At 35.7% G+C, this 144,179-nt stretch overlaps 1 protein-coding gene across 1 annotated transcript; it reads left to right on the top strand.

Annotated features, from left to right (window-relative positions):
• Window positions 1–28,940: 28,940 nt before the first annotated feature.
• On the top strand, window positions 28,941–113,963 carry FGF10 (fibroblast growth factor 10). The gene is made up of 4 exons (XM_009208388.4): window positions 28,941–29,565; window positions 29,657–30,354; window positions 106,253–106,356; window positions 111,159–113,963. The coding sequence occupies exons 2-4, from the start codon at window positions 30,030–30,032 to the stop codon at window positions 111,354–111,356; spliced, it is 627 nt and encodes a 208-aa protein (XP_009206652.1). The 5' UTR covers window positions 28,941–29,565; window positions 29,657–30,029; the 3' UTR covers window positions 111,357–113,963.
• Window positions 113,964–144,179: the final 30,216 nt, after the last annotated feature.

Below are 144,179 nucleotides of genomic sequence, written 5' to 3'. Positions count from 1 at the left end.
AGTTCCCTAGCTGATACTAATACCAAAGTTGAGAGCCATTGTTCTAAAAGAAAAACAAACAGATTTTATTGAATTACATGAATTTATATTTTTCTGCTTAGATATTAATCCCTATAGGACAGAAAGAGGCTACTGACTTTCATATTTACAATAAAGCCAATTCACTGATTGTTTTCAAATGCCAGTGGGAAGTTTCCCTACATTGTCTTTGATCATACATTTACTCATTAGATAGTTAGTTGAGGTTAATACAGTCAGACATACAGAACAACTGTAACTATGTGTATTAGAGTTATGCAGAAAAACAGAACCAAGAGGATGTATACATGTGTCTGCGTGTGTGTGTGAGTGTGTGTGTGTGTGTGTATAGAAAGAGAGGTATGGTGTATGTGTGTGTGCACGTGTGTTTGTAGATGAAGGGAGGGAGTTATTTTAATGATTTGGCTTACATGATTGTAAAGGCTGGCAAGTGCAAAATCTGCAAGGTAGGCCGGCAGGCTAGAAACCCAAGGAAAAGTTGACGTTTCAGCTTTAGCCTAAAGATAGTATGGAGGCAGAACTCCTTCTTCCCCAAGAGACCTCCTCCTTTTTACTCTTAAGGTCTTCGGCTCATTGTGGTTGAGGTTCACCACATTATGGAGAGTAATCTGCTTTACTCAAAGTCTACTGATTTAAATGTTAATCTCATCTAGAAAAAATCTTCACAGCAACATTTAGACTAATGATTGACCAAATATTTGGATGCCAAGTTAATACATAAAATTAACCAGTATGCTATGCAAACCACCCCACAAATGAAAAATGGAACAACTTGCTTTTTATTAAACAGAATTACATTGTTTTACTTACAAATTAAACCTTTTGGATACTGATGTGTTCTAACCGGCCAAACTAAAGGCCTGAATAAAAACCACAGGTTTTCTTATTTTCAGGCCTATGTTTCTTCGTTTATAATTTTCTTCGTTTAGAAGACGTGACGTTATCAAGAGAATCCTCCCTAGTTAAGATCCTTAGCACTAGAAAACTTACTTGATTTTATTCTTTGCTTCATCATCTTTCTACTTATTGAGTTAATGTACACTTCAAAGTGGTGAACTTGCCTTTTTCTAAGAAGCTCAGAAACTAAAAATAACTTAAATAAGTTACTATTCTGCTAGAACATACAAGATTTGGAAGTACTATAATTTGAAGGTGTCCCAGAAAGCATGTGTTGGAAACTTAATCCCCAATGCAACAGTTTTGGGAGATGGGTCCCAATGGGAGGTGTCTAGATAAATAGATTAATGTTTATTATAAAAGAGATTGAGACTGCATATTTGATCTCTTGCACTCTCTCTTGCCCATGATCACTTGCTCTTCTACCTTCTGCCATTGAATGATGTAGCATAAAGGCCCTAGCCAGATGTAGTCCCTCAACCTTGGACTTCTCAGCCTCCAGAACTGTAAGAAGCAACTCTGTGTTCTTTAGGAATTAGCCAGTTTCACATATTCTGTTACAGCACCACAGAATCATCTAAGAAATATGTTTATAATAGTGTGGCAGTTCTTAAAAATGGTTATGATTTCTTTGTATCTCCTTGCATCTAGAGGTAGAGTATATGTCCCTTTTTCTGACTCTGAGAATCCTTGTGCTGTTTCAACCAGTAAGGCAGAAGAAGTGATGTTATATGACTTCCAAGACTAGGCTACAAAAGGTCTTGCAGTCTCTGCCAAGTTTTCTTGAGATGATCACTTTGGGGGAGGCTAACCTCCATATAAGAAGTGTGACTATTCTGAAATTGCCATGCTAGATTGGCTACCTGAAGGCATTGAAGTAGGCAGTCCCAGCTGAGCCCAGCCATCCCAGTCATTCTTGCCAAGATAACGAACAAGTGAATAAAGTTATCTTAGACTCTACAAACCAGCCTATTAATTGAATATTATGAGTGCCCTCATTTGATACCATAAGGAACAGATTCGAGTTCTACCTAAATTCCTCAGCCACAGAATTAGGGCAATATAAAAAGATGATTGTTGTTTTAAACCACTCAATATGGTGATAGTTGTCACACAGAAATAAAATTGGAGAACTAGCAGTCACGACAGAGGACTAGAAACTAAGAGCTGAGACATCCATCTATCTTTTCTCTTGAGTTAATGCAAACATGAATGAAGCTGATACACAATGCAGACTGTCAAAAAGCTAAATCTTCTCTGGAAAGGCTAGCACAAGGCTGATGATACTATCATTGTGTTCTGGTGCCTACTTAATAGCTGTGATATAATGAAGGTACTTCAAAAATATGTATACTGAAGACCTCTTGACTTTAAATCTTAAACCTGAATAATCTCCAGTAATCCTGCATTCATCCATTTGCAATGCAAGAAATACAAAGCCCTCAAGATGCTGAGGAGGAATATCACTTGAGCCTAGAAATTCTAGGCTAGAGTGCACAATGACTGTGCCTGTGATTAGCCACTGCACCCCAACCTGGACAACACTGAAATCCTGTGTCTTTAAAAAAAGAAAGAAAGAAAGAAATTCAGAGTAATCAGCACAGTAAATCCTGTTGAGTCTATCTCCAGAATATTCCTCAAATTCATGTACTACTCTGCATCTCTACCATTGCCTTCCCAGGTCACTATTATTCCTTGCTTGTTTTATGATAATAGCCTCCTAACTGGTTACTTCTCTTTCAATTCATTTAGCCGCTCTGCTTAAAACCTTCCTTTTGCCAGGTGTGGTGCTCACATCTGTAAGCCCAGCACATTGGGAGGCTGAGGCAAGAGGATCACTTGAGCTCAGGAATTTGAGACCAGCCTGGGTAACATAATGAAACCTTGTTGCTACTAAAAATAAATAAATAAAACCCCAAAACAAAAAACAAAAACTCTTCCTTTTTTCCCATTACCTTTAGGTTAAAAACTCAATGTCCTCACCATGACCTATTAGGTCGTGATTGATTTAGCCTCTATCAACATCTGCAATCTTATATCTAGCAGCTTCACTGTTTACATACCATGTTCCAGCCACACTGGTCTTTTCCAAGTGCCTTGAACTTTCTCTTTCCTGCCAGTGTTTTTGTCTTTACTGTGCTCATTGTCTAGAACACTCCTCACATGTCTGGCTCCTTCTCATTTTCATGTTTCTTAATATTCTCTATTAAAAAACACTTTTTATTTTCCTCACAATACCAATTTCAAGGTTTATCAACTTATTTATTCATTTTATGCTGTATATTCTCTACCAGCAAATAAGCCCCAGGAAGAAACAGAGATCTTGTCCATTCTAATCCACCATTTCATCACCATTGCCTAGTACCATACCACAGACATAACAGATGCCCGATGAATATTTCTGAATGCCCAAGTGATTGAACCAGTACTTCGATTTTGACATTTTAATACATATGTAAATAATTGAGTGATCTGGATGCCTAAATTTGGCTAAGAGGATAGGTTATATGGCAAAGTGCTGATCTGTTTGAGCAGTCTTTCAATAAATGCTTTCAGTTGTCATCAGCACAGTTCTTATTCATCTTTGATTTAAGCATTTGTCATTGTGCCCCATTGTAGAATAGCATAATACAATGCATACATGCCTCACCAATCTGATACATTTAAGGTCACATTATTAGTAATACTTGAATATTGCTATTTCCAACTTCTCATTTTCTCATTCAGGAACTCAAATGCCTTGACACTTCCGACCTCTTCAACAACAGAAAGGATCTTATATGCACTTCAATATCAGTTTGAGCTTTAATTTCCCACCATCCTCTGCTACCCCAAGCTCTATCTTCACCATCAATCCTTGCCTCAGACAGGCCTCTTATTTCATTAAGGTCCATATTCCTACCTTTTTATTTGCAACAGTAATGTTGTCAGTGCTCAAACAGTGTGTCAAGACTCTTTGCAATGTTTCATACCACTATATTAAGCTCAATGGGTAAGGTTCCATAGCAGGAGAGCTTGAGCATCTGAACTAGAGTAGACTCACAGTACAAGTAGACTCAAAAGCATATATGGCTCACAACAATAGAAGTGTATTTCTTGATTACGTGACAGTAAGAGGTGAGAGAACAGGGAGATGGATCTGCCATCTCTTACACTTTCAGTCACACAGAGACCCAGATTGGTGAAGTTCCTGCTGTTTCAGCATGAGGCTTCCAAAGTTCCCTGGAAGAAGATTTTATTATAGGCAGCAGAGAAAAAGAGAAAATATCACAGAGGAGCACTTTCATGAGCCAGATCTTGAATAGTAACATCACTTCTTACAATATTCCACTGGATAGAGCTGAGTCACCCTGGTAATGCCTAATGACAAGGAGAGCTGAGAAAGGTAATACTTATCTGAGAAGTCACTTTTCAGTAACAATTCATGAATTTTTGTTGGATAATTGGCTCTGCCTGCCACAGCCCATACATATTTCAGAATATAGTGGAACACCTTTTCCAGATCACACCCAGAGCCCTTCATGTCCTCAGGATCTCCACATGCTTCTAGGGTAGGTATATTGGAATAGGTTTCAGGACTTGGTACCACACCATACTCAGAATTACCATTTCATTCCTACATCAGTCTCAGATTCAGAAGTTGCTGAATCTGCAAACTTCTGCAAGAGTTCAAGGTTCTTTCTGTATCCTGGCTTGCAAAGGCTTCTGTTGAACCATAAGTTACATCTGTAACATTTTGGATAAGTACAGGGTTTTTTTGTTTTTTGTTTTTTACCTTCAAGGAAACTCTTCAACCCTCAACAAAAAGTCACTGGGAGAAAAATAGAGATTTTCTGGTGACAATGTTGCTCAAAACTATCTACCAGTCATACCCATACCACAGCTCCAACCCTTCTCAGATCCTTGTAAGGAATCTGAATTAAGCCAGAATATTGGTTGGAATCTATGAAGCCATAGGGGCTAAATAAAGAATTCCAGATAAGAGATAAGACTTCAGTAAAGACTGACAGGAATTCATTCATCAAACATTCATTCATTCATTAAATAAAGATAGCTCTCTGAGGTTTACAGAAAGAAAATGGCTTTTTGATGTATAAACAAGTGTAATATTCTTTACATTAACTATAAACTGCCTTATGGTAGGAGCTATTTGTTATTCTGTTAGTAATCTTCACAAAGTTTATTCTAAATCCTATTTCACTAGAAATTTAAGAATACATCTTAAAGTTCAAAAATGGTTATTGGAGGTTTTTATATATGATTTCATTGATAAAGATCTTTTAAAATTAAGATCAGAAGTAAGATTAGAATAAATGCAGAAAGAGTATAGGTATTTTCAAGATGAAGTCATAAAGCAACTAAAAATACAACTGAAAATAAGGTTAATATACTACAGAATTGTAATTACAGGCAAGAGTCCAATGTTCATGAATCTCAGTCTCCAGAAGACTGGCTAAGTAATGACATTTGAGAAAGTAAGCAGCAACTCTCCAATCCTTCTTTCTGACGGAAAGCTGGACAGGCCTAGCCTAGCTGGCTTGAGTTTGAGGGGCCGCCTCAGAAGGTAGAAGTGCTTCTTGCTTGCATCTGTGGTGCGTGGTGCCAGAGTCCAAATACAAAATTTTGTTCCAAGAAGAGATGCCAAGGGCCAATTTGCAGAAATGTGTCCAAATGTGCTGTCAAACCAAAGAAACCTGAAAGTCAAAGCCAAGACAACCAATAATCCAGGGAAGTCAACAGCAAGAAACAATGGGTCAGAACTGGGCAATAACCAGGATCAAATGACTTGGGCAATCATTGTTCTAGGTAGGACATAAGGTAAAAAAAAGCCAGTATATATCTAATAAGCTGTAGAACAGGGCAGACAGTGAGAAAACTGGTTTCTAAAAAATAGCTAGGATAGAAATTAATTCTACCACATATTTTTAGGAATGTGAAATAAGTGGTAACAAATGTAACTTGAGTTGAAAAAAGCTGATAGATCTTGGCTCTTCCTAAACATATTCTTTATTGACTTGATTTTCAAATACAGTTTTCAATTGTGACCAATAAAGTAATTTGTGTAGAATGAGACATTATTGACAGAAGATTTGTATAAAATATTAGAACCCTAAAAGGATGCACTCATTCAGTAATCTCCTCTTGAAACAATTTAATTGCTTATAGTCCAGAAGAAAAAAAAAAAAAAAAAAAGCAGAGGCCTAAAGGTGAAGGTTTGATTAGACAGAAATTTAATAGCCATATAGTTTGAGTGTAACTTAGACTGGGTGCCCCTGAAACAAATTCAGACCCAAGAATCCATGTGCAAGTGATTTCTGAAGAAAGAGCTCCCAGGGTAAGGGAGTGAGACAAGCAGGAAAGGCAGGGGAACAACCCAAACAAGAATGCAATTTCAGGCAAAGCCTCCTGCCCTAGAGGATAGCTGCAACTCGATTCCACCAGGGTTCTCTGCAGTCTAGAATGTATGTCAGAGTTATTCTGCCCCAGTGCAAGAGAGTTGGCCTTCATATTTTTGCATTGCACTAGACTTTCATTAGTTAAGTTACCCTGTGTGGAGGTCCTCTTTTGAGCAGTCATAGGTACAGGTTGCTGGAAGCAAAAATGCAGTAAACTTAGGGTCAGAGCTCCATGAAATAGTAAAAGGCATCAGAGGGAAGCTGGACAGAAGATTGGTAACTGTGGTGGTGTTAGAAGTGATTTTAATTTGCATATGTGTCTCACTCCTTTTGGGCTGCTATAATGAAATACTTTAGGCTGAACAACTTATAAACAGCAGAAATGTATTACTCACATTTCTGGAGGCTGCGAAGTCCAAAATCAAGATGCCAATAAATCTGGTGTTTAGTAAGGGCTCACTCATTACTTAATAGATGGTGCCTTGTTGCTGAGTCCTTACATAGCAGAGGCACAGGGAGTTCCTTTGAAACCTCTTTTTAGTTGGAGTACTAACCCATTCATGAGAATGAAGCTATCAGGCCTTAATCACTTCCTAAAGGCTCACCTTCTTACTACTATCACACTGGGTATTAAGCTCCAATATATGAATTTTGGGAGACACCAATATTCAGACCATAGCAGTATATAAACTGTTCTATTAAAAATACATTCTACATAATCATATGATCAAATATTCTTTTATAGGAAAATAGTATTTTACTAAAACGGTTATAAGAGAATATTTAAGTCAACTACAACAAAAATTGGAAATCAGTTTACTTCTCAATCATAAGCAAAATAAACCCATAAACCAAGAGATATAATAAAAATACAAATAGGAAATGTAATAAAAGTGATCTGGGATGATGGTAAGTTGACCTAGTAACATAATTTTATAATGGCTGAACAGAGTGTAAATTCATGCATCACCATAAGACATAATAATTAGATTGAAAGGTAAATTATGAGAAAATATATAAGGTATACTGGAATGGTAATTGCATTATGATAAAATGTATTCTTAATGAAAATATGGCATAAATATGATTTGACATTTGAAATAAAAAAGCTTTTAAAATGTGATGTAAAATCTTTGAGACATTCAGAAAGCATTTGACAGATGAGTTATAGAGTGGGAGTTAAACTCAGCTGTATCTGTTAATGGTTAAACAAAATCTAAATATGAACATAATGATATCGAATGATACTCCCAACACAAAATTATCAGGTATATAGGTAAATTTTTTACAAAAAAATTGAATATGCCTTTATTAAAAAATGGATTTTCTCCGATAAGTATTTATTCAAAAGCAATGTGTTTCCTAATATAACTGAAGCAATGCAAGTATAGATAAAGAAAAATAATGTAAATCTAAAGCACGAATCCTCCATTTCTATTTCCTCAACTAACCAATTTTAAATTGTTAGTTGTTTGTTCTTAACATCTTTACCCATATTTATACATACATGTGAAATGTATATAAGATTTATTTTTGTTCATTTAAAACAGTAACATTACACACAATATTTTTTACCTTCCCTTGCCCACTTAACAATATTACATGACCATCCTTCCAGGTAAATACACATACATTTACTGGATTTTCAAATAGGAGAAAAAATTTTAATAATAGGGATGACCCAAAATGTGTAAAATTATTTCTCTGTGAATGATGAATATTAAATATGAGGCTTTTTCTATGTCACTATAAACATTGATACACTAATAAATTTTGTACCTATGTCCTTGTATGCCAGTGTTTTGTTTCCAAAGGATAGATTCCCAGAAGTGGAACATCTGGGTCAAAGAGTATGTACATTTTTTTAATGTAAAAGGTAAAAATAAAATTCAGTTGATGACCAAGTTTTTTTATTTCACTAAGAACATAAGAAGTAATCAAAAGGGAAGACTCTCACAAGCTACCTGAGACAAATTTGCCACTTGACAAATTTGTATATGTGTATGTATATGTATATCATCTATATCATATACCATGTTCTCTCACCCATGGTAAAATTAACTGTTTATTCCCCTAAATCTAATCCCTTCATCTATACACCATATTTCATTCTCTCTTGCCGACTCAAAGGCAGTTTCACTCCAGCACTTCTCCCCTTTTCTTCTGTGTCTTACACAAACTCAATATTTCCACTTTCTCAAGGCAAAAAATCTTGCTTCTGTCCTCGACTATTCTTTCTCTCATGCAGAACATACAACATATCAGCAAATCAGGTTGATTATACTCTAAGATGTAACCAGGATACAATCACATTTCACCACTTTTAATGTTATAACCTTTAGTCCAGCTATCTCATTTTCCTGGATTACAGCTCTAGTTGTCAAAATGGTCTCTTTGCTTCTACCTTTGTTCTTTTACAATATACTCTCAGCTATCAGAGTAATTCTTTTCACCCTAAGACCAATGATGCCACTATTTTCATAAAAAGTCTCAATAGTTCTGTGCTTCTGTCAGAGTAAAAACCAAAGTCTTTACACACATGAACCCACAGGTCCACCTGCAGCTCTTTACTAGATCTTTGACCTGATCTCCTGTTACTCTACACCTTGCTCATTCTGTTCCAGCTAACCGACCTCTGTGTTCTCTCTTAACTGTGCTAGATATGGTCCACTTCAGGGTCTTTGCACTTGTCACCCTTAACCATAACAACCTTCCTCCAAATTGCTACTTAATTAATTGCTTCACCTCCTTTAATTCTGAACTTGGGCGTAATTTTCAGAGTGAAGACTCTGTAACAACCCTATTTAAAATTGCAGGCACCTCCCATATCCCGATCCAGCTAGTCTTCTCTGTGTTATTATTGTGCAGCACTTATTGCTTTTAAATAAAATGCATAATTTCCACATTCTAGATCAGTTTAGATATTTCATAATTGTAAATCATTTTTATTATTGTTTAATGATTATTGTATTCACTTGTCTTTATATTGTCCAAGATCTCCTTATGGAAAAACTTTAACATACAACTTAGTGGAACAAATTTTGTAATAAACATCCTAATACTCATCACCTATATTTGACCATATACATTTTACTGTGCTTGTTTTATTGCATATATCTCTATGTCATCATCATCCCATTTAGCAATCCAGCCACTTCACTTTATATGCATTTCTAAATAAATTGCACATATCAGGTTTAATTCACATTTTCCTGATGCCAGATAATGCTGAACACTTTTTTACATGCTTACTGTCCTTTTATATATCTTGAATTGTAAAATGTCTGTACAATATTTTGCGCATTTTAATTGGGTTATTTGTCTTTTGCTTATTGAATTATAGGGTATCATTGTATATCTCATGTACCTCCTCTTTGCCAGCGGTACGTATACAATTTTCTTCCCACCTGTGGCTTGCCTATTCATTTTTTTTTTCATTTTCTTAACTGCGCATTTTGATAAGCATATTTTAATTTTTGATAAAGTATAACTTCTCAATTGTTATAGGTATTATTTCTGAAACTTAAGAAACCTTTGCTTACATGAACATCATGAAAATTACATTTTTTTGAAAAGTTTGATGATTTGAGCTTTTATATTTATGTCATAGTCCATTTTGAGTTAATTTTTGTGTATGTGTCAGGGAATTTTTAATTAATAAAATTTATCTATTGGAAGAGTTTTAGGTTCATGGCAAAATTATGCAGAAAGTACAGAGAGTTCCCACACACACTGTCCACCACCCCTCAACACAACTACCACCGCCACTATACCAGAGTAGTACGTTTGTTACAATGCAAGAATGTATATTGACACATCCTTATCACTGAAGTCCATAGTTTACATAGCGGCTCACTCTTGGAATTGTACATTCTATAGGTTTGGATGAATGTATATTGACATGTACAATGGTGGTTACACCATTGTACTTTTTTTTTTTCTCTTTTTTTTTTGGAGACAGAGTCTTGCTCTGTTGCCCAGGCTGGAGTGTAGTGGTACAATCTCAGCTCACTGCAAGTTCCACCTCCCAGGTTTCAAGCGATTCTCCTGACTCAGCCTCCCGAATGACTGTACTATAGGCATGCGCCACCCAGCCCGGCTAACTTTTTGTAGTTTTGGTAGAGACAGGGTTTCACCATGTTAGCCAGGATGGTCTCGATCTCCTGACCTCATGATCCGCCCGCCTTGACCTTTCAAAGTGCTAGGATTACAGGTGCATTGTACTATTGTATAGGATAGTTTCATTGTCCTAAAAATCCTCTATCCTCTGCCTATTCATCATTTCCTTCTCTTGAACTCTCAGCAACCACTAATTTTTTACTGTTTCCAGTTTTGCCTTCTCTGAAATGTCATATAGTTGGAATAATATAGTAACTGTAGCTCTTTCAGATTGTTTTCACTTAATTAGTAATGTCCATTTAAATTTCCTCCATGTTTTTTCATGGCTTGATAGCTCATCTCTTTTTAGCCCTGAATAATATTTCTTCATCTGACTGTAGCATAGTTTATTTATCCATTCATCGACTGAAGTATATCTTGGTTGCTTCCAAGTTTTGGCAATGATGAATAAAGCTGCTATAAACTTTCATGCAGAGGCACAACTTTGCAATTCATTTGGGTAAATACCAATGAGCATGATTGCTGGATTGAATGCTAATGGTATGTTTAGTTTTATAAACAACTGCCAAACTGTCTTCCAAAGTGACTGTATCATTTCCCATTCTCACCAGCAAGTGAAAGACTATCTTTTCTCCACTGTACTGCCTTTACTCCTCTGTCAAAGTACAGTTGACTATATTTTTATGGGTTTGTTTCTGTACTTGCTATTCTGTTTCATTTACATGTTTGTCTATTGTTTCACCAACACCAAACTGTCTTAATTACTGTAACTTTATAGTAAGTATTGAATTTTGGTAATATCAGTCATCTGATATTCTTCTCCTTTAATAATTTGTTGGCTGTTCTTGGTCTTTTGCTTCTCCATATAAACGTGGTAATCAGTTTGTGAACATCCACAAATTAACTGCCTAAGATTTTTATTGGGATTGCCTTGAGTATATAGATCAAGTTAGAAATAACTGCCATCTTGACAATATTGAGTATTCCTATCTATGAACATGAACTCTCTCTCAATTTATTTCTTATCTGCTATTTTTCATTAGCGTTGTATAGTTTTTCTCATACAGATCTTATACATATTTTGTTAAATTTACATCTAGGTATTTCATTTTTGTGGTGCTAATGTAAATAAAATTGTGTTTTAATTTCAAATTCTACTTGTTCATTGCTGGTATATTAAAAAGTGATTGACTTTTGTATATTAACTTTGTGTCCTTCAACCTTGCTATAATCGCTCACTAGTTTTAGGAGTATTTTTGTTTATTTCATTCATATTGTCTACATAAATGATCATGTTATCTACAAAGACAGTTTTTATATATTTTATTTCCTTTTCTTGTCTTTATGCATTAGTTAGGACTTCCAATATGATGTTTAAAAGCAGTAGTATCTAATCTTAGTGGGAAAACTTCAAGTTTCTCATAATTATTATGTTACTGTGGACTTTTGTATGTGTGTGTGTGTTCTTTAACAAGTTGAAAAAAGTTTCTATTTCTAATTTCCTGATAGTTTTTTTTTAATAAATAGGTGTTGAATTTGATATGATCTTGTGATTTTTATTCTTGAGCCTGTTGATGTGATGGATTGCATTGGTTTAGCATGTCAATCAGCCTTGAATACCTGAGATGAATCCCACTTGGTTATTGTGTATAATTCTTTTATACATTGTTGGATTTAATTTTTTTAATTGAAAATTGTTTGAGGATTTTTGTTTCTATGTTCCTGAGTGATATGGGTCTGTACTTTCCTTATTGAGTTGTCTTTTTTTTTTTTTTGAGATGGAGTCTTGCTCTGTTGCCCAGGCTTGCAGTGGCATGATCTCAGCTTACTGCAACTTCCGCCTCCCAGGTTAGCGGAGATGGGGTTTCACTATGTTGACCAGGCTGGTCTCGAACTCTTGACTTCATGTTATCCACCCGCCTTGGCCTCCCAAAGTGTTGGGATTACCAGCGTGAGTCACCATGTCCAGCCATTGTAATGGCTTTATCTGGTTTGGGTTGGGTAATGCTGACCTCATATAATGAATTAAAAAGAATTTCCTGTGCTTCTATATTATGTAAGAGATTGTAGAGAATTGGTATAATTTATTGCTTAAGTGTTGTGGTAGACTTCATCATAGAACCCATCTATTTTGGAAGGTTGTTAATTATCTGTTCAATTTCCTTAATAGACATAGGCTTAATTTCAATCATCTGTTTCTTCTTGCATGAGTATTGTCAGGTGGTGTCTTGCAAGAAATTGGTCCATTTTACCTAGGTTGTCAAATTTGTGAGGAGAAACTTTTCATAATATTTTTATTACCCTTTTGATATGCATGGGATCTATAGTGATGTTCTCTCTTTCATTCTTATACTAATCACTTATATTTTCTCTCTCTTTTCTTAGCCTGCCAGAGTTTTATCAATTTTATTGATCTTTTAATAGAACTAGCTATTGGTTTCATTGACTTTTCTCTATTAATTTCCAGCTTTCAATTTCATTGAGTTATGCTCTAATTCTTTTTTTTTTTTTTTAATACTTTAAGTTCTAGGGTACATGTGGATAACGTGCAGGTTTGTTACATATGTATACTTGTGCCATGTTGGCGTGCTGCACCCATCAACTCGTCAGCACCCATCAACTCGTCATTTACATCTAGTATAACTCCCAATGCAATCCCTCCCCCTCTAATTCTTATTATTTCTTTTTTTCTGCTTACTTTGGATTTCATTTGCACTTTTTAAAACTCTGGTTTCCTAAGGTTGACACTTAGAAACTTTCTTTTAGCTCTTTCTTTTTTAAATATATGCAATTCAGTGTCATAAGTGTTTCTCTGTGCACTAGTTTTACAGCATTCTACAAATTTTGATAAGTTTTGTTTTCATTTTTTTTTAGTTCAAAATATTTTTTGAATTCTCTTGAGATTTCTTTTTTGACCTATGTGTTATTTAGAAGTCTGTTGTTTAATCTCTAAGTATTTTGGAATTTTCCAGCTATCTTTCTGTTATTAACTTCTCATTTAATTCCACTGTATTCTGAAAGCAGGCATTGTACAATTTTTACTTTAGATTTGTGGACATGTAATTTATGGCCCAGAATACAGTCAATATTGGTGAATGCTCCCTGAGAGATTGAGAAGCTTTTGTATTTTGTTGTATTTGGATGAGGTAGTCTACAGATGTGCATTACATCCAATTGACTGATGATGTTGTTGAGTTCAACTATGTACTTAATGATTTTCTGTCTCCTAAATCTGTCCATTTCTGACAGAGGGGTGTGAAAGTCCCCAACAATAATTATGAATTAATCTATTTTTCCTTAAAAGTCTATGAGTTTTTGCCTCAAGTATTTTGATGTTCTGGTGTTAGGTGCATATACATTAAGGATTGTTATGTCACCTTGGAGAACTGATATCTTTATCATTACGTAACGTCTGTCTTTATCGCTGATAAGTTTCCTTGTTCTGAAGTCTTCTCTGTCTGAAGTTAAAATAGCTGCTCCAGTTTTTTTCTTTCTTCTCTCTCTCTCTGTCTCTCTCTCTCCCAGACTGGGGTGTAATGGAGCGATCTCAGCTCACTGCAACCTCCACCTCCCGGGTTCAAGCAATTCTCCTGCCTCAGCTTCCCGAGTAGCTGGGATTACAGGTGTGTGCCACCAGTCCGGCTAATTTTTGTATTTTTTTAAGTAGAGACGGGGTTTCACCATGTTGGCCAGGCTGGTCTCTAACTCCTGGCCTCAGGTGATTCAGCCACCTCGGCCTCCCAAAGTATTGGGATTACCGGCGTGAGCCACCGCACCTGGCCTACTCCTGCTTTTTAAAAAATAATTTTAGTATGACATATCTTTCTCCATCCCTTTGCTATTAATATTTATGTGTCTTTATATATAAAGTGAGTTTCTTCAGACAACATATAGTTGGGTCTTATTTTTTTATCTACTCTGAAAATCTATTTCTTTAAATTTGTTTATTTAGACCTTGATGTTTAAGATGATTATTGATGTAGCTGAATACAATACTATTATTATTTTGAACAAACTATGATCTATCAGATCAATTAAGAAAAATGAAAATTAAAGCTTATTATTTCAATATTTAGGATCTTCAATACAATGTTGAATACAAATGGTGGTGACTGTGTGCATCTTTGCATTATTCCCAATATCTGGGGGAAATATTAAATATTTTACCACTATAAAATGTTACCTGTAAATTTTTATATATGTCCATTATAGGGTTCAGAAAATCCCTTTATATTTTTACTGACTGATACATTTTATTATAAATGGGGGCCGAATTTTCCCAAATATTTTCTCCACATTTCTTGAAATTGGCTTTTCCTATTTACTCTAATAATATGGTGATTTATATAGATTTATTCTAAATGTTAAAAACAAATGGACATGCTTGGAATAAACTCTACTTTTTCAAGATTTAAAATGCTTTTACATTGCTTGATTCCATATGGTAATATTTTATTTGTTATTTTGTGTCTATATTTATGAGGGCTAATTGTGTTTAATTTTTTTTTACAATGTCTTTGTTAAACCTACTCTTAGACTCATAACAAGGCTTTTGTTGCTGTTGTTGGTTTTGTTTCGTTTTTTTTTTTTTTTTTTTTTTCCCGACATGGAGTCGCGGTCTATAGCCCAGTGTGGAGTGCAGTGGCGCAATCTTGGCTCACTGCGAGCTCCTCCTCCTGGGTTCACGCCATTCTCCTGCCTCAGCCCAAGTTGTCTTCTTTTAATGAAATATTTTGTGTAATATTAGGTTATTTCTTCATCAGTGTTTCTTAGGATTCATCAGGGACACCATCTAGGCCTGTTTTCTTTTGTGATAAAATATTCTTTAACAAATTCAATTTATTTAAGACATATGGGGCAGTTATCATGTAAGTTGGGAGGCAATGAACTTCTCTAAATCTATAAATTTGTATCTTTCACCTACTTGGAGAAATTTAGGCCACTATTTACTCTCTTTTTTGTGTGTGCTACATGCTCTCCCTTCTCTCTTTTGGGACACCATTGTGCTATAGGTCCCAGAGTTTCTTTTTATGTTTTAAAAATCTTTTTCACCCTGTTCTTCAGATACCTAATTGCATTGACCTATGCCCAGTTCCACTTCTCCCTTCATAGTCACAAACGCTGTCATACTTCCAGGAACTGTATCTATGTATGGCAATGCCTGGCAGAATAAAAGAGACATCTCTCTTTATTTATCAGTAAGGTTGCCAGAAGCCTTCCCCTATGACAGAACTATGTCACATGTCCATCCTAAGTCCAATTACCAGCAAAAACAATGGTATACTATTTTTGGTTTAGTGAGTTATATGGCCTTTAGGAGGAGAGTTTGTTCAACAAATAAATTAGAGACTCTGTCACAAAGGAAAAAGCTGGTTGTACTTCTTGGATAGGCAGCCAGCAGTATCTTCTACATAAAGCTCTGCATTGCAAAATTCCAAAAGACAATTTTCATATAGACTAACACAGGAATCATGGGCCCCAAAATTGTACAATTTGATATTGTTAAAATTAATTACTAGGCGATTTTTTAAAAATAGAATTGGGAAATTCAAAAAATGAAAACCAGCTTTATTTCTGTCTAACTGCAAAGCCACCTAAATATGAATGAGATCAGTATTGGTTAAAATTCAGGATATAGACACTCTAAGCATAGTTTAAAAGGAACAAGGAGAATATTCTAAGGTGTGTAGATTAGCATATAATCATTATTGACAAAAATATGGAAAAAGAATAGGCTAAGATTTTGTAAAAAGTCTACAGTAAGTTTTCTCGGGGTGGGGGGAAAGCAAATAAAGTTGTGTTAGAGTTCTCCAGAGAAATAGCATGAATTGGATATATATATATATATATATATACACACACACACTATTCATATATCTATATATATGGCTATACATTTATTTATTATCTTATAATACATCTATATATTGGCTCACAGGATTATGGAGGCTGAGAAGTTCCAAGATCTATAGTCAGAAAGCTGAAGACCCAGGAGAAACAATGGTGTCATTTCAATCAGAGTTTGAAGTCCTGAGAGATCATAGGGCTGATGGTATAAGTTTCATTCTGAATGGCCATGGCTTGAGACCTAAGAAGAATTGCTTTTCCAGCTTGAGTGTGAAGGCAAGAATTTCTTTTTTTTCAGAGTCTCACTTTGTCACCCAGGCTGGGGTGCAGTGACCATGATCTCTGCTCACTGCAGCCTCTGCCTCCTGGGTTCAAGCGATTCTCATGCCTCAGCCTCCTGAGAAGCTGGAATTACAGGTGGGCACCACCATACCTGGCTAGTTTTTGTATTTTTAGTACAGATGGGGTAGAGAGGCTGATCTCGAACTCCTGACCTCAAGTGATCCACCAGCCTCGGCCTCCCAAAGCACTAGGATTACAGGCATGAGCCACCTTGCCTGGCCAGAAAAAGGTTGATGTCCCAGTTTATCCAGTTAGGAAGGAGTACTTCCCTCTTATTTATAGGAGGGTGAGCTTTTTTATTCTATTCAGGCCTTCAACTGATTGAATGAGGCCCACCCACATTAGAGGGCAATCTGCTTTACTCAGTCTACTGATTTAAATATTAATCTGATCCGCAAACACCCTCGAAGGCACACTCAGAATAATGTTTGACTAAATTATCTGGGCACTTCATGGCCTAGTCAATTTGACACATGAAATTAACCATCACAAAAGTATGTCATTAGTTGATGATAAAAGCAATTATTTAATGATAAACTTCTCTGTTTACAGAAGTATTCCTAGAAGAGGAAAGGACCAAAATAGGCAGTAATTAGATCCAGTTAGTTCAAGAGTGTGATCCATATTAAAAATTCAGTCATTTTTTCGGATGAAGAGAAGGCCAAGGACTTTTTTCTTGGGATAAATTCCTAGAAATTATATCATTTTTCTGTTCATTAATGCAGTTTTTGATAGTTTCTTGGCAATTAATTCCTTTTAGCTAAAAACATCCAACTGCCTAAAACATCAGTGCAATTAAGGACTGTCAAATATTAAACATGTAAACAAACAGAGTAGTATCATCTCATCATGGTTTGACTTCCAATCCCTTCCCATCATAAAATACCTATATTTATGCAACACCTTTTTATAGAAACTTGCGTAAGACTTAAAAAATCCATTTAGTCAGAGCTCCCTTTTATCAACATTTGCATTTTCTCACTATATTACTCATTATCTTTTTTCCAAAAATAACAACAAAATTTTGCCGTTTGCTGTAAAATATTGGTATTGTAAAAAGAATATTAGAAAGTTGGGGCTTCTAAAGATTCTGTCATTAATTAACTAGACAATATTGGAAAAGTAATTCTTCCTCTATGGACCATAGTTGTTTCATATGCAATTGTATAAAAAAATGAAAACAGAGCTTAATTTTAGACAGGACTTTCAGTTCCATAATTCTATGATTCCATGAAATCACCTAGTAACTAGATTGGGGTTTCCATGTTAATGACCACCTGTTTTTACTATTGCCATTAAGTGGTGCTAGTACAATACAAACATCATTATTCTGAGACTCATAGGTTAGAAAATTTTAGAGTCAAAAGGTCTCTATCCCCTTGCCTAAATATTATCCCTAAGACACAAAATTATGAGTGTCAGAACCAGAAATACAATGTAGATTTCCTAACTTTTTGGTTCAGTACCTTTTACCTCTTTTCCCATTCATCTGAAAATATAAGTAAACTATGTAAGCCTGACAAGTATTTTGAATTATTCTTTCCTCCCTATGGGACAGAAGATACTATTAATATAATTTGTTAAAGCACTGGTTATCAGGCATTATTCCGTATCTCATTCCACATCATGTCATCATTCCATATCTCCCTTTCATCCTCAATAGACCTGGCATTCTTCAGCAATGTGAAAGTCTACTAAGTGAAAGCTAAGAAACTGTGTATTTTCCTATAGGAAACAGTTCCAGGAAATACACTTTGTTGGAGAACAAATCTAGAATAATATTCAACAGCACACAGCACACACATCTACTTAGGAAAACACTGCCTTTTTCAAGATATTGTTCAATTCAAAACACATTACTTCCATACTTTATGTATTTTAGGTCATTTTATCATGAAAAATCATTTAAAAATCTACTAGTTGAAGACTCATTCCCAAATAAAATCATGTTACTTGTACTAACTTTAATATCTATACAATAGTGCTAGAAATAAAACATTATAAAAAAGAGGTTAATTTAGGTAAGGGGTCTGTATTAATCTGTTCTCACACTGCTTATAAAGACATACCTGAGACTGAGTAATTTATAAAGGAAGGAGGTTTATTGGACTTACAGTTCCACATGGCTGCAGAGGCCTCACAATCATGGCAGAAGGCAAAGGAGGAGCAAAGTCACACCTTGCATGGTGGCAGGCAAGAGAGAGCATGTGCAGGGAAACTCCCCTTTATAAAACCATCAGATCTCATAAGACTAATTCACTATTACAAGAACAGCATAGGAAAAACCTGCCCTCATGATTCAATCACCTCCCACCAGTTCCATCCCATGACAGTGGGAATTATGGTAAAATTCAAGATTTGGGTGGGGACACAGCCAAAGCATATCAGGATCTTAAATAGCACCACTTTTGGAAAATGTGCTCAAGGTACCCCCTCCCTTCTGTCAGGCTCGTAAGCATACAATTTCTTTACAGGAACCTCACATACTCTTGAAATTGAGGACAGTGCCTCATCCTCTTGTCTCCACCACAGAGGGAAGTGATTGGGTCCTGGCTGTTAGTCTTGAGATGCTTTGACCAAAAGCAGGGATCTGGATCAGAGCCCCTTCCATTTGCATGCCTCAGGAGGGCTCTCTGCACTCCTCCCTTCACTAGTGCCTTGTAGGGAGCAGCGCTGTGACAAAACATTCCACCTTCCCCTCCTCCTCTCTGAACATAACGTTCTGTTTCCAGTCTGCTCTTTTGTAATGGAAATTGGGGTACACAGCTTTCTCGTTCCTTTCCACCAACATCACATTAGCTATAAATGTTTAATTTTTCCTAATGGTCATTCACCCTTCCTCAGTTGGGTAGCTTTGAAAAATTCATTTTGTAAGAAAGACAATTCAACCAGGAGACAAGCTTTCCTCCAAATGACAGAAGCAAATAGTTTTGAGACAGAAAAATGATGAAAATGAAATTGGCTCCCCAAACTTTATATAGCAATTAATTTCTTCATAAAACCTTTATATGCTGTCATGTGGGTACAACTGTGTATTTTCAGTAGGCCTAAAAGGATAGCGTTTATCAATACAACGTTCCTAAGTACCAAAATGAATTATACTTTGTATTGCTAAATCTAAAAGTTGGTTTATTTTAAAAAAAGAAAACTCTGAAGCTGAGGTTTCTAACTTTACCAAAAATGTGGTTTCCTTGCTGTCTGTGTTTCATTTCCCTTGCTTATTTACCAAAGGATAAACTAGTCACATTTTTCCCTGGCTTTGCTTGGTTATAATTTGTTTAACCTAAGAAACAATTTCATTTTGGACTTTGATAATAGGAGATCCTGACTTTAGGTTAAGACTCATTTTACTACTTTAAAGTTTTACTTATTTTAAAAATGCAGTAGCTAAAATTCAACTGACACACTGAAAATACCAAAATAGAGGTGAGAATGGCAGCAGAGTTTGTTAGCTAAATTCTAACTCTTAAGTAATGAGTAAATAGGGATTTTTTTTTTTCTTCATAGCCCCCTTGATGTCATTTTAAGAATCTTCACTAAAGTAAGGTTCAGATGCTCTCAGGGAACATCCTCAACTAGCTTGAAAAGTTTTTTACTCCACTAATTATGTAGAGTGTATGTGAACTATCCAGCCTGAGTTTCTAGGTAAAATAATCATTATTTTTTTTATCTTGGTGGAAAAGTAGCCCAGAAGTTAGGTCTCTGCTCCCAAAGGAAAGAAGAAGGGTTAACCTGACACAGAGCAGAGTCCCAAGTCAAGGACAAGGGCTCTTTTTACTGCTACTGTTGTAGTATCAATAACCAAACAGAGCAGGTGGTTTTGCAGAACAAACCTCTACATTTGGGAATGAAACAGAGAAGCAGAGAAATTTCTTTCATTCAAGTATACCTTCACAACCAAGAATTTTCTAGAATAAAAAATAAAATCAGGCACCTGAAAGAGAAAAATATAAAAAGACATAATGTGAAGTACCACTGTCCCTATTCCTTAGGCTCTCTCAACATGGAGTCCCCCAGACTTTGCCAACTGGCATTTCTGAGATTCAAAGTACTGAATCTGGGTGCCCAGGGCTTTTCTAGGCAGAGGATTGCGTCAGAAAATGGAAATAAATATTGGCTTTGCCACTTGGGCAAGTTACTTCACTTGCCTGGACGTGGACTTATGTATCTCAAGTCCATGTTCCTTTCTACATTTTCCCCATCTTGTCAGACTGGAGGGCAAATAACTTACACATCTAATCATACAAGACTTAAATTTCTTTGATAAATCAAATGCTCATAATTGCCTTCCAGTTACAATGGATTACTTTTATTGTTCTACCATGCAATTCTTTTACTAGCGTTATTTCTGTCAGTCTAGAAGCTGACCTATAAAACAGAATCCAGCAATAATTAATATAAATAACATGTATCTGTTATAGATATTGAACTGTGCCAAAATTGTATACATAAGTTTTTAAGCATTTTATTATTTTTTCAATCTATTCCTAATGATCTGACAAGCTTTATTTTTCAAATTCAAAACAAGACTATACATCTAATAAGAGGTCCTTGAAGGGGTGTGTGTGTGTGTTTATAAAATGACAGGAATGAGTTGGGTGATTTCCCACAACTAAGTTTCAAATTGTAGAAAATAAATGATTAAAATATTTCTCATATATATTTTAGGAAATTATATATTTATATATATGTTCCTATTTTTAGGAAACAAAAATATAAAACAGCAAGTATAGGCAAAACCCTGAAAATACACCAGCTAAATAAATAAACGTTACTATCTAGTGCTATAAGGTAGGAAGACTCTACCTTAATTCACCCACATATGAACATGGTTTCAGTGGTGTAAAGCAAAAGAATGTTTCTTTCTCACAAGTTGGCCAAAGAAATATTTCTGAGTTCTTTCTCCCTCTGCCAATAGAATTAAAGTATCAAATTAAAATAGCCAAACTTCTGCTGATAACTGAAGGTATCAGTCTGTCTTCATGCTGCTGATAAAGACATAACCTAGACTGGGCAATTTACAGAAGAAAGAGGTTCAATAGGACTTACAGTTTCACATGGCTGGGGATGGCCTCACACTCATGGCAGAGGGCAAGGAGGAGCAAGTCACATCTCACATGGATGGCGGCAGGCAAAGAAAGAGAGTCTGTGCAGGGAAATTCCTCTTTTTAAGACTATCAGATCTTGTGAGACTTATTCACCATCACGAGAACAGCACAGGAAAGACTTGCCCCCATGATTCAATTACCTCCCACTGGGTCCCTCCCACATGTGAGAATTCAAGATGAGATTTCAGTGGGGACACAGCCGAACCATATCACTGCAATAAGAACATGAAAGCCAGAATTTAGACTTAACATATAGGAAAGAAGGAGACATTATAGATTTTTAAAGAGAAATGAATTTGAAAAGGGCCTACTGTTGAACCATTAACCTGAAAGCAGTCTCCTTCACCCCTGGCTAAGATTCAAGAGATATATCAAAATGCTGTCCTAACTTAGGGATAGCCCAGAATGTTTTCAACCACAAGGACAGAATCTTCCAAAGGCAAACATTGCAGTACACCATGAGAATTTTCCAAACATCATGTGCCAAATGCCCCAGAGATTCTGAAATGTTCCCTCTCTCCCTTCTTGCCCCACAGCCTCAGAAGGGACCACTGTTATTCTTGGAAGGACATTATATCGTTAAGTATGTAAGGTTGAAGTCTTGCCATTCACTAGTTTAGTGCACAGGAAGCAGCTTGTCACTATCGGCCCTGTCATTCTAGGCAGCTCACTTCGTGTTCCCAGATCTCTTTTTTTTTTCACCTGTAAAGTAAGGGCAGTAGAACTAAAAGGGTTAAAGTATTTTCCAGTTATAAAGGTACAAAATTCTATAATTTGTCAGGGTTATAAGATTAGAGGATGAAAGACTAAGCCCTGATTTGGGCTTCGTAGACTCTAGCCTATATTGATTTCTATAAGAAGTCATTTGTTGATGAAATTTGTGAAACTGTCTAGATAGTGAGTAATACACAAAATTATCTGCATATGTATTTCATTTGGGGGCTTTTGGTGCTCTACCTAGATTTAGCACCTAGCTGTACAATTGAGGGCTGCATATTTCTTCGTTTCTAAAGATTTGTCTTTAGTTGAAAAGAAAATGTTCAAACAATACCTCTCAGTGGGCTAGAAAATAATATTAATTTCCCTCATTCTTTTATACACCAGACTATTAACAAACATCAGTATAACATGTTTCCTTATAAAAACATTGTTTTTAAAGATTAGTAAAGATTAATATTAGGAAATATTTAAACTAAAAAGAAAAAAGCTGATTTTAATTTAGAACTTTACAGTTTTCCATAAATGTATGTCATTTATGAACATAATTTCTACTTTGTTGGATTCCTTTTCTGAAGTCATTTATATAAATGTATTTTATTGAACAATCAGCAATCAAAATAAATTACTCATTGACTTTAGACCTCAAAATCTCTGCAATTATATAAAAAACTCTGCAATTATCAATCAAAATTCAATATTAGATTATAAATTTCTAGAGGGCAAATGTCATGCAGCATTACCTTTTGTATGGTTCAAGGAATCCTGTACATCATCACGCAAGCATCAGATGCTTCACAACCTGCTTTGTAGTAAGTTGCACTTCCCTGTTATCTTAGACATCCAAAAAAAAACACATTTTATGGACTGGTTACTTACTGTGATGGTATGTACTACTGTTTGAAGTAAGTGTCCTGACTAGGACAGAATTCTTTCCAGCTGATTTAAGTGAAGAGGCTTTAATAAAGTAACCAGTTACAAAGGTGTAGGCACTGTGAAAGAAACAAGGGATAATGATGATAGGCAAGCAATAGACAGGAACTGCTGCCAGTCCTTGAGCTTAAAGAAGATGGAGAGGAAATATTATTTTAGGGATGTCAGTGATAGCCAGAGTCCTGGAGGAGGGGTCACCCAGTAAGAAGGGATACAGCCACGGCCAGAAATGTGTCACTGAAACATAAAAGAGGAGAGGAGGAAATATCCAGAGTTCTCTCACCTTCTGTGTGCTGATCTAAGGACTCCATTGTCCCACTGACAAAACAAACTCCAAGTCTTCTATTTAAAAAGGACTGGTGATTCACAAATGTCAGCACAGGGCTGAACAGAGAAGGGGAAAGAATGGATCTGGGGGCCAATCGAAGGAAATCCAGTATAGCAAATATTGCACTGACCCCAACACATTACATTTTCTGCTAATACTAATTCATAGAAAATACTTTCTTTTTGTCAAAATTTGCTTAACAGAGGCAAAATTTTTCAAATAGAAAAGACATCAGGTCAAATTATATTTCATAATAAGAGGCACAGAGGACAGCAAAAGGATTAGGGAAATTTTGTTGGGAAGTAATTAAAATAATAAGCTAGAAAGCAAGAAATATGCCTCTAGGAGTCTGGGAGCAGGAGTAAAGGAAAGGAAGTCAGGTTGGGTCAACACAAAGGATGCAACCAAAATCTCCACACAGTAAGGAAAACCTAGAAAAAAGGATTGTGCCAGGGACATAAAACAGGAAAAAATCAAGTCTTAATCGTTCATGAAGCCATAAATAGAAGTCACATTTTCCCTTAGCTCTTGTTGTAGAGAAAAGGAAAATCAAAAACAATTTTCAGGGGTTCTTCTTTCTTTTTCAATATCTCTCTTTCCAATACCTGGTTTCTGAGTCCTAAGATAACTATATTTTGCCCATCATTAATGATAAACTACCTAAATTCATGTATTCAATCATGTATGCACGTTCTTTATGGGGTAAGTTTCTCTGCCGTATTTATTGGAAAAAACCTTGCACCATTCACAATGCTTACCTACCATATAGTAAGCACTCAATAAACATTAATTGAATAAAAACCAGTTAAACGTCTGTTGGCATGACATCACAACTTTAAAGAAAATATTATAATCTGCCAGTTAATTCACAAACATAAATGACTAATATCAGAATGTTTACAATTTTGCCATAGGTAATAGGACTAAGATGCCTAGAGGGCCTGAAGTAGAAAGAGGCACAGATCCACAAAAGGACAGCTGGGAACACAGAAAACAAACACAACTCTTCAGAGACTTCACAACTTTGTCAAGGGAAGGTTCTGTTTACCATCAGCTGGGAGGGGACAAACAGCAGCTTTGTGAAAATATGTTTGTTGTGTTTACTGCCAAGATGCAAAGTTCAGTTCCAGGAATTTGTGGTGATTTATTGTATGTTTTAAACAATCTATACAGAATTCTTTTTTTGTTTCAAAAGATCATTTTTATCATCTTGGCCATATTTCCTTCCTAATAACAGATCATTAAGTCTGTTTGAAAGTGACGGAACAGAAAATTAACCTTGGTTTCAAACTTTGAAAAAAAATTGTTTAAGCAACCTATGCTTTGAAATATCACAATACTTTATGGGAAATTAATATTAGAACACAGAAACCCAGATCAAATTATAAATCTACTTTTCTAGAAAGTCTCATCAATTTTCTAGAGGCAAACTTATAAATTCAGATTCTATTAAACAATTGGCTCTCCTGAAAATATGGGGTATTCATTGCTTTTTGATTGTGTTCATCTCAGAAGCATTGATAAAATATCCCCCTTTTGCCAAGCATATATCAATATTTATTTTGGCTAACCAGCTGGTATTTAATAATTCAACACTACTTTATTACTTTTCCCTGGTTTATCTATTGCAGCGAAGATGTAATTGATTTTCCATAACTAAGCCCCTAACCCTTTTTATCATTTCTACTCTGCCATCTTAGACATATTAGAATAATGAGTGGTCAATGGTAGGAAGGGGAGTAGGAAGGAAGAAAAAGAACATAAACAGGACAGATGTTGCAAAAATTAGGGTAGTAGCCTAAGGTCTATCACAGGAGTTCCAAATTCTGGTCTACCATGGAGTGACCTGGGAATCAATTTATTCATCTATAAAATGCATGTGCTGGATTCAGTTATAGCTAAGATTCCCACTGGTTCTGAAGCACTGCATGCTACTATCTGTGGGATAACACCGCTTTTCTGTTCACTTGAAGCTCCTCATTTAAAAACAATAAGGTATCACTCCTTCATTCATCCAAATGTGAGTGATTATGAGCATCATTTCTAGCTGCAGCCTGGGAAGTGCACAAGTCCTAACAATGCCTTAAAACTGGCATGATCTGTGTCCAGGAGGGAAAAATGGGCTGTGACACATACTCACAACGCCTGCACCACAGGCTGAAAAAATTAGGCCTCCATATGTCTAAATTTTTGAACAGCCTGGCTGACTTTTGACCTGACTTAGCATTATTTGAAGCAGCGTACTGACACTGCCAATAACATCATTCATAATAGGGCACACATCTTATAACTGAACCACAGATAGTGCTGAGCAACATAAAGAATCCAGGCAATACATATGTACAATGTAAACTGCTAAAACAGAATAGCTACTGAAGGATCTGCTAGTACGTACACTGATTGCTTCTCTGAGGTTGAAGAGCCAGGTTTTAGGATTCTTCAGTGGCTGCAGCCATGGTCTCGTTTTAAAAAGCCTCAATCATTTCTCAAGACATCACATGTAACAAAAGGCTGCATCTATTTCTGTCAATACAGAGCTAGCCTAATAGTAGTAGATATGTTTAGGGCATAGAAATAAAGTATGCCTTCCTGAGGTTGGATAAAAGAGAAAAACAGCCTTTGAGAATTAGTAGGTACCACTCTAATCTGAAGCTTGTACTGTCCTTTTCAATCCTAGCAAAGAAACAATTAATAAAGGAACCCATTAAGACCTGATTATTGCAGCTAAAAAAGGAAGGTAGAATTTCAGTCCTTTGAAGTAACTGAGAATGATTCAGGCCTCATTACAGAGATATAATCTACATTCATACATTTATGTTAGCGATTCAAATCTATTGGGAGAGATTGAATTCCGTTAAATAGTGCATCTTTCCTGTGGAACTTTTCTCAGGCTTTCTCGGGCTAACCTAAGAGGTGACCTAACAATGCAAAGTAGTGGGGTATTTAGGGATTCAGCTGTGCTGTAAAAGAAAGGCTGTACAGAAAAGAAAAAGAAGAATGAGATATAATCTAAAAAGCTATGTCAGCTTTTCCTTTGGGCTGTTTTGTAAATGCCCTCTTGTCATCACGCTGTACAGAAGAGTGGCGAAGGGGCTCTAGAACTTTCAAACACTGCACCTGCTGCAACCAGATTTTAATATGAAAGTTTAAAGACATGTTTTCCCTCATTTTAGACAGAAAAAAAGAGAAACTCCTAGCTAAAAGATCTGAATAGCTTCTTCTACTGGAACATAAAGTTGGTAGATTGCGTGTGTGAGAGAGGGAGAAAGAGACTCGCTTTGGATTGGAGGGGCACATGTCTAGGGTGAGTTTAACAAAAATTTTTAAACCCCAAGGTGGCATCAATAGTGTTGGTTCCTATTGTAGAGAAACCCCAAAATAATAACTTCCTGTGTTTTGTAACTTTTCACAGCAGAATCTTTATTGTTTGGTTTCACCAAACATAATTTTTTAAAAATGTAGTTTTAATTAGTTGTAAATTCAAACATTTGGATTCTTCTGGACCATTGGCCTGAAATGCAAATCCACGGGAAACACTACACTGTCTTTCAGGCGTTTGTCCTCTCAGGTATAAAACTGTGAACTAAAACATTGAAATTAGCACTGTTGGTTACTTTTTCAGTATCCTAAAGAAAAAGACTTGTTTGATGGATGCTCTTTATTTGCTTAACTTTCCAATTAATATCTACAGAAATTACAGCTAATTATATTAAACTTAAGAACCCTATTGTAATGTTCACCACATTGTTGAACTCTTCTAAATAAGCACGGCACGAATTATAACTAATGCAAGTAAAATCCTGATTCTAGTATTAAATGATTCTATTTCAAAGGATTTGAATGCACAGAAAAATATAAGAACATTCATGTAAACTCATTTTTCAAGTCACTAAATACTTAATTGAGCAATCATTCCTAATGCTCATCTCTAGAGCTATTTTTTTATTTCTTTGCATTTCTCTGGTTCACCACCAACATGGAGGTCAAACACACATTATAGGGATCCTGGCTTGTGTGAACACAGACTCTTCTAATTAGTTCCCTCCAAATTACAGTTGCTGTTGTTAAACTCCCAGTTCACCTTAAAGTGTTTCTCTATCTTACACTGGCAGCCTAACTTTAGTTTGAAACATATGAAATTACCATTTTTGTAGGTACAAAACCTTAAAATGTTGGCAATTTCATGGGCTTCAACAAAATACAAATGTCTAACTGTACTATGTGACATAGATACTTCATTCCAGTACATGTTTAGGCATTCCTTCTAGTTAAACGTTCCCTAGTTTAGAGTCATTCTTAAAGAAGTGGTCCTCTAGGAGTTGTTTCTTATTCAGATTGGGATGGATTATCACAGTATTTCCTTTTTTGTGCCTCTTAACTCTTGGCAAAGGCTCCCTAGCCTTGGACTTAGTTCTGTCAATACCTGGGCTGTGAGCTAGTTTCTGCGAGCAAGGAGGGAGTTGGAGTGGCGTTAAAGAGTGTGAAAAGGAGAGGAAGACTCCTAGAGCAGTGATATTGTAAAACAGAGCCCTTTAAACACAAAATGTGAAGATAGATAAAATTAAAAAAATAAAAATAAAAAACCGCCACTTTCTGACTAAGTGCAAAGGAAAGTGCATAGAAAAGAAAACAGACAGCAGAATATTCAGCCAAATTGTATGGTAAAATCTTTGCGGTCGCCATAAAGTGCGTTTGCTTTGAAGTGCACGCGTGATTCAGTGAAGGGCTCATGTTAGCAATTAGAAATCGGTTATTTGGGTCCCTGATTTCATTTGCGCCAAGAGAGAGGCAACTTTTAAGGGTGACGATAAATCTCCCTGAGCTTAAAAGGCAGAAAGGGCCAAAGTGTGAACTTTTTACTTCAGCAACGGAAGCGAGAAATCAGTGATTCATTAAAGAGGAGACCTCCTTGGAAGCTGGCAGCAGAGGAGGAAAGGACGCTAATTATGTCTTCCTTTTCTGTACTCGCTCCGATCAGTTTATAATCTGCTGCTCTGGAGGGTTTAAAATCCTCAGCATCTTCTGCTTTCTCCCAGCCCTCTCCTCTTCTGGGAGTGAGAAGGGGGAAAAAGTCAGCCAAGCATCAGGCTCCAGGTGGCTCTCAAGTACTTCACTGCCAAAAGAAATGGGGGTGGGGGGAGGAGATCCTACGCTGGAAAACAAGTGAGAAAGGGGCTCCCCAGAAGGGATTAGTTCAGGCTGGAAGACAGCAAAATTCGGAAAGCTGGAGGATACCGTCAGCGCCGTGGCCCGCGCTGCGAGCAGGACGCTTCAGCAACGAATTTGCCAGAGCTAGAGGCGCCGGCGGCGGCTGCGGCCGCAACAGCAGCTGCGAGGAAGGGACCTGGCAGCCCCCAAGCTGGATGCAAAGGCATCGCGCTCTCTCCTCGCTCCCCTGCTCCCCCACCCCCTTCTCTGCCCCTTTCACCCTCCCTCTCCCTGGCGTTCCCAGCAGCGTAGGGTTTCAGATGTCCCACCGCCGGTTGACCCCCTCCCCCCTCTTCTCCACCCCTGCAAATGAGGTTTGACCAGCAGAGGCAGAGCCCACCTCTGGCTTAGAATCACTGACATTTAGACTCCAGGTTTCAACCTGTTTACAAGCGGACTTTCCAAAGGAAGGGGGTGGGGGATAGGGCCATACAAAACATCAGCCGCCGTCCCCCAAAACAAAAAGTGGCTTTCGGCAGCCTTCAAATCGGCAGGCACCACTAAAAACAGAAGGGAAGAGAGGGAAGAAAACAACGGCGACTGGGTAGCTGCCTGCAGTTCTGACAACTCCAAAGGGATACACTTGTAGAAGCGGCTCGCAGGCTGGGGCTCCGCAGAGAGAGGCCAGAAGGTGCCAACCGCAGAGGGGCGCAAATATCTCCCCCTATTCCCCACCCCACCTCCCTTGGGTTTTGTTCACCGTGCTGTCATCTGTTTTTCAGACCTTTTTGGCATCTAACATGGTGAAGAAAGGAGCAAAGAAGAGAACAAAGTAACTCCTGGGGGAGCGAAGAGCGCTGTGACCAACACCACCACCGCCACCACCAGCTCCTGCTTCTGCGGCCACCCACGTCCACCATTCACCGGGAGGCTCCAGAGGCGCAGGCAGCGGATCCCAGAAAGGAGCGAGGGGAGGCAGCCGGCTTTTCCAAGGAGTTATGGATGTTGGTGCATTCACTTCTGGCCAGATCCGCGCCCAGAGGGAGCTAACCAGCAGCCACCACCTCGAACTCTCTCCTTGCCTTGCACCAGGTCTTACCCTTCCAGTATGTTCCTTCTGATGAGACAATTTCCAGTGCCGAGAGTTTCAGTACAATGTGGAAATGGATACTGACACATTGTGCCTCAGCCTTTCCCCACCTGCCAGGCTGCTGCTGCTGCTGCTTTTTGTTGCTGTTCTTGGTATCTTCCGTCCCTGTCACCTGCCAAGCCCTTGGTCAGGACATGGTGTCACCAGAGACCACCAATTCTTCTTCCTCCTCCTTCTCCTCTCCTTCCAGCGCGGGAAGGCATGTGCGGAGCTACAATCACCTTCAAGGAGATGTCCGCTGGAGAAAGCTATTCTCTTTCACCAAGTACTTTCTCAAGATTGAAAAGAACGGGAAGGTCAGCGGGACCAAGAAGGAGAACTGCCCGTACAGTAAGTAACAAATGCGTGCTCCCCTCCTTCCAATTATCCACCCCCAGCCCACACGGGGGGGAAAAATCTCTTCCAGATGTGGCCAGCTAAATATTTACGTCCCCAACCCCTGTAAAATGATTAAGTGGAATACTTTCACACTAATTCACCACCCGCCCCCCCGCCGCGTGTATACATTGTGCTGCCGCATCCCCTCCCCTAAGCGCGCTCCCTCCACATCCCCCACCCCTTGCCGCCCTATACACCCCTTCCCTCCAGCCTGTCACTCGCCGGACCACGCAGGGCGCTCAAGAGAGTTGTTGCAGTGCAAAGATGCCCCTTTTCTCTCTCCACCGCCCTTCCCACCTCCTCCAAAGAGCTCTCTTTCCTTCCTTCTGGAAATGGCTCAAGTAAACACATTTTGTTTCTTTTCCCTGGAAATCTTGTTAAGAGTTTGGGACAGGCTCCTCAAGCTGAAAATAATCATCCGCTGTCAATTATAGGGGCTTTGTGGGAACTTTATTTAAGAAAGAAAAATCAATTCCACTCTCTCCCCACCCCCATCCCCTCACCCCAGCACCTCTAGATATGAGGGAAAAGCATTTTTCTGGTTTTGATTTTTGTTTTGTTTTGTTTTGCGTCCCTTATGTTAGTTTGAGTGATTGCAGTCCATGAAGTTAGCTTTTCAGGCACCACCGCTGCTATTTGTCTTCTGCCTGCCTTCTCTCTTGGTAACATGATGCTCATGTCTGCATTGTCAATAGCGTATGCACTGCTTCGTGGTGTCCTGTTGTACTGTTTCTTCTGAAAGCTCTCATATTGCAGAGCCATACTACTACAGCATTGTAAACATCTGGGGCTGGATTCACACAGACCTCACACAAATTTCATTGTCATTCTTTTATTTTCAAAGTAAAAGTCATAAGTCTGTTTCCATGGCTATAGTTTATCCTACAGTGTGACGTTTTCTCCTCAGTGTAAATTATGCCTGGGATCCCTAGATTTTGTTCTTGCCTTTTCCTTCTCTCTTTCCTTCTTTCTCTCTTTCCCTTATTTCTTTCTTGCAGGGGTGTGGGCTGGTTGAGGGAGAGAGAACTAGAAGAGGAGGGGTGGATATTGTGTCTCTTCTTGAATCAACCCAGCAAAGCCAGATTACTCTGTTGACTTCCTTTCTCAGTTATTTTCAAGTGGTGAGACTTATTCATCCCCTGTTGATTATTATGTGAAAGGAACCCAAGACTTTGTAATGGCACACTGAAAACAGTAGACAATGATGTTTAAACATCTTTAGTGACCATTTGGCATTATCTCAGTGGTAAATTCCAAGTCACCTTTAAAGGAGACATTTTTGTGTTCGTTTTTCAGGAGTTCTAAGCATAGATTGTCAGCTAACTTAAATACATGAGTCAACCATTTAAAGATTCCTTGGTTTAGAAAGTACCAAGTACTAATGGGAATGACAGTTGACCAGAATTTAGCATTTTATTTTTGAATACAAATTTACAATAATTAAGAATTTAGTTTTCTTCTGTGGGGATACACACACACTCAACATTAACTTCTGTTCCTCCTCAGCCACTGGTTCTATTTACTAAAATTCACAATATGTTTATAAGTAATAAAAATACGTGTAGAAGTGCTTTTAAAATGTTTCATTTTATGTTTCATACTAGAGATAATTAAGTACTACATTACCTGATTCATAGAAAGTAGCTGAAATAATGTCATAATGATGACAATTATTTTTGCTTAAAAGTCATTTGTTACCTGAATTCATTAGATCCTATGTATATAACCTTTAAGGTTTTTGATTAAAATTTTAAAAACTTTATTTTCTTCTAAAATAAAATAGTTGTGATGTCATTCAGTTAGGAGGATGGGGAAGAAGCTATCCAAACATTGGGCTAGACAGAGTGAGCTGGAAATTTAAAAAAAAGAAATTCCGATGGACTGATTTCTTATTTTTCATGGAGGAAACTCAAAAGAATATGATAAAGTTTCAGAGTGTTATCTTTGAGCAAACTTTTTTCTTTTTAACAAATGTTTGTGCTATACTTTAAAGGTCTTTATAATATGACTTAAGAACAAATCTGCTGTTTTAGTTAACACAACTTAAATTACTATTTTCTAGAATCATAATCACGTGTGATTAGTTGCATAGTAAAATGATTTCCACAGTAGAAACTGAATTTCATCTTTACAATAAGAACTACCTGCAAAGAAGAAAAGTATACAATATATATTGTATAAAAGGGGTGTAGAAAAGTTCCATCCTAACTGTCCAAAATATACTAATATTTTATTTTCTGTGTGATAACATATATTATTTGTTATAATGACAAGCTAAATATCTTATATGGTAATGCAATCTTAATCAATGGTTAAAAGTGAAAGGGGAGGGGTTCACTCCACTAAATATTGTCAAATCATAAATAATTTAGGCTTTCCAAGAACATCTGTGTCAAAACATAGCAAGTGAAAATTAGAGATTGAAAAAGCCTTAATTTCACATGTGGCCAGGTAATCTAAATGCTGCTACAATTTCCAACTGGACTGATTCAGCTGAACTACATGGTAGTAAGATATTGTCTAAATGTTGCATAATAACATGTGAACAAATTTTTGCCATGCCTACAGGGTAGCCAGCCAGCCGTCCACTAAATGGTAGCTTGTTAAATACTAGGATCTCTAACCTCTGAAGAGTGTCAGTTCCTTTTCCATAAACCACATTTCAGTAATATTTGCCTAAACAAGTTATTAATTATTCTCAATACACAAACCTGTTCTTTTGAGGTTTGCTTATTTGAAGATTAATTTTCTTTGTTACTTTTGACCCTAGTATTATTGCTGCTAAATTGCAGTAACAGCTTATCTAAAAGGTTATATGTTTTTGATGTCCTGGATAATTAAAAAACTGTTTTACTGGCTTTTTGCCAGCAGAATGCTAGCAAAAGGAAAGTAAGACAATCATCCATAAGTATTGCAAAATCATTTTTAACTTCTACTTTCAAAGCTAGTTCCCAGAAATGAGATGGTTCTAAAAAGACCGCATATACTAACAAAGTTCTTCTCTATATGGGTGATTATTATAATTTTTGAGGGGGGGTGCTATACTTTTTGTTTGCTTCTTTGCCATGATATGAGAGTAGAATAAAGAGAGCAGACATGAATTATTTTTCTCCTGCTAGAAGTCTGAGAAAGCTTGAATAATTTAGAATAGCTGTGGTGTATCTGTCACTAGATATGTGTAGGCTCATTGAGGTTTTTGTTTTATCATTCTTTACATCTTGAGCTTTGCCCTTGAAACCTTACCACTCGGCTTTAGTTCTGACCTCTTAGAAAGGCTGGATACAGCTGTTAGGTATCCTTGCAAGTTGGACCAGTTGACTTATTTCTGGATGTGAGTAAAACAGCTGTGAGCTTCTCCCATGGTTGTCATTTGTAGAAAAGAGGGATCTAGTGAAAGGAAAATGTATACCTAAACTTGAGACAATTAAGAATAGATATTCCAAAAAGGGAAAGTCACAAAAAAGGCTCCTGGGCCTTTCTAGGAAAGAAGTATGGAAGGCAATAGAGAAATCAATATGTAAAGAGTATGCTGTATATGCTTTCTCTTTAAATACACACTTCATTCAATAATCATAATAGTCCTATAACTATCAATATTTTTCAAATTTGAAAACTAATACTGAAAAAAGTAAATTGTCCAAGGTCATTCAACTAGAAATGGGCAGAACCAGGATTCAAGCCCCAGCCTATTGGTTATATCTCTCCTTTCTTATTGTACCTTTCTGCTACTTCCAACATTAATATCAATTTATTAGAATTGGACACCTGAGATCTCTAAAAAACAAATTATCCAGATCCTTACCTGCTTCTTGCTGTGAACACCGTTCTCTAGAAATAAATTGGAACAGAAATAAAATGACAATTGCAGAAAAACAAATACATTAAACGTGTCATTGTAGGTGGCCACATGATATCAAACAAGGCTAGTATATTCTCTAGGTAAACTCTCTCTTTTGATATTTGGGAATATAATTGCTTACGGATACATACAAAATACACATACATCAATCTCACTTATGTTAACAGAGGTCATTAGGAATACATGACTATTTAAGAAAAATCCATGAATGTCATTTTATATAGCAATTGTTTATAGCTGAGGACCAAATGTTTAATTGTTGCCTTGTGTAATAAAATAATTTGATTGTAAATACCTGTGAGAAGTTGGACTGTTGTAGAAACTTCTGATATATGACTCTAAAAAGGGCGACATCTTAGAGACTTAAGCTATACATATTAAGAAAATTTTAAAATAAACCTGCATATCAAAAGGTACTTTACCATATAAAATGACAGATTATTGTCTGGGATTATTACTTTTTAACCAGGACTAGAGCTTATTGTAGGAAGCTAAATGAAGTGAGAAAAAATAATTGTTGAGGAAAATAGGAACTCAAAAATTATCCCCTAATAATGACACAAGAGTTTTCTGTGAAGAAAAACTATAGACAGTTTATGGCTTCCACTGGTATCTTATTTCAGTTGTGGTTGTTTCTAGAATTTGGTTGCATAATTTATAACCGGCAGCATTTAATCATGAGCACTGAGGATTTATGAAGGTGGAAGACACTGTATTTAATGTTTACATGACATTGTCCTGTTACCTTTACTGCATTTCTACCATATGGAACCTCCAATTTGAAGGATTTATCATAAATCTATTAAAAAAGCACAATTCAAGAGAGTTTCCTCTTCATAAACCTGATTTATAACCACCTACAAGGAGAAATCTAAGGAAACAGTTGTCAGGAATTACATGCCCATATTGGAGCATGAGAATTCAGAGACACCAAATTCTAGGTCTTGGATATTTCAGTAACCTATTACCTAAAGGTGTGAATGACTCTTTAAAAGCAAGTGTTTTCAAAATGATATTTAGGCACAGAATTTTAACAAAAGAAAAAGAAGTGGAAGAAGCGTGTCTTATAGGATCAAATAAACTCCACTGTCTTCATAGTTTCTTCTACATTTATACTATCCAGTTTAGAGTGAAAAGCTGCATTTCTTTAGAATTTAAAGGACTTATAGTAGAACATGAATGAACACTTTAAATTTCTATACAATTACTTTAATGTTCAGAAGCAAACTCCATTTATTATCCAAATGTCTAGCTTTCCACAAGCCAAAAAAAATGTGGAAAAAAATTTGACAGCTCATTTGAAATGGAACTAATGTTCCTCCCATTTATGAGCTGCCTGTGAATAACTACATCTTTCCTAAGCCTTAATGTCTATATGCTTATCCGACATTGTAGTGCAAATGATATTTCTTTATTATGCTTCAGAAAGAAGAGTAATATATGTGTATTAGTTCAAAGTGATTTTAATCTATCTTAACATTAATTTTGCAAACTTTGCAATCAAGAGTAATTCAGATGACATTTTTAGTATTACTGTTCCCTCATCTGTCAACCTTAATAGTTGATGTTTGCTTAATATAAGTAAGGAAAATATTAGAATTTTCCTTCCAGAAATAACAAATCTATTTTATTTTATAGAAAAGATGGAATATACAATTCATGTTTATATAATTTTAATATAGTTTTATCACAATATAGACATGTAATCAAATTCATTTTGTCTCAAGTCGTTTATGCAGAAGTGTTTAAATCTTTCATGGTATATTGCAATGATCTAAGATAATTTACATTTGACATTTGACCAAGGGTGTTTATTACTTTGTTTTCCAGATTTAAAACATTATTTTGTAATCAGCGCTCTTTCTTCTCAGTGCATGTTACCTTTATCTGTGCCATTCAGTCAGTATAACAAAGAATAGCTTAGAAATGCACCTTTAAAATTAGCGAAAGGAAATATACCCGCATCTTGGAAAGCCACCAGTGACACCCTGATGCTGAATTAATGAATACAAAATGTTGACATTGTACAGAATCAGTTTAAAACTCAGTACTTAATTTGTATAGATTTTACACAAATAGAAAGTTTCAAGATATCTAAAAGGGAGCCAGGTCACCCACAAAATAATGGCTTTAAAGGCTCCCTTGCTTTTAAATCAGATCAGTTGTGTTCTTTCTTTGAACGCTGTGTTCTAATTGGCACAATAAATCAAAGAAGACACTCAGAGTAGATTCCCATGTAAGGTGGACAACTGGACAGTGACTTTTTACTGCTGCTAACACGTGCATCCAATTACTATCTGATAGATTCATAGTGCTGGCAGTAAAGCATTGCCTTATTTTATAGTTCACCTAATAATTCTTCAACCTAAACCAGTCCACCTTTACCTATACCCATTCTGTCAGTATGTGCATTATTAGTGAATGATTTTCAAAATTTTGGCACGCTTTCTGCAAGGAATGATGTCATTGAGCTATTAATGAATCATCTAACCCTAATAGAAGGCAAAGTATTGATTAACTTGATATACCCCAAATTTCAAAGAATTGTCAACTAAACAAACCTAATAATTTCACCACAACTAGAACCTAATTCTGAATAGGGTGGGTTAAATTCCATCTAACTCTGAATAGTGTTGGATTGCCACAAGATTTAGAACTTTTTTAAAAAGGTATTTTTAATGTTTTTCTATAATAATTATTATTATTACTTTTCTTCAAGGACCTTGTGTTAACATACTTTACTGATAAACAGACATGTTATTTCATCCTTAACCTTTTTTGTTCCTATGTTGAGGACAACTTGACATATTCATAGAGTCTTTACAATTCAAGGCTCATTGACTTCTTTCTAATAGCTTTGTTTTGAGTCAGTCTGTGACAACCTGCTTCTGAGGCATTTTAAATCCCTAATAGTTTACCATCCCTTCCTCACTCCATTATTTTCACCTCCTTGGTTTTGTGGGTTTTTTTTTTTTTTTAAATAACTTTTCTCTGGTTTCAGAACTGGCTACATACCTTTAAGGCCAGGGAAAGTCATTCATGAGTGTTACTTGGCACCCAAGGTGACATTCAGGGCGTAGCATCTAAAACTGATAGTGTTGTTTTTATTTTGCATAAAAATCTTCAATGCTGTAAATTCAATGTACTCCATCAGGACCATCTTCTCATTTCAATTCTGTAGTGAATTCCTTCTTATCCCAGCATTCCAGGTCAATTTCTTTTAAGCTTTGCTGTAAGTGAAGTGGACAAACCACAGATGAGCCCCCTTCAGAGTGCTGATTATCCCATTACTAGATCATCATTCTGCATTTTTCCTCCAAGTTAAATTTTTGCTCCCAATACCTCTCCCTGCTTTTCCTATTTTCTTTTAAATTATTTGCATATGTAACACTTACTAGCTACTTTGCCATTTTTCTTACATTTTTTGTCTTTGTCTGGACTACCATAAAAGAAAGAAAGTGAAGATTATTTTAAAGACAGGGTCTCACTCATAATCACAGCTTACTGCAGCCTGAACCTCCTGGGCTCAGGTGATCCTCCCAAGCAGTGGGAACTGCAGGCATGCACCACCCTGCCTAGATAATTTGATGATTTTTGTTAGTTTGTTCGTTTTGTAGAGACAGGGTCTCACTATGTTGCCCAGGCTTGTCTCAAATTCCTGGGCTCAAGTGATCCTCCAGCCTCGGCCACCCAAAGCACTGGGATTACAGGTGCAGAAAATAGAAGCCTGAACACTTCTATTTTTCTACTTTAGTTATCATTTATTTTTAAAAAAATGAATGCTGATTTGGAGGTCTTTGATATTCCCAACTTCCAGAATGGCACTTAGATTATCAAGCTTCTCTGTGTACCCCTGTCAAATATATGTGGCTTTTAAAAATAAAACCTAGGTTCTCAATAAAACTGTTTTTAAATCAGGAAACAATGTAAAATATGTATACATATGTCAGATGAAACAAATGTAGAAATGCATATGCCTTTACTAGGAATTTTTGAAATACCAACAGGAGTTAGAATCTGAAGTAATTTCGTAAGTGTTTTCATATACTTCTCCTAAGAAAGAATTTTTTGGCACTGATTGATGAATTAGATTTAAGTTTATCATATGCAGAATCTGACTCAATAGTCAGATTGAGATAAATAGATAAATACGTTAAATTTATCTGTTATAATAATAATAAAAGTCAAGCTTGTTTTTACAATTGTTTTCAAATTTTAAGTAACTTTAATTTACTGACAGAATTATTAAAAGAAGAATTAATATTCTGTAACATGGGGTAAATGGTAACATATGACACTGATTTACATACTATTGATCTAAAGTAAGATACATTTATAATGGTATTCATGGCAGTAATTACCAGATTTGGGGGATCATTTTTTGGGAATATCTCTGCAGAAGGATATGATTCCACAAGTATAAAAGAAAAGTGTTAGTGATGTTAATCACATTATAGTATAAAAACCTGATGAACAAAAATAGTGTTTTAGAGCTCAAATATGCTGACATCCAGGAAACAAGAAAGACGGTAAAGATCACATAATGAAACTTTTGAGAAGCCAGAAGGAAAAGTAGAAAAAGAGAAGAGGCCCTAGAGTGTTTAGATACATACTGTGAAAGGAGGAGGAGATGCTTTGCTGGAGTGATGAAGACAAGGGTTTTGAACTCTCAGGAAAGAGATCAAGCTAATGAGTAGCACTGCAAACGGGCTGACATGACAAGAAAGGTGTGAGGGAAATATAACCCAAGCCCTGGCATTCAACTGGATGTTAAATTAACTGAAATGAGAACCTATGATCTAAGAGAAGTCCCACAGAAGTCATCGCAGTCAGGCTATCAAAGTAAGGAAAGTGAAGTCCCAATTCCTGCTAAAGAGGAGGTATGATAGAGTGATTAAAAGTATGCGCTTTGATTCAAAGTGATAAAATGTATAGTCCCAGAGTGAAAGCGGGCTTTGAAGTCGCACACCTGTAGGCAAACTGCGAGATAAGAATTGGTAACTTTGGGCAAGTTGTCATCAGTAAAACAAGGATATTAACAATACCTACCTTTTTACTACATGGTAAAGATGAAATGAGATCTTACATTCATTCATTGATTCATTCAACTGAAATTTGAGTGCTTGCTTTGTGTCAGATAGTGCGTGAGGCACTGAAAAATGCATTGTTGAAAAAAGTTGGTCTTTCTGCTTTCATAGAGCTTACATTCTCCACAGAAAATGTCAAAGAACAAGTTAACCGAGAGGTGATATGATAAAAAATTGAGGTGAGTGCTATCAACGACACAAGTACAGTGGTTTAATAGAAAACTAGGAAACAACTGGGAGCTACTCCAAAGAGCACAGCTAGAGAAGCCTTTTGAAGAGGTGAGAAGGGAACTGCAAAGGGAGAGTTTGGTGTCTCATTCAAGAAGTACAGAGAAGGCACACTGAGGCTGGATGTGGCAGAAGTTTGAAATCTGAATTGACACACACAGCTTAATGGTGCCTGGCACATCATAAGCCTTAATCAAAAGGGTACTATATAAAGAAAAAGTAAATATGAAGCTTCCTCTTATTTCAGGGTGAAAACATCAGGAAAGCAACAATTATATTATTCGATGAAGTGGCGTTCAACAATGCTGGAATTGAGGAAAGAGGCGGGAAGGAGAAATATACCTGGCTTTTGTTTAAAAAGGGAAATATTGGCCAGGTGCAGTGGCTCATGCCTGTAATCCCAGCACTTTGGGAGGCCGAGGCGGGCGGATCACGAGGTCAGGAAATCAAGACCATCCTGGCTAACACGGTGAAACCCCTTCTCTACTAAAAATACAAAAAACTAGCCTGGCGAGGTGGCGGGCGCCTGTAGTCCCAGCTACTTGGGAGGCTGAGGCAGGAGAATGTGGTGAACCCGGGAGGCGGAGCTTGCAGTGAGCCGAGATCGCGCCACTGCACTCCAGCCTGGGCGACAGAACGAGACTCCGTCTCAAAATAGAACTACCTGAAATTTGATTTGGAATTGTAATATTCATAATGTTCTGAAGTTTTGGGGAAAAGTAGAGGCCTGGTTCTTCAAGAAACTGGTAGAAGAAACAGATTTAGCATTTCTAATCCAAAAATCTCAAATCCAAAATGCTCCAAAATCCAAAACTTTTTGAGTGCTGACATGATGCCACAAGTAGAAAATTCCAAACCTGTCCTCATATAACAGATCACAGTCCAAACACAGAAGCACAGTTTATTCAGCATCCCTAAGGGGAAAAAAGATCCTCCCATCCCCCTTTAGCTGCTGTTGCTTAACAGCTGATATAGGTATTCTGGTGATGCTACTGTGCTGCCTAATTACCCCGAACACATTATTTTTTCACTGTAATAGTGGTATGTCATGTTGTTTACTCTTAAGTACTTATGTATGAATAAGTGTAAGAAAATGATTGCTTATCAGTAGCATTTAAATTCAGAGTCAGGAATGAGGGTGATGCCAAATAACCACAGATTACCTACATCAGTGGCTAAGATAGTAGTAACACCTTTGCTTTCTGATGGTTCAATGTATATGGACTTTGTTTAATGCACACAATTATTTAAAATATTTTTAAAAATTACTTCCAGGCTGTGTGTATATAAATCACAAATTAGTTTTGTGTTTAGAATTGGGTCCCATCCCCAAGATATCGCATTATGTATGTGCAAATATTTCAAAAACTGAAAAAATCCAAAATCTGAAATGCTTCTGGTCCCAAGCATTTCAGATAAAGGATACTCAACCTGTATTTGAAAACTGAAGGTAACTTGAGGAGAGAGCAGGCTGCTTAAAATAAAGAATAGAAGATGGATATTCTCAAGGACACAAGCTGTAAATGGTTAAAAGAAAGAAAGAAAAAAAAAGAATAGCAAAATAGGTAACCATGGAGATTTGATAATTACAGAATAAAAGGCAACAAAGAAAAGTAATTCTTAATTTTTAAATATTTCAGAATAAATCTTATATTTCAACTTACAGTTTCGAGCCAGCATTATCACAGATACTTAGTTCTTCATAAAGTTGGTAGTTGTTTCTTGTTTCTTATCCTATTACTGTGACCTTTTTGGCTTATACCCTTAAAGCATTTGCAGTCTAGAAGTAGAAAGAAGAGATTGTCACAGGGAGTTGAAAGAACATACAAGGCAGTTTGTACGCAATGCCAAGAAGCAGGGCAGAATTTAAGTAAACAGCAGTCTCTAACTGAGGGAGGGATGCATGACATCAGGGGGTCACACTGAGGATAAGGAACTCTAGCTAGACAGAGATAAAACAAGAGAAGGAAGAATATTCTAAAAGAAGGCACAGAAGTGTGTGGGTGTGAAGTCAAACATGAAGTTTTCAGGAAATCACAGGCAGGAAACAGAAAGTTTGCATGCAGGTGGGCATCTTCTGACAGACAAAGCAAAGTACAGTAGAAGGTGGTATCATGTGAAAGGGAAGTTTGTAAATTTATCCTCATATTTGTGGATCTCAACTTTCCAGCAAGATATTACATTGACATGATTTTTATTTAAACTTGCCCTTTACTTTTTTTTTTTTTCATTTTTACTTCTTGAAGTAAAAAAAGAAAGTGGAAGAATATTTCAAAGGAGTATTATCTACATTATAATTGACAATCTAGATATAGTAAGTAGCAAGAAATTGTAGCTTAATTAGAAGAAAAAAGAGCTAATTTTATGCTAGGGACATGGAAAAGAAGTAGTTCTTCTGCTCTTCACTAAAATGACATTATTCTTCGTATTTCTGATTTGCCAAAAGATCATTATTTTAAAATTTAAACTAATTGGAGCTTCAAAAGTTCTTAATATGTGTATTTCAATGTGAATAGGTTTTCTAATTTCCATCTAATTCCCAAAAGGAACACCTGAAGCATCAGTATTTCTTGCTCTAGTTGTGGGCCTTTTTTTTTGGCGGGGGGAGCATTTGTATTGTAAATTGTCTTAGATTTACTTGGTTTACATGATCAGAAAAAGAAACAAAATATGCTAAACTTCTTTTTCTGGAAAAAGAGTACATGTAAGTATTTTTTTAAAACAAACTAGGAGAAACATACAGACAGCATATATACAACTATACCCCCCTACTGACACTATGAGCTCTCGAGTCAGACTTCTTGGTGTAGATAACACCCACAATCTGGGTTATTTATAAAATTTCGTAGCTGTGTGACCATGGCCAAGTTACTCCCTGGGTCTTGGTCTCTGTATCTTTTAAGTTTAGGTAATAATATCACCCACCTCACCACTGTTGGAAGAATGAGTCATAAATTTACAAATGAGACTATAAATGTAAAGTTGTATTAAATACAGGACCTAACACCATGTAAGAGTTCAACAGTGTTAGTTCTCATTACTCTTTTATGCCATGACTACTTATGTTGTCACTAATTATTCCATTATGTGAAAAGTTCCCTAAATCATTGAATAATAAAAAATTCACCAGATTAATGCTTTCATCAGTTGATTTTCAGAAAAATTTTGTAATATCATTGAATAATAAAAAATTCACCAGATTAATGCTTTCGTCAGTTGATTTTCAGAAAAATTTTGTAATCATCATTGTTATGCCCATACTATGTTTAGATGAGAAAATTAGGCCTAAACGTTATTGTGCCAGACTGACATTATAGAGTTAGCATAATTGAGGATAAAACCAGGCCAGTCTTAGTGATGTTGATCTTCTATCTTTGCTTGCCTGGGACAGTTCCAGTATATGTCTCTTGTTCTGGCATTTCATTATTCATACCTGTTCAGTCTCAGTGTACTATCACAAGACCATCCTAGTCTTAATCAGTGTGATCTATGTAAGGCACAAATCCACACAAGCTAGTTCCCTCTTAGATACTACTACATACCATCACATCACATGTCATATGTCATATAATATCATGTAATCTCTACATTCCTTCACATGTCATATAAGACCCTAATGATTTACTCCCTACCAACTCCCTGACCTCATTTCTTACTACAGTGCCAATTATAGCTATTTTACATTGATTTCAGTTCTAGAACGTGCCCTGTCCCTTCATGTTTGGCCTTGCCAGACACTCCTAGTTCAGCCTGGAATGATGCCCCGGCCCTCTTTCCCAGCTCCTCTTCTTTTCAAATTTCACTTAGATGTCATCTCTGGGAAACCTTCCTGCTGTCCTCTTAAAACTTGTGCTTCCAAAAACCCTATACCTAGTATTATAATACAACACCACACTTGATTAGTTGACTGTTTACCCATCTAGTTTCCTCATAAACAGAAAACTTACTGAGAGTAAGAACCATACCTCATTGACTCTTACAGGCAAGCACTTAAGATAGTATTTGGCATATAATAAGTCCTCTTTCTACACATTATTAAGTAAATTACTGCTTTTAACCACATGATCTTGGTCAACTTACTTAGACTCTCAAAGTTCAGTCACCTGGTCTGGAGAGGTGATTAATATGCTACCTACCTAAAATGATGGTTGAAATAAATTAGCTCTTAAAATTTCACTTAGTTCTAAGTTCTACAATTCTGAGAACTTGAAAAATAAGTTAGTAGGGTCATCATTATTTAAGAGACTGAATTAAAAAATTCATTGAATTCATTAAAATTTCTGAATAAAAAATGTGTAATCATGAAGTGAATCATTTTTCATGTTTCTCTAGTTTTCCTAAGGTTACTACTGATAACATTCAGTGGATATTAAAAGTTACTTTATCTCCTTTAAAATTCCTACTGACTATGAGACAGTTATTTCTAGTTTCAGAGTTGTATTTTTGGATTCTTGGATAATTTGGTGGCAATTAAAAAATGAGCAATTCTTAGTAATTATTTTGGAGAGGAAGAATAAAGTGCTGCAAGGAGTGGGAGTAAAGAGAATGGTCTTGTCTGTGTCAAAATATGTACTGTGGATCTTAAGCAGGTCATTTACTTTATCTTGGCCTCAGAGGCTTAATAATAATATGACTGTATTGAACTAAATTATTATTAAAATATTTTAGTTTAGTATATTTATTTCACAGACTAAGGACTAGATTCCTGGAGTGTACCTATATTAGGAAATGTAGCTATATTATGCTGAATAATGACCACCCAAAGACATCAGGTTCTAATCCCTGGAAACTGTGAATGTTACTGTATTTGTAAAGTTTTTGCAAATGTGATCAAGTTAAGGATCTTGAGATGAGGAGATTATTGTCATTGTGCAGGTAGGCCCTTAATGCTATCGCAAGTGCCCTTATAAGAGAGACACAAGGAGATTAGACATATGTAGAAGCACAAAAGACAGAAGGCATTTTGACAATGGAAACAGAAAGATTTAAAGATACAGTGTTGTTGTCTTTGAAGATGGACAAAGGAGTCATGAGCCAAGGAGACTGGAAGAGGAAAGGAACAGATTGTCTCCCTAGAACATATAGAGGAGTTTGACCCTGCTGACACCTTGCTCTAGGCCCAGAAAATTTGATATTGGACTTCTAGTCCCTAGAACATTGAGAGAATAGATTTATATTAGTCGAAGACACCAACTTTGTGGTAATTTGTTGCAGAAGCCATAAGAAACCAATATAGATATGGTACTTAGATCAGGGTCATGCTGTAACCAAATCTAAAAGTGTGAAAGTGGCTTGGGAAGTGGATAGTGGACATAAGTTGTATGGATTTTGAAGCACATGATAAAAAAGCCTGGATTTCCTTAGACAGACTTCTGTTAGACTTCTGTTAGAAATATAAAGATAAAAGGTGCTAAGGTGAGGATTTAGGAGGAGGTGTTTGGCACAGTAGAGAACGCCTACCTCATTTAGAGAATACATGTAACATCATAAACAGAATGTTGGTAGACATATTAATATTAACAGTGCTTTTGGTGAGGGCTCAGAAGGAAATTAAGAGTATGTTATTGAAAACTAGAAGAAAGGCAATCCTTTCAGCTACAGAAATGTAGCTGAACTGTGTTCTACATTGTGTGAAAAACAGAACGTGTAAGTGATGAATTTGGATATTTAACTAGGGAAATTTCCAAGCAAAGTGTTGAAGGATCAGCCTGATTTTTCTTCCTGTTTATGGTAAAATTCAAAAGGAAGGAGATAAAGTGAAAAAAGAACTGTTAAGCAAAATCAAAATAGCACTTGATGATTTGGGAAATTCTCAGCCTACCTAGATTGCAAAAGATGCTAAGTTAGGAGATTCACTGTTAGGAAAGCATGCTCTGAAGAGAAGGGTAAGGGTATGACTAGATAACCTTATGATAGTGCTGAAGAAATGAAACATGTGATGGATAGATTCCCTCAGCCACCTCAACAGAAGTCAGGAATAGAGATGAGGTTATCTAGGAAAGATCTGTAGAGAACCCTCTCATGGCATGAATCCCTGTGACATACACAGGAGGACCACAGAGTTTTTGAGAATGTTCTATCAGCAGAAACACTGCCAGCTTGAACTAAAATAGACAAAGACAGAGCAAATTGAAGGAAGGCTGTCAGACTCCCAAAATTCTACAGGCAAGTTGATAAAACTATTCAGCTGCAAACACATGATACCTTTAAAGAAAAAGGATCACCATGAGTGCAGAGCCTTGGGTACAAAGGAAGTGCAGAGGCATAGAAGCAGAGACTCTAGCCATGTGCCCTGAGGCAGGACCCTCAAGTCACAGAGGGTGACTCCCAGGCTGGGAAACCTAGTGGAGTTTACCCTGCTGGATTTTGAAATTGCTTGGGACCAATGACTTCTTTCTTCTTTACATTTTTCTCCTTTTGGAATAGGAATGTTTATAACTGTTATACTATGCTTGTTCCACCACTGCATTTTAGGAACCAATAACTTTTTTTCTAGTTTTATGGATTCAGTAATGGAGAATAATTTTGCCCAGGATAGATCATACCCAGAGTCTTATCCATATCTGAATTCCATTATTTACATTATACAATTTGAGATTTTAGAACTGTTGTTATTTAAATGAGATTTTGGACTTTAATTTAGGTAGGATATAGAAGGCTGAATAATGGTCACCCAAAAATATCAGACTGTAATCCCTGGAACCTGTAACTATTACCTTATATGGTAAAGTTTTGCAGATATGATTAAAAATTTTGCGATGAGGAGATTATCCTGTATTATTCAAGTGGGCCCCAAATACCATGACAAATGTCCTTATAAGAGAGAAGCAGAGGGAGAGTAGACATACACACAGAAGGCAGAAGGTGATTTGAGGATGGAAGCAGAGATTTGAAGATGCTACACTGTTGGCTTTGAACATAGTAGTAAGTCCATGAGCCAAGGAATGTGGCCAAGGAATGTGGCACCAGAAGCTGAAAGAGGCAGGCAATGGATGCTCCCCCGGAGAGCTTCTAGATGGAATACAGCCCTGCCAGCACCTTAATTTCAGCCAAGGGAAACAGATATTAGAGTTCTGGCCTCCAGAACTGTGAGAGAATAAATTTCCGTTGCTTTAAGCCATCAACTTTGTAGTAGTTTGTTATATCTGCCCCAGAAAAGTAATATAGGAATCTATGAAAACTTTGTGCTGCCCAAATTAAGGATAATTTGACAAAAACAAAGCAGTTTCTTGTGGTAGATAGTACTAAGCATGGACTCAAATAGATATAAGTTCCAACCTCTTAAGAATTGTGTGAGTGAGAAAAGTCTCTAAACTTTTGCTTTCTCATTCCATCTATGAGGATTAAATGAAATAATCTATGAAAAGTATCCAGAATAAAGTATCAGGCTTATAATGGAACCTCAAATTTTAGTTGAATCTAAAGGGATAACAAGTTTAATTGACTATATGTTTGTAAAACATTATTTTAAAATATAGTTTATTTTCTTACAATACCTTGACTGCGAGGCACTACAAAAGCAAAGGACTTTGGTTGTTGGATACAGAACCTGTCCACAAAAGTGGCCTGTTTTTCCTTTGGGCTATGCGTTCAATCTGACTTGATCAAAGGGTTTCCATTAACCTGGCCCAAGAGCCCCTTTTCTGAAGATGGGCGCTAAAATAATGGGAACCTTTCCTATTTAAAGAAGCCCCTTTATAGTTAAAGGTGAGAGAAGACCAATTTTTAAAAATGGGTAATTAGTGTTGCCTTAGTTCATTTTCTGTTGCTTGTAACAGACTACCTGAAACTAGGCAATTTATAAGAAACAAAGTTTGTTTCTTACACTTATGAAGTCTGAGAAGTCCAGAGTCATGGGGCCACATCTGTTGAGGGTATTCTTGCTACTAGGGACTTTCTGCAGGGCACCGTGGCAGCAGAGAACATCACACATCAAAGGGGCTGAGTGTGATAGATCAGGTTCCTCTTTCTCTCCCTATAAAGCCACCAGTTCTACTCCCATGATAATACATTAATCAATTAATCCATTATGAATTAATCCAATCATGAGGGCAGAGCATTCATGAACCAATCATCTTTTGGTTAATGCTGCCGTACTGGGGATTAAATTTCAAATGAATTTTGGAGGGGACAAATATTCAAACCATAGCAAATGTAATTAAATTTCAGTAACTAGTACTTTCTGAAGGATTTTTCAACATTTATGTTGACGTTACTGTGTATTTACTCTTTGAAACTAACATCTTTTATCATCCATCTTCTCTCACTATGTATAGAATTCTTTTAACACCCTACCTTTAAGCCTCTCACATCTCAAAATGTTTCCATAATACATAGTACAACTCTCCTAAAATTTATTAACATCTTTGTTTATATCGCTTGAATTTTTATGGCCTGGAAAAAAAAAAAAAAAACAAGATTATAAAACTGGCATTTCCTCTTACAGAAAATTTGTTTCTCTCACAGTAATAGAGGTATTGAAGTTGCAGACAGCAGATAAATGTTTTGTCAAGTCTTAGGGTAATGGGGCTTTTATGGAGCTGAGGCTGACTGAAACAGCTGCTAATTTAGAGTGCTATGGAGCTTACTTCTTTTTCTTCTCAACAATTATTGTCTACTGAGTGTTGTGACTATAGTAATTTGAGAAGATAGGTGATGGTTGTGATATTGGGAAAGGTGGTGCAATTAGGAATGGGCCTCCGGCGCAAGGGAAATAGATAAGAAATGTGACCCAGAATTACCTTGAGCACAGAGAGCACATGAGGATCAATTCTACCAACCCCAGTGTCATTCAAGGATTTTACTTATATTATCTGATACTAGGCAAATAAATGAATATGTTCATTCATTCCAATCCCCAGGAAGTTTCTGCAACTTTCTTGGAGATAGAATGCCCAAAGGCAGAGTTGTGCATTCTGATTTGAGATCCATACCCTACCTATTTCTCTTTATAAGAAGATTCCTTCTAATGAGCATTTAGAAAGAGGCTTGGAGCAGGAGAGGAAAGCCAGATTGGAAATAGATAGTAATAACAGTCAATAACAGATATTTCTCAAACTTAGGTCTATGGACCACATGCTCAGAATGAACTAATGTGCTTGTTCAAAATGCAAACTATAAAAGTCTCATTCTAGATGTACTGCACAAAGTTGGCAATGGAGGGGAGGGGCAAATATGTTCTCACAAAGAAATCTGAACTTTAATAATCTCTAAAAAACAATAAAATTAAGAGTAACACTAAATTAAGTGTAGAGGTGATGGGAGGAAAGGCCAAAGGTTTTTTGAGATTGAGATAATCTGAAAAATTTGGCAGAATGAATTTCATACACATATTCCAGGTTTGCACATTTTCTGCTTTTGGACATATTCTGGAAAGGGAGAAAGTGCCAGTATATTCTATAAAAAGGAGGTAATTTTTAAAGTAAGTTAAAACATACGCTTAAGTTTAAATGCTCCCTGTTTGGTGAAAGAGATTTTCTGATAAATCTGAGATTAGGTCAGTTTTCAGCTCACTCTTGTAAGTGTCTGAGTGCATGTGTGCTAAAGCTGGAGGGAGGGAAGAGAAGATATGATACTCATCAAAAGCTGGCTGTTTTCTCACCATGTCAGAGTGCTCCGCCACTGCTATTTATGAGGAAGAGCTGGGGATGCTACACCAAATGACAGTCATGTAAACAAACTTTTAGAGATCGAGAGCTCTTCCCTTCTTTTTTAAGCCACAGAAATTTATGCATATGTGTGTCTAACCTCAAGAGTGTTGGCAGGAACCTAGCCCTCAAAACGATCACTTGAATTTGCAGCCCAGCCTCCAAAACTGGAAACATGGGGAAGGAATATGGATGAGATTCTATAGTTTCCTCAGGAACCATCTTTTGAACTCAAACAGTTCTTTAATGTCTTATGGTTTATTAAGAAAAAAGTCCTCTATTGTGAGAAATTCTTTCCTTCAGCTGTGGAGATTATTTGAGTTTCAGTTCCTATGGATGACCTTTTCTCAGATGACTGGAACTGGGACTATAGTCAAAGCTGTGACTCTGTCCACTTTGGGTGTTTCATGAGTATGCAAATTATAGGCTCATGTCTGTGTAAGTGACATTTCTTTATAACTACAAAATATATATAATACCAGATTCATATTCCATATAATTCATGGAATATCTCCTGTAAAGTCATAGGAAATATGAATATGAACATATTAATAAATAATTGACAACATGGGCTGGAAGCAGTGGCTCATACCTGTAATCTCTATACTTTGGAAGACCGAAGCAGGAGGATTACTTCAGCCCAGGAATTTGATACCAGCCTGGACAACATAAGGAGACCTCATCTCTACAAAAACCAAAAATATTAGCCACTCATGATAGTGCTTGCTGGTAGTCCTAGCTACTGGAGAGGCTGAGGTGGGAGGATCACTTGCTCTTAGAATGAGGCTGCAGTGAGCCCTGCTTGTGCCACTGAACCCTAGCCTGGACAACAGTGAGACCCTGTCTCAAAAAAACAAAGCAACAAAAAAATTGACAACACATAACACACTGAAGCATCTTTCTTCCATCCAGATCTTTTAAAAATATTTTTTCTTCTTATCAAGGCTTCAAAGTCATTTAATAAGCTTAACCTGTAGTTTCAGCTGAATTTAGCAGTATGTAACCACTGACAATGGCCATAACTTACTAGTCTGAGATGATTATTTTACTGAACAACCTAAAGTAGTGTGGTTGTATTTTTCACAATCCCAAAATACTTCATGGAGGTGTGGAGGTTTGAAATTATTTGTTATATTCTGTGCTATGTTGTATGAGGCACTTAGCCAAAGACATCTTTGCCCTAATGTTTTGTGCTCCAAAGAAGGATCAAATTATTTCTACTATTAAAGAATCTGAATTGCAAGCTCCCAATTTACTCATTGAAAAATGCCATCCATCAATTGTCTTATTATATATTTTCCTCTATTAGTGACTACGATTATAGGTAGAATAGAAATATATTTCCTCCACCCTAGACCATCCTACCCTCTCATGTCCTTATTCAGGGCCTGGCACTCTGATTGAATTAATAAAATTTTGAATTAGTAATATTGACATTTTGTGAAGAAGCAGGCTGGGGACTAGAAGAGAAAAACTAGAAATTGGAATAAGTTGTTATTAAAATCATATTTTTATAATCTGTTAGACTGACTATATAAAAATCCTTGTTTCCCTATGTTAATCTTGGGCAAGGTTTTGAGGCAATTCAGTTTTAATCAACATATGTGTTATTTATGTGCCACTGTGTTTTTTTATTATTACTTTGTGTATCAGCACGTTACATTTAAACAACAGATAGACTTTTTTTATTTTTTAATCAGCATACAAAACTTTCTTTGAATGATTAATGCAAACTGGGTGAAGGTCTTAATTACTGATCTAGCTCCTGGTTTTAGATATTGTTTCTGTTCTGTTTTTAGAATAGGAGAAAATAATTTAATAACTAATGATATTGAATGCTTAGGTCTGTGTACTTTATATGTACACTCATTTAATGCTCAAAACAATCCTAGGGTGTGGATACTAGGTTATCCTACTGTACTGATGGGAAAATTTGAAGCTACTGAGAAGCCGAGTAACTTCACTGAGTAGTTAATAAGTGATGAGACTAGGATTTGAACCAGGTAGTATGGCTCCAGTTCCTGTGCACTTAATCACTAAGTATTGTGCCCTTCGATAAGATGCAACTAGTCTAATCTGAAATCCTTCAATTAGACAGAGGCAAATTAGTTACTATGCTACATCAGCAAATTAAACTGTATAGCTAGAGGAAACTTCCATAGAGTATTCTGTGCTTTCTTGACAAACTTTGCCTACATAAAGAACAAAAAAAGATCTCTTCTTGCCATCTACAAATGTTTACCTGCTGTTAAAAAGTCTGGCTCCTGACCACTTTTATTTTGAAATTCATGATGGCTAAAAAAGAAACAGATGAAAAAGAAATGGATTTTTTCAGTAGTTACTTTTCAAAGGATGATAAATGGAAACATTTAAAAAATACTTTTATAGTATGAATTCATTTTCTATCAGTTCTTTCAGTTTGAAATTTCTTATGTCATTTGTTTAATATCAAAGATTTTTAACCATCTTACATATGAGGAATACTATTTATTTTATTTTCTTGCAGTTTGAGAAATATTTGTCTTGATGCCCAACTGCCTGAAGACATACTCTTTTACAAAGAAAGCAAAATTTTAAGAGAAGTTAACCGAGGGTTGCTGATATTTATTTTCTTCTTTATTTAATCTTCCCATAGTTCCCAAGTTCAGAACTTGAAATATTATTTTTATTAGAGAAAGTATTCATATTAAACTTCCACATCTATATGTAGCTATTTTTAAGTCTAAAGTATTAATTAAAAATTATCCAGACACTATCAAATAAAATCCCCATCTTAGCAAATGCTTTTCCCAACGAATTTCAACCACACTAACCTAGAATCAGCTTTTGCCGTATGTTGTACTAATGGAAGATTTGCTTTTTGCTTTTGAAGGCAAATTGATATTCACAAATCATATGTCACAAGCCACTAAAAGTGTCAGAATCCCACAGCAGGCCCTTGGTAGCTTGTTAATCTCTCCTGTTTAAAGGAAACAGACTAATTCACTTAAATATAATGAAAGCCATGCCTGCTCCAGCTTAGTCCCTCAAAGCTTGAGCCCATACAAGTCCTGCCTTCTTTCTTCACCTCCTTCTTTCCTGGCTCTGACAATTAAACATGAAACTAAGAAGCAATGCTTTCCTTAATGTTGCCATGTCTGAGCTCTTTCAGATGTCACATATGGGAAAATTGTGAAAATGCGGGATGCCTTTAAAAAAAAAATTCATCGACAATATATACAAAGGGGTATCCTTGCCCACCTTTCACCATTGTTCTCAACAAAGCATAAAAGATAAAGCAGGATGTTAAATGCAGGGACCAGATGTATATATAACCTTTTGCCCTCATTATTCTAATTGGTTTCCATTAGAGAGGAGGGAGGGAAAAGTAAAATAGCAAAAAAAAAAAAAAAAAAAGGAAATAATTGATATAGATTGATATAGAGGTGAGAGAGTGAACTTTTAACATTGGATTGACTAAAATCTGGGAATATTATAATCAGAATAACAGAAGAGCAATTTCAAAAGTTCAAATCAAAAGGTGATTCATGTAACAGGAAGAAACGGGAAGGAAATAATTTATCTTAATTTTATGCACCCAGAAATTGTTCAACTGTGGTCAATAGTGCCCCAACTATATTATTTTTTAACACTTCTCATATTTACATTAATTTTTGCACTTTGAAGGAAGAGCCAAATGTTCTCTGACTCTTATTGCCCAGATATACACAATCACATTTGTGGTTAACTATATTTGTAGTTAGTTCTCTCCCTTCTAACCATGTGCATTTTCCCCTTTTAGTAGCATTAGCTATTTGTGGTTCTCCATGCTGAAATGAAGTATAATATGCAGTAAGTTTAGATCTTCCAATCAAGGACTTCAATGGCAAAGGACCTGAGACTGGGATGACAATGGAGTCTTACTTTCAACCTAAGTCTTAATCAAAGCTTAGAGTCATAAGATTGAAAATCTGGAGTTAGGGCATGTAGGGGAAAAAACCACTTTCATTGCAAGCATACTGTACATGTTAGTCATGGCTCAGAGTGGAATAGGAATTTTATGGAGCAAGAAAGGGGAGGTGCAAGAAGAAAGTTTTGAGTTTCTTTCTAAGTGTATTTTTAAATAGCATTACAGCATCAGGATTTATAAAGAAAGAAACAATACAAAAAGAAAGCTTTTTGTCTCTCTCTCTTTTTTTTTCTTTGCAAATTATTTGAGAATGAAATTGACCACGAGGAAGGAGACATGAGGAGACCAAAATGAGCTGACTGATTAAAGAGTGAGCTCCTGAATGTGGCAAAGTCTGGAATCCTACAAGACAACATGCCAAAGCCTGTTGACAGCTAATCTTGGGGTATAAAGTCTGAGTGGAGGTCTTAGGTATGGACGGAACTTTCAGAGGTCATTTAGGTCACTTCAGTCTCTCTCCACAAATCACACTCTTTGTTATTTTAGACAACTCCCGCCCATGCCGACATTTTACAGTAATAACTTTAATTGGAAAGTTGACAATATCCATTAATTTCCAATTCTAGTGTTTGGCTATACCTATTTTTATCTATATATTTTTTAACTCAAATCTCTTATTCTCTCATTTTAGCTCATTTTGCCTTGGTTTCTCCTCTGTAAGCATGAGAAATAATTGGGTTTAAATACTTACTTAAAATCTTTACATATTCTATGTAAAAACCACCTACACAGATAATATTGTCAGATTTCTACCTTGGTTTCCTTAAACTCAAAGGATTCACACTGTGTTTCAATTCATTTTGATACTTTATTTGGTTTGCAAGATGATTTTACATGTATAATGTTATTTAGTTTTCACAATAGCACTATCAATTAGGCAGCATATATAGTAGTATCTTCATTATGTTTGTGAGAAACCTCATCATATTTCACTTAAACTAGAATTGTCTTTCTTTGAGTTCTAATTAGTAATCTTTCCACTGCACTATCATTTTAATCTTAAATAAAGATTTGTTAGCCACAGCACTATTTTGAACCAGGTAATTCTTTGATAGGAGTCTGCCCTGGGTTTCGTACGATATTTACCAGCATCCCTGGTCTCCACCTACTGAATGCCAGTAACACCTCCTTCCCAGTTGTGACAACTAAAAACTGTTGTAAGCTGAGGAATAGAAAATCTGACTATATTGGGAGAATAATTTCATTCAATTACTACTAAGTATCATGAGATTCTCTAAATATAAGATGTGCATCTTCCTATTAATATACATAAGATTGCTGAGTTATCATTTTTTTTATTATGACAATGCCTGTCACCTCACAGAGGATATAATCCAATACATTTTCTTAATATGTCTAAGGGCTTTAGTTCTCCATCAAAAAGTAATTTTCCACTTTTGCTTTAAAAAGAGTCACAGTAAGAAATGCTATTTCTTTTTTTCTTAGAAATTTAATTTTCAAAAGAAGAAAATGTAACTCAGATGAGTTTTGAAAGTCTCAGCTACCTCAGTCTTGGTGGATAGTTAGGGTCTCAGCCCTAAGGTTTTCTTTCTTTTTTTATGGGGCTCCCTCAGGTTGTGAGGGTTTCTGAAATATATAGTGAATTCTACAATGCAATTCAAATATAAGGAAGTCTTGTTTATTACCAAGTGCAAACTTGTTGCTTCATTACCATGTGATCCAAGGATATCTTACTTGTGTAAATAAGGTTATAAGAGAGATATAAACTGTGAAGGAAAATGTACCTGGAGACTGAAAGTGTATATGAAATAATGAATGATTTCACATGAATATGTAGTCAGTGATTGCCCACCCTCTAAGTTAAAAATAGATTTCCTAATGACATAGAACAAATACCAGGTTGCTAAAATTTACTTTTTCCATATTGTAGAGAGGCTGTTTCAATGAAGAAAGATATTATCAATGACCTTATTGGAAAGTCACATTTAAAGTGGATGAATCTTTCATGCTGTATTTTTGCTCTTCAACAAACATATCTTTTCTGGTGCTTCTTGAGTGTATAAGACATTTCATGGGAAGTTTCAAACTCGGTGAAATTTGCTTGTACAAATAACAGAAAATTTAGAGCATAAAGCTTTGAAATGCCTTTAAATTTTCCAATCTATATTTTTAAAATTACTGTTGGTTTCACAAATGCCTAATGGCTGAGTCCTGTTGCTTCACTGTAAGTGTAATTGTATTTCCTTATGAAGGTTAAAATTCCCATTTCATTCCTTCCATTTATCTAAGTTTCCGGGTGACATTCACAATTAGTCATTAAAAATGATTGTGTTTAATTGAGATTTACCAGTGACTTTAATACAAGTTTTCACTTAAAGAGCAATTATGTTTTATATTGCAAGTTGAAAACTGTATTAACAGTGAATTCAATGAAGGGAATTTAGAGATCTGAAGCTAATGAAAACTTTTTAATGATAGGTAATACTTAGGTAATCATATTCATCTGCTGTTTTTCACAAAAATTAACTCCAGGAAAATTGATATCGTTGTAGAATATTGGAAAACTTACAGTGGACACTATTTAGAAGTACATTCATTATTCAACAACTACTTTCAATACTTAATACATGCCAGCCCCCATGAAATATTTTGGGGACAACATAATTAATAATTGCTGTCTCCTACTAAAACCAGAGACAGACACATACACACATAATCATACAGTACAGTAAGTGCTGGAATAACAGGGCAGTGGAGGCACAGAAAGAGAGGGGAAGAGATAACCCTGCCTAGGGTGTTGGGGGCAGGAACACTTAGAGCTGAATAGTGTCAATTCAAGTTTCTCCAAGAGGGAATTTCTTTAGCAGAGGATAAAGGATATATAGGATATTTCCAAGACATTAGGGACATTGCGACTAGAGGAGAGAAAGCAGCATCTATAAGGGCAGATAAGATTACAACAATTTGTCATGCTGGGGGAGTATTTGTTCTCTAACATATAGTATCCATTGATACTCTATGATATCTCTATATGGGATAAGAGGACAAAAGGAATACAGGATCAGCGCCTGTGAATAACACTAGCATTGTCAAATATCAGGAAATATAATAAGGTGCTTTGTGCCATTTGCTGGGTTATAGAGTTCTCCCTATGTCCTAGGTAATTTTATCAAAAATAATAACATTACAGTGAATGATAGAATAACAGGGCAACAGAGGTATAAAAAAAGAGAGAAGAGTTAACCCTGCCTAGGTCTGAGTGTTTGGAGCAAGAACACTAGGAGAGGAATGGTGTCAACTCAAGTTTCAAGAAGGAATGTCTTTAGCAAAGGATAAAAGACTGTCTCCAAGACATTGGGGGCATTGTGAATAGAGGACGGAAAGGAGCACACATCATGGAGCAGATGATGTCATTTTCATTTTTCAGAAGAATTAAAGAGTAACTAGTCCAAGTTCAAAAAGATGGTAAGTAGCAGAACCATGATGCCAAGCTAGGTCTGCTTGACTCCAATTATTATGAAATATCATCTCTCTTTTATGTGTTTTATCTGGTTTGGCATGGCTTTTTAGAGAGTATAGTCTCCTCAAGGGATCTTCAGGAATGGAAGCAGGAGGCATAAAGACATGAGATTAGTTTGGGCAAAACAAATACAGATCACCTTTCTGGTAAAGGGAGCAGTTGAGAGAGTGGTAGGAAGTGACTTTGTGTCCACATAGATTTGAGAAAGAGACCTTTTGCAAATGCAGATGAAAGGAAATGAGAATGGTATGTAGGTGCTTAGGAAATAGAGGCTATAAAACTGCTGAATAGACAAACCAAAATCGGAAAATTTTTAAGCAAACGTACAGAAAATAGCAAATGCAGATTTATTAAGTGAAATATAATAATGAGTTTGTAAGGCATAAAGAATCTGTAGAAGCCCAATGTTTCCAAATCTTGCCAGACTATGCAAGACAGACTTCTCTCTCCTCCCTGGCTCAGCTCCTAAACAGAGCTATTATCTACAGAGATAATTCCAGATGCTCTGACCCCTTCCAAATTCTTATTTGATGATCAATCATCTGGAGTGGAACTCTTACTCCCCATTCAGGTTTCAGGGTGATGCACCAAACTTTCCTCTCCTAATTAACACTGCGGGTCATCCCCAGGCACCCAGTAGTTCTTAGAGACTGGACTGTCAGACTCTCAAATCTACGACATTGCCTCTGGGGAGAAGAAGGAAGGGTGGACCCCTTGAGTGGCCTTCAAATGCCGCAGCATTAAAATAGAAAGCTCTCATGAGTGCCTGAAAAATCTCAGCTGTTATTTCTCCAGCTTAAAAATGTTTGAACTCAGAAAGCAATAAACTATAAGCTAAGAAGACCCAAGGAGCTTCTGTGGGGCAGCAGAAGCTGCTTTTAGCTGAACTAGGAAACCCTCTGATTGTCATCATTCCAGTCAAGATTTCAGCACTGAAGAATAATCTTGACACAGAGTTGCTGCTGCAAGGCAACTTACTATTTTGCCTTGGCAACTTTACTATTCCTTTTAAGTATAAAGAGTACCTTTTAACAAAGACATTTCTGGGAACTTTCGTTTGAATTCTGTATTGGGTCAATGAGATAGCAAGGAGGACATTCATTCAGAAAAGTTAGAAGTTGAAGTTAGGAAAATTAGAGAATTTCCTAAGCTTTTTGCAGCAGCAGGCCTCCTTAAAAGATCCAAATTTTGAAATATCATTAGGACAGAATATTTGCTCAATAAAGTAGTCATGCCATTAATATTCTTTCACAATTATTCAGTTGGTAATTGTGTTGCCAGAGGTGACTTGCTTCTTTTTAATGGTAGTGTTAATGATTGTCATCATGCCTTGCAAATATTCATTACATCCTTGCAGCCATCATATAAAGAGACATTAAGATTTCAGCTCCCATGCTTAAAAGTCTTGCAAGTAGATTTAGAAAACAAGACAGCTAGTATTCTGATAAGTACCTACCAAAGTTCCTAATTGTTGATGCAAATGAAATGACATATAAAGTGAATACAGAGGTAGGCATGAGAGGCCATGACGTAGACAAGAGGTATTCTTTGAAGGAAGCCTGTAGTCTAGAGAAGTGGCTGCAGGGAATTCTAAGTGTTGGCCTTGACTTAAATTACAAATGTGGCTGTTATGTTCAGGGATCAAGGACCAGATGCTTATGGTTGAATGAATGATTGCCCTAGGGAAGGGAGTGTTAAAGATTAGTAGGGAAAGCTAAATGGGCATATCAAAAGTCATCAGAAGATATCAAATGTCAGGATAAGCCGGAAAACTCATTAACACATTAAATGTCTTGCCTTTTAAAACTACTTTTCTTGATGGAGTATATTTTAAACAATTAAGCGAAACCTATTTTAATTTAAGATGCTACTGATGTGATTAAGTTGTCATTTTACAGTGGCATGATGAATTGTAACACTTGGACTTCAAAATTCTCCAAGTGCATTTTGGCAAAAGCTATTCCATGAAGTCATAATCTGTCATCAAGAACCGAAGCATTTAATGGTCAATGCAAATTTGTTTCTGTTTTCAGTGCTGTGAGGATTGGGATGATTTGAAGGGCAACTCTTAGGGTTCTTAAAAGGATATAGGTATTCCAAGGTGATTCAGTTCAGGAAGGTGGCATTTTCTAAACAATCACAGGACTAACCCTGGATCACATAGTTTCAAGATGGAATTAGATTTTCTAGTTCAGTAGAAAGTAGAATGATAGACAGTGGAGACTTGGAAGGGTTAGAGAGTGAAAGCTGGGGTGGATGATGAGAAATTACATAATGGGTATGATGTATATTATTGAAGTGACAGATACCATGAAAGCCCTCACTTGACCACTACACATGTAACAAAATTCCACTTGTACCCCATAAATTTATATGAATTTTTCAAAAAGAGATTTTCCAGTCCAGTAAGGTGCCTATAGTAAGCCACTGAAGAAAATGGCATTATCACCATTTTATAATGAGGAAACATAAGATTTTGAGACATTAAGCCAATTAACTGAAGTTACCCCACTAATAATTTAAAACTTTAGCCCAGTCTGTTAGACTGAAAAGTCCACTGTGCAACACCCTCCCTCAGATTCAATCTGCAGGATTGGTCTAGAAAAGATTTATCTAATTCACATTTTCCTTCTACCAGGTAATGTGGAAGTTTTTGTGATTTGGTGCTATGCAATGACAAATGTCAGGAAGAGTAATTAATAATTACTTTCCCTATAGGATTCAGAATATCATATGTCATTATCTTTGAATATGCATGTGATTTTTGCAATGCTATCCCATTCCATGTGTGCCAATACAACTTTTTCTTTCAAAGTCTTTTATGCAAAAATATGCAAGTTAATAGCATACCTAGTAGCAATCCTCAAAACTTCACTGGCACATAAACTAAATATAAGCACTTTCCAAAGATGGTGCAAAAGAAATACAAGATGATAACTTGACTTTGCTGACTTCAGGTCTTATTTGGAGGCTCTCACTGGGGTATGACACTGTGCATAATCAACTGCTAAAAGGCTTGAGCCTTTGTGTATGCCAAGGATAAGCGTGTATGTATTGCATCACATAGAAAACAAATGTACCATAAAAGCAGAGTCTTTACTGGAGAATGTTATTCTGAGATTTTTATTTTAGGAGGGTAATCCTATTAATTATCTAATTTCCATTTTTCTCTTGGCTTTTAAAGTAGATATATCAATTTTAGATACAATGTACTGACTTTTTATGTTGTCATGAGTAGAGCATGTACCATTAAAACTGATGTGTGGAGATAATATGCACCACATGGTTTCTTACTGTCTATATGTCTGGCTTTAATCACAGATTCTTCATGAAATGTTGCAATCCTGGGGTGAGCTAGCTGTTAGATTCTTCTGGGGTACAGTCCGGGCTGTGGATTTTTGGTGAAACTGCATTACGAGGCTACTGAGGTTAATTATGTCTGAAAGTTTCCAGTACAATCCACATCAGTTGACACTCTGTGCATACTACATAAACAGTCTGGAGGGAGACCTTTATTAGCAGATCAAGAAAGCAGCTAGCTGTCTGTGTTCTATAATGTCCTTTGTTTTTTAGAGCTTCTAACTCACGTAGCCCTTCTGTTTTATTTAATATATTCTTAATCAAATGTGTGCTTATTAAGCCAAATAATGAAGAGTCAAGAGGTTCAAATCTTGAATACAAATTCCCTAAATCTAAGAACAATTCTTAATTTAAGATTATGTGCCCCAGGACAGCAGCACATTGAATCTGGGGGAAAGCATGCCAATGTTTACCCAGAATTTCAAAGTACATGGTGGCACTGGGAGCCATCCTAACCTGCAGAAGTGCTATGAAGAAATTAGCCAATGAACATACATTAAAGATCTTCTCCCTTATGTATGTCGTATCTTATCTGTTGGAACTTCTGCCATGTAGAATCTTCCTGATTGTCAATTAACCATAATGTTCTTATGTATAATATTCTTTCTGTTTCTAAACAAAAGAAAGGTGGAAGAACATTAGTCTAAGCTAATCCAGAAATGCCTTTGCCCCCTCAAGACTCCTGACTTTGAAGTCACTCAGCCTCTTGGGTACACCAGTTCTACTTTACCTGGCATGAACTCTGCATCATCTTATAATGTGGTGGGTTTGGTAAGTTCTGGAGGAGACAGAGGGGAATGCATTATTCCAACAAGTCTTCCTAAGAACCTTCATAGCAGAAAAGACTAGGAAGTTTGAGGGTCCTGATGGCCTTTTAAGTGAAAATACACTTACTTGGCTATACTTAGCTATAAGGAGAAATCTATATTCACCAAGATATTGAAAAGCAGGAGAATTTTGCTCCCAATTGGCATCTTTGTCTCTAAACTACCTAAGCGCCTCACAAAGAGAGGCAAAATAGTATAATGGTTAAGAGCAAGGACACTGGATCAGATGCTGAGTTTGAATCCTGGCTTCACCACTTAAGAGGTATGTGACCATGGACAAGTTATTGAACCTCATGTACCTATTACCTCTCAGTAAAATGTAAAACAGGGATACTAATAGTGCCTCACTCAAGGCTATCATGATGGCTAAATTACTTGATATTTGTCACTTGGTAAGTGTTAAACAGTTTCAACTATGAATTCTCAATTCCATCCATTTCTCTGATAGAAAGTTCATTACTAGTCATTTATGTATAGATCAACTTTTATATCTATAAACTAATATGAAAAAAAACCTGGCAAAACTACAAGATAACTTCTTGCTTTTAGCCCAACACTGGGAATCTGTGACTTTGTGTAATAACATGATCTTTCGGATTTAAGATTCCTCTGCTGTTTTACAGAAAGAGGTTGAAGTAGATCACTGGTATGGTCCCTTTCAGGTCTAACATTCCATTTCTCCAACTTGAGGGTTTTGTTGCTGCTAAGCAAAAATAACTCATCATATTTCCAAATTGCATTAGAATTTTTTTTTTTCATAAAAATCTTAGAAAATCGCAGGTAGTGTCAGTGATCTAAATGGCATCTCTTACCTACACATACTTTTTTTTTGTAATAATCTTTTTTTCCAACAGTTTTGGCAATTGAAGCAGGAAGAAGTGAAACATTAGATTTTTGAAAGCCAAGTGTACTGGGGGAAAGGGATGTAAGGTCACCTAGTTAGTTTGAAGTGCATAATTCTTTTCTCTCTCACCTCATTCTGGCTTCTTCAGAATGGCAGTTGGGTAACACTGCATCAGTTTGATAAGGCTCCCTTGCCCTTCCTAACAACTAAAACCATCCTAGACACCTTTTCAGGGACACTCCTTCCATTAAAGCACTAGAACTTTAGAACTGCTTTTTAAAATAGCAGATACATTAATGATGTTCTTAAGTAACACTTTTCACTAGAAGAGTCTGACTGAGAAACACAGTTGATAATGCCGTACAATATTCTTATATTGAATAAAGGCATGGAGTCTTTCTGCTTTGAGAAACAGTCAGAAAATAGCCCTGGGACACAGATATTAGAAAAGGAACAGACACAAACTCCATTGCATTTGGCTGCCAGTAAAGAGCTCATTTTGTTTACATTATTACTCTCTAAAGAAGACAAGATGAAATTGTCATTATCCAAATGTTGTCTAGTGTTTTCCAACTAAGTTCCTGAGCTAAAGTAAGAGATTGCCAAAAACCATGTTTACAACATTGAATGCATTGTGTAATAAAGTGTTAGGTAGATCAGCTAATAAAATTACTTATTTTAGACTTAGATAAGTTGAATTTGGGCTTAATTCACTACCCAATGGGGATAAAGTGAGTTGATTTTCTGATAAACTGAAACGTAACCAACTTTTTGTTGATAACAGAGTGTAAGAGCCTTTAGATATTACCCAGGGTAACCACTCCCTTTCAGTGGGAAAAGCTGGCAAATCTCAACTGAATTGCTATTGGTCATCTATTTAATTGATTTTGATTCTCGAATTTGTTAAAATGCAGTTGGCAAGGAATGTTTTTTATTGTCCCTGTTGGCTGACCTATGGACTATGAGCTGGAATAGAGTTGGTGAAAGTTTAGGAATGGACCTCAAATTAAATGTTTAGATTCCCATCATCTATTTCCTAAGGGAAATTATAACAATTTCATCTCCTTCTTTTTCCTGACACTGAGAATTGTATGACCAGCACTCTCTTGTTAAAGTATTAGTGGATCAAGTCTTTTGGGAAAAGCTGCAATGTACTTTGAATATTTGGCCCACAGTACCACTTAGGATAATTTACCTGAATTTATTTTATTTGTAAGATGCAGAATAGGAAACTGAATCATGATGCTTTAAATATAAATACAGCCTGCTCTCAGCATAGTTCTGTGGAATCATATGAAAGAGGTCCTCTCTTCCACACTGCATTTTACTTTACTTTTATCATTTTAATTTTGTTTAAATATTGCAGAAAAATGTGGACCATTATATTCTCCCTGTTTTTATTATACCTTCTGTACACTAATAATTAATTAGTCTTCCTTTGTTTTGCACTATGAGTCTGAGATGTTTGTTAGTTCTCTACTTTCTTAGTAAATGGTACCATTTAAAATAGATTGTAAATATATATATATAGCATAGATATTTAAATATATATATTATATATGCATACTCAGAGTCCTCTATAAGCTCTCTGTTCTACTTGTGACTTTTCATACTAGATCCTTATAATCTGTTTTCTCTTTGTGTTTGATCTGTTCTTTTATCATGTCTACAACAAAGATGTTTAACCTATGTACAAAGGGAATACAATTTGACTTTACATACCCCCTGTAGAAGATCATTTTTAATAGTAGTTTGAAGCCACATACATCAGAGTCATTTGGTAAGATGAGATTTTACATTTCTTGAAAAGTCCAGGAGACAATGGTTATACTTGGTGAATCAAATTGTCTTCCTTCCTACCCCATTTTACCAACTCTTAATACAAGTGAAATGAATGTTCTTGTAAATTTTACTTTCTTTTTATGCCTTTTAGACCATAGTTCTATACACCATGTGCACACATAATTTAGAGACTAGGTACGTGCAAAGAGGATAAAGTCACTGCCTTTTAAAGCTCTGTGTTCATGTCAACACTGCCTAGCTAGATAGAAAGCCTAATGAATGAAAAAGGGAACTGGTATTATAATGGTAGTGAATTAGGAAAGCTAATACAACCAAGATCCAACCAAAGCTGCATCTGGGAGTGAGGTTTTAAGAAGCAGGCAGGACTGCGCACTAATTGTTGGATTGTTATTATATTACATGTGTCTTGGAGAGGAGATAGTGTGACTCAGGATAGGCAGTAGCTGAATCGGTAGCTCTGGGTTTTATCCATCACAAATTTAGTATTAAAACTTCAGCTGCATTGTAACTTTCCTAATGGAGCAAATTTCAACACATGACTTGCTGCTACAGCCAAACACACCTACCACTGCTTTTAGAGATTTTAACACTCATATGAGGACTGGTTCTATTTGGATATTTTCTGAGCAGGATAGAAAGTTTACTTATATCTGCTGGGTAATGTTTACGGCTCTGCTGTAACAATGAACAAAATTAGTGGCTCTGAAGATTTTCAGATGCAATTAGATGTAAGAGTAAATTGATTATTTGACCTAAAAAGCCCACATAACCATCCTTTAGTATGACATAGTTGTAGAGACAGGGAAGATATAACAGAGTATTAACTATAATATACTACCAATGGTATTATTTTAATGATTTAATAAGCACTTTTAATTAAAAATATACCTTCCTCTTAGTCCATGTGAGAAATGCCGTTAATTATAATGTTAAGGCAACATATATGCTAGACAAAAGCATTTTAGTAAGAACACATGAGTGTTCAACATGCCATCCACTCTCTACTTTCTATTTAAGAGTTTAACATACAAAGGTGTTACTAGAGATGCAACTTAAGGATCTAGTATATTCTTTGTTAAGGAGTCTGTTTGTATTCTCTTAAGAAAAGGGAATATTTTAATATTCAAAGGGTAAGGTAGATCTAACATATTTTAATTCACCTAAACTAAGAAATCCAGAGAGTTATAGCTTATTATTCACTCTCTTACTCTATATTATTACTTGGTTGTCTTGCTACCAATATGAAAGACAAAAATAGAGGAAAAAAAATCCTCAAATTACTTATGACATAATAAGTGCACTTTTTGCAAATTTATTTTATTTCAGAAATGGAAGCATGTTAGCTGGCTGGATAAACCAGAATTACTCTTTCAAGTCTGGCTGTATTCTAGCAGAGAAAAGAAGAGTCCCCCAACTTTTTTTCATGTTAAATTATTGCGTTTTCTCTTCCCATCGATGGCTTAGTAGATAGTTCACTTAATCTTAAAGCAAATAGGGAGAGATGGTAGAACTTCTACCGCTTTCCTTACTCACCAGCTATTTTTTCTGAGGAAAAATTTTCTAGAGACTTTCTATTTTTGTTAAGAGAATCTTTTAAATTAGAAGGTACCTGAGCTCTCATAATATTTGAAATGTACCTTCAAGGTTTACTTTTTAAAATTTATTATTTCTACATAATTACCAAGGGGTTTGATGCAATTTAAAAATACAAACTCAAAACAAAACTAATGAAGTGGGAAAATGAGAATAAAAGCTAAATAATGAGGGTTTAGTTGCAATAGTTTTATTGGAAACTGTACTGGAGATTGCTATAAATCATAATGTTTAGCTCTAAGCTTATTGAAATGTAAAGAAAAAAGAAAAAGCAGAACAAACCATATAGTTCTCAACAAAAAACAAAGCACAGCAAGCAAGGCAGGAAAACTAACAAAAATAACAACAAACAGATCATTTAGACAATAAGCAAATATATCTTGGCATTGGATTCTTATGTGGATATTGAGGAGGGACTATGGGCTATGCATTGGGAACCTAACATTAACCAAGAAGAAAGTGCTCACAAGACACCGTTCTAGAAAATTTACCTGCATAATCTTATTCATAATTATCATAAAATCACTATGAAATAAATTGTGTCTCTGTAAGAAAGATGAGAACAAAGAGACTATTTGTTTTCATTGCACCTACAGATGGCATTGTGTCATATAATCTTTTTCATTTTGGGAGGCCGAGACGGGTGGATCACTAAGTCAGGAGATCGAGACCATCCTGGCTAACACAGTGAAACCCCGTCTCTACTAAAAAATACAAAAAAACTAGCCGGGCGAGGTGGTGGGCACCTGTAGTCCCAGCTACTCGGGAGGCTGAGGCAGGAGAATGGCGGGAACCCGGGAGGCGGAGCTTGCAATGAGCTGAGATCCGGCCACTGCACTCCAGCCTGGGCGACAGAGCGAGACTCTGTCTCAAACAAAAAAAAAAAAAAAAAGAAATCTTGTTTAAATTACAAAACATTTTGTCTAAGGAAGTATCTCAACAGTTCTTGTGACAAGCCTAGGATATAATATGAGGAAGGCTGAAAGTTTTTATTTTTAATAGTGTCAAAAACAACTTCTGTTAGCATTTATTGAGGACATATTATAATTAACTCATTCAAATCTCAGAAAAATCCTTGTGTTAGGTACAAATAATATTTTACTGATGAGGAAAAAGAGTCACAGAGGGAATCCTGGGGACACTTTCAAATACCATAATGAGAGCCTCTCAGATATCTTCTAAATTGGAAGGTTCTCTTGGTAGAATCAAATGTATCTGGAAAATTTTTTCTCAGCATAAGAAGCCTGGGTAACCGTAACTGTAGAACTTAGACATTTCCCCAGGAGAATGTCCAAATCATGTACTCCTGTCAATCTAAACTTGCACAGGGGTGGGTTTTAAGATACTTTCATGGATGTTTTTGAGCTTTAGACTGTTGCTCTCAAAAATCAGCTGTCTCAATCAGAGTTATATCAGCAGCTGAGTTGGAGTCAAGTGGAGTTCCTGAAATGCACAGTTGATACTTTGTTCGTAAAATGTAAGAGCGAGGCTTGTACCCTGGCCCTGGTAAGGGTCATGCTACCTCTGTATTGGTGTCCCCTTTTAGAGGTATGAAGGGCCAGGCATGAGTTCCCTCTGTGGTAGCTTTTACATTGTGTACAAGCCACTCTTTGACTAAACCATTGAAATCTATTGTCAGAGCACAAGAGTTCAGCCAAAGAATTGCATCGGAAGTCCCTCAAATCCTCACCCTGCTAACCGGGTAAGTGGCAGGGCATTATCTTTATCAGTTCTGATATTGTGCCCAGTGCTGAATGATGGTCACCTATGCAGTGCATCCCCAAATGTGCTCCTTTTTCATGGATTATGCTTCTAATTAATTTTTGGCCCCACTTAGTCTGAGATGGAATAACTGATAATGGCATAACTGATTGATTCTATAAATATTTGTTAGTTTATTTTACTACTGAAATTAGTAGTATTACAATTATTAGTAGTATTATTAGTAGTATTAGTAGTATTAGAATTTCACACTTGGAAAACCCAGACCTTAAACTTAAAAATCAAGATATAAATCAGTAAATATTTAACTCTACATGTGTGTGCATGTGTGTGTTTAATTAAAAAAAGGAATGTTACTGTTGTTTATCTCTTGGCACAAATTATTACACTGAATCTTAAACTATTGACTCCATCTCTCCAAATTTATCCTGCAAGAATGGAAATTCATAGAGTTCAAACTAATAATGGCAGTAAAATATTAATAGAAATGTTAGTATAGAAAGTAGTCACAGATAATCTGGAAGTTGTCTTTCTTACAGATAAGAATACAATGATGGGGCTGACTTGGAAAGCATTGACTTCTGGTTTTCAGAGGAAACGTGTACAGAGTAGCATGTTTCTCTGTTTAATTAAACAGTATTTTTGATCAAACATTTAACTTTAGTTTTACTTATAGTTCTCAAATAGTCAGAGATATTTCTATTTTTAAATCTTTGGAAAACCACTTAACTGTTAAAAAAAAGATCCTATCAAATGGGATAAATCAGAGAATGTGATATGTGTTATGGATATAGGACATCTCAATATAATCTCTAATTATCAAAAAGAATTACCATTGTTAAAAATATTAAGACCACAAAGACCTTAATTTGTAAAGTGATGGTAAAAAAAGAAAAGATAGCTAAATTGCTTTCCATATGAACTTAATAATGATCTGGCTTCCGGGGTAAGCAGCAAGACAGATGAGATGGCTAAAGAAATAGGAGGTGAAACAAAACAGAATGAGGCTAAAGATTATAGAGACAAGTGCCTAAGAGAAATTTGCTCGAAGTAGAAAGTGGGAGAGGGGCAGGGAGTGTAACCAAAGTGTCCTAGAAAATAAGCACATCTTTAATTTAATCTTAAATTATTTAAATGGGACAGATCTATAGGCCCTCTTTAGCTGCAAATGTTAAGCAAAGTCTGTTGTGTTCATAAATTTCTTCAACGAGTTTTAGAGGGAAACATTACAGAAGAGAAACCCTGGTTCACGATGCAACTAGTGCAGAGCATAAGGAAGAAGAGTCACAGAAAATGAAATCAGAATTTTAGTGGACACACAAGATTAAGCATTTAGGGTAAGCCAGAATTTAGAATCAGAGGTGATGAGGGGAAGCATAAGTCACCACTTCCCAGAATTCTCCCCATGTAAAGTTGCCAGATAAAAATTAAATATGGATTTCTATTAAATGGCTTCCAATTAAATATGGATTTCAGATAAATAACAGATTTTCTTTTTATAAATATGTCCAAAATATTGCATGTAATACACATACATCTAAAATAAAAAACCATTTATTATATATCTTAAATTCAAATGTAATTGGGAATTCTGTATTTTTGTTTGCTAAGTCTGGGAACCTGCTCCTGAGAACCTCTAGAGATAATGCGAAGGCTGGGAAGTTCCACCTTATCTGGGATGGGAGTGATAGAAACTTGCACTGAACTTTCTTTACAACTCGGAAGGTCTGGTGAACACAAATATGCACAATTAGTGTCAGAATGATTATAAAATCCAGGTCCCATGTTAAGTGCCCTTTCTTCTGTCCCTAGTTCTGTTTTCAGAACTAGGTAAGGCTACTCCATTAGTAAATTGTGTTACTCTGGCAAGGAAGTATGGCAAGACTACTCCATTAGTAAGTTTTATTAGTGTTAACTTTGTTTAATACTTATGGAATATTTCATCCTACTATTGCCAGTGATTTCAAAAAAGCAAATTATATTTTTAATAACTCACTGTTAACCCACCTTTATAGGCACAATTCTTCAGAATATATGAGACATTTCTTTTAAAAAAAAAGTTGCAAGTCTACTTGTGCCTTATTAACTACTTTATCCATGGTATAGAGAGATGGCAGATAGAATCCTCCAGAGCTTCTGTTAACCATCCACATATTTGTCAAACATTTTTCCCCAGACACATTCTATTTACATTTTGTACCAAACTGGCAGTCTTAGGAAAAGGCGTATTCCAGAAGGATTGTGTGGAAGACTCCTATATTGACCTTCTAAATTAAATAAAATTATAGCATGTTTCCAACATAAATAAAATCATATTATCCAGACACTAAAAACAGTTGTTCTATATAAGAAAAATGGTAGAAAAGAAAATAAATAGTTTTTCTATAGGAAAAACAAAAACCTTGAGACAGAGTCATTGGGTTCCCTCCACCAGCACAGTGGAACCCTACTATAAGGGCATGAGATGAGTTTAATTAGCAATTATTGATTGAGCACTTATTTTGTGCTATAGCTAGACCTTTTGCTCTGTGCTAAAATTACAAAGTACGTCACAGTCCATGTTGTCATGTATGATTTATTCATGTGGCAATCAATATTTGGGCAAAGTATAAAAGCTGTCCAAAAAAAGAAAAAAAAGAGTGATTCTCAGCAGAAGAAGAAAGATTTGCCAGGGACGAAGCATCACAAAGAGCAGCCCTCAGAGTTTTTGAAGGATGGATATGGGTTTGCTAAACAAAAAGAAGAAGTTCTATTGTTACTACCCTAAGGTGTGAAAAATGGCAAGTACATCAGTATTGCTCGAGTAAAATATGAGGTGGACAGAGCCAGACTAGGCAAAAGTCACCATATTATAAAGAGTTGTTCACATTTCTTCACAATGGTAACGTAAAAACCAAAGTGTTTTAGGCAGGAGAGCATGACTTGATCCCATATGTAACTCAGACTGATCACTTTGACAGTGACGTGAAGGAGAGAGTCGAGTGAGGCAGGAGTTGTCCCAGGGAGCATAGGGAGGATGCAGTTATACTAGTCTGAACTGGAGACATTATGACTCATGCTTAACTTCATGAGGGATAGATTCATCCATTCATGCAATTATCTATTTTTTTCTACAAATGTTTATTGAGTATTTACTATGTGGTGGGCCGCCTTCTAGGTACTGATTATACGAAAGCAAACCGACAAAGACGTCCCCACCCTCATGGTGATTATGCTGTAGAGAAGAGAAATAAATTTTTCAAAAGTATATCAATTCATTTTTTTAATTTATAATTTTAAATTTTATTTTTTAAGAAATAAAATAAATGCTGTGCTAGAACTGCATTATTCAATTCAGTAGTCACTAGCCAAGTATCACTATTTTAATTTAAATTAGTTGACACAGTAAATGAAAACTAAATAGAATTATTCTGTTTCTCAATATTATTAGTCACATTTTAAATGCTCAACACTCACATACTGGATAGCATAAATTATCAAACATTTCTATTACTGCAAAAAGTTCAAGATGGAGCTACTTTGAGACTGATGATTTATATCAGATTATTTACTTAGGAGATGATATTTGCACTGAGACCTGAATGACAAAATAGAGTAAGCTATACAAAAATCAAGTAAATAAAGCTCAGGCAGAGTGCATGAGTTCTGAAGAAGGAAATCAATGTGTGAAAAAGAAAGAAGGCCAAGTGGGCTGGAGAATGTTGTGTGAAGGAGAGAGTAGTGGGAGAAATTTGGAAAGCAGATTCTGGCCATGTAGGCCATGCTAGGAAATCTGACATTTACTCTAACTAAATATTGATCTTATCTCCAAAATTAATTGATGTGTTAATTTGGGAAGCTAGTGAATGGATTAATGTAAGTGAAAGACATGATATAATTTTTATGTTTGTTTTTTAAATTCATTTTAACTATTTTGGGGACTGGGTAAAATGAAGGAAATACAGAAACGAGAAAAAATGATGGCTTTGGATAGCACTGACAGTGGAGCTGTAGAGAAGTGAAAGAGTCAAGACATTTTGGAGGCAGAGCAAGTAGGTGTTCATGTTTGACTGTAAATGGGGGTGGAAGTACATAGGTAAGAAAAAAGGAGTAAGTGGTATTGCTTCCTGCTGAAATGAAGGCTGTGGGACAAGGAACAGCTTCAGCAAGACAAATCAGTTAATTTTGGAGATAAGATCACTATTAGAATTTCAAGGGCAGCCGTTAAGTGATTAGAGGTTTATGAGGTTAGAGAAGAGGTCAGGGCTGGAGATGTATGTTTGGGCATCATCAACATATGTATTGAATTTAAAGTCATGAAACGTAAGTGCCTGTGGAGGCAGCATACAACACTTAGGCCTGAGTCCAATGTCAACCAAATATTTTCATACTGAGTAGAGGAACAGAAGAAAACAGAAAAATGACTTAGAAGTACTAAGGAATGGGAGAAAATCAAGAGAATGATATCTCAGAAGATAGGTAAGAAAACTTTCCAAGTATAGAAGGTCAGCTATATTGAATGCCATGCAAGGAGGGGTAAGATGAGAAAAGACGGTTGAAATTGAGCAGCATTGTTGGTGCCTGATGAAAGGCAAGTAGAAGTTCGATTTTTGTTTGTTTGTTTTTGAGCCGAGAAAGGGAATGAACAGTGAAACAATGAGGAAACACTTTCTATTTCAGAGAAGGGAGGCAAAGGAAAAAAAGGAGAGAAATTTTGAGGAAAGCTTGAGGTCAAAATAAGGTTGTTTTTGTGAAGAGATCCCCAAGCATGTTGCAGAGAATGATCCTGTATATTGTCAGATATTGATGATGGTAATGGTCATTCACTTTGGTTAATATGAATGGAAGTTCAATAATAATGGAAAATTGTAATGCATTAATAGTCTTGTAAACAGAAAATATAAAACCTAGCTGAAATATGATATTCTTGGTTAAATTCTACTTGTTCGATTTTATTTTACTGATTTTTTTCCTCAAGGTATCTTCAAATCAAGTCTTTCCATTTTCTTATTCTACTATTCATTATTTTCCAGCAGTATATTGTTTGTTTTGGAATTCGAAGACTATTTTTAAGGTCAAGATATTTTGCAGACTCCCACATCGAGTCATTATACTTACATTATGATGAAAAGCTAGTGTGGATGCTTTAAAACAAATTTTATTATCTTGTCACTAAAAATACCCATATATATTTAAAAATAGTGTATATACATAATATATGCTGATTTAAGTTATAGACGATCTCTAATGTGACTCTCAATTGTAATAACTGAAGTTTTTTAGGCACCCAAGGCCCCAGATTGGTAGTCCATATGCAATATGAAAAGAAGGGAGCAAACAAGTAATTGTATATACTGTTTGTTGACTCAGGGAAATTACAAGGAATATACAAGTGTTATTATCCAAATTCAAAAAGTTATTTTTTCAGATGAAATCCTTTGAAAGTTCCAAAACTTCCTTTCTTTTACTGACCCCTAGAAGCTACTGACCCGGTACATACCATAAAATTGGAACAATGTTGAAACTTACGTTCCACAGAAAACCATCATGAAGGAAAACTTGTACTTTCTCAATCCTAAGTATTGGAAATGCAAAAAAAAAGGTTAATGTTTTTCCCAACTATAACTCATCTCAAATCTGATATTTTTACTGTTTGTTTGAAATTTTGTAATAAAAAAATTCATTTAATCTTTTTAACAACTTTCAAATGACACATCTTATGGTTTTTATAGTACCCTAGTAACAAATACAATTGCTTAAAATGCTGTTTTCCTAACTGTTTGTCTTCAATCAGACATAGTATTATCATCTGCCTGAATTTATCCCCATTTAAGCATGAAGTCATAAAATTGGACTGTGGCAATGGGATGCATTAAAGTACCTGGGCTGGACTAGCAGTTTGCTTCAGCCTTAGAGCTGACAGCTTTTCTGTGTTTTCAATCTCACCTGTCTCTCTGTTCTCTATGGACGTCTCTTTGCTTGCACTCTGACCAGATCCCTGACCATCCAACCTGGCTTTTTCTGTTGTTCCCTATGTCTGGATGCACATTTGTTCACCTCTAGTTGTTTAGTCAGAGTTGTGCTTTGATCTGTCTGCATTCAGCAAGAGCTTTTACTTTCCTGGGTTGTTAAACCATCATTAGAAGTATTTTCTCAACACCAGTCATTCACATACCACTACTACAAATGTTGCCATATCTGTCAGGCCCTATCCTATTATTTCCTTAATTCTTTTCCTTTAAGTTGACTCACTTTGTATACTAAAATTAATTTATTTTTAAAGACAAATTATTATGTCACTCTAATAAAGGGAAAGCCAATATCTGTTGCCATAAATAGAAGGTGATCACAGAATGAAATATAATAAAAACAAGATACCATGGTTAAATTCTGGCTATATGCTATGTTTTGGCAAAAGAATCTAAGTCTGAAGGCTCAGATTTCATTTGTTGGAAAGGGAGATAAGCAAGCTTTCCAGAGGTGTTAATGACATATTAGTAATAAACTGAGATTTTACTTGACATAATCAGAAAGATTGAAAAACAGGGAAGTGTTTCATTTTATGATTTAATGTTATTTCATACTACTTGTATGTGTCACCTCAGAATCATCTCATATATCTCATAGCATGAAACATCTAGAATGTTATGTGTCCCACATTTTAGAAGGTAGAATTTTAATGTAAAATTAGATATCAGAGAGTTTGTGCTAAACCATGAATAAAACTTGATAATACAATCAGGTAATGCATGATCTTCAGTCATATTTCCTATGGTTGAGCTATAATATTAGCAATAGACTTAAGGATCTTTAGACTTAAGGGATCCAAGATAAGTCATGATTGCAATGATTCTTCTTTTTCTTGTCATTTAATAAGACTTTAGGATTCATAGCATAGATTTCAGTGGGGAATGAGTACTTGTACCTAACTTGTATATAAAGTGGAAATTTAAATTCAAAAACATTATTTAAATAGAGTTTTTAAATGAAAAATTATTTTTGTAAACAAAATGCCTGTCATGAACTATAAACTCTAGACTAGTTATTTTTATTTGCTCATGTAAGGGTACCACACACCCACCCACTTCTATTTGAATTTGCACCCCATCTCTGGAGATGCTTCTTTCCTGAAGTTCGGAACTTTGATGGAATGATGAGGAAATTATTAAAAAACTAATTAGATCCTACCAAACTATGTGATGCATTTGGGGAAGAGGATTGATGCTTTGGAACTAGTATACAATGCAATAAAAGCTAGAGACTCACTTTACTCCACTAGAATTGGCTTACTGTTCTAGATTCTGTTTACTAATGTAAAACAGAAAGACTGACATCCCCAAATTTGGAGATATCATGGATTTCCTTTAGAGAGTAACATTCTACAACTTAAATTACTGAAATATCCCAAAGCAAGCAACTTATTTTTTTTTTTTTAATGCAGATGAACTTTAGTGTGGTCAAGGTAATGAACTTCCTAAATATTTTCATTCCCTTTATGTAAGGGTACTCTGGCTTCCTCCTGCCTGTGGTTTACTAGTGTGCTTAACCTATAGGTGGCAGTCAGTAAATACAGCACTTTGAAAAATGAATTCTGGTTAGCTAGTTTTTTTTTTTTTTTTCCTAAAACTTTCTATAAATTTCTTAATCCAAAATCCTTGTTCCCTGGAACTCCAATTGAAGTTTTTTTGATACAATTTATGCAGAAACTTATATATTATAAAAGGATTTGTGACATCTATATCTAATATTTATTAACTTTCACAAATTGTTTTGTCCTTTGACAGAATGTGCCTAACGCAATGTGCACTGAATTTCAATGACTGAAGTAAAAGTAAGGTCTAGATGCTGGAGTGTGACTTCTACTTCTTTGTATCCTATAGTTAATAATCCATATGGGCTACTTCATAAGTGGTCATTGATTTGTCTGTGATACTCATGAAGATCAAATTTAAGACTAAAATAATATAATTTTATAAAGGAGACAGCTAATTAAGGAATATGTGGTAGCATGGACTGAGAATATAAATTTACTTGCTTCCAGATAGTTTTAAATTCACAAATGTTATTGCTAGAGTGAGGTTATTAAGATATGCATACATTCTTTTTAAAGAATATTATAAAAAAGACAATATTGTTTTCCCATCTCTAACTTCGATCATCACTAAATGGTATTTCTGCAAAGCATACAGGATTCATTGGAATTTAGAAATAAAATAACCACTATTTGTTGAATACTTTCCATACCTTAAATAATGTATTACTTACATCAATTCTACACAGTAAGGTTGTTCAATATCAACAAAAGAGTATAAGGCAGATCTGGTTCAACTGTCTGATTTTAAATTATATGATGAACCCACTGTCCCATGATTTCTCCCCAGTCACTTTGGATCTTATTCAGAAATGTTTCTGTTCTTACATTTAGGTCTTACAGCAGTGCTGAGCAACCATAACAGTTCCCTAGAAGTTTTAGGTCTTCAGATAATGGGTGTTAAATCTCCTCCAAGATTATTACATTACAGTAAGTTGGTCTATTATGTGGACATTGTAGAGCTTTCATTGCTCTGCTTCAAAGAATAGACTAAAATAACTTACCTACTTGAAAACACTCATCAGTTTTATGTTTTTTTAAATAATAAGGCAGTGAATTATGGAAATAGCTCAGACTATTATCTATCTGAATATATAAAATAATAAACCATATTATATTCTTTCTTCTTCATTGTATTCTGTAAACCAGATACAGGACCTAATGAAGTAGAACTGAGTGGTGTAGTTTTATTTTTTTACATTCTTGCTCCTAAGAATTCCCTACAAGTGAAATTTTACCAATTTTTATCCAATGCAGCATTCCTTATGTATACCACGTTTTCAAGAAGACGTATTCAATGAGTCTGTATAATATCTGTAGGAAAGAAGCAAGTATAATGTTTTCCATTGTAAAAAAAACTATAATAGTTATTAGGTTAACAAGCATTTATTGCCATTTATTTCACCTAGAACTCGTATGCAAACTTTTACTCTAGAAATTGAACAGACTCTAGAAATGCTAAAAAATAAGAACAAAGGAAGACTTGATTAGAATATATTTTTCTCATATTAAATGGAAAGTATATTTCAAGTCATCATGTAAACCAATCGTTAACTTGGGGGTGGTTCTCATGTTAATTTCTAAGGTTTATACATGGATGTGGTTTTTCTTTCTTTATTTTGTTTTGTCTCTCCCCTTTCACCTTGGATTGACTCTTTCTTTGACTGTCATTTCTTTTTTCTTTTGGGCAAAGGACAACAAATACATTCCTAATTCTCTTTTCTTCTCGACAGTTCTGAGTTTACCAAAGGTGGTAGATTTTAAATTCCTAGAAAAAAAGGTTAGCTATATACCAGAGAGTTATTCCACTAGAGTCTAAATTCTCAAAGGCATTTTCTTTCAGAATTTCATATTTAGTAACACTCTGCTGTCCTAAAGTGAGAGCCAAGAACTATCAATCATTTATGTCAGTATTGTCATAATAATGAAAATTAGAATTATCACACTGAAAAAAGACAATACCTGTAGCCATCATGACAAAGAAACATTTATCTGTGACCTGTTATTAAACACTTCTTTTCATGCTGCATATAATGTCATCGAACTTTCAAATTTTTATTATATCTCATAATATTTTGCTATTAGGTTGGTGCTGTATGTTTTTTAAAGAGCTAATGGAAAGTACACCAAGAAGCTAAAACATTGGCACTTTATGGATACAAGGGAAGATTTCAAAGTCTTATAACCCTCACTAAAGTATAACTTTTGGGCAATTCTTGAAGGGACATGGAAAGAAGCAAGCCCAAGGAATGTTATTCCTATTCTTTGGGCTACTTTCATTTCACCTTCCAAATTCTGTGTTGATGCCAACTCCTGCTTTTTCCTTCCACAACTATTTCAGTCTCATCTGCTCCTGTCATTTTTATAGACTCCTTTCTTCTTTAACTCCATTTCTCCTTGACTGTCCAAAGTGGTAGATATGTGTGAAATGGAAAATTTCATGACCACTTTGGCAGTAGTGGCAAGTGGTCACTGGGACAAAGACAAAGCTACTTTCTAAAGTTCTTCACTCCTAGCCTCTCATAAATCTTGATTTCTTACCTTTTTCTGTCCTATTAACTAACTAAATAGTGGAGAAAGAAAGTTCAAGTCAAGAGAAATGAGCAAAGCTCTACCTTAATTTAAAGCAATGTATAAGAATGAAGACTTGAGTCTTCAGATGTAAGAGATGGATGTTGATAGGAACATGAAAAGAATGGGGGCAGATAGCCTGAAGTGCCAGTCCTTTGTCTGAGATAATACGGACTCTGAAAGAAGGGAAGAATTTAACCAAAAGTTGGAAGGTGAGGAGCTGAATAGCACAGAGTAGAAAGCATGACATTAAAGATAGGGGTCAAATGGCCAGAGGAAACCTTGAAGATAAGAAGACATCATTCAAAGAATCGCAAAGTGGAAAAAGAAGAAGTGGAAATTTCTCAGTATGGGCCTCATAGGTTACTGTTTCACAAATAGAGTGTTGATAGGAGGTTATCACTGCATTTTAGATAATTTGCAAATACACAAGGAAAATTGTCTTGCTATACCAGAACAAAGCCTACTTATATAAAGAAAGCTAATATCCCCAGTAGAATGCCTTATGCTAAAGGTTTTTAAATTTGTGGGGTTTTTCTCTTGTCCTCAACTCTAAATGTCTTTAATATACTGTGAGTACAATTATCATAATTTCTACATTCAAAAGTTAAAAACCAATTAAATTATAATAAGTGTAACATTTTTTGAGTGGTGGGTTAATTTATACTTACTGGTACTACTGAACTCTAAAATAATTTAACTATTCTGGTCATATCTGTACAATATTTAGAACCTCAAATGTAAAGACTTCAAATAAAAATAATTAAATAAAGTTTAAAATGTTCTTTGTGTTTGAATTTTAATCTCTATTTAAAGACAGATTAGATATTTTGGAAATTTTCATAAAATACCCTCTTTAAATCATATTCATTGTGTGCTTTGATCACTTTCAGAAAAAATAGTGAAAGGAAAGAAGCTGTTTAAAATTAAATATAGTTGGTCTTAAATGAACAGGAAATTAGATTCATTGATTTGACTTTACATGACCATTTATCCACATTCTAACTGACGTTCTTAACATGCCTTAAATTCATTAAGTAGCTAGTTAGACAATCTCAATTTAGATATAGTTTGTTTTTCTACAATAATTCTCTATGTTATCTTCTTACATTACTCACTCAATAACAATAACATGTCTCATTCTTTTGACTTTGATACTTAAAGCAGAACATATTAATCACAAACAACGAAAATTAACAGAGTACTTTAACTCAGCAGTTTGGGAAATTCTGATAAAGTTATAGAGAAACTTTAAATTGTAATTCAAATCTGGGGACACATATTTGTTAGAATTTAGCCTTTTTATAATAAATGTTTCTTTGAACTTGTGTTATGATGAGGGAAGACAATGGAAAAGCCTTGCTGATCTTTTAAACACATCAAAGCCTTAGGAAGTTAACATGCTAGACAGATGCTTTTGTCAACCTGAATGGTATCTGTGCCGCATCTTTCAATGTAGATATGGCATTTATCTCCTCTAAATGGCAGAAGACCTCCGGTCACTGCATGCAGGGACTCGAAACCAAGAGGTCTACACAGAGCTTCATAATTTCTTTTGGTATCCCTCAAATTTGATTATTGTCATATTTTCTGAAAAACAATTTTGTACTCTGAAAAACAAGTACTAAATACTGGTTGTAGAAAATACAGAAGTGTACAAAGAAAATAAAAATAACCAATAATGTCATCACATAGAAGCAATCATTGTTATTTTTTTTTTTAATTTTTATTTTTATTTTTATTTTTGAGACGGAGTCTCGCTCTGTCACCCAGGCTGGAGTGCTGTGGCCGGATCTCAGCTCACTGCAAGCTCCGCCTCCCGGGTTCCCGCCATTCTCCTGCCTCAGCCTCCCGAGTAGCCGGGACTACAGGCGCCCGCCACCTCGCCCGGCTAGTTTTTTTTTGGATTTTTTAGTAGAGACGAGGTTTCACCGTGTTAGCCAGGATGGTCTCGATCTCCTGACCTCGTGATCCGCCGTTTAGATTATCTTCCTTCTTTCTGATATGTAAAAACTATATGTGTTAAGATAATATGTTAAATTGTAGCTTTTGTGGAATTGTGAGCATAAAATTTCATATTTAAAGCTTACATTTTATTAGCAATTCCTCAACTCATTAATGCTATTTTTAACCTTTTTCTAACATATTGTATGATTGTTGGTGGAAGCATAATAATTACATTAGAATAATAATTTATTTAACACATACATTTATTTGGACATTTAGATTGTTTTCACTTTGTCATTATTACACATATTAAATCTAATACGTATTTTTTTTTTTTTTTTCTGACATGGAGTCTCGCTCTTTTGCCCAGTCTGGAGTGGAGTGGCACAATTCGGCTCACTGCAACCTCCACCTCCCGGGTTCAAGAGATTCTCCTGCCTTAGCCTCCCATGTAGCTAGGACTACAGGTGCGTGCCACCACGCCTGGCTAATTTTTTGTATTTTTAGTAGAGACGGGGTTTCACTGTGTTAGCCAGGATGGTCTCGATCTCCTGACCTCATGATCCACCTGCCTTAGCCTCGCAAAGTGTCGGGATTACCGGCGTGAGCCACCACGCTGAGCCCTAATATGCTTTTTAATATCCAAATCTGTTTTTGGCATCTCTGACCATTTTATTTTCTAATAGTGCTTGGTGTATAGAAACATATTGATTTAAAATACTTTTAATTCAACAAACTGAAATAAATGTTTTCAGTAGATTATTTTTTGTGTTTTGGCTAGGCAGTTATCATCAAAAGGTAATGATGGTATGGTTTCCTCTTTTTAATACTTATGTTTCTAATTTTTGTTTAACGTTACATTGCATTGACCTGGACTTGTGAGTTAATGTTAAAGACTAGTTGTGTCAGTGGGTGTAGTTTACTAAGAGGGAACTTCATTTGAATTGCTGGGATATATATATCATAATGAGATCTTCTATAATACACTATGGAATTCAATTAATTAATGTTTTATCTAGGATTCAATAGTATCTTTCTTTTTGTGTTATCTTAATATTTCAGTATCAGAGTTATGCTACTTTTTTTGCAAAATAAATTGGGATCACTAATACAACATAAGCTTTCCTATTTTAGAAAATTTAATAATATTCACAGGTGAAACCATTAGATGTTAAAGCCTATTCTGGGGATTAAAATTTCTTATAATAGTAGTGGTAGTAATAGCGGTACTCTATCTTACTAAGATAGCCTCTTTCTTTGAGTCAGCTGTGGGCGGATATAGGATCTAAGAAAATTGGAGGCTCACTTTTTGTTATTTTCAGGTTTACCATTCTGCCTTGCCACTTCCCAAATTGGTTAGTAAGTGCTCTTTGTCTTCCATGTCACTTCCTCTATCTAGACTTCACCTTAGATGGAACATAACTTAGATGAAAAATTGCTCTGAAATATGCAAAACAAGGAGATTAATAATAATAACTGTCATTTTACCATATCCTTTTATCATTCTTCTACATACTTTTAAGGCATCATCTCGTTTAATTCTCACCACAGTTCTAAATTCTATTATTATCTCATATTACAGATGAAAAAACTGGGCTTAGTAAGCTTAAATAATTTGTCCTAGGTTACAAAGATAATAAGTGGTGGAGCCAGGATTTGAACTTCATCTTTCCAAAGTCCAAATGTATAAGCATTACTCTATGTGGTCTTTCTGTCGCTTATAATACTCATTAGAGAAATCTTTCCATGAGACAGTTCTCCTCCACCTGTCTCCTGAGGAGGAGGGTGTGGGGAAATGAAGTGATATGATTACAACAAAAAAAAGCAGACAAACATAGAATCTGGCAATCAGTAATTTTGATCACAGTAAGTATTTGAAACTGATTATCTCTCAATATTATGAAACAAAACCACAAAAAGATGAGAATAAAATGTATAAACTAGCACAAAATTATGGATTTAAATACCATGAAAGAAATTTTGAAAAATGCCAGTATTTCTTAGATGATTTAAATCATTTTCAGACAAAAATTATATATTTTAAGTAACTCTCATTAAAGAGATAAAATGAATTAGAAAAAAAACCAAAAGAGAATCAAACTCACATACAAACAAATTAATAATGAGCAGTTATAAAAACCACAGTTCTCCAAAAACATTAATGAAATGCTGATGAAAATTTGGTTTTAAAATATGATGAAAACATGCAGGTTCATTAATATACAATAATAAAGATAAAACAATTCTATCTTATTCATCTACAAATTTGTAGTTCAAATGGTACATATTTTATGTTATCTTGTTTCAGTTTTCTTCCTTTTTACTTTCTACTCTATCAAGTATTTGAATCCATAGAATTGTCCTATTTGTTAGACCTCCACTGAAGTTATTATTGTTATTAATATTTATTAATTATATTCTGATTTTTAAATATTCAATAATATGAATGGTTACATGAGTTACTAAAATGGGTATGCCTAGGTAAAGTAGCATATTCTATAACATTTGTTTACAGATTATCTTTCATTTTCAATCTGGACTTCCCCAAATTGTATAGTCAATAGAGTGAAAAGCAGTATATTAAAGCTAGGCAGGCAACTCTATTCATATGGCTTAACTGCAATATGAATTGGTACAAAGGATTTGTTTTCCATAATTAGCTTCCATGTGCTAAAAAATAATTTAGCCAAAATAAATAGAATGTAATTGGCCTCTCTTAATAATGCTCAGGTTGTAAATCCATGAATACATTTAACATGACAAAAATTATATTTGTCACATAGAATTGGGAACACAAAATCTAAATGATTCTTACCAGTAGAATTCCCAAGATAACTTTTGCTTGAATTTTATTTTGATAAAATACCCTTAACATGAAAGTATGTTTTTTTGTTATATACTAAGATACATACTAAGTAGAACATTAGCTATAAATAGGATGGAAAATATAGCCACTAGAGTTTAACTTGATACAAAAAGGAAAATCTGGAGATCTCCAGTCTACTTGAGCATGCTTAAGGGAAGGGAAGGGAGAGTAGGTCATTTCTTCTCACCATTAAGAAAAGATGCATGAATGCCTCTTGGTGAGTGATCATTGTTATGAGTCATTGTTGTTATGTTATGATCCACATATTCCTACCTGTAAACCTAGTTTAAAAACCAAATTCCATTTATAACTGATAATTAGAAAAAGATTATTCAGATTTATATGTTCCTATCTTGCTGTTATTTATCAGTCTTTCATGATGAGGTTAAATTTTGAGTCTGGAAGTATGCGGAAAGATTAAATTGAATCAAATACAATATTATATCTTTTTAAAATCCTAACGTTAGTAGGGGAAAATGTTCAAGTGAGAATGATTAAGAGAGACAAAGAAAGGGAAAAGTTCTTCTGAGATACAGGGATTTATCTTATGCTTACTCATGATTTCCTCCCAACATTTATGATCAATTTCCACTGAGCCTTTCCTGGGCTTGTTTATGCAAGTATCTTTATTTGTCAGCTGACTAAACAATGTCAGGCACCAGCTATCATGTTCACCAGGCATTACCGTATCAGGTGGTAACTATTCTGCAATAGTATCATTTCTTCTAGAGCTAGTGAAAAGCACATTTGGATGGTATTGAAAAAAATATGAGTTTAAATTTCAGCTGGCCTAACTACCAGTTGTGTTAAGGTAGGCAATTCATTCAACCATTAGGACATTCATTGTGTCCAATCCAAATTACTGACATTCTTTAATGTGACCTCTAAAGATATGTCCACTGGTAAGTTTCTAACGTTGTGCACATGTACCCTAGAACTTAAAGTATAATAATTTTTCTTTTTGTTTTCCTGTGTGAAGTAACCATATTCCCCTATGTATCTGGGATAGGAAGGTGGCTGACATTTCTTTTTTTTAAGTGACCTGAGAGAGCCTTTATGTTGGTTTTGGATTTCAAGATTTCTTTGTAGACAATCCCTGAGACTATTCCAGAAACAAACCTATGAAAGGACTAGAAGAAGGAGTATTTTCAAATGAATTCTTACTCTGGAGTACAGAGATAATATGGCAAAATAGAAACGAATACAAGGCCTAAAATTGTGGACATAAGGATAGGGCACTATATCCTCATTCAAAATAAAAAAAATGGAGCATAACAAAGTTTCAAGACAAGTAACTGAGGCTTGCTTGGAAGTAGAAAACTGCGAAGGTAAATTTGAAGTAATATTTACCATTATTATAAGGAAATGGTGACCCTCCTAGTTGAATCACCTTTTGCCCCAGGTGACCATTTGTTTCTGAAAAGAAAGCGGGTGTGGGCCAGAAGATTTCATCTACTGAAGAGGATGAAAGCTACGCTTTAGGGGTAGAGTAGGGAACTAAATTTAAAACAGAGATACAAGTCGCAGTCTCTGCTTTCTCTCCCCCTGCCTTTTCCTACAGTCACACTCCTCACAGATCGAATAAAAATGAAGAGATGCTGAGACACCAACACACATTATTTATTACTCAAACTGGCAGCCTCATGTCATCTCCTTCCATTGCACTAAAGAGGCAACTGTTGAAAATATGGAACACAGAAGGGAAGGATTCCTGTTCATCTGTTGATTAGCTGGAGTTAACATTTGGAAATAAACAAAATGCAACACAATCTGGTGGTTAAGGTTTGATATCATACATGAGTTTGGACCTTGACTCTAACCTCTTTTAGTTTCAGTTTTCTCATGTATATAATGGAGAATATAATGGAGCCGTCACACTAATGGCCGATGTTTGCTTAGTATAAGGTCAAGGACATAGTGATACCCTATAAATGGGACTATTATTAATCTTCTATAAATTTTGTTATACTTTAACATAGTCGTTTATTTTTTTTCTTCCTCTCTGTAGAATTAACTCATGACAAAATACCACTGCTGGGTTGGCTTCCTTGCTTAGGTCTATATTCTCAGTACTCAGAACAGTGCTTTGAACATACAGGTTTTTGTTGCTAAACTTTGATTATTCTACTGTCTGGGAAGAAATCTCACTATGCAAGAGTTAAGTGCATCTGGCTATATATACTCAGTGTTCCATCAACGCAGCTTACTTCTGTAATAAAATACACAAAAGTAGTGAGTATTTTCTGTCTAGACTGATTTGAATATGTATTTTTACATAACTATAGAATTGTAAAATCTTAACTTTGGTTCAACAAGTTGTAATTTTTTTTGGGGGGGTCAGGACTTTTTTTAATTAAAATTTACTAACATATAATAAAAGATAAGAGGAACACAATATAAGTCCTAATGCATATACTGTCCTATTAAGCCTAGATATAGAAACTTTCTAGAGATTGCCAGTGATCAAGAACTATGTAGTTTTGCCACATGAGCCCTTTCAATCTGGTGGATTTAATTTCTTCTTCATATTCTTCCCCATCTCCTTCTCACGCTCTTGCCCTTTTCTCTCCTCCTCCTCCTTCCCCTCCTGTTTCTTTTTCTTCCTCTGCATCTTCTGCTAACTAGAAACTTCTTTCATATCATGTGCCAAATATGTTTCCTTCCTTACTTAAAGTAATTATGTACCAAGGAAAATCACTTAAACTCATGCTACTCAAAGTGTGGTCCTAGAACCAGCAGCATTAAAACCACCTGGGAGTTTGTAACGCAGAAGCTAAGGCGTCACCCCAGGTGATGTGTATAGTTTGAGAAGCGCTATTTCAACCTAACTTGTAACTACTCTAGGGAAGATATGGTTTTATCCACTAGAGGGCAGTAGGACATATGTGCCACTGGCATTACATTTATTTCCCAAGTATAATTAAAAGCTCTTTTAAGAACCACTCGCAGTTGCCAAATGGATAGTATGCTTGGTTCCTTTAAAGGAAAAAACAACAAAGTCAAACCAGGTTACATAGAGAAATTCAACATGTGAGATTAATGAAATAAGCAGTTCTATGGCACTAGCATAGTATAAAATCAGGTGCCAAATCCTAAATTGTGATTTTGGCTCTTGTTCATAGATCATAGAATTATAAAGCTGGAAAAGTCTTTGATAATCACCTCTGGGGCAACTGACTTATTTTACAGATGAGGAAGGAAACTCCTAGACATTAACTGGCTGTTTCAAATTCACACAGCTTCCAACTTGCCAAGTCAATAGCAACAAAATCCCTACCTAAAGACTGCGAGAGAGAGAGAGAGACTTTAACATGATGCTAAACACCTTTTTGTATTATTTAAATGGAAAAATGGGGTTCATGCTTCTGCTTTACACATCTATTGAGTTTAATAGTATTAGATGTTTCTGAAGAGGTGGGGAGATAGGGAGGAATTGGTAGGTTATTTTTTCCCTTCAAGTTATTTATATTCAGTTGCACTACCATCAGAACACAGCTTGCATGTCTCCATCTCAAGCCCAAAAGTGTCCACATGTAAATATCAACCAATCACTAAGTATTGAGTAACCACAATATTCATGGCACTGTTCGACATTCTTTTTAGCATGATGCTAGCATGATTTCTGTTCTCGATGATCTTTGGTTATGGGTTGTTAACAGCCTGGCTGGTAACTGCTTTTAATTTTCAATCCCTCATGTTTTTCGCATGCAAAATGGGATCAACAACATTGTGTCAGACTCGGAGGCACAAAAGGTGATGAAAACTGAGCTGGTGGATTCTCATTCATCTAAGGAACTGGCAAGGCTTTACAGAGAAAAGAACCCTAATTGCACATACAACACCCTCAGTACAACTTGCTCATATGTCTTCAAAATGACCTTTTAAAGAGTGTTTTAAATGTCAATGCTTTTTTAGAAAACATTGAATCAAACATGAAAATTGCTTGAGAAAAATTTTGCAATCTCCAAGTAAAGGCAGTCACATTTCCAGTTTCGTTTTCCTTTTTCTCTTATGATCAGTGGAATTATTTAATAAAACCTAAAATCACATGAAGTTTAAGGACATATTTGGATACTGATAGATATTTGCAAGCAGTTTCTAAGAAAGCGCCTGAATTGTTAAGCAAAGCTCCAAAGTGAAAAACACAATAAGCAAAATCTTGGTGCAGTGGCCCCAGAAACAAAGGAGCTCCTAAAATAAGTGCATAAAAATTTTAAGCACTCTCTAGTCTGGCTTAATTTGTATCTTGACGAAAGGAAGAGGCTTGTCAGAAATATAAATTTAGCTCCCAAAGAAATTTTTCAGAACTATGTCTTCAAACCACAGAAAAGCACTTCTCATTTGCCTGTCTCTCGCTTTACCATTAACTTTAGTATATAAATGAAGTCATAACCAACTGTCATAATTTTACCAGGAATCACTATTTATAATGTCTTTTCCCCATGATCTCACCTTAATTATTAAGAATATGAATGCAAAATACTGTTTGTGAGACAAAGTCTGAAGAAAACATCCATGTTTTTTATTTTAAGCGAACAGTCAATAATCTCACAAAAAATGACGTCCGATCAATCAAGTTGATAATTCTTAGTTTATATTTTGAACAGTTTAAATTGTAATTTTGATATTTTTCTAAGAGACAGATGAGGTTTTATATTGCTTATATAGGCTATATATGCTCTCTATCCTATCAAATAGTACATAGTCATGAAACAAAACAGTAGCATTTAGTATGCTTTATCTTCAGCATTCATTACACACACAGTTATTTTAGGAGAGTAATGTTACCATTTGGACTTACTCTACCTATTTCATCTGAGAACATCCTCTGTTTTCCCCTCATTATAATAAAAGAATAGCTCTCAATTATTGCCAGTAATATTAGTGGCACACTCATGTTTATATCTCAAATATGCTTTTAATTTTCTGAAACAGAGGCAAATTGCTGGTGATATCTTAATGTTTTAAGGTAGTAATGCCAAAAGGCTTGGATCTGATCTTAAACTGAATATTTCCCAGATGTTTGGTAGGGTAAAAGGTGGAAATGCTAACCGAAACCAACTTCCTATCCCTGTTATACTTAGGTGAATTTTAAGTAAGGATTAATTAGACATTGAGACCTTATGAGTACTCAACTTCACAGCTCCCAGAGATAAAAGCTGGGGGCTTGCTCAGTTGTAACATAAGCCATATGTTGAGAAAGAGAAGTCTCGACTGCCACTGTCTCCTTGCACCTTGTTGATAGTGCTCCTTTAACTTTCTTTTGAAAATGCAATACTTTTGAAAATGTTGAAAAACTACTAAAGGACTAGACAAATTACAGTTTTTGAGTAAGTATTGGGTAGGTATTAAAGTTGCAGAAATACATCCAAAATATTTAACTCACAAGAATGAGCTCATAAATATAAAAAGACAGCTTAAGAATGAAAAGAGGAAACTGCTATTAATGTGGCTTATCCTAGACCAGCTTTGTACTGGCAGATACCCTGAGGACACTGAAGCTCTAAAAACTCTATGTCTCCATGGGAAGCCAGGCTGCCTATTATAGGAAGAAGAATTTAGCGCAAATTCACAGTTGTTTGCCCAGATTCAGTAGAGACCAAAGATGAACTGGAACAAGGCCTTGCCAATTACCCATGCTTAAGGGTTGGGTGCTTTAGCTTGACAAGATTTTGCCACCTAAAACAGCTGTTTTGTGTTGGAGACTAGATGGCAATTTTGCCAAAACTACTTAAAAAGTCTGATCCATCAATTTCAAAGCAAATGTTTCTTATATTGGGTACATGCTCATTTTTGTGATTTTTTTCTCATTTAAATTTTCATGTGAATATGAGTTCTAGTTTAGGTTGGAGGTGTTGATGAAGTAGCAGATAGTGATGCCAAGTTAAGAAACTATGACCAATCTATACCAACCAATGAGAGAGATCTACTTCTATAAATATAGAAAAGACTAGGCCGGGTGTGGTGGCTTACGCCTGTAATCTCAGCATTTTGGGAGGCCAACGCAGGAGGATCAAGAGGTCAGGAGTTCGAGACCAGTCTGACAAACATGGTGAAACCCTGTCTCTACTAAAAATACAAAAATTAGCCAGGCGTGGTGGCACACACCTGTAATCCCAGCTACTCAGGAGGCTGCGGCAGGAGAACCGCTTGAACTTGGGAGGCAGAGGTTGTAGTGAGCTGAGATTGCACCAGTGAACTCCAGCCAGACCAGCCTGGGCGACAGAGTGAGACTCTGTCTCAAACAAAACAAAACAAAAGACCGTACTTGGTAAAACCAAAATAAATCAATGAAATACACCTATTTACTAATAGTAAGAGCACAATCTACATTATTAATTCTTCAAATACGTCAACTAGTTATTCTGGGTTGGAATCCACTTGAAATAATTTTTCTTATAAGGTTTTCCTCTTCTTAAGCTATTTATTTATTTAGAGACAGAGTCCCACTCTGTCACCCAGGCTAGAGTGTAATGGCACAATCATGGCTCCCTGCAGCTTCAAACTCCCGGGCTTAAACATCCTCCCAGCTCAGCCTCCTGAATAGCTAACTACAGGTGTGCACTGCCATGCCCAGATAATTTTGTATTATCCCCACTTATGAGTGAGAATACGTATTTGTCTTTTTGTGTCTCACTTGTTTCACTAAAAATAACAGCTTCGTGTTCCATCCATGTTGCTGCAAAAGATATCCAGACTGGAGTGCAGTGGTGCAATCACAGTTCATTGCAGCCTCTACCTCCTTGGCTCACGTGATTTTCCTACCTCAGCCTCTTGAGCATCTGGAACCACAGGCATGCACCGCCACGCCCAGTTAATTTTTCTGTGTGTGTTTTGTAGTGACGAGGTCTTACTATGGTGCCCAGGCTGGTCTCAAATTCCTAGGCTCAAGCAGTCCTCCTGCATTGGCTTCCCAAAGTGCTGGGATTACAAGAGTGAGCCACCATGCCTGACCATTAGACTTTTTAAAAGTATTTTATGCATATACATGAGATTGTCAGTATGGGTTAAGATCTCATAGATAAGATAATTATAAGGGTTAAGGGAAATGTACATAATCTGAGAAAGTACGTATCTTGTAAAGAAAACAACTGGTTATATGTTTTTCTGCCTGTAATAAATTTGGCAGCAAGTCTGCTACCTAAAGAATTTTTGTGTCACAATTTTGCTTCAGTTTCAAAGTCAAAAATATCTCTGACTTTCCAATGTGATTACCTTGTATATAACAGTTAGCCAGCAAGGGCAACTAAAAAAAGAAACCTATGGATTCTAATGAGCCGTACACTCCTCACTCAACATCTATGCCAGTAGTTTTGGAGGGGTTACATAAAGGTGAAAGCAGAAAAAACAAAACAAAACAAAGCAAAACAAAAAAAAGCCATGAAAACAATTTTCAAGTGCAGCCATTTAACAGTATAGTATGAATATCCCTTGAAGTTTGTGAGTGGGAAGACATCTAAGGAAATGTCTCTGTAGTTCTCCTTTTGGAAATAAAGCTTAGCTGGACAAGACCCCTGGCCACAAGCCTATGCAATTAGATTGCTTATCCCAGTACCACAAATGGAATTGTTAGCAGCTGTCTTTGTCAACAGGCAAGTTGGAGAAACAATAAAAAGAGGAGCTGGTGATGATGACAGAAGAAGGGTGTGAAATGGTTGTGTGCTTCCTAGTAGTCTTTAAGTCTCCACATACAGAAAAGCATTTGTCCTCCTCCCTATAGTTAAAGTGTTGAATGACTGAGAAGGCAAAGAGGGATGAGAAAGCTGTTTGTTGTCTAGAGGAAGAAAGATAGGATCTCCTACCATGTCAGAAAGCTGTTAAACACTCAAGATGAAAACACTCATCAGGGTTTTAGAGTCAACAAGCAGTTGTTTATGTTTGGATGTTTGCAGCGGACCTTATTACCTTAACATCCTTGACCAAGTTTCTGAGACAAAGAATATCCAGGGTGTGGACTGAAATATTGTACTTTGCGGTTAAGGGACTCTTTTTAAAAAACTTTTTTAAAAGGCTATTATGACTGCAAACTTGGGTAAGAAAAGAGTACCAAAGTGGTTCTTGGCTTTTGTTGTGGTTGAAGGAAGTGAATTTAGAAGAAAAAGGCTGAGCAGAATAATTCTGGTTTAGGTTTGGGACTCTTTTATTAGTTCTCTTTCTATAGCATACGAGTCACAAGATATCCTTTTTATGTTTCATAGATGGCTTTTATATGCAGTAAACATCAAATATTGTCAGTGTGATTTTTCACAGGGTTACATTTGGCAATCAGTCCCTTGGGGTACACGCTTATTATTTTGAGTCAAATATCCATACATAAAATAATGTGAGGATTCAGCCTCAGGCTGGAAACCACGCTGAAGACTGAAGAAAAATTGGGGCAGTGGGGTGGGGAGTGCTGCTCTATCGTGCTGCCTACCCTGGAAGGGCTTCTGATTTTACCCCACTGAGTACCCTGGGCATAGTTGAGACACAATTAAGTAGGGAATACCTGCCAACAGAGGAGGGGCTTCCCTTTTCCTGTAGCGTCCCCTTTCAACTTGAGAACTGAACCATGGTGAACAGAAAGAACACCCAGCACTTCTTTCTTCTTTCCTTTTTCTAGGGAAAAATGAGTTTGCCAAATTGAAGCAACTACTTTTCACATAAGTTTCTTCAGATAAATTTATTAATTTGTTTATATATATACATATGAAATGAGAGCCCGGTGCCGGTAGTACAGCATCAGGTAAGAGAGGCAGGTGAGGTCCATATGAAGAAAGAAGAAGTATGCTTTCAATAAACTAAGGGCGGTCTCAACACTTTGGGAGGCTGAGATGGGAGGACTGCTTGATCCCAGGAGATTGAGAACAGCTTAGGCAACATAGTGAGACCTCTGTCTCTACAAACAATATTTTTAAAAAATTAGCTGGGCGTGGTGGTTTGTGCCTGTAGTCCCAGCTACTTCGGAGGCAGAATTGGGAGGATCGCTTGAGCCTGGGAGGTTGAAACTGTAGTGAGCCATGATCATGGCACTGCACTGCAGCATGGGTGCAGAGTGAGACCCTGTCTCAAAAATAAATACATAATAAACTATGGGCAAGTTAGATCTCTTTTAACTTCAAGCCAAATTTGCCATCCTCTTCATCATACTTCTCAATTCTACTACATGATCAGAGATAAGAATTTTGAAAGATCTTGAAATCTGCACACTAAATATTTCTCCTCTAAATGAAAAGATACCTAGTTCTTGTATCAGTGCATTAAGAAATAGGCTCAGCTACACAGTAACTGTAATCTATACATAAGGAAAAATTGCTTAATAGAGTTCTATTCCTGAGTTCTGTTTCCGTGGTTTGCCAGAGTTTAATTAGGTTTTTCAAACTTTTTAAGGGCATGTCTATTTTTATTTATTTATGTTTTAAGTTTTATTTTTATTTTTAAATGCTTTTTGTACCTGTTTTTGTATAAGATAGATGTGTATCTATTCATATACATACCTATTGATTAATAGTGACTGTGAAATATATGCTGTATGATGTATGTATATTTGTTAAAATATATATTTTCTGAAATTAAATTATGATACTAAATTTGATGTCTATTTGGAGATCATTTATAAAATCCTTATAAAAACAAATAAACGGGGTTTACTTTGAATTTTACCAAAGAATAATCTACATTGAAATTAAGTTATGTTACATACAGTTTTTTTCCTGATCTTTAAGAATTAACATAAAAAGAGGAAACCTTTGCAAAAGAAATTGAATAGTATGAAACTGTTGGATGTTGCTTGTTCTTTATAGATGTTTACATTAATTTATTAATCTGACTTGGTAAAAAGTCAACCACTTTACCTAGAATTATGTTTTGCCATTTTGGTGGCAAGTTGCAAAGTTGTTTTCAAATTTATCCAGTCTTTTCCAGCTTTTGTTTTTCCCTGTCTCATATTTATGTACTGACATTTTAATCATCATGCATTATTATAAACTATTTTATTTCAGTTGAATTTAATAATTGTCTGACAATACTTTATACGCTAGTCAGATTTGAGAAAATCAATTTAAAGTCCTTCTTGAAATTCATTATATACAATAAATAATGTTAAGAGAGTCTTTCTTCCAGAAGGAATGCCTTCAGATTTTGACGAATAAATGTAAATAGAAACATTTCTTCAAGATATGATATTGTGGGGTTTTATGTAGCTGAACCCAGGTACATTAAAAAGAAGCTTAAGATAATGTTTCTCTGAATATTCTTCGTCTAAGTTTTAAAAGTTTTAACAGTTTCAGATAAAATTTGACGAGGAAAATTAGACATTTACAGTTAGCATGACTTGGATATATATTTTAATAATGTATTTAATAATGTAATATATGCAAAGTCAAGTCAGTTCAATAATTTTCTTTTTTTCAGTGTTTCTTCTCTTTTAACTTTTAGTTTTTGCCTTCTCCTTTATCTCCCAGATCCCAGCAATATTTTATGTGCATGAAAACTCAAGTGCATAGTAGTTTTAATCTATCGTCTATTCTTAAGTAATGAAATGTCAACATATTCCATTTAGAATCGTTTACTAAGACACCAAAAGGGGTATGAAATAACATTTGTTTGTGTGTAGATAGACAGGTAGATAGATAGGGATATACATTATTTTTCTCCACTTACTATTCTCTTTGCATTTTAAAAACTCTTAATTTTTCCTGTTGATTATGTAGCACCAATTCCCACATAAAATGTTTCCCTTATCCATTAGTTTTCATTTTCAAATTGGATCAGATAGATCATGCTTTTTCTTAAAGGTCATGAGCACTTTCTCAAGAACATACTACTTTAAAACAATGTAAGCATTTTTAAAAAGTCAAATGGAATAATGGGACAATTGCTGACCTTTTCTCTCATGAGGAAACAGATCATAATGTGTCAGATTGTACTCATCCTCTCTAGGAATTTCTTTATAGATAGTTTGTTAATTCAAGATTTAATAAAAGTGTTTCATGACCTTTATAAAACCATCTTACCTGACAATCCATTTCCCACATTTAATTACAAAAAACAATAATGCATATATGTTGGATTCTAATATCAATCCTTAGTTGCATCTCACTAAAGAAAGAGTAATGATCCCTCCCACATGTGGTTAAGGTAAGAGTACCTGTTCTTAGATCATCTTTAGCCCAATGTTGCTTTTCCCATATTATCTGTACTAGAATGTCAGATTTTTATGCTGAGTTCTAATATTTGTTTTATTACTTTCTTAAAATTCAATTTTTAAGCACCAGGAAAACCCTTTAGATTAATTTCTATGAAAGTACTTTCTCTAGCATGCTCTGCAAAATACTGGCTGCATGCTTTACTGGTGGTCAGAAATGATGTGTGATGCTGTCTTCTTGTATTTCCAACCTATGGTTCTGTTTTCTTTGCCAAGTGTGTGTGTTGTGGCAAAAATAGGACATTTCCATGGACTTTGGGGATAAAAAACCACTTCAATCTTGGTATTCAGCCCAAAGGGGGAAATCTGTAGTCCAGAAAGCCAGGACCTTCCGGAATATCTTGATTAAACATCTCCTTTACAGCAGAAGCCAAAAATCTTTATTGTCAATATTATAAAATACAGCAGTGGTCCCCAACATTTTTGGCACCAGGGACTGATTTTTTGGAAGACATTGTTTCCATGGACCACTGAAGGAGATGGCGTCAGGAGGATTCAGTCACATTACATTTATTGCGTATTTTATTTCTATTATTATTATTACGTTGTAATATATAATAACATAATTATACAACTCACCATAATGTAGAATCAGTGGGAGCCCTGAGCGTGTTTTCCTGCATCTAGATGGTCCCATCTACCCCATAATCTCATTTTGGTTGCTGTCACTGCAGAAAACCCAGATTCACGAAGATAGAATGTTGGAAATTGAAGCAAGCTCTTTGGTGCTTTTGTGGCAGTCACAGGATATTCTGCCTTGACTTTAATCCAGAACATATGGAGCTTTGAAGTTGTCTCAAATGTATTTTAAAGTCCACTGTCATTTGTGATCTCAAGCAGTTGATCCTCTTCTAGCATGGACAAAGTCCATTCACCTGGCTTATTCATAAATAGGTCGTGAATCCACTTCTTCCCAGTTTGGAGGTCTTTTGAGTAATACTCAAACTCTTTTGAAAGCTGAGGTAAGTTATCATGCACCAGCTGGGAGAAAGAAGGCCCTGGCTCAGTCTCCTTATAAATCACAGTTAATGTTTAAAACCTATCAGAAATCTCAATGTTCACTCGTCACCCCCATAATTCTAGTTTGACTTTGAATGCAGACCCTTTTGCTGACTTGAACACAGTTCTCATTCTCCCCTGAAGTGACAGATTGAGTTTGCTGACTAGGTTGAATATGTCACACAAATAGGCAAGTTTTGGGACCGATTCTGTGTCACTGAAATGTGCTGCCAGTGGTAATTATTGTTCTGAAGGAAATCATTGGAGTAGTTCCCATAACTAAAAAACTCTGGCCAGTGATCTACCTTTAAAAAGCCATCTCACTTCTGTGTATAAGGGAAGATGTAGCTGGGCGCGGTGGCTCATACATATAATTCCGGCACTTTGGGAGGCTAAGGCGGGCAGATCGCTTGAAGTCAGGAGTTCAGCAGATCGCTTGAAGTCAGGAGTTCAAGACCAGCCTGGCCAACATAGAGAAACCCTGTTTCTACTAAAACTACAAAGATTAGTCGGGAGTGGTGGTAGGTACCTGTAATCCCAGTTACTCAGGAGGCTGAGGAGAATCGCTGGAACCCAGGAGGCAGAGGTTGTGGTGAACTGAGATCGTGCCACTGCACTCCAGCCTGGGCAACAGAGAGAGACTCTGTCTCAAAAAAAAAAAAAAAAAAAAAAAAAAAAAAAAAAAAGAAGAAGATATATGTGCTCTCTGTCTATCTCCTTACAGAACTGTGCAAACAGACATGAGTTAAGGGCATGTACTTTAATGTGGCTGATAATTTTAATCACAGCCTGCAAAATGTTGTTAAGTTCAAGTGACATTTCTCGGCTAGCCAGCATTTCTCTGTAGATGACACAGTGCATAGACCGAAATTCAGAAGTGAAATCAGAAAGCCATTTTAATCATGGCAGCTACTCTGTCTATGCATATACTGACACAAAATGACCGATTCAGTTTTCACGATATATATTCATTCGAAGACTTGAACATTTATGCAGCTGTGGTGTTGATTGGCAACAAAAGTACACATAACAAATCCTCATGCACATTGTCCTGAAAAATATATTGCACTAAAACAAGCATTGTTGCCTTGTCAACATTGATAGATGCCATCAACCTAGACTACATACCATGGTAACTCATTAATCCCGTCTAAAAATTGTGCCCTGGTATCCCCTACTATTTCATCAATTGGTCTACTTATGGTGCTAGCTGAAAGAGAAACGTGTGCCACCTTTTGAATTTCTGCCTCTTCTATAAGTTCATGACAAATGTCCTTAGCAGCAGGAAGGATGAACTCTTCACCAGTAGTAAAGGACCTCTTAGATGTAGCAATGTTGTTAGCCAGTAAGAATGATGCTCTCAGTTTAGATACATTTGATGAAGTGGTGTCCTTCAATGTTTGCTTCTGTTCTTCATGTTCATCTTTTTCTTTTTTTCTTTTGAAAAACTTCAAAGGGGACTGGCACTTTGGGAGGCCTAGGTGGGTGGACTGCTTGAGCCCAGGAGTTTGAGACCAGCCTAAGCAACATGGCGAAACCCCATATATACAAAAAATACAAAACTCAGGCATGGTGGCACATGCCTGTGGTTCCAGCTACTAAGGACACTGAGATGGAAGTATCACTTGAGTCCAGGAGGCAGAGGTTGCAGTGAGCCAAGACTGTACTACTGCACTTCAGCCTGGGTAGCAGAGTGAGACCCTACCTCAAATAAATAAATAAATAAATAAATAAATAAATAAATAAATTGATAAATAACCTCCAAAGAGTTGAACTTGACTTTTGATGCAGAGTACTTAATCTCCATGTGGTGAAGCAGTTTTGAAGGTTTTATGGTTTTGTTGGATAGCCAGTCATCACATATTATACAAAGCAGGCTTTCAGAGTGAATGTGAATCACCTGTTGCAATTAATCCATAATTTAAGTAGGACTCTTGTTATTTTCTTTTAAATGCTGATATTTTGGTAGGTTGTCTTAGAGTCTTCTACTGTTTCATCACTGGGTCTTTCCCTCCTTCAAAGAAGCTCTCCAGTGATGTTTGTTTTTTACTCATTTTGGTTGGTTTAGCTTGTGGGCTTACCAAAACTGTGACTGAAACAAGAGCACAGTGCAAGAAAAAAGCGTGGATGGAAGTGGTAAATACAATAATGGATGGACCATGCATGGACTATATTAAGTGCTAGATTCTGACTTAAAGCCTGATACCAGATGCAATTGTACAGTCGGAGTACATCAACTCGCTCGCCAATATAAAGCCTGCCACCATAAAGCCTGCCACTATATGCAGCTTAATTGTCACTTGTCACTCACAGATAGGGTTTTGATATGAGTCTGCAAACAACTGATTCATTATGGTCTCTGTGCAGTCAAATCTCTCTGCTTATGTTCATCTATATTTGCAACTGCTCCTCAGTGCTAGCATAGCCACCTCAGCTTCACCTCAGATCATCAGGCATTAGATTCTCATAAGAAGTGTGCAACCCAGATCCCTCACATATGCAGTTCACAATAGGGTTCGAGCTCCTATGAGAATCTAATGCTGCTGCTGATCTGACAGGAGGCAGAGTTCAGGCAGTAACAAGTGATGGGCAGTAGCTGGGGAGTGACTGTAAATACAGTTGGAGCTTCACTCACTCACCACCAGCCACTTCCTGCTGTGCGGCCTGGTTCCTACCAGGCCATGGACCAGTACTAGTCCATGGTGCAGTGGTTGGGGACCCCTGAGTTACAGAAATGTATAGTTATGGCAAATGAATCAATGTTGTCATTTGTCAAGTATACATAAATAGACAAATTGTCTTTCGGCACAAATCAAAATTCACATACCACACAGTGGAATATATATTTCTTAAAAGTATTATGATTACCCACTATCTAAGTAATCATGGAAACAATCTTTGAAGGAGTTAAGGGGCCAATTATGTATCCATACCATGTTGGAAGCTTGTCAGATTTACAATACACATGTTCAAAGTGAGCTTACAGCTTGAACCCCTCAAACTTATTCCATATTAAGTATTTTAAACTACTTAGGGCTGTTCATGATTAGCTAATTTGTGAACACTTTAATGCATCAAGTAATACTTTTTCTTACAGGAAACCCAATATCAATATCTACTAACCCATTTTATTATTTTCCTTAAATTGAGGAGAAAAGATACTCTATATTATAATTAGTTATATTAAAGAAATTCATAAAAACCTGAGTAAATGTAGTAGACAGTTTATAGCAATGTCTTTAGGGTAAATGTCTATATTAACATGTTGATCATTTAATAAAATATGCCATGCAGTAATTCCTCTAACCCTTTATGTTAGCTTAAAATTTTTTCTCCGTTTATAAATAAAATGCAGTGGACAAGCCCCAGTAGAATGAATTGTTTCTGTGTAAGAAACAAGATATAAAATCTTTGCCTGGCTGCCAATTGTTCGTAAATGTTAGCAGGAGCCTCATTGTGTGGTAGACTAAGTATTTACTTAAGGCTCTAAGTAACCTTTACAGATAAGTCCCTCAATCTCTCCGGATTTCCCAAAGTCATCTATTACGAAAGAGCATTGGATATGAAACAGACAATCTCTAGAATTCTTCGAGCTCTTCTCTGACTCTACAATTTGCTAAGACCAAGCCTCAAATGATCTGAACTTTTTTCACTAAAATAATAAGTACTTTTTAAATTTGGTAATTTCAACTCAGATTGATCAGAGGTTTTGATTGAACATAGAAGATATCTCAAAATAATGTATAATAACGTAGTACTTTGGGGAAAAGTGTGACAGTTGACATGCTTGCCAAAGCTTCTGTATCATAACAAATCTAATCTGGGTAGTAAATTGGCTTCTACTGATGCATAACATGTTTCTAATATTATTTTACATTCTGGATCTATTTTCCCAGAAGTGATAACATTGCAGTGATTGTCCCTTATTTTTGCATGGTCAGTATATGAAACTCTTTCTATACAGACTAGCAGGCTTTCTGTACTTCCAATGTTCAGTGAGAAGACACAAGCCACACAAAGATTCCCTTGGGATTTTCCTTAAAATGTGAAATGCAGGAGACAAGAATAGGGACAAAAGTGGGATGTGGCCATGATACCCTGGCAAAAAGCCAGGATTTCTAACTTTTCAGAATTTTTGAAGGGTTGATTTATCTACTAAAGGAAATGAGGGGAAGGCAAAATCAACAAATTGCTACATAAAACTTCATATAGAAATATATTTTCTGATACAGAAATGTTTACCTATTAGGAAGAATTACTCTCTGCCTTGCTCATGGCTTTGTTACCATTCAAATGAGTTGTGCTGGGCTCTTCTAAGGTAATCATTCAGGCTTCCTTTCATTTTTCTGTTTTGTACCATTTCCTGTAATTTATCTCATTGCAAAATGGGATCAAATGTCAGTTATCTTGGGTCACAGCAAATGACTGAAACATGTAAGTGTTTCCAGTAGTTGTTGTTGTTGTTTTGTTTGTTTGCTGGTAGTTGGGAATAAGGGTAGAGTTTCTATCTCCAGGGGCACACAAGCTTTTCTAGATCTTTATTTCATCCAAAACTAGCGATAGAATCATTTCACACTTTGTGAGTTAAATTTGTATCAGCACTTATTATGAACAGTTCCCAAGAATTACAAATCCATTTCTGTCCTAGACACATGTCATTTATGTCTTACTGTGAATGCATCCTAAGAACAGAGAAGATAATGTTTGAAAACATGACATTATTAAACATTGATAAGTAATTATTTCCTGAAATATTTCCATAATGTTAAATACATTTTAAAAATCTCTACCAGTGAGGAAAAAATTAGAAAAAAAAATCAAGTTTACCAAATCTATTGATCTAGCACAGTGTTGTGAAGAAACCTATTAGATGGCCATCTGTGAATATTTGTTTACTTATGATCAGTGGGAAAGATCTGGTGTCATATTTCATTTGTAATAAAAATGCGGTAAGAAATTGATCTTTAACACACTTTAACAATTAATTTACCACTTGAGAATATTGTCCCTATATTGCATTGTAAGTTTCTGATACTTTTAATGTTAGATCAATGGCAATGGTTCAATGACAATACTGGTTAAATATAGTCTTAAATTGACAAGTGTTTTAGGATCTGCCACTGTACTCATCAATAAGGCTAAGCTAGGCACTGTGTTTATCCTATGACTTGAATTATCAGGTGAGAATGTAAAGTGTCATTTTGGTATTTAGCATGCTGGGAAAGATATATCATCTTATCCAGAGATGGGAAGGATTTTCTGCAAATTCAGATCTCATTTTATCTGTAATTATAAATGCATGTCAAGTGTATTGACAGAACTGTGGAAGATAGAGAAACTAAGTAACTCCAATACATTATACTAAAAAGGCAGCCAGAGTATATTTTTTGTTTTGTTTTTTTTTTTTTTTTTTTTTTTTGAGACGGAGTCTCGCTCTGTCGCCCAGGCTAGAGTGCAGTGGCCGGATCTCAGCTCACTGCAAGCTCCGCCTCCCGGGTTTACGCCATTCTCCTGCCTCAGCCTCCCAAGTAGCTGGGATTACAGGCGCCCACCACCTCGCCCGGCTAGTTTTTTGTATTTTTTAGTAGAGACGGGGTTTCACCGGGTTAGCCAGGATGGTCTCGATCTCCTGACCTTGTGATCCGCCCGTCTCGGCCTCCCAAAGTGCTGGGATTACAGGCTTGAGCCACCGCGCCCGGCCTGCCAGAGTATATAATGGTACAAGGTGTACTAGACCTAGATTACTCATTAGCCCAGTCTGGTACCCTCCTTTTAATGGCAATGAGATCATTCTAGAGCAAGTATTACTATATATGCTTTCAAATCTGGGTGTAGGGTGAGGGATAAAGTGAAGCCCTATTGCTTTGAGACAATTTCTTGACCATGTGCATATCTTTAAGGGGGCCATACAGTCCTTTAATTCTTGTGTTAACAGAATTAGCCCCTTGAAAAAGCCTATAAAATTCTTATGAGTAGTTGAAGGTACTTAAGTTTCCACCAACATTTCCACACTTTTAAAATGGAGAAGAAAATAAAGATTCTGATGACTATCAACTACAATGCAGTATATCTGTACACAAATCCCAAATTCACAATACCATAGTTATGTAGATGTTAAAAATCCCATACCTGTTCAAAAATGAGGTTACTCATTTTCCACATTGTTTAAAGTTTTTCTTGTTGTTAAGCTCCTGCTATTACTTGTGTCTATTCTTGTTTGTGGTTCTGCTTCTATGCACATGTTCTGTCAATGCTTTTTTGCATCAAAGCTGTGCTCTGTCTCTGAATCATAGCATATAGAATAGTGTGTAGTCCTTGGACAAGCAGAATTAGCATTGTTTGGAAATATGCTAGAAATTCTAATTCTCTGACTCCAATCTGGAATTACTAAGTCAAAAATCCCAGCAATCTGTCTTTAAGCAGTTCTTCCAGATGATTCTGATGCAGGTTCATATTTGAGAACCATTGGTATAGAAGATTGGTTAACTTGCCACTATTCTGATTGAGTAGACAGTAAATATATATTTAGCACCCACTCTCTGAGACTCTTTGCAACCCTATGAGCTATAGGCCAGCAGTCCGCAACCTTTTTGGCAACAGAGGTTGGTTTCGTGGAAGACAATTTTTTCCACGAAGGGGAATGGGGGGATGGTTTGTGGATGAAACTGTTCCACCCCAGATAATCAGGTATTAGTTAGATTCTCATAAGGAGCATGCAACCTAGATCCCTTGTTGCATGGTTCATAGTAGGGTTTGCACTCCAATGAGAATCTAATGCCACCACTGATCTGATAAGAAGCAGTTCTCAGGCAGTAATGCTAGTGATGGAGAATGGCTAAATACAGTTGAAACCTTGCTCTCACTCGCCTATGGCTCACCTCCCTCTGTGTGGCCCAGTTCCAGTATTGGTCCGTGGGACTTTAGAGTTCCCATAATGTTTTGAGGTTTCACTTAATTTAACTTTGTTTTATTTTTAAAGAGAGGTAATACCACAGTTAGAGCCATTTAGACTCACACTATGGTATGGCCACATAATCTCAGAGGTATTAGTGAAAATGTGATAACAACCCCAAGGAGTTCCCTAGGTCCTTCTATGCTAGGATGTAATAGATGAGCTTAGGACACTGACAACAACTCTTGAGAGAGAGAGAGATTTCATTTAGAGAGGTTAGGATTTGTGTCTTACATTGTGCTAACCATGATATGTTTCAGCATCTTGATTAAAACTATGAGACTATATAGCATTATAATCAATTTTGAGTTAAAATGTTTAGAAAAAAATAGATGTGACTGATTCTGAATTAATGAGACTTTCCACATTTCACAATAATTTTTTTTTTGGAAAGTACATTCCTCACTCAGAAAAGCACTACTACCACTCAATGAAGCAGAACCCTTAGTTTTAGCTAGTGGCCACCTCAAAGTGCTGTTGGGGGAGGTGGGGAGAAATGTGGCTCAAGCACTTGAGCTCTTTCTCTCTTCAAGTCTGTTTTTATGCATGCACTTTCTCTCCCTGGAATGTTCCTTCTCAACTTCCCAAAACTCCCCTATTAAAACCCTACTCTTGAAAAGTCACCTCAAACACCAGCTGTCTTCTTCAGGATGACTTCACTATTTAAAGTAATATATAACATATTTTATCTCTCATACCACACTTAATATATTTTCTTTCTCATGTTTTATATTGTCATTACTTATTTGTGTCTTTTTCTTACTGAGTTTTAAAACTCCTTGAGGCAAAAACCAAATCTTGTTTGCCTTTGTAACCTTCAGAATGAGAGCTAACACCTACCCTGCACATTGGTGCTTCATACACATTAGCCAAATTAATTGACTCGGTCTATAGAATCCCATTATATATTTGTGTTCTATTTATCTAGGAGTGGATAGAAGGATTTTGCATTTATTTTTCACATTAGTTTTCCTTGTCTATATCCATTCTATTTAATACAAGTTTTATTTGCCATATACTTTTTCCTTTTGTGTTTATGGAAAAATATTTAATGAGAAAGTTACCCTCCAGACCAATAGCTTTTTTATTCTAATAGCACCAAAACAGAAGTAGCCTTTTGTCCAATATGATTGCTACGGGGGCAATAGGTCAGATGCTCCTCTTCTGGTGAAGAATGAGAAGCAGCAGCTGGGAAAGATGCTTGTGAATGGCCACCTTCTCAGATTAACTATTTAGTCACTCATCAAAACACTACCAGCCCAAACAATTATATACATGAGCATTAAAAGAAAAAATGCATGTACACGAAAATTGTGACTTCGAAGTTATTTCCACTCAGAGATTATCACAAAATTTTCTCCATTACTAAGGTGATGATGTATCATGAGGGAACATTTGCAAAGTAATATGAACTGATTTTTGTCATAATCGCTTTTGTAATGTTGACTATAAAACTTTACTTTTTAAAGATTTTAAATATAATCTAAAATAAACTTTATAGATTGCTACTATTTATTGAAGAAATTTGCTAAATATTACTTTATTTCTAATGTATTATTTAAACAATTTTATGTTTGTAGACAAAATCCTTCCTAGTTGTCAAAATTCTTAGAATCTGCACAAGATGTTTACTAAACTGAGTCTCATTATCTCCCAACTTCACTTTTCCCAACTTCTTGCCTTGTTCCTTGTACTCCAGTTGGTAAATCAAACATCTTATGATATTTGAAAACACCATACTGTTTCACCTTAATGATTTTGCTCTTGCCTTCCCACCCTTCCCCTGGACACTTCTTACTCAACCTTCATGACTCAGTTCAGGTCTCATTTCCAACAGTAATTTGATCGTGGAACCCCAGCCAGTATGACCTGCCTTTATCTTTTCCCCATAGTCCCCTTGTCATCATCTTAAGTCATCACTTACTGCCGTGTAACATGTTTTATTGTAGTTATCCGTGTATTTGTCTTTTATTTCCAATAGTACATAGACTTTTCAATAGAAAAACCAGTACGTATTTGACTTTATATTTTCATTTTCTAAAAGTGTACCCTTCTCCTCCTAGGTCTTCCTAAGTGACTGAACTAAATTGTCCAAAGACCCTTAAATAGATTCACAATGCTACCTGGGCTATTCATGTTTTAAGGGATATAAAAACTAATATAGTTACAACTTAATATAGATAATAGAATTTCACTACAAGAATATGCCTATAAATTTATAAAATATCTGATTTACATGAATGGGAAATATAATTAATGTGACCTTTCATTAATAATATAATTTTCAAGTGTTTCTTTGAGTAAAAAAAACTTTTTTTTTAACTTTTAATGTTAAGATAATTGTAGTCATAAACTTGTAAGAAACACAGGGAGATCCAGTATGCCCTCAACTCACTTTCCTCCTGGAGGCTCTTTTAACTGGTATTTAGTTTTGCTTCAAAATATACACATATAGAACTATAAGCTACTGATCCAACAATCCTCAAACAAAATTCTAGAGCTCTTTTCCAAAAATAATTTGATAGGCAAACTTGATCATCCTCACCAAATAACAGAACAAACAGGAGTGATTCCTTATGAAAAGTAAAGAAGTTCTCTAGGCTTCAGTCCTTCAGAGCTCCCCTTTTACATTCACAGATGTTTATAAGAGGTGCAGTCATTGTCCAATACCCACAAGATGATCAAATTATAACTTACCTGACCATACGCTGTGTCCAAAAATTATTTTCAAAATTCGAAAGGATTTTAAATCACCTATGTCTTCCCTTTTTCTATTTTGAGACAATAACTAAATAATAATATAAAAATAATAGCTAAACCTTTTTAAGCTTGCCTAAACTAGTGGCAGAGTGGGAAAAAAAAAGATTGATTGAGTCTTTGAATATTGCGCTCCTAATCAGGTAAAGCAGAAAGAAACCAAGGCGTATCTAAGCTAAATATAATCTACAATACCACATGCAGTGCATCCTCAGAAATAATTGGTCAAAAATTCAGATATATATTATACTATTACTATAGCTTAGTCTGTTAGTATAGTTTAATCCCACAATGTTGCATGCACCTTCAAAAATATTGGTTTATTTTTTGATTAAAATCATCCTTCATTCCCCTTTGTTCTATTAATTTTCAGTTTCAAAAGTATACATAAGGTAATATCTTGCAGTTTACTGACAGTACTTTCTTGTCTTTTAGCCAGACAATGTAAGGAACTGCCTAATCTTTTGCCTCCGAATTCTACCTCCTGCTCTGCTTTGTATTTTCTGCTTATGACATAAATAAAGTATATTAGATTTTGTTCTCTAAGATTCAGACGTTATCCTCTGTGGCATGCCATCATCCTTGGGAGGAACAGCACATTAAGTCATTAAAGAAAATTATCTTGATGAGTCATTTTGTCAGATGGTTTACAACAGGATTCCCTTGTAGGAATGGGAAAGAGGAGGAAGAGATGATGGAGAGGCAACATAGTCAGAGATGGCAAGCAATAGCATCTAAAAGTCAGAGGCTTAAGTGTTAACAACCATTATTCCTGACCTTTAGCACCTTACCACCTGTGTGTGTGTGAGTTAAATAATCTAAGTATCTTCCTTTTTTTCTTTATTTGTAATCGAGACCAACAATAGTATCCTTAGAGGGTTATTGTGTGAATTAAAATATTTTTCAGAATATGCAAATAAATGTGTGTGTGTGTATTTGTACGTGTGTGTATACCTTAGGGCAACTACCAGCATAAGGGAAACGGATGTAAAAAACCACAGATAATGTCTCCTTTATCCTTCACAATCTTTCCTTGGTTTTGGCTTGCAAATGGAGTGAGATATACCTCTTTTGATGAAAAGGAGTGCTGTGTTAGGTCAGAGACTTCCTACAGATACATGGACAAAAGGGTCTCTGACATGTAGTTTTGGCAAAGTCTCTGGTTATGTCAACTTTGCAACAGGGGAAACTCAAGCATTTCTATTAGCCTGCATAAGGCTAACCCGTGAAGGTATAAGACAGAAGGTATTCATCTCTCGAGAATAAGTTAAGCCACTCTATCTCTATGGGTAGAGTGAAAACATATAATCTGTAGACAACATTGGGGATGGTGTTTCTCATGATACATGACAAATGATAATATGCTCAACTTTCAGATTTTATGTATTAAGCCAATGGGAATTTGTATGTATTGCTCAGGATTTACAAAGCCCATTGAAGAATTTCCAAAATCTGGAACTGTTGGAGAAAAACTCCCCTCTAATGATAATTAAGAAGATACTAAGTTCCAGGAAAATTCTAATCATTTTATAGGTACTATCTCATTTAATATTCACAACAAAATTATGAGGGAGGTACTATTATGTTGCCCATTTTGCAAATAAAATTGAGTCATGGGACACTTCAGTGACTTCTACTGTGGTAATTCACTAATAAATGTAAAGCCAGGAGTTGAACCCAGGTATTTTGGCTCCAGGGGTCACATGCTAATCACAATGCTACTTCTCTACCCTGAACAAACTGCTGAGAATTTTGAAATATGTAGTTTTAGTTCCTTAAGTCTTCTTGAACTAAAATGGGTGGGCACTTCGGGTAGACGATAAACTGCCTTCCCTATTGTGATCTACGAACTTTTCCGAGAAAATTATCTTTAGATGCAGCAATAGAAACTTGTGTATAAGGGGAAAAGGAGCTGTTGTCTACCTCTTACTACTTCCCTCGATTTTCCATTTTTCCTAGAAAAAAAAACTTTAAAAGTCCATGTTTATGGATTTTCCCCCAACACAGAGCAGTGATTCTGCTATTTCAGAGACAGTGTAGATGTTGGGATTAGTCTCTCTGTATCTCAGAATGTCAACACATTTACCAGAAATGAATCTATCAGTTAAATGTAGCCAAGAGATTTAGTTTATCTAGATCCTACAAAGAAGAAATAGTTTACCACTGTTTTCACATATTGAGGTAATCTGACATATTATTGACATGTGCTATAGATTTAATTTAATACCATAGTACAGATATGTGCTTTGATAACTTATTTTGAAATCTAAACTGAGTGGAGTTGTTTCAATATTTATAGGGTTGAAAATGCAGAGTTAGCAAAGGAAACATTTTAATTAAAACAATATTTTTCTATGTATGCTCAGAGTAAAATGAAGGGGAATTCTTTTAAAGCCTTATTACTTTCTTCCATATATTTGCTGGAAATACTTGCTGGGTTTTAAGACACATTGAACAAGATTTGCTTGTTTGTTTACCAATGTTTTGAGCCTTTTTTAGAACCACCAAAAAAAAAAAAAACCTCAATAGTTTCTTTTGATTTTACTTTTCTTCCAAATAGCTTTAGGATTATTTATTTAGCTTTTTCAAATTGTATGTTTTAGGCATCCTGGAGATAACATCAGTAGAAATCGGAGTTGTTGCCGTCAAAGCCATTAACAGCAACTATTACTTAGCCATGAACAAGAAGGGGAAACTCTATGGCTCAGTAAGTATTCTGCTTTTGTTTTCAAATCCACTTCAGTAAATCATTACCACAGTTTTGGAATGTTTCCTCCAGACACTGAATAGCTTTGTTATCCTTCTATTGCTAGTAAATAGAGCCACAGTGGGTCGGTCACCACTGTTTCAAAGGCTGGCCAAACAGCTCTTCCAATTCTCTAATCTCCTCTGTTGTTCACCCATTAGTCCACCACACAGGCTGCTGCTGGCATGTGTCTGTGAATGTTCTAAACTGCTAACCAAGTCAGGCTCTCACGGAAGCATCTGGTCAGATTGGCACGGGAACTGCAGACAACTTGGAGAAAAAACACTAAGAATAAAGATCTTGAATTGAGTAGAAACCCATGTATTATGTGTGTGTTATGGCTGAAGATAAAACAAGGGCTCAGATGTTTTGCATTTTGTTAAAATCTGAAATGGGGAAATGCATCAAGAGACACCATTTTGCTTGTTGTTCAATCAACTCTAGAATTTTATTTATCTAGACAATAACCATTAATTCAAATTATGCCTCAAAATCATATATATGTATATGGGAAATATTCTTTGCAATAGGGTCCTTGTGGAGCAGATATCCCTGCAGTGCTTTGGGCACATCCATGGCTGTATTCCATACCAGGTGTTGAGTATTTGGAATACCACTTCTGCAATCTTGGATCAAACTCATTTAAACCAATTTTTTAGAAATTTAAGATCTCACTTAAAATACCAAATAGTTGTTTTATAATTGCAGTTGTAACAATAATTAAATTACCAGCAGTGAGACAATTTGTCCTGTTCAGGTCCTTAGAAAAAAAATGCATCAATCAATCATATCAACATCTACCATATGCCAGATACTGTTTGACATATCAAAGATGCATAAGAAAGAAGTAAGAAATGGGCCTTGACTTCAAATAATTTATAATATATTTAGGGGAAAATGTTAACAAATATGAAATAATTACAGCATCATTGGTTGTTACATGTATGAAAGGATCAAGTATAGTAAAGCAGCCCTATGATAAAGTTGGGAACTAAGTTTCAATCTCTTAGCTGTCATTCGAATGATGACAGGGGTATATTAGTTTGTGCATGTGGATCCATCTTATTGTGTCCCTCCCATAGGTACATCAAGGGGATGCTAACTGAATTTCATTTTTTTTTCTCTGGATTCTACTGCAGGGGAGTATATTGAAGGCAGCTGTAAACTTGGAAAAAATTTAACTGAATTTTTTGGAGAACATGTAATGTTACATATGGCCAGAAATAAAATCTGTGACACAAATCTCTTAAATAATTTTATATTTTTCAAAACAGATCCTGTGTCATTTTTACACTTTTATGTAATCAAAAAGGAATTTCACTTTAAATTTGTAGATAAACTTACTTTATTGATTAGCATAAGGCTGATGATAGTGACCATTTAGAACCAGCAGCTCTCAAACTTGAGTATGCATCAGAATCACTGGAAGGGCTTATTAAAAGACAGAATAATGGTACTCACAGCCATATTTTCTGATTCAATAAGTCTGTGGTGCAGTTCAAGAATTTCCATTCCTCACATGGTCCCAGGTGTTCCTGATGCTGCTGTTGCAGTAACCACAATTTGAGAACTGCTGGTCTGGATGTAGGGTAACCTTGCGTTTTACAAATATCAGATTCACTTTTAACTGGGGAGTCAAGCATGCTTTGAGTTGGTCCCTGGGACTAGGGTAAATGGTTTTTTTGTGTGGGGGTCAGAGGAATTTTAGTAAAATTTCATTACCGTGGCTCCCCTAATGAACCCAGAGGAATACCAGACGATTATAAAAAGTGGTTCCATTTAGGGGTTCACATCATAATCACTTTTGAGGCATGTTTAATGTTTTCATTACTTAGTCTAGACCCAACGTCTTAAAGTCAGCTAACACTAATTTAGACTAAGGAAGAAAATGTAAATAATTTTAATGAATATAAAATATTTTAAATAATTTTAATTGATAAAATATACTTATTTAAAAACATGACATCAAGGAGAAATGGATAACTTTCAAATAAACTCTGACATAAAAATATTTAATAATTTTCTTCACATTTCTCCTTTTTTCTTCTGCCCGCAACACAGCTCATAGATTGTGCTTATGCTTCATCTTGAGCTCTAAGCTCTGTGAATTATTTCATTCAAATTCTTTATCTAAAGTACAGTCCAGTGGCTTTCTATTATCTTCAGTGGCACTTAGCTGAGATTTCTCTCATTAATGTGTTTTTTGTTCACTGTCTTCTCCCAGTAGATTGTGACCTTGGAGACAGCGAGGTCAGTCTTGTCCCCCGCTATTTGTTCAGCACTTAGAACTGTACAGAGCACAGTTATACACTGCATAAACCTAACCTCTCCTGGAAGCTCAGTCAATTACAGAACATGATTTACACTTCCAGCCTGTCTCAGAAAGAAACTCATTCTCTAACCATAATATTCTTTTTTCTGTGACTTTACATTTCTACTAGGAATAATGAAAAATTATGGCTTGTTAAAATTAAACAAAAAATTTATTCAAGTTGAATGTTCTGCTCAGAATGGAATAGGACTAACATCAAAATTTATGAATGCATATCTAATATAATTCTGTATATTAGGTGACAACTCTTGTAATTTCTACCTTCATTTTTTTGTTTCATATAGTATCCATCGATTCTGTAAGCCCTCCTAAAAATCTAATTTGGGCAAAGATTCAGATTGACTGATTAAACCAGTTTTATATCTATTCTCTTGAATGATCTTCCTCTATTTCTTTTTGGAAACTATATACCTTTCTTATATTTTCATTGTTCGTTATCAAAGCAATGTATCTATTGTATTGTGAGTTTTCTCCTGACTGATGGGATTCAGTAAATAAATTATAAAACGGAATTAAATAGAATAGGCCTTCATAGAGCATGATTTAAAGACCAAAGAAATTTTTCAGGTAGCTGGAAAAAATCCAAACTTCTTTTCAAGAAACTCCCCGAACCCTGCTTTTGAGACCTTGCCATAGCCTGAATTTTCTTTTTATACATTACTGCTTATGATTTTCTTAGATCCTGTCAACAATATATTTGAGGCCCCTTCTCCAGAGATTTTGGTACCTTTGACCTATGGCCCAAATATTTAAAACATCTGAAAGAAAAGGCTGATACATGTGCACTTCAATTTAAGAAACATTACTCTATAAATTAATTTTTGGGAGGAAAATTAATTAAGCATACATTCCCACTTTTCTCTACATAGCTTCATCTGAAATACAAAATCACCTCAAATAATCTCAGTCCTTCATTAGCCTCTAAACGTACCCCATTTATTGAAATGAACATAATTATCCATATTTTAAAAATTAACTCTGCTTTGAAAAGTAGGTAGTTTTAGACAGACTGAGATAAAGAGAATAAAAGTAAATCTATACTAAGGATTTATATTCCTTTGAAATACAGAATTATTTTTGTTTTATCAAAATCCTTACCTTAAATAATTTACCTTTCCTTCTTACTTTCAGCCAGTTAAATCATCATTTGAATGTTATGTTTAAATATTACTTTATAGAAGAGGAGTATTTAAGACTAAAATATTTCAGGACAGGTAACTTGAGCTGGTAACATTAACATAAAATATATCTGCTTCTTATGGTTCTGATGATGTTCAAAATTGTGATATATCCTATAGACACCTAGGTATATAAACATATACATTTTCAGGAATTTGGAATTTTGTAGAAATTTCAAAATATCTCAAGGTGAGAGAAACTGCCAAGTAGAGTCCTCAACTGAACTATGCCTACGGGGCCCTTGCTCTGGATGAAGAAGTTAGAACCAGAGGGCAAGTGCTCCAATTCCTTAGCTTCTTAACTACTTTAGTTTGAGTATAAAAAAAGAGCTTACTTCTAAAGCCAGAGTCTTGAGATCATTGAGGTACCTCCTCTTAACTCCAGAGTAAGATCCTGGATTTGCGGAGTGAGTGAGAGCAAAGCCTTGGCCAGGTGTGTCTCCTTAAATCCAGCTAGCCTCCTGAACAAAACCAAAGCTCTATGGCTATAGGATGGAACTTCCCAGGATCAAAGTCCTTAGGCTTATACAATATAGGCATTGCTATTCACCATGCTCACAATTTCTTCAACACAGTAGTTCACAAAATGAGGAATTCCATGTCCTAGTTTTCAATCCCTGGAGTTCATGAGCAAAATCTGTCAAAATTCCAAGCTATAGAATATTGCAAATAATTTCATTAAATTAAGAAATTTGATATTTGGAAGGAAGATATCCCCCTTTTTGGTTATGTAGAACTATTTGGTTTTGCTATAAGATCTGCTTTCTTATGAATGTGTGTGTGTATTTATTGTGGATTTGTAGGTAAAGTTTGCAAACTTGACAAGCCCATATCTTTCCTTTAGTTCTATTTTTTCCCATTGGCCCCTGGTTATTACTGTAAAAGAAGCATTATAACACTATTATTTATTACTGACTCATCACAAATATTGTTAGTGGGATGTCTATTTCTTGACAATTATTCTAGGCCCTTAAACCATGTAATATTCAAAGCGCATCAGCTTTTTAAAACGGCTTTCAAAAAATGACTATGATGATCAATTAAAATGTATCATGTGCTTTCAAACAGAATGTGTTTTGTGGCTCTGAGATTTACTTTTCTATTGTTGACATTATGTATTAAGCACACACCTTAGGTACAGATGGCAACTACAAACAGAATCCTTGGACTGGAATTCTCTGGATCATTTGTATCAAATGAAATCAAGTACAATCACCATAGGAATAAAAGAGTCTGTTGTTTTTCCTTTGCAGAAAGAATTTAACAATGACTGTAAGCTGAAGGAGAGGATAGAAGAAAATGGATACAATACCTATGCATCCTTTAACTGGCAGCATAATGGAAGGCAAATGTATGTGGCATTGAATGGAAAAGGAGCTCCAAGGAGAGGACAGAAAACACGAAGGAAAAACACCTCTGCTCACTTTCTTCCAATGGTGGTACACTCATAGAGAAAGGCAATGTTTGTGGATGCAGCAGAACCATGGCTCTTTTGCCAAGAATAGTGGATATTCTTCATGAAGACAGTAGCTTGAAAGGCAAAGACATGTTGCAGATGTCTGCTTGCTTAAAAGAAAGCCAGACTTTGAAGGTTTTTGTATTCACTGCTGACATATGATGTTTTTTTAATTAGTTCTGTATCATGTCTTATAATCAAGATATAGGCAGATCAAATGGGATAGAAGTTATTCCCAAGTGAAAAACATTGTGGCCGGGTTTTTGTTGTTGTTGTTGTTAGGTTTTTGTTTTGAAACTTCTGAGATAGAACTTAAAGGACATAGAACAATCTGTTGAATGAATAATCTTCGGGAAAGTTATTTATGGAATACGAACTCATATCAAAGACTTCATTGCTCATTCAAGCCTAATGAATCAATGAGCAGTAATACACGCAAGCATTTACTGGAAAGCACTTGGGTCATATCATATGCACAACCAAAGGAGTTCTGGATGTGGTCTCATGGAAGAATTGAATAGAATTTAAAAATATAAACATGTTAGTGTGAAACTGTTCTAACAATACAAATAGTATGGTATGCTTGTGCATTCTGCCTTCATCCCTTTCTATTGCTTTCTAAGTTATTTATTTAATAGGATGTTAAATATCTTTTGGGGTTTTAAAGAGTATCCTCAGCAGCTGTCTTTATCTTTTCTTTTTCTTCAGCACACCACATGCATGTTCACGACAAAGTGTTTTTAAAACTTGGCAAACACTTCAAAAATAGGAGTTGGGATTAGGGAAGCAGTATTAGTGCCCATGTGCTATCAGTTGACTTAATTTGTATTTCTGCAGTAATAGCCATCAACAATAAATATGGCAATGCTGTGCCATGTCTTGAGTGGGAGATGTCTGCTATCACTTGAAACCATACATTACTCTCGAGGCTTCCTCTCTCAATAAATAGACCAGAAGGCCAAATTCCTCTCTTTCAATACATCAATTTACCTCCAAGAATATACTAAAAAAGGAAAATTAATTGCTAAATACATTTAAGTAGCCTCGCCTCATTATTTACTCGTGATTTTTTGCCATATGTCATGGAGGTAAAGAGACTGTCCACATCTCTAAAAACCCTCTGTAAATTCCACATAATGCATCTTTCCCAAAGGAACTATCAAAGCATTTGATATTAAGTGCAACTCTCCCAGGGACTTAAACTGAGCAAATCAAATGTATACTGGTATATGTGTAACCATATACAAAAACCTGTTCAAGCTGTATCATCTTTACAAAACCAAATAAAACTTGTTTTCTGTAAATTTAAAGAGCTTTACAAGGTTCCATAATGTAACCATATCAAAATTCATTTTGTTAGAGCAGGTATAGAAAACAGTACATAAGAGTTTACCAATCATCATCACATTGTATTCCACTAAATAAATACATAAGCCTTATTTGCAGTGTCTGTGGTGATTTTAAAACTGTACAAAAATACTATTTGTTCTAAATAATTTTAATCAATACCTATAAAAGTATATTGATGCTGCAATTTTAGCTTCATATTTCTTGTTTTGAAAAAGTGTTTTATTGTTTGGACACAGTATTTTGGTACAAAAAAAAGACTCACTAAATGTGTCTTACTAAAGTTTAACCTCTTGAAAGGCTGGTGTTCTGTGATTCTCTTACAAACTTATAGGTGTCAGTACTTAACCAGCACTTCCATTTAATCTGTTATTTTTAAAAATTGCTTTATGAAGAATTTTTTTGCATAAAATAATCCTATAAAAGGTCATATTCTTCAAAAAAATTGTATTTCAGAAGAAACACATTTGAGGCACTGTCTTTTGGCTTATAGCTTAAATTGCATTTCATCATACTTTACTTCCAACTTGTTTTTTGGCAAACGAGATTATAAAAATGTTTAATTGTTGTGGTTGGAATATGGATGTTAAAATTCAATTGGTAATTCAGTCTGTGAGCTATAATGTAATGTGTTCCTATCAAAACTAGGTATCTTTTTTTCCTTTATTTTAAAATAATAATTGCACCTGACACATAAACATAGACCACCCACAACCAAAATTAAATGTTTGGTGAGACAAATACACATTGGATGACCACAGTAACAGCAAATAGGGCACAAACTGGATTGTTATTTCACATAGCCATTTAGATTACCAAAGAGGCTATGTGTAAACAGTAATCATTATAGTACTCAAGACATTAAAACAGCTTCTAGCAAAATGTATTACAGTTTGCAGACACCAAAAATAGAAATGATTCTCCTGTTCCTCTCCACACCCCCTCAAGGACAAAAATCCTGCCCAGAGTTTACACCTGTAATCCCAGCAGTCATGGGGAGTCAGGCATACATAGATGGTTTTGAGTCCTCAAGAGTTCTGGACAGGCCTGAGAAACCTAGGGAGACATCCTTCTCTTAAACAAAACAACACAAAACAAAACAAATGTAGCCATGCGTGGTGGCATGTACCTGTGGTCCCAACTACTCAGGAGGCTGAAGCAGAAGGATCTCTTGGGTCCAGGAGTTTGAGGCTGCAGTGAGCTATAATCTTGCCACTGCACTCCAGCCTGGGTGAACAAGAGCCAGAAAGAAAGGAAAGAGAGAAAAGACAGAAAGACAGGAAGGAAGGAAGGAAGGAAGGAAGGAAGGGGAAGGAAGGGAAGGGAAGGAAGGAAGGAAGGGAGGGAGGGAGGGAGGGAGGAGGGGAGGGAGGGAGGGAGGGAGGAGGAGGGAGGAAGGAAGAAAGGAAGAAGAAAGGAAGGGATAGCGAAGTATCAGTTGGTGGCGAGGAGTAATGACATTCTTTTCACTGGCATGGTGGCATGTTTGCTTCAAATGGAAATAGAATTCTGGTCCCTTTGTTCACTGAAAAATGCCCAGCCCTGAATGTTGTAGGTTTGGAAAAAAAAAAAAATTGGAGATTTTGAGAGCTCTGCCTCTGTAGGAGTATGGCCCTAGGCCCACAAAGTTAAAGTGCATCAGCCACAAATATGTGTCTATTTGAGTTTTGCTTCTGAAAATACTCCTCATAAAGGTATAGAATCACTCTCTCCTCCTAACTCCCAAAAGGCCGAACAGTTATAGCATGTTACATTTAAATAAAAACAATAAAAATGTTGGGAAAAGAAAATTAAAATATTGTCCTTGTTTGTTTTATTAGTCAGAAACTCTACCTGGTAATAAAGAGAGAAGCTCAAGTATGTGCATGGCAGGATGTGGTTAAATGCCCAACAGCCCCAAACAACAACAGAAAAAATAAATTACTCAAACATTTGTAAGTTTTCTTTAATGTTTCACATGTGTGAGTTAGCTATCCTTACTTTAATAACAACCAAATGCTTTCAATCTTTCTTAAGTATTCAGGTCCACCTAATTTACAGAGTGGATAAAGAAAAATGAATTGGAAACGAGGATGGCTTGTGAAACAATGGAAGACTTTTGGAGGAAAGCCAGGTGGCTGCAGAATCTGATTTCAAGGGGATGAATGACAAATGAATTTGATTTGAAAATTAGAGAGAAAAAATACATAATAATGCAAGTTGCTTCCAGGGCCCAAGCAAGTTTATGAACCCAGTTTACATAGATCAGCATTAATGCTGCACAGTTCTAATAATTTGGATGCTGCCAATTCAAGGTTTATGATTATTCAGTGAAGTAAAATTTACCTTTTTCATATTAGTGAAGGGTTAGCTGGTTCAAATTTTGTCTAAATAAAGTTATATATATATATATATATATACACACACACACATATATATGTATGTGTATATCTTAAAATATTTAAGAGAAGATGTCTAGTACATTAGAAGTAGGACATATACATGAAAACAGATACCATATTGATTAAGAGTTCTTGTTTATTTCATGAAGTAGGACTTTTCCAACTTAAACTGAAAAAAATAAAAAATAAAAAGGAAGAGGAATATCTTTGAAGGATGCTCAGGAGAAAAAGGAACTCTGAGTTCTATAGTACTTAGAAATGAAGCAACGAAGATCTGCTTCCTCTCAGACATTCATTTTCTCTTACCTTTTATTGGTTTTATTTGGTTAGGCTAGATTGCTTCGAGTCTACTTCTCTCCTACTACAAAACCAAAAACCCCAAACTCCTTTCCTGCAAGATCCAAAAAGGTAAACATCCTAGATGTAACCCTTATTGGCCAGGTTTGGATCACATACCAACCTCTAGACCAATCAGTATAAGAGATTTGGGCATTGCCATTGACCAATCTTCAGTGATATGACCACAGAGAGGCAAGGTGAAGATTTTGGCAGCCCACACAACTGCAACTAGTGAAGAAGAGTACACCAAGGAGACAGCAGTGCTGCAGGTGCAAACACCAAATGGTTGTTTGCTACATCTTATTAAATGAGACTATGATGTAAACACATTTTCTATTCCTGTATTTCCCACCAATTCCAGTTATTCTTCACCTGTTTGTCCAAATCAGAAAGGTTTCAAGATCTTTCTCTTTCATATGTTCTTTACCATCGAAAGATTATATTTGCATTGTTTTGTTTTAAGCCAAGAGTAGGGTCCTGGATATAGCTAGGCTCACTGTGGTTTTGCAGACTTTATATTGGCATGAATGCAAGTTTTCACTGAATAAAAAGCTAGTCCTTCTACTTCAACCTGTATCACAACATGATGTTATAAATGTTTCTTTCAGTTTATCCCAAGAGTATGTGCTAGTATTTTCAAATATATCAAAATATAGAAAAATTCTGAAACCCTGATGTCATTCATTTTTAAGTGTAAAATAAAAAAAGAAAAAAGAAAAAAACCTGATTTTTCTTTTACTACATTCAACTACATTCAACATGTGACAAAAGAAAACTTTATCACCTAAACTTTATCTATTTATCTTTATTTTTGCAGAATAGTAAAAAATACAACACAAAATGCCCTTGCAAGTGAATAATCTGTGGAAAACACCTTCATTAATACCATGTATTAGTTAAAATGGAATAATCATGATCAAACTAATGAGGTCAAAGGAATTAGTCTTGTTCCTAAGTGGCTAATAATGAACATTTCCATGAGCCTGTTCCATGATAGCAACAAAGGACAACAATTTCATACACAGAGAAAAGCCATATGCCAAACATACATGCATGTGGCATGTATTATCTTACACATTTTTATTATCCGCCACAAAAGAGTCCATGTTCATTGTTTAATACAGGCAATTGCATCCTCTAGAGATGAGCACAGCAAATGAAGAATCAAAATACCCCATGTTCCTCATTACAACCGTAAATTGAACATATGCCTTCATACAACTTAGGCAGTGACCCCAGCTATAGAATAACCAACTACAGTGAGGCCTTAGCTCTCCTAACGTTTGGTTTTAATTACCTTATACACATCTTAAATGCCTAAATCATCTTACAGTTTTCTAAATTAGTTATTATCTCTGTGGTCAATTTAAGCTGCTGACAATGCAAATATTCCCAGCGAGGTCTTTCAAGGAGAAGTAAATTAAAACCAGTGTTTCATGAGGTATTACAATTTTTAAAAGACTGCTTTTTATGGTTACAAGAAGTATTAGGGTTGGGGTCACTAATCGAATCAACTCAGCATTAAAAAGATTTTAACATCAGGTATATAAACACTAAATGTCTTGATAGTCATTTTTTTCAGTGACATAATATGTTTAGATATCAATGGTGTTTAAGTCAATACCTATAAAATGTTACAAGAAAAATATACGTTTTAGGGGGTTTTCCCACTGAGGAAAACAAGAGAGAAACACTGAAATATGGTATGAATGTAAGTAAAGATACAAACAATACCTTATTTGCTTTCCTGGCAAATCAGATACTGCATTTTACAATTTGTGTTTATTCTCATGTAGCAAAACATGAAACTAAATGCGATTTTCAAGTCAGTGTCAGCAATCATTTCTCCTCATCTTATAAAGTTCTGCATTTCATCCTCCAAGGTCTCCTAAGAAATGGTCAAATCAGTATATTTCAACTGCAACAATTAGCTTATCTTTCCCTTTCTCCTCATTTTCAATGCCGGGTTATATTAAATAGCTATGTGATACGTATTCCCTTATTAGACTCACAAGAAAATTATAGACTTTATTTAGACCAATCATCTACTTCAGCTGCTTCAAGTGAGTAAAGACTCCATAGTAATATTTGTAGAGATTGTTGGAGGCAATTAGTATTGAGAACCTGGAATTATTGTTACATTCTCCCCATTTTAAAACATTTCTCTTTCTTTCCACACATATAAGTATTCCCTCATGATAAAATTATCCCTAATCATTTAAATTAATTAAACTTAGTATTGGAAGAAACTAAACATACGGGCTACTATGGGTTGAAGTCCTAATTCCCAGTACCTTCCAATGTGGCTTTATTTAGAAACAGGGTCAATGTAGATGCAATTAGTTAATATGAGGTCAGGCTAGAATTGGGTGGACCTGTAATTTGACTGATGTCTTTATGAAAAGGAGAAATTTAGACACTTGCTTGCACACAGGTAGAGCTGTCTTAGTCCATTCAAGCTGCTATAACAATATTATTATAAATAGAGTGGCTTTTATAAACAATAGAAATTTATTTCTTACAATTCTGGAAGTCTGAGACCAGGGTGCCAGCTTGACTGAATTCTGGTAAGAACCCGCTTCCTGGTTCATAGATGATTCCCTTCTCACTGTATCCTCACATGACAGAAGGGAAGAGGAGGCTTCCAGGATCTCCTTTATAAAGGCACTAATCTAATTTAAGAGGGCTCTCGTCTCATCACCTAATCACCTCCCAAAGGCCCCCTCCACCTCTTACTACCATTGCATTGGGGATTCGGTTTCAACATAGAAATTTTGGGGAGACAAACATTCAGTCTGTAGCAAGAACACCAGGTGAACATGAAGGCAGAGATTAGGGGTGGTGAGTCTTCAAGCCCAGGAACACCAAAGCTTGCCAGTAAACCACCAGAAATTGGGAGAGAGGTGGGGCACGGATTCTCCCTCAGGAAGAACCAATTCTGCCAACACCTTGATTTCAGACTTCTAGCCCTCAAAACTGTGAGAGAATACATTTCTGTTGTTCAATCCATCCAGTCTGTGATACTTTGTTATGGAAATCCTGGGAAACTAATATAGGGCATGTAACTTAAGACCACAGAACTTATAGTTGGGAAGTGGTCTTACACACCTGGAATCATAAGTCAATACAAGAATTGTTTGCTCCAACCTTCATATTAACAAAAAAATCCTTAACAAGCTCCTAAGGCATGCATGTACAGTTTTGCTCAGTAAATCTTTGCTTAATCAACCCATTGATTTTTTTTTTTTTTTTTAATATTCCCATAGTCATGGGGATGCCATGTGACTATGGTACACTTTTCCCTTAAAGTCTTTGTATGGTTGTCTGAATGGCCCTACACATAATAGGTTCGAATAACTACATTTGATCTATATCTCAATATGCAAATTAGGTGAGTTTGGTGTAGGCCAGAAAATTTAGTGTGGAATAGACATGCTATTGAGGGTTGTGATTTTTTTTTAAATTTATTTTTTATTATTATTATACTTTAAGTTCTAGGGTACATGTGCATAACGTGCAGGTTTGTTACATATGTATACTTGTGCCATGTTGCTGTGCTGCACCCATCAACTCGTCAGCACCCATCAACTCGTCATTTACATCAGGTATAACTCTCAATGCAATCCCTCCCCCCTCCCCCCTCCCCATGATAGGCCCCGGTGTGTGATGTTCCCCTTCCCGAGTCCAGGTGATCTCATTGTTCAGTTCCCACCTATGAGTGAGAACATGAGGTGTTTGGTTTTCTGTTCTTGTGATAGTTTGCTAAGAATGATGGTTTCCAGCTGCATCCATGTCCCTACAAAGGACACAAACTCATCCTTTTTCTTGACTTTCTCTGTTTACTAGAGAAATAATAAAAAATGTAATCAGACCATTACATACAATATAATTCTATTCATGGCAGCCTCTACTAGCTTCTGATAATTTATAACAGTTTTTATGGAGTAACACCTCTCTTAATGATTTTTTACACAAAAATGTTTGAAATTACACGATCAAGGAGACATGACTATAAAGTAATTGAATTGGCCAACATTTCAAAATTTATATATTCAAATAATATTTCTCACTTCAGATTAGAACATTAGAAGACTATTTATATTACTAGTCTTCATCTTAGAAATCAGATGCTCTCTTAAGCAACTCTTATGCCCTGCCAATGCATGTGTTTGATCCCAGTGACTTTGCATCCTATCCATGGAAGTTTATACCCAGGGATAGGTACATGGTCCCACAACCATTTACAGCCCTAGCTTCTGTCTTTTTAGTCTTCCTTTTCCTAATAGAATTGCAGAATTAACTTTTGAGTCCAAATGCATTACTAAATTGGTTCCTTCCTATGTTCCTACTATGTGCAACTATAAGATAGGTAAATAATAAGGATTCTCTTCTCTGAACAATTTAGTAAGTCCATCTGGAACAAGCAATGAATAAAATAAAGGAATTTTTGTGTTATGTAGCCAAAAGTTACAAGGATCTTTTGTAAATACAGTCCCATTTGCCAAACCTTCTCTCCTAATTATCTCATTTCTTTAAAATGTTTTTGAACCATTAACATCTACCCAGGTTTAAGCACCATAATTCTTTAATCACCACCTGATGTTTCACAGACTTTCTAATCTGTCATTCCTCTTTGATAAACACAAAAATCCCAAGCTGTCCTTTAATGTTATAGGAAAGTAAAAGCAAATTTAAGATCTTGACTAAAAATTTAAACTACTGGGTCAAGAACCTTTGTTTTCAAATTATAATTGACTCATAAGAGCGTCTATATTAATGATTTTCTCTGTTAAAGACAGTTGAAGGCAAGTATTTCACAACCTCTGTGCTATTGATGTTTTACACTGGACTGCCCTGTACCTTGTAGCAGGGATACTTAGCAGCATCCCTGGCCTCTACTAACCAGATGCCAGTAATGCTCTACCAGTTGTGACAGCCAAAAATGTCGTTAATTGGGGGTAAATAAACATTTTTATAATATTGAGTTTTCTCCAACCACGTACTTAATTTTTCTTTTCCTCAAGCCTTGTTATATGGTCTGCACATTTCTTATTAGGTTTATTGCTAAGTATTTTATAATCTTTTCCATTTTGGTTGTGATCTCTGTTCATTACATATTTAGACTAACCGTGAGTTTATCTAATTTTAAGTTCACATGGGAAGATGTATTGTCTAGTGGGTATTTGGGGGAAAATCCATCCTTCGCTGGTAATTTGCTGGTGAAGCCAATCATATCTAAAATGTTGACAGTGCTTTGTATCTTATCCTCCTGTCTTCACCATGTGAAATTCTGCCTCCATTGTGCTGTTAGTAGTTAAACAAGCAAAGAGCTAACAGACCTTCAACAAAATAGACCTCTGCAAAGGAAATACAATTATGGTGGGATAACCCAATGCTAGGTGATTATAGGAGCACTCAGCATTCAAAATACCATAAATGGACTTTAAGACACAACACAGCCCTATTACCAGAAAACTTGTTTAAAATTTGGTTGCTATATCAAATGCAGCAAATTAGTTGAAATGTTTATCTCTATCCTTCTACTTTATTTTATTTTATTTTATTTTATTTTATTTTATTTTATTTTATTTTGGAGGCTGAGTCTTGCTCTGTCTCCAAGGCTGGAGTGCAGCGGCACAACTCGGCTCACCGCAGCCTCCTCCTCCTAGGTTCAAGCAATTCTCCTGCCTCAGACTCCCGAGTAGCTGGGATTACTGGTATATGCCACCATGCATGTCTAATTTTTATATTTTCAGTAAAGACACGGTTTCACCATGTTGGCCAGGCTGGTCTCGAACTCCTGACCTTGTGATCTGTCTGCCTTGGCCTCGCAAAGTGCTGGGATTACAGGCGTGAGCCACTGAGCCTGGCCTATCCTTCTACTTTAATATCTTAATCTTATAAATGGGAAAATTGAAGTTCATTTTACTTCCCAGAGCTTACTGCTAGATAATGAAGCTGGTATCCTGACTAAAATCACTCTTCTTTCCGTTATATGTGTATATATTACTTTCCAAAAAATAAAACAAATCAGAATGATATTCTTTATAGCTTAATGTTCAATTTTTCAGGAATGCAATTCTAATGATAATGAAGGTGTTTCACATTAATGACACATCTCACATTGTGGATACTTTTTGGGAGGAACAGCTGTACTTTTGAATCAGAGAAACGTAACTTCTAATCCCACCTCTGCCAAGTTCTAGAAGTAAACTTAGAAAATTTACCTCATTTAAGGTAAAAAAGAATGAACAAAAATCTTGGACAATAATTTCTAACACTTGGGACAGTCATTAGGATTGAATGTTATCATATTTGTTAACTGTTTTCTATAACTGCTGGCCAGAATTAAGTGCTCAGCACGTGTTGGTTTCCCGCCCTTTCTGGTCAATTGTGAACATTTATTAAAAGTTTCCTTATGTGCTAAAGTAATGACTGGGTCACCCTCAAACTCTCCACATGTGCTCAAGGGATTATTTCATTACACAGATTTCAAGTTTGATTTGTGTAGTATTTCTTTCTTTTCCAGAAAATCTTTTTCTGACTATTGACTAGATTATCATTTTATATTAAAGTTATGCCTCTCTCAGCACTGTGGATTCCTGGGCATGGGGCCAGCCCATGAGGCAGTAGTTTGTTCCTGAACCACAATTTTTCCTCTTGGGAAGGTGGGCTTTCTAAACATCAGAATACAAGAGGCGAAGATAATGTGAAAAGAACCAAAGCATGGACAGGGCTTTCTTACCACAGGAGGTGGTAAGGAGGTGAAATGTCTGTTAGATGACTGGTTTAAAGACCAAAAGAAACTGATATTTCATGATGTTCTTTTGAATGGAAGGGTCAGCCCTACTAGCCTGAGGGCTTCTAGAAAAGTTACATGTATTAGTAAAACAATGGGTTAACAAAAATTTAGTTTTTTACCCCAACCAATACAAACTATCACTTTTATAGAAAGTGAAAGTGACAATTCTCTAATCCACAGGGATTAGGGGGCACAAGAAAATGGACAAATTTATCTTGAATATTCTGTCCTGTATAACCACCTGTTCTGTTAAATTCTTAATCATTGCATAAATAAATTGGGAAATGAGGACAAACATGCCTATCATCTCTATTTCTAAGAAAACAATTAAGATTTTAGAATCCTGGGTGGTACACGCGTGGAGCACTGCCCAGATCCTAGACACAAGGCATTATTCCCCAATGGCTAAATGCAAGTTGTGTGGCCCCAGCAGGGCAGTGACATTCAGTGAAGACTCATAAATCGTACCCCCTTGCACAACTGCGGATTATTCTATAGGGTCATCCCCTGAGAAATGAGCTGAGACATTTGTTGTGTCTTGGTCTCATATCAGCTCTTTCCTTTTCTCAATCCTATTTCTTCACTCCCTCTCAGATGCTCCCAAGAGCACTCCCCAATAAACTTCCTACATGAAAATCTCCACAAAATCGACATCCTCTAGAATTAGTTCTAAGATATTCTATATATGCAATTTGTTTTAGGAACGGAGTTATTTGAGAAAACTGTGACAAATAGCTTATCACTTTCTCTGAATGAGTTCAGTTTTAGCTTAATATCATGTGAGTGTAATAAGTCTCCTGAGAAACCGGAAATCACACAACACCTTCTAGGAGCAAATAGATGAGGAAAGCAGCAAGTTTTAGGACTAGTTTGGAGAGATGCAACAGTATTGAATGGTAAGAGTGCATTTACCAATCTGGTTCCAGAATATAAATTACAGTCTCATGAGTACTGAGCTATGTGCCAAGTTCAGGCAGAGGCAAAATGGTAATTATCTAAGTTCTTTCCTACTTTATTTTACTGGAGAACCAGTGAAGAGAACCTATGAATATACAAGTTATGGTGCAGAAAACTTAAAGGTTAAAGAAATATACTGAGAAATTCCAAGAGGAACATTTCTAAATTTTTTTTACACAAAATAAAAAGTTATTGAAAGAGAAAATGAAAGGTATGTAGCTGTATGACTTCATTGTAAGAGAGTTCATCAGAATTTGTCTTGAGTGCAAAAACCAAACAATAATATTTTTGAAACTAAGAAAATTTCCAGAGTAGCCTTTTGAAACAGTTTGAGGCCTAATTATGTATTTGTATTTTTGTAAAGAAAATTACTGATAACGATTTGCTATTTTTTCCCCCGATGTTTCCAAAGTGCTGTGTTGAAATTTCATTACCGGGAAACTCGAACTTCATTATTCAGGATAATTCCCTATTATTATGTTGGAAATGGAACTTAATTTTAGGTTTCCAATTCCTAGTCCCAAGTGGGAACCAAATATCACAGAACAAAATGTCATGCAATGAGATCGGATGCTAAAGTATGTGACAGTAAGCAGATGTTTCCCTAACAATTACCAAACCGCCAAAGTCAGTCAAAGAAATGAAATACAGCACTTCTCACAAGTCAAATGGCGTGCCACATTGTTATTAAGCATGTTGGTATTTGCCAGTTTATGTTCTGATGAGCACACGCTGGATGTCTCTGAAGAAACACAGAATAAAATGCAAAGTATGGTTGTTTTATGAAATATATTTTTAAAGTATATTTTAATAGTTCCCAAATAGGGCAATTCATATTATCAACAACACAACCCAACTTCTAATCAAAACACCAAGTAAAGAAAAATAGGTTTTTGATTATTCTACTAAAACTTCCTTGTCATCGTTCCTGCCCCAAACATTCACATTATCTACTTTGTCATCTGTGAGACATCTGACGAGGTTTTTTAGAAATGAAATATGAGGGATTTTCAGCTTAAAGATGAAGAAGCAAAATTAAAACTGACCACCACCACCACCACCCCGCAGCTTTAATATTATTTATGACACAGATCAGAGTCTTAGTTCATGGTGGGGTTCCTCATCGTCAATGCCAAATTGCCAATCTCAGAGAGCAGATTACTTTTTAAGGACTTACATCTCTATTGCTTCTTGATATGCAGTTTTAATACCATGAAAGTGATGGTCAGTAGTGAAACCAAAGATGGAAAACAGAAATACTCTTCAAGCCCAATGGAGATAACCAAACCTCCATGAGGCAAGGGCAAATATTAGTTTAATGGATTAGAGAAAACATTTCAACAGTCAAAAATCAGAAATATAGATAGAAATTTAAAAATCTTTTAAAGTAAAAATAATCTTAGATTAAAACAAGTGTTAGAGGTAATCATATAGTGTAAATAACAGATTGAACCAAGAAAAGTGAAAATAATATATATTTAACTTATCTTCCATGTGTATTTTTTTCTGGGAGCTCCAAAGTTTCATATGAACTAACATGAGATATTTATGAGTTTAATATAGGATAGGATAGCAATTTTGGAGTGTTTTAAGTTCTAAAATGTATCATTGAACTTTTTTGTAAGATCACACTTCTTATTACATCTAAGACACCACTTGGTGACTAACACACAATATTCCATAGACAAGCTTTAAAAAAAATTCTGTTTGCTAAGAAATCTTAAGCTATAAAAAATACCTACTGTCCCTTTTCCCCCCACTTTTACAGAAATAGTCTTGGATGAAATGTACAGTTGTCTTCAGCACTCTCTGTATGCAGAACACAGCAAACAGGTGAACCAGTCAATTTTGAGAGAAAAGGTCAAGATCTGTCTCCCTACGATTTTGTAAAACTTTTTCTTTTGGTTCTTTTGTTTTAACTGATGCAATGCATTCCATTTTATGAGATACCATAATGTATTTGTCTTTCTTCAAACTGATACATAGGTCATTTCTAAATATTTATAAACATTGATGCAGTAAATTGTCTTGTATAAGTCCCTTTGTATACAAGGGCAAAAAATCTCTTCAGTGTGTAACAAAAGGTGGACTCAAGGGTTTCAGTATCTTTGAGTTTGTACACAGGTTGTCATGTTACTCTCCAAAGTGTCTCCAAAAAGGAAGATTTAAATGTTAAATTTTAACATGATTTGTGTTTTCCTATCATTAAAAATATTCTTCCCCATCTTAAAATTGTAAATGTTATCTCGTAATTCTTTCTGAAAGTTTGAAGATATATTTTCACATTTATATTTTCAATTCATGTCCAATTTATTTTTGTTATAGGTTAAGCTATGGATAAAACTTTTTTCTTTTTGATAAGGATAGCGAATGGTACCCCTATTTATTTTAATGTCTACTCCTGTCACACATAGAATGACCATATGGCCGGGTGCAGTGGCTTATACCTATAATCCCAGGACTTTGGGAAGCCAAAAGAATGGATCACAAGGTCAGGAGATCGAGACCATCCTGGCCAACATGGTAAAACCCCGTCCCTAGTAAAATACAAAAAATTAGTTTGGCGTGGTGGCACACACCTGTAGCCCCAGCTACTTGGCAGGTTGAGGCAGGGGAATCACTTCATTCCTGGAGGCGGAGGTTGCAGTGATCTGAGATCTCCCACTGCACTCCAGCCTGGCGACAGAGCAAGACTCCATCTAAATAAAAAAAAAAAAAAAAAAAAAATAGAATGACCATATATATTCTGTCATCCAAACTGAAAAGTTTTTGAAATTGAATGGGGACATTGGCATAAACGGAAAGTATCACCAGCAAGCTAGGCTATATAGCCATTTATAAACCAGATTCATATATGTATATGTCTACTTTTTGAAATTTTAACCTCTTCTATTAAAACTTTTGTCTACGTCTACTGCCGGGCACACAGTTTTGAGTGACTAAATGTTTTAATAGTTGCAGTTAAATTTTAGCAAAACATTTTCTAAGAAAGATAAAACCATTTAGTATAGGAACTCATATATATTTTAGAATGGGAAATGATATTAGCAGCATATTTTATTGAGAAAGATTAGTATTCAGAATATACCAAGAAGTCCTACAAATTCCTAGAAAATAAAACAACATAAGAGACCACTTCATACTCATCAGATTAGAAAAAAAATAGAAATTCTAATAACATCAAGTATTGGAGAAGATTCGGTGAAGAGGAAAAACTCATGCACCACCATTGTCTTGATAGAAAGTGACAAGGAGGAGGACAGTCAACTTAATTTCTTCTTCTGCATCAAAACGTTTCAAATGTTTCCTGACCCTTTCCTATCCTATATGAGCTTTGTATCAGCTTATCATGTTCCTTTAAAACCATTTTTGTTCATCCAAGTGTTTTTTCTGCTCTCAACTGGGTATACTCATAAGCCTCAACATATAAAGCTCATCCATCACAGTTCACAGCTTGCTTGCTTAGGAGAGTAGATGAATTTAAATTATTGGTAATGATCTTTTACTACACTAGGGATAAACATATCAGAAAATATTTGGTGCCAAGGCAGCATTAGCAGAAGATGATAGGGGAAGTTATGTTGTGAGTTAGGGAGTTCAGTTGCCTCAAAATGTCTTCTAGTATCGTGATGCTCATTATTTAAAATTAAACTATTATTCTAAGATATTTGTAGATTCACAAGAGAAATAATAAAAAATTTATCTAATTCTCCCCAGTGGTAACATCTTGAAAAACTACAGTATGACATCAGGAAAAGGGTATTAAAATTAATAAAGGTATGGGAACATTTTCATTGCTATAGAATCTTTCACTTTGCCCTTTTATAGCACTTGTTTCTTGCTCACTCCCTCCCTCTCCTTAACACCTGCAACCACTAATCTGTTCTCCATTTCTATAATTTTGTCATGTCAAGAATGTTATATAAATGAAAGCATAGAGTATGCTACCTTTTGATAAGGGAACCAAGGGGACACAAAGAAAAGCAAGAGTAGAGGTAGGAAGGAAAGGCAAGAAAAGAGAATGGAAAGGAAGGGGAGGCAATACAAGGCTTGAAAAAGAAAGAGAAAAGGAATAAGAAGCGCCATTTTGGAATTATGATTGAATTATTCAAAATGCATAGTGTAATTAGGGGAAGTTTTTGCCAGTTGCCTGGTCATGTTTCCTCCTTTTTAATTATATTCCTAACAATTGCCTTGACCAATTTGGTGTGGAGTAAATTCTGCAACTCTAAAGTATCAAAGCCCTTTCAGCTATGCTCCTGTGTTGTGATAGAATAGCAACTTTTTAGTGAATTTGCTGTTTACCATTTCTTTCACAGATAAACAAGTACTCTAGACTTAGGAATTGTGTTTGTTTCTTGCTAATACTCTGAATAAGTCTTCTCCCATTCACTTTACCATGCTCGCTTCTTTCCAGTACACTGATTGCTCTCAAAATCCACATGTGCAGGGCACCTCAGAACTTTCATACATGCTGATCCTAATTTAGGGAGCTCTTCCCCAGGATATCTGTATGGTTCATTCACTCATCAGGTACCTGCTTCAGTGACACGTTTCAGAAAAGCTTTTCCTAAACATTCTATAAAAATATTTCTAACATATTTCTTACATGGATTCATTTCTCTGCATGTTACTTAATAAATTCTAACATACTACATATTTATTTGTTTATTTACTCCTGGAATTTAAGATCCATAAGAGCAGATACTTTTTATTTATTGTTATATCTCCAGAACTTCGACTCCTGGAGTGTAGTTGGCAAACAAATGAATAAGTGAATGAATTTAAGATCGATAAGAGCAGATATTTTTTATGTATTGTTATATCTCCAGAACTTAGATTCCTGAAGTGTAGTTGGCAAACAAATTACTAAATGAATGAAAAAGGGAATTTTCACATCCTTACAATGCTTACATATTTCTAGTGACTGGGCATGGTGAGATTTTATTGCTACATATTTTTAAGGTAGGAAAATTCAGAGTAAATGTTTGAAAACATCAGAGAATTAATGGCAAAGCAAAGGAGAAAACCCAAGTCTCAGAACCCAGAGCTCAATACATTATCCTTTATCCCCTTGAAACCTCTAATAATTCCCTAATTTTGCATGATAATCTATTTTTTTATTATTATCTGAAATTCTTGCATCTGTTAAACCCACTGGAAATTTCACAGGCAGAGTTATTTTTTAAACATAAAATTTATAGCAACATTTTTCTTCCTCAAATCTAGTCTAAATTACCCAAGAACAAGACTTCCTTGTCATATTTTGGCATTTCCCCTCCTGGCTAAAAGTGTTCCAAAAGCATAAAGGTGTTCCAAAATGAAAAGTAACAGGAAAGAAAAATTAACTCCTGAGGCTTCTAAAATGATTGGTTTCAAGTTGCATTTGTATTTTGGTATAGAAGTCATGAGAGGTGAAGGGGAAGGGTTATTATTTTACTGAATCTAAGGATTCATGTTTGAGATATTTCTCTTTGTTAAGGTTTTCTTGGAGTTTCTTTGTTTAAATCTCTCCTGTTTCTTGCTGACAATTCATTTTTAGCAAATTTCTCCTCCATGTATATGTAGAAAATTTTCTTAAAGGGAGCCAGAACACATGTAACATAATCAGGATGGACCTAATTAAATAGGGGACAGATGGTGATCTTTCTATAATACATAAAAATCTCGTAAGATTTCTTTTTAATTGAGCATAAAATACGCAACAGATTTGTTGTCACCTAGATAGAATTTCAGATTCAAGAATAAATATACATGATGGTGTATCTACACACATGATAGTTTTCAAACATTCAGGAAAATCAAAAATAAACACATGTAGAAAATATTTTATAAACCAAACCAAACTTTGTGGCTGAGTTTGAGCAAAAGGGCTTTCCTCCATTCCTTCCAGTAATATAAGAGTATAAACTACAATAATGAAAATCATTATTAGTTCTAACCTCTTTTAATTATTGCCCTCACCTCCAAGTTAAATAATATAATACATTTTTTCATAATTTATTTCAACAAACAATCTCACTGTGGTAGAGAGAATATAAACACTGGGATCAGACATACTTACATTCAAATCTTGGTTTGGTCATTTGTTAGTTGCACTGATGGTCAGTTTACTTATGATAAAATAGAGATTATAATTCATCCTTGAAGGTTTTTATAAAAATTTGAAATGATACATGTAAAGTTCCTATCACAATTTCTCACCTATGGAAAATGTTCAATAAGTGTGAAACCAATTGCACTTGAAGAAGAAAAATCTAGGTTTCCCACTGATATTTGTTTCAAATGAAAAATTGATTTGCCCTGCAAATTTTCCAGACACATTCACCTTATATAATGTTAGCATTGGAAGGGATTTTAGAGTTTAACTAGTTCAACTCACTCGTTTTAGAGACAATGAAACAGAGGTCCTGAGAAATTAAGTGACAGAAAGAACATGTCTTGGGCAGCCTGGCTTCAAATGTGTAACTCTTCCAAAAAGCCCCAGAAACTGCTTTCTCCTCCACTGGTGTGTTGCCTACACCTGCATGTGTATATTTACTCTTCTGCTTTAATATAAAATTTGATGAAATTGATTTTTATGGAAGTTTCTTACGAATTTTTCTGTTTCTTACAGGGATTTAAGCATAAACTCATGATTAATTTGAGACACTATGGTTTTCCTTTTTTTTAAAATTAACAGCAATAATCCAAAGTTCATAAAAATGAAATTCATAGTTCTATGATCTATAGCTTTTATTTTCCTGGTGTTTTCCCTCCCATCTCTTCTCATTTGATATTTTTTCCCATGTGTTGGGATTATAGCCTAAACATAATTTTATGACATTTCTTTTTTAACTCTCTGAATTAAGAAGTGGGGGAAGGAGAGATGGAGTTGAAAAAAACACATTTAAAAAATCCTATTTGGGGCACTACTGTTCTTTGATAGTCTTAAACTGGCCACTCATCTGTCTTCACATTTATGCTCATTCAGTTGGAATTTTCTTTTTCTTTATATTAGAGTAAAAGACCACTATAACTTAATACGATGGTCCTTAACCAGGGGTAGTGAAGAGGCAATAATCTGAATGTAACAATTTTGAAAAAATTTCTTGTTGATCATTCATCTCCCCATCCTCCATTGACAGTCATGAGATTAATTCATAGGTGCTTAAAAGTGGGGTGGGCAAAGCCACACAATTTGTGTGCCACAAGAAAAATTTTGTTACATATTTTAACGAAAACACAAGACAGACACTAAATTTTCCTGATATCTAACAAACACACAGACACCGTCGACCTTTTGTCTGATGGTCAAGAGAAATCATAGTAGATGAGGCACCATGACGGAAGAAGGGGGTGACTCTCTCCAGATTTCTTTGCTTTTAGCATATTAGCATGTGGTGGCGTTTACATATGGCCAATTAAGTAGATTTATAAGTTATATTATTTTTAATCAAACTAATCCTAACAAGATGGCTTTAAAAGATTTTTATAAATAGCCACACAAAAAAATAACATTAATAATAGAAGCAAAAGAAAACAACAAAAAAGCTGTAGAACTGGCGCTTTTACTCTTGGAACAAGTTCTTAGCTGTACTACAAGGTTAAAAACAACAAAAATAATTTTACAAAAGTGTTTGGAAAAAATAATGCTTTCTTTATAGTAAAGTTTTATCAATAAGCTTGAAAGCAAACCTTTAAAAATACATATACTAATTTTTTGGTGCGAATAATTTGAAAATAAAGTGTTTGGAAATGTTTCTATTGTTACATGATTATATGCTGAAACTGATGCACATTTATTACTTATGCACACGTATATCCACACAGTGAATCCTTTTTCCTAATTCCATTTTCACTATATTTACTTTCAGAGCTTTGTCTCTAAAACAATTTCTCACTTTACATTTTATTTAAACCTTAAAAACACCCAGCATTGTGTTCCTCCACCCTAAGACCTCATTATGAGGGTTGCTAAAGGTTTTTACAACAAATTGACTTTAAGTCGAAATACAATTCGAAGAAACGTGCATGTGTTTGTAGTATATGCTAGACACTTTGCTAAAGGCTCTAAGATTGTAAAAATAAAAACCTGTAATCTCTGTCTTTGAGGTGGCTGCAATATAAAATTAACCACAAACAAGTAGATAATCTTGTAAAGATATAATGTGATAAGTAATATGATAAATTTGCATTACAAAAGAAAATGAAGCACAGAGAAAAGACATTTAAATTTGGGTATTAAAAATGATAAGATTAGCCGGGCGTGGTGGCGGTGCCTGTAGTCCCAGCTACTCAGGAGGCTGAGGCAGGATAATTGCTTAAATCCGGGAGGTGGAGGCTGCAGGGAGCCAATATTGTGCCACTGCACTCCAGCCTGGCAACAGAGCGAGACTCCGTCTGAAAAGGTAAATAAAAATAAAAGAATGATAAGATTGAAACAGGTGAATATTAAATGAAGTAGAGGACAGGAGAAGCAAAAAGCAGAATAAATACGGCTATCAAAGGAAGATAGGACAGGATAATAACAAAAAGGAATGTTGTGATTATCAACAACTTATTTTTCATAATAGTTATACGCATGCATCACTAGACAACTTTTAGTTTCAGAAGGAAAGGAATCAGACTACATGTATTTTCTATGACTTTTTCCCCCAAGATTGGATTTGAGGCTCATCCATATTGGTAAGTTTGACTGTCATTAGTTCATTTCCATTGTTGCATGCTTTTATAAAAATACTATGTATTCATTCTACAATTAAGGGACCTAAATTTTGTTTGCTTGCTTATTATTTTTTTTGGCTATTGTGAAAACATGTAGTATCCACGCATTTAGGAGGAGATGATATAAAATGAGTTTTCTTAGTGGTAATAGTTATACTCCCATGGTGTTCCTATTACAACACATCTTCACCAACAATGTATTTTCAGAACTTAAAAAAATATATTTTTAGTAACATAATGATGTGAAAAGATAACTCATTTATACATTAACTATTTTGCTTTACAATTGATAGCATTTTTCCCAGGTTTTTTAAATTGACACATGATGTATATATTATTTTGGGGTACATGTGATAATTTGATTAATATAATGCATAAAGATCAAATCAGGGTAACTGGGATATTTACTACCTTAAATATTTACTTTTTCTTTATGCTAAGAACATTTGAATTACTCTCTTTTAGCTTTCTTTTAAATTTACAATAGATTATTGTTAACTATAGTCACCCTACTGATCTATGAAACACTAGGTCTTATTTTTTCTTTATATTAGCTGTATATTTGTACCTATTCATCAACCTGTCTTCATGTTTTAACTTTTTTTCCATGTGTATTAATAAAGATGAGCATTTCATATACTTACGGGTCATTTGTGGCACAAGGTGTGTTTTCATAACTATTTCCTGAATTAATAAATGAATTATCAAACAGTATTATACGAATTCTGTTGAATCATGAATAGTGTTATAACAAGATCCTACTAATCTTAGAGTGTAAAGAATTTTGAGAACCATGCTTATTTAGAAAATGTTGGTGTATAATAGCTTTTAGGGCTGTAATTGATTCCATAAAAATAAAGTAGATTTGTATGTTTCTTATTAAACTGCTATCTTTCTTATCATTTGCTCTGGATATATAACAATGTTTGCTTCCAATTACAGTAATGCTAAGATAGAATTAGCTTGCCCTTAAATTTTGTAAATTGTTCAACAGGCAATTTAAGATTTGACTTACTAGTCATTATTTAGCATATATGTAGTTAAAGATCACATGAATATTCACAAGTCATGACTACAGATTCATTGTGATCACCTCCTCTATACCTACTGTAGAAATGCCCCTAGTGTCTTATTGAATCAAACATAAGTCCAGTTATACTGAATTTATTTCAAGTTTCCAAATGTACCATGACCTTTGTTGCCTCTAGGTCTTTAAATGTGCAACTCTTTCTCTTATTAATTCCTCTACCCCAATATATCTTCCAGAGTTTGAGCCTATGATCCCTTAGATTCTACATAACAAAAAAATTGTTTCTTCAATATTGACATTAAACCGCTGTAGTAGATCGTTGCAATTACTTTTTCCTTCACTTTTTCACACAATCATATTTTGTCATTTTTTCCTCATTATTCTTTGAACAGATAAAAATCACGTAGAAACTATTATTTTGCACTTATATTTATCAAATAATCTTCATATGTTTTACTATTATCCGCAGAGTCCAAAAGGCCAATGGATATTTTTCTTACTAAAAACCTATTTTAAAACCAAATTACCATGTAGTTCTCAGAATCTTTTGTTTATTCTTTATGTCATTAATATTTGGGAACAGCTATATACTTGCTGCTACAAATTCTATATTTTTAGGATGCCTGTTTTTGTGGATATATAATCACTGTTAAAATTAGTCTTACTTGGGTTTTCCTACCATACTACATACACTTAATTTAAATTAAAAAAAAAAAGAAATATGTCTACTTTCATTATTCCAATGAGGATAGTAAATGTTAATTTACAGAAAATAAATAAAATAGGAAATAATTACAAAGTAACTAAATTACTCCAAAAAGAAAGAACTGTAATATTCTATAACAGGCAGAGATTAGGTTTTGCTCAAGCAATAGTATTTATGAGCAGTAATTTTCACGCACACTAAAGATGAACTAACACACTTTTTTCTAACAACATGCATTGACATGTCAGATGAAAAATTATAAAACAGATTGGTTTTTCCTCAGTACCTATCTCTATATTTCTAAATACGAAATGAAATCAATAAATAATTCAAACATCTAGCTTTAATAGTAATATTCAATAATTTAGGGTAAAACACAAAACATTAAAAATTTTGAAAAACAGCTTCTATTAAGGGATCAATAGAATTATGCTGGCACCAAATTAAATATTTTTACTAATCAAAGTGTGATCGTGTCATTCTTTACAAGCAAATGAAACTTCTCTTCTAAGATCAAAGAGGTTTTCTTGGGAAATGAGCCCTTCCCCTTCATAAAACTCAAGAATGTGAGAATGTTTCTTAGAACCTCTCTATTTGTTTGGGTTTGCCTTAACTTATCCTTTGAAATCGTGCTGTTTCCATGTTTTAGAAATGTTTATGCATAGTATCTATAAATTTTAATGTTCGACATAATGATGTTTTGAAGTTGCTCATGTTTATACATTATTTTCAACTTTACTCTCTGAGCACATTTCTAGGCATAACGGAAAGATCAGTTCTTCACAATGGCGACAGAAATATGTCTCACTTTCATCATTTTGCTCTCAGTCTTCAAATTATCATTTAGCAATTTTATATATGCGATTTGGAAAACATCTTGGTGTGTTCATCATCTGTCTAATTTAGGACAGAATGTTTACCATCACTTCTTAATAATGATCGTTTCTTAAGATAATTTTACTTATTCTATGTGGGTGAAGTTGTAAATCTAGGGTTTCTAAATTTGTTTCTACAAATACTTGTCTATCCTACTCCTGCATTTCTTCCATAATGGGTAACTCAGGTATTTTCAAAACACATTGTATTAGTCTGTGCATAAAGCAGTCAGTTAAAAGGGAAAACAGAGGTGTGAGGAAATATAACTTTGACTCTGCCAGTGCCCTAATATGAGGGTGCTGCTTTATTGCATTGATGATTTATTTGTTCTTACTATCCCTTTAAGTATTCTTCTTTTCAAAATTTATTTATTTATTTATTTATTTATTTTTTATTATTATTATACTTTAAGTTCTAGGGTACATGAGCATGATTGCAGGTTTGTCAAGCACATGCATACCTGCCAATGTTGCTGTGCTGCACCATCAACCTCACAGCACCCAACTACTCGCCATTTTACATCAGGTATAACTCCCAAATGCAATCCCCTCCCTCCCCCTCCCCACATTAGGCCCCGTGCATGCCTCCCTCCTGAGTCCAAGTGATCTCTCATTGGTTCAGTTCCCACTCTGCGAGTGAGAACATGCGGTGTTTGGCCTCACCTGCGATAGCTCTGCTAAGAATGACATCCAGCCGCATCCATGTCCGCATAAAGGACAAATTCATCCTTTTTATGGCTGCTGGCATTCCAAGGGTGTATATGACACCACGTGCTCTCTTAACCCAGTCTGTCACTGATGGACATTTGGGTTGATTCCAGGTCTCTTGCCATTGTGAATAGTGCTGTAATGAATATACGGGTTCAGTATGATGAGCATTTTTCTATGTCTGTTATTGTATGGAATGTCTCTCTTTGAGAAATGTTCGTCCGCTGCATCCCTGGCCCAATTTCCTTTTGATGGGGGCTTGCCGGTTTTTTTCTCTTTGGAAAACCTTGCCTTGAGTCTCCTTTGTAGGTCTCCGGGCATAATAGCCTTGTCAGATGAGAGATCAAAAAAATTTTCTCTCCCATCTCCGTAGGCTGCCCGTTCACCTGATGGCAGGCTCTTTACGCAGCTTTAGGTTTAATTAGATCCTACTTTGTCAATTTTGGCTTTGTTGCTTGTTTTGGTGTTTTAGACATGAAGTCGCCAGCCCATGCTCTATGTCCTGAATGGTACTAATTTAGGTTTTCTAGGATTTTATATGGTATTAGTCTAACATTTAAGTCTCTAATCCATCTTGAATTCAATTTTCAGATAAGGAGTAAGGAAAGATCCAGTTTCAGTAGCTTTTACTTTATGGTTAGCCAATTATCCTAGCACCATTTATTAAATAGGGAATCAAGCTTCCCACTTCCCTTGCTCTCCCTTGTACCTGTCAAAGATGATCAGATGGCTGTAGATGTGTGGTACCATTCTGAGGACTCTGGTTCTGTCCTACTGGTCTACATCTCCTTGCTTTGGTACCACTCACCATGCTGTCTTGGTTACTGTAGCCTTACAGCATAGCCTCCAAAGTCAGGCAGTGACATCTCCCACTTCTGTCTCCCTGACCTAGGATTGTCTTGATGTGGGCTCTTTTGTTTCCATATGAATCCCTAAAGCAGTTCTTCCCAACTCTAGAAGAAATCTCTATTAGCTTGATAGATGGTATTGAATCTATAAATAACGAATTCCTATTGTCTCAGCTCTTAAAATTTCCTTTGTTGATAAGCAATCTCAGCAAAGTCTCTAGGATATAAAATTAATGTAAAATTACAAGCATTCCCTATACACTCCAGTAATAGATAAATAGAGAGCTAAATCATGAATGAACTTCCATTCACAATTGCTTCAAAGAGAATAAATAATGTAGGGAATCCAACTTATAAGGGATGCAAAGGACCTCTTCAAGGAGAACTACAAACCACTGCACAGGAAATAAAAAGAGGACACAAACAAATGGAAGAGCTACTCATGCTCATGATAGGAAGAATCAATATCGTGAAAATGGCCATACTGCCCAAGGTTATCTCTTTCAAAATTTTAACCCATTTGACATTTGATAGCTTCCTTGGATTTAATCTAGTGAAGCAAAACTTTTAGTCTATTTTAGCATTCTTTAATAGATTGCATTTAAAAGACTGTTTTAAGGTTTTGTGTTTTACCTTAAATTATTAGGCACTACCAATTAAACTTAGATGTGGAATTATTCATTGATTTTATGTTTGGAAATACAGAGATAGATATTGAGGGAGGAACAATCTTTTGTATAATTTTTCATCTTAATTACGTCAACACATTTTGTTAGAAAAAGTGTTCTGTTATTTCATTTAGCCTTTTGTGTGTGTGTAAATTACTGCTTATATATACTATTGCTGGAGTAAAACCTAATCTCTGCATGTTAAATTATAATATAATTATTTTTTCAGTAATTTAATTACTTTGTAATTATTTCTTGGAGTTTTAAGATTTTATTTTGCTATCATTTTTCTATTTCATTAACCTCCCTCCTGTTTGTCCCAAGAATACTCCCCGGCAGCGCTTGCGGATACAGCTTCTACCCCAAGTTCAATTCGCCATGAAATATCTCACTTTTATTATGATTTTCCCATTGCTCTAGTATGCCAACTTTGGAAACAAAAGACATTATTCTATTTATAACATTCGATTTTTAATAGTGGTATTTCCATTTACAAAATACAGGAATTCTCAATTGCTGAAAATGTCAAATCCTAAAAAACGGAGCATTCTTACGCATATTCAACCTCATCACTCTTGAACAGGTGTTGACTGAAGATTCATTGGAGGAATTTGATTTTTCCAAAATAGACAATTCTGATGTTAGTTCTATTTAGAAATAACTCCAAGAACAGTTTTCATATTGTATTTTCACATTGAATATCAGTCATACTTTCTTTTTTTTCTTTATTTTTTTTATTATACTTTAAGTTCTAGGGTACATGTGCATAACGTGCAGGTTTGTTACATATGTATACTTGTGCTATGTTGGTGTGTTGCACCCATCAACTCGCCAGCACCCATCAACTCGCCATTTACCTCAGGTATAACTCCCAATGCAATCCCTCCCTCCTCCTCCCCATGATAGGCCCTGTGTGTGATGTCCCCCTCTAGAGTCCAAGTTATTCATTGTACAGTTCCCACCCCATGAGTGAGAGAACATGCTGTGTTTGGTTTCTGTTCTTGTGATAGTTTGCTAAGAATGATGGTTTCAGCTGCATCCATGTCCTACAAAGGACACACAAACTCATCCTTTTATGGCTGCATAGTATTCATGGTGTATATGTGCCACATTTTCTTAATCCAGTCTGTCACTGGATGACATTTGGGTTAGATTCCAAGTCTTTGCTATTGTGAATAGTGTCGAATAAACATAATGATGTATGTGTCTTTATAGCAGCATGATTTATAATCCTTGCATATACCCAGTAATGGATGGTTGGGTCATATGGTACTTCTAGTTGTAGATCCTGAGGAATCGCCATACTGTTTCTCCATAATGGTTGAACTAGTTTACAATCCCACCAACAGTAAAAGTGTTCCTATTTCTCCACATCCTCTCTCCAGAACCTGTTGTTTCCTTGACTTTTGCTGAAGCGTTTATCAGCTTAAGGAGATTTGGGCTGAGACAATGGGGTTTTCTAAATATACAATCATGTCATCTGCAAAGAGGGACAATTTGACTTCTTCTTCCCTAACTGAATACCCTTTGATTTCTCTGCCTGATTGCCCTAGCCAGAACTTCCAACACTATGTTGAATAGAGTGGTGAGAGAGGGCATCCCTGTTCTGTGCCAGTTTTCAAAGGGAATTTTCCAGTTTTGCCCATTCAGTATGATATTGGCTGTGGGTTTGTCATATAAATAGCTCTTTATTATTTTGAGGTAATGCCCATCAATACCTAATATATTGGAGCATTTTAGCATGAAGGGATGTTGAATTTTTGTCAAGAGCCTTTTCTGCATCTACGAGATAATCATGTGGTTCTTGTCTTTGGTTCTGTTTATATGCTGATTATGTTTATTGATTTGCGACTGTTGAACCAGCCTTGCATCCCAGGGATGAAGCCCACTTGATCATGGTGGATAAGCTGTGATGTGCTGAATCCAGTTTGCCAGTATTCTTATTGAAGATTTTTGCACCGATGTTCATCAGGATATTGGTCTAAAATTCTATTTTTGTTGTGTCTCTGCCAGGTTTTAATAGGATGATGTTACCCCATAAAATGAGTTAGGGAGGATTCCCTTTTTCATTGATTGAATAGTTTCAGAAGGAATGGTACCAGCTCCTCCTTGTACCTCTGGTAGAATTCAGCTGTGAATCCATCTGGTCCTGGACTTTTTGCTGGTAGGCTATTAATTATTGCCTACAATTTCAGAGCCTGCTATTGGTCTATTCAGGGATTCCACTTCTTCCTGGTTTAGTCTTGGAAGAGTGTAAGTGTCCAGGAAATTATCCATTCTTCTAGATTTTCTAGTTTATTTGCATAGAATTGTTTATAGTATTCTGATGGTAGTTTGTATTTCTGTGGGTCGGGTGGTGATATCCCTTTATCATTTTAATTGTGTCATTTGATTCTTCTCTTTTCTCTTATTAGTCTTAAGTAGCTGGGTTCGTCAATTTTGTTGATCTTTTCAAAAAACCAACCTCTGGATTCATTGATTTTTGAGGGTTTTGTGTCCCTATCTCCTTCAGTTCTGCTCTGATCTTTAGTTATTTTGCCTTCTGCTAGCTTTAAATGCTTTGCTCTTGCTTCTCTAGTTCTTTAATTGTGATGTTAGAGTGTCAATTTTAGATCTTTCCTGCTTTCTCTTGTGGGCATTTAGTGCTATAAATTTCCCTCACACATTGTTTTAAATGTGTCCCAGAGATTCTGTATGTTGTATCTTTGTTCTCGTTGCTCTGGAAGAACATCTTTATTTCTGCCTTCATTTCGTGATGTACCCAGTCATTCAGAGCAGGTTGTTCAGTTTCCATGTAGTTGAGCAGATTTTGATTGAGTTTCTAGTCCTGAGTTCTACTCTCTTTGATTGCACTGTGGTCTGAGAGACAGTTTGTTATAATTTCTGTTCTTGTACATTTGTTGAGGAGTGCTTTTACTTCCAACTATGTGGTCAATTTGGAATAAGTGTGATGTGTTGAGAAGAATGTATATTCTGTTGATTTAGGATGGAGAGTTCCTATAGATGCCTATTAGGTCTGTTTGCTGCAGAGATGAGTTCAATTCCTGCATATCCTTGTTAACTTTCTGTCTCGCTGGTCTTCTGTCTAATGTTGACAGTGGAGGTTGAAGTCTCCCATTATTATTGTATGGGAGTCTAAGTCTCTTTGTAAGTCTCTAAGGACTTTCTTTTATGAATCTTGGGTGTTCTGTATTGGGTGCATATATATTTAGGATAGTTAGCTCTTCCTGTTGAATTGATCCCTTTAACATTATGTAATGGCCTTCGTCTCTTTTGATCTTTGATGGTTTAAAATCTGTTTTATCAGAGACTAGTAATGTAACCTTGCTTTTTTTTTTTTTTTTTGTTCTCCATTTGCTTGGTAAATCTTCCTCCATCCCTTTATTTTGAGCTTCCATGTATGTTCTCTGCAGGAGATGGGTCTCCTGAATACAGCAGACTGATGGGCCTCACTCTTATCCAGTTTGCCAGTCTGTGTCTTTTCATTGGAGATGAATCCATTTACATTTAAGGTTAAGATTACATGTGAATCCATTATGATATTAACTGCTATTTTGCTTGTTGGTTGATGCAGTTTCTTCCTACTTCCAATGGTCTTTGTCATTCTGGCATGGTTTGCAATGGCTGGTACTGGTTGTTTCTTCCATGTTTAGTGCTTCCTTTCCAGGGTCTCTTGTGGCAGGCCTTAGTGGTGACAAAATCTCTAAGCATTTGCTTATCTGTAAAGGATTTTATTTCTCCTTCACTTATGAAACTTAGTTTGCTGGATATGAAATTCTGGATTGAAAATTCTTTTAAGAATGTTGAATATTAGCCACCACTCTCTTCTGGTTTGCAGAGTTTCTGCTGAGATGTTGTTGTTCATGGCTTCCCTTGTGGGTAACCCTCGACCTTCTCTGGCTGCCCTTAGATTTTTCCTTCATTTCAACTTTGCGGAATCTGGCAATTATGTGTCTTGAGTTGCTCTTCTCGAGGAGTATCTTTGTGGCGCTCTCTGTATTTCCTGGATTTGAATGTTGGCCTGCCCTACTAGGTTGGGAAGTTCTCCGGATATCCTGAAGAGTGCTTTCCAACTGGTTCCATTTTCCCCTCACTTTCAGGCACCCCAATCATGTAGATTTGGTCTTTTACATAATCCCATACTTGCAGGTTTGTCTATATTTCTTTTGTCTTTCTTTTTTCTTTTGGTTTCTCTCGCTCATTTCGCTCATTTGATCCCCTCAATTCGATACTCTTTCTTCCAGTTGATCCAGTGTGGCTTTACTGAAGTTTGCGTTTGTCACGTGATTTCTCGGTGTCATGGTTTTCATCTCTTCATTTCGCTTTATGACCTTCTCTCATTAATTACCTAGCCAGCCAATTCTTCCACTTTTTTTCAAGATTTTTAGTTTCTTTGCTTGGCACGTAATTCCTCCTTAGCTCTGAGAGGTTTGATGGACTGAAGCCTTTCTCTCATCTCACAAAGTCATTCTCCATCCAGCTTTGATCCATTGCTGGTGATGAGCCGTTCCTTTGCTGGGGAGATGCACTCTATTTTTTGAATTTCCAGCTTTTCTGCCCTGCTTTTTCCCATCTTTGTGGTTTTATCTGCTCTGTCTTGATGATGATGGTGACGCACTGGATGGGGTTTTGCTGTGGTGTCCTTCCTGCCTACAGTTTTCCTTGTAACAGTTAGGGACCCTCAGCCGCAGGTCTGTTGGAGATTGCTTGAGGTCCACTCCAGACCCTGTTTGCCTGGGTGTCAGCAGCAGAGCTGCGAAGCGAATATTGCTGAACAGTGTGTACCTCTCTCATTCTTGCTTTGAGGCTTCCTCTCAGGGTGTACTCTGGCCCTGTGAGGTGGGGTGTCAGACTGTCCCTAGTGGGGATATCTCCCAGTTAGGCTACCCAGGGTCAGGGACCACTTGACAGGCAGTTCCCGTCCCTTCTCAGATCTCAACCTCCGTGTTGGGAGATCCACTGCTCTCTTCAAAGCTGTCAGACAGAGTCGCTATGCCTGCAGAGGTTTCTGCTGCTTTGTTGTTGTTTACTGTGCCCTGTCCCCAGAGGTGGAGTCTGCGTGAGACAGGCAGGTTTCTTTGAGCTGTTGTGAGCTCCACCCAGTCTGAGCTTCCCAGCCGCTTTGTTTACCTACTTAAGCCTCAGCAATGGCGGGCGCCCTCCCCAGCCTCGCTGCCTTGCCGGGATTGCAGACTGCTGTGCTAGCAATGAGGGAGGCTCCAGGCTGGGACCGGCCAGGTGTGGGATATGATCTCCCAGCCCTGTTTGCCAAAGCGCAGCATTGGGGTGGGAGTTACCTGATTTTCCAGGTGTTGTGTGTGTCTCAGTTCCCCTGGCTAGAAAAAGGGATTCCTTCCCCTTGCACCTCCCAGGTGAGTGACACGCCTGCTTTCAGCCTCGCTGGCTGCCTGGGCAGCAGCTGACCAGCACAGATTGTCTGGCACTCCTAGTGAGATGAACCCAGTACCTCAGTTGAAAATGCAGAAATCACCGGGTCTCTGTTGCTCAAGGCTAGGGAGTTGGAGACTGAGCTGTTCCTATTCGTAGCCATCTTGTTCCCCCATTCATGGAATTTCTATGAATTTTTTTGTTACAAGTTGTTGAATAGCTTTTATAGTCAAATAATTTTGTGTTTTTGTTTTTGTACTGGATAATACTCATACCACAGATGAGTACCCTGTAAAATGAATTTGAAAATCTCTCAACTATGTCACATCATAACTATGCCCAGTGGATCCGAGGGGATAAAAAGAATTCAGCTACATCTCAATAGCTTGTAGAATAATTAGAAACATGTAGGTTTTGCAATTTCACTGGATCAATTTAATTGACAAGTCAGAATTTAATTTTTTTTGTTGTTGTAACTTCTCTCACATTGTGATACGTGGTAAAGAGTATGACCAATAATTAAGACAACACACTATTTTGGAAAATATGTCAATTGAGTACCCACTGTGGACTTGATAGGCAAAATATTTTCTTTTGAGTATTAACCACTTCTCTCTTCAAAGTTTCTTCAACCATTCCTATTTAGAAATATACCTGAGTAACCCATCTCTATCTCCTAACGTCAAACTATCCAATTGACACCAAGGTAGAATGGTGGGACTGATAGCAACAAATTGAGAACTTACTGTCTCTCTCCAGCTGCTCAGTTTTTTGTTTATTTTGCTTGTTTTTTAGACATTTATTCCTAAAAAGCGTTCATGCTATGGAAGAAGGATATAACAATTTTCTGTTTTCATGGAGCTATTTGTTTTGTTGGGAATTCAAAAAATGGAGACAAGATTTACACAGTTGAAATAAGGAACTAAGTGTGAATCGGGTTTCAGTCTAATGTTAGTACCCCAGCAAGGATGTAAGCTCCATAGCAGCAGGATCCTTGACTGACTGTCTATTCAGGTCCATCTTCAGGGCTTAGGACAGTGCCTGTAACACAGTAGCAACAATAGCAACAAACTCTGTTGCTACTGAACAGTCGCTGACCATATCCTTGACTGTGAATGCGGCAGCAAGCCAAAGGGAGAGAGTTAATTCCATCCAGAGAGCTTGGAAAGACTTCTTGGAGCAATTGGGATTCGAATAGTCAAGTACATTATTGATACTTACAGAGTTGCTGAGAACCACTGAACATTTTTGGTGATTGATAAACAACTCTCCTGAACCATACTTCATTGGCTTTCAAATCCTTCCACACATTTTAAAACAATTTCTGACTCTTTCTCTGCCAACATTACTACCATTGTAATGCTACCAATAATGCTTAGACAACTTTTAACATTTTATTTTTGACATATTTCCCTTTATGGTCTTTCTATACAACAACAATTCTGCTACTTCCATTTGATATTTTTAAGCTCTATAATCACCAGATGTGTGACATTGAAGTTATAAATACAAATGAGAAATGATTCATTCCTCAATGATCTCATAGTGTAGCATGCTTAAAATATAATTGCCATACTGAACAATAAATATTTTATGTAGTAGGAAGGAGAAGCCAAATATTATTAGACATCTACTGTGTTTCAAGCTTAGAAGCAAGCAATATGCTACTGCTTTTCATAATCTTGCAAGCTACATAATCGCCAATTTTACATCTGAGAATTCTGTATTCACAAAGGCAGAACTGCTTCCCAAAGCAAGAACTTGTATTTCCGGAATCCACACTTCATTGTGCTGACTATATATTACCACAAATTGTACTTCTCACCCAAATTCTATTATATGATTACATCATATTGCGATGCCTCTTCTTCAGTCTCTGCTATTTCTCCTCTCCTTATATTCTGGCTTACCTCCTGAAATGAAGTAAAAAGAAATGCATAATTACCTGAACTTAGATACTCTTTGGTAAGATGTTTTTGATGTCCTAAAATTTCTTCTCATGGTCGATGAAACCTTACAATTTGATATGTGACCTCATATTCTGTACTTAACGAATGCAGAAT

This window comes from Papio anubis, chromosome 5 (assembly GCF_008728515.1).
Source record: "Papio anubis isolate 15944 chromosome 5, Panubis1.0, whole genome shotgun sequence".
Classification (NCBI taxonomy): domain Eukaryota; kingdom Metazoa; phylum Chordata; class Mammalia; order Primates; family Cercopithecidae; genus Papio; species Papio anubis.
Note: the sequence above shows the minus strand (reverse complement) of the source record. Positions and strands in the feature narration are given on the sequence as shown.

Bases quoted from the DNA above. Each gene is read 5' to 3' on its own strand.
- FGF10 (XM_009208388.4), top strand. From the start codon at position 30,030: ATGTGGAAATGGATACTGACACATTGTGCCTCAGCCTTTCCCCACCTG. The intron at 30,355-106,252 runs GTAAGTAACAAA...TGTATGTTTTAG, and splicing joins GAAGGAGAACTGCCCGTACA to GCATCCTGGAGATAACATCA. The intron at 106,357-111,158 runs GTAAGTATTCTG...TTTCCTTTGCAG, and splicing joins AGGGGAAACTCTATGGCTCA to AAAGAATTTAACAATGACTG.